Source organism: Myotis nattereri (genome assembly GCF_964212035.1).
Source record: "Myotis nattereri genome assembly, chromosome: 10".
NCBI classification, from domain to species: Eukaryota; Metazoa; Chordata; class Mammalia; order Chiroptera; family Vespertilionidae; genus Myotis; species Myotis nattereri.
This window is the reverse complement of record NC_138085.1, coordinates 39,511,192-39,633,348: the sequence shown is the minus strand read 5'-3', so window position 1 is coordinate 39,633,348 and position 122,157 is coordinate 39,511,192. Positions and strand designations below refer to the sequence as shown.

At 52.0% G+C, this 122,157-nt stretch overlaps 1 protein-coding gene across 2 annotated transcripts; it reads left to right on the top strand.

Moving 5' to 3' along the window:
• Nucleotides 1–25,372: 25,372 nt before the first annotated feature.
• Nucleotides 25,373–110,856, top strand: TET3 (tet methylcytosine dioxygenase 3; the record flags this gene model as incomplete). Of its 2 annotated transcripts, none has more annotated exons than XM_081101082.1 (11): nucleotides 25,373–25,775; nucleotides 39,852–39,908; nucleotides 71,678–73,808; nucleotides 87,555–87,645; nucleotides 94,784–94,877; nucleotides 95,738–95,946; nucleotides 97,276–97,426; nucleotides 99,728–99,817; nucleotides 100,366–100,503; nucleotides 102,048–102,384; nucleotides 103,051–110,856. In XM_081101082.1, the coding sequence occupies 11 exons, from the start codon at nucleotides 25,473–25,475 to the stop codon at nucleotides 104,823–104,825; spliced, it is 5,376 nt and encodes a 1,791-aa protein (XP_080957208.1). In that variant the 3' UTR covers nucleotides 104,826–110,856. The 2 variants fall into 2 exon arrangements, with proteins under 2 accessions (XP_080957208.1, XP_080957209.1); XM_081101083.1 differs by lacking the exon at nucleotides 25,373–25,775 and adding an exon at nucleotides 39,520–39,543.
• Nucleotides 110,857–122,157: the final 11,301 nt, after the last annotated feature.

Genomic DNA, 122,157 nt, shown 5'->3' with positions numbered 1-122,157 from the left:
GTTGTTGTTGAGAGAGAAAAGTACGTGGCGCGATAAAATCGAAGTGATCCATTGCAGGAAGCCTGCAGGCCCCTGAGTCACCGAGGGCAGCATTCCTGCCCCGAGCCCCTGACAGCCGTGCAGGCACACACGCAGGAAACGAGAGCATCGGCACTCGGACCGTCCCGGAGCCAGAAACCCGTTCTCCTTCATGCTTGGGAAATGCTGTGGGAGCGGTTCTAACAAATGGGATGTGTTGAAAAAGCAACACAGCATTTCTTAATTCAACTTAAAAATGTTAACAGCTTTATTGAGATATAATTCCCATACGATATATAAGGCACCCATTTAAAGTGAATAGTCAGTGGTTTTTAGTGTAGTCATAGGGTTGTGCAACCATCACCACAATCAATTCCGAAGTGTTTCATCAGCCCCAAAAGAAGTGTCATGACAATTAGTCACTCCCCATCTCCCACCCCCAACAACTCCCAGTCAGCCCAGTCCTGCCCCGGGCAACCACCAATCTTCTTTTTGTCCCAGTAGATGTACCTGTTTGTGACATTTTATATCAGTGGAATCACGTAATAGGGGCCTTTTGTGACCGGCTTCTTTCATTTTCAAGGTTGATCCACGTTGTAGTGTATTAATTTTTGTGTTTGGTGTAAGGAAGGAATTCAAGTTCATGCTTCTGCATGTGCAAGTCTGGTTGTCCCAACACCATTTTTAGGAAAATTAATCTTTCTCCCATTGAGTTGTCTTGGCACCCTGTCAGAAGTCTGTCCCACTTGTTCTTGTGTTTGTTTTCTGCTTCAGGCTTTGGACAAGACCAGGAATTAATACAGGGTGTTACGTGTGTTTTGGAAACTCATTGGTTTTGGTCCTTTAGCTTTAAGGGTCCTTGGCTTTAATGTTTAATTCCTAGTTGTGCTTCTAGGAACCAATAATGTAGAAATCACCTGTCACCCCGGAGGAAGAGCACTCAGCCCTCAGCCTCCATTCATTTATTCAGTCATCAGCAGGTTTGGGTGTCTCATGTGCTAGAGACCAAGGAGAGAGCAGTGGGCGCCACAGAGGGAGACCTTGTCTTCACCTCACAGAACTTGTCTCTAATGGAGGAGGTGATAGACACTGAACAGATAATTGCAGGTGTGGTGAGTGCTTCACAAGGAAAAACAGGTGTACAGGGGCCTACAACAGGAGGGGCCAGTGGAACCTGGGACAGCCCCCTGATGACGGTGCTGAATTCTGAAGAATGAATGGGGTAGAGTCTTCAGGCAGAGAAAAAGTCACGGGCCTGAGTCTTCCTGTGAGAAGGAGACGTTCGGCCCAGACAGCCAGAACCAGATGAGGTTCGTGAGTTTAATAAGAACATACTCCTCTCCACATTCTTCACTTAGCCTTCAAGCCTGAAAATACACAAATCCAGCACTTATTTCCATTTGTGAACATAAATGTTCTCTCAAGATAGTCCAAGCCATCAACAGTCTCACCTGGGTGAAACGATTTGCCATTTTCCAAACCGGTAGCTGAGGTGGTCTGGGAAGAGAGTGAATCTTCGTGAGGAGCAGTCGTTTGGGACCATGAGTCTCAGGGAAGGATGGGTGTGGGAGGAGTGTTGAAACGGTGACCAGGACTACACTGTCAGGCCAGCTTGGGGGCGGTCCTCCAGAGTCAAATAACTTGAATTAACAGATAAAAATAGCTCGGTCTCTTTCTGGCTTACGATGTACTAAAACCTGCCATTCTGGAACCAGACTACTACCTTGATGGGTTTGTAACATGGACTGAGGTTGTGAAAGTTCTCAACCTCTTAGGCTTTCAACATGAAGGGGAAAGTGATTGTTCCAGGTGGAAGAGGCTATCATATGCAAATACTAGACTCACAGGGAAAAGGAAGCAAGAAATAACATGTGCTTTAAATTTCAAAGCCCGTTTCACTCCTTCAGCCCTCCCTTTAAAGAGGAGGTGGCTTAAATCTTGAAGGACCAGGACCATTCCTCTTTGCAGCTCGCTCCTTGTTGGTCTCCAGCTGTCTGGCTGCTTGATGTCCCTTTCTGTCTCCTTGGCTGACTCATTCTCCGAATATCAGTGGCCCCCAGGCACCCTTGACTCATTTTTTCCTCACTCCTCTGGGCGATCTTGACTTCATCTGCTGCTGCCGTATCAAATGGCCACCAACGTGGCTTAACGCAGCACAGACTGATCACCTCGCAGTTCCGTGGGTCAGCACCTCACTGGTTCTCACTGGGCTAAAATCCAGTTATCAGCAGGGCTGCGTTCCTTTCTGGAGGCTCCGGAGGGGAATGCTTCCTTACCTTTCCATCTCCAGAAGGCTGCCCACATGCCTTGGCTCGCGACCCCTCCCTCCATCTTCAAAGCCAGCAACGTTGCACCTCTGACTCTTCTTCCACGGTCGCACCTCTCTGACCACAGCCAGGAAAGGTTCTCTGCTTTTAAGGGTCCGCGTGATGACACGGAGCTCACCTGGATAATCCGCGATACTCCTCAAGGTCCTTAGCCTTCCTACACCTGCAAAGTCCCTTTTGCTAGTCAGGAACATCCACGGGCACCAGGAATTAGGAGGTGGATGTCTTTGGGGGCCATTGTTCCGCCTTCCACAGATCTCAAACACTGACATTGCTGGTGCTATTGTCGTGGGGCGAGGACTTCTGTAAAACTTGGAAATGTCATGGAAAATGAATCATTTGCAATAGCTGAGGGAATAGTACAGAGACCTCCTGTATCCCCATTACCCATGTCCTGGCCCAGACAGCCTAAGACCGGAGGAACAAGCCTGCAGTCTGACGAAATCAGACTTATTAACTCATCGCAACAAAGGAGACCACACACAAAGGGACTGGGGAGGGGGCTGTCTCACCAAACAGGCAAAGAGCAAGTTACAGGATTTGGGGGAAGGCCGGACTGTAGGTAAAATTGAAACAGCAGTGTTTTCCTGGCCTCAGAACACAGCAGGAGTCAACACCGGGCTGACCTGCGCACAGACCCGGGTCACCTCCTTCGAAAGTGCTAAGTTACGACACGTGGACTATTGTGTTCAGACGCCCCTGCCTGGGGCTCTGACCCCGGGTTGCAAATCAAGACCCGTCTCTGTGTCAATGTGACTTACATCCTCCTGGCGGCAGAGGGGTGTTTCATCTTCACTGATAAAATTTCAAACAGCCAAGTTTCTGATGGTCTGTCACGTTAGAGAACAGAATTTCTCAGTGAGTCAGGAAGCAGTAGTCACGCAGGGAAGGGGGTGGTTCTGACACGTTCGCTGCAGCTGCCCTGGGGGAGAATATTGTTTCATGTAACTTTGTACCTATGTCTGTCCTCCCAGCCCCGTGAATGTCAGCCTGTTTTTTCCTAGTCTGAGCTAATTTTGCTTTCTCACCCACTCCGGTGATCTACTCATAGCCGATTTTGTCTCACCTATAGCCTACCCACTGTTCTCAGATTATCTTTAAGCAAATCCCAGACAGGAAGTGACTTAAAGCTAGAGCATGTGGACCTGTGGATGTCATTACTTGGGTATCCCTTATGCTCACTGGGTACGGAACAGAGTCTCGTCCCACCTCCACCTCAGCCAACAAAGCTGCTTCTCCTGCTCTCCACTTGCTCACATCGGAAGCCTCGGAGTCATCGTTGCCCCTCCAACTCTCTTCTCGCTCCCCTTCTCACCAAATTCTGCCTGTTCATCTCTGCAGTCTCTCAAATCCCCGCTCCTCATCTCCGTTTCTCTAGTTGAAGGCGCCCAATTCCCACCTTTCCCACAGCCGCCGCCCAGGACCACCACCAGTCCTCATCTCTTTCCCAAGTCACCCCAACTCAACCCTGCACAAAAAAGACCCGAGGTTGCTATGCAAAAGCACAGTGTCGAGGCCTCCCGCCCCGTCCCTGCTCCCAGATAGCTGCCCCTCAGCCCTTCCTGGGTAGAGCTGCCATGTTTTTATAACCTCGTCTCCCAACACTCATTCCAGAAAACTTACAGGCTCCCTAGGGTTACGGAATATAGCTGTGTTTCCCACATGCTGGGATGCTTCTCTCTCCTCCTCTCACCTTTACCCCACCCTTTTACTTATCTTTTTTTAAATATAGTTTTATTGATTTCAGAGAGGAAAGGAGAGGGAGAGAGATAGAAACTTCAATGATGAGAGAGAATCATTGATCGGCTGCTTCCTGCACGACCCTCACTGGGGATGGAGCCTGCAACCTGGGCATGTGCCCTGACCAGGAATCAAACCGTGACCTCCTGGTTCATAGGTTGATGCTCAACCACTGAGCCGCACGGGCCGGGCTGCCCCACCCTTTTATCCTGGAAGAATGGCTCATTCTTGCAGTCCCAAGCCTACCACTCCTCTCTCTGCTGGGCACACTGCTTCATTAGATTCTGTCAAACTATGTGTCGGACCTGAATGGAGGTTGCCTGCAGAGCCTCTCCCCTCCGAGGCTTTGCCAGTCTTGACACAGACCATGTCTTGGTAACTTTGCACAGTGGCCAGCCCCTCAGGTACTTCGGCGTTTACTATGCATTGCTATTTAGTGAGTGCCTGACACAGACTTGTTAAATAAATGCACGCTGTAACTGGAGGCATGATCTGCCCTTTCTGAGGTCATTGGGTTTGTGAGCTTCATATTACAATCAATTTAGGAAGTATTTTCTGTGTTAAGCACTGTGAGGATATTCAAGAAAATGACCGGCCCAGACCCCACCTTCAAGGGAACTGAGTATTACCGAATGCCTGCTGTGTGCTAGATCCGTGGTTCTCAACCTTCCTCATGCCGCGGCCCTTTAATACAGTTCCTCATGTTGTGGTGACCTCCAACCATAAAATTATTTTCGTTGCTACTTCATAACTGTAATTTTGCTACTGTCATGAATCATAATGTAAATATCTGATATGCAGGATGTATTTTCATTGTTACAAATTGAACATAATTAAAGCATAGTGATTAACCACAAAAACAATATGTAATGATATATGTGTTTTCTGATGGTCTTAGGTGACCCCTGTGAAAGGGTCATTCGACCCCCAAAGGGGTCGCGACCCACAAGCTGAGAACCGTTGTGCCAGATGCTCTACTGAACACTGTAACAATGTCAGTCAATCCTCTCAATAGCCCCACGAAGGGAGTGGAAGATCCCAGTTTTTACCAGCGAGGAAACTAAAGCTCAGAGTTCAGCTACTCTCCCAGGGCCGCTGGGTAAGTGGTGGTGCCAGGGCTCGGCCCCAGTGCATTCTTACTCCAGGACCTGTTCTCTTTCCTCAGCACCCAGCTGCCTGCTGAGGGAGGCAAGACTAGGCTTTCCGGAAAGAAGGCAAGTGTGCATTTCTCCAGCTGCCTCTCCAGGTGGGTTAGCCCGCTTTGGTTGCCTGGACAGGAAAACTGTCGAACTCACCAGCGCTGCTGGTTGGGGCCCCCAGGTGCACCCTAAGGATGCCCTGGTCTTACTGGGACCCTGAGCGGGCCCAGAGATGCTCCAAGAGGACCAGGTTTCCTCTCCTGGCACCTGCACCTTCAAGGTGGCGAGCCCCCCTCAGGTACTGGGCGTTGGGTGCATTTGGAGGTCTGGTGAAGGTTCTGGAATGCCTTCCTACCCCACTTCTGGGCCCAACCTGCACGTTGTTACCAAACAGTTCTCCTAAAACACCCTGATTCATGTTACTAGTGGCATCTAAATGCCAAGTGGTATCCTGGGTTGATTCTTGGACTGGAAAGAGGGCGTCAGTGCAAAAACTAGTTCAGGTGTGGAGTTGAGTGAATAGTAGTGTTCTGACGACCACATCTTCGTTTTGACAAATGCACCAGATAGGATAAGGTGCTAGCATCAGGGGAAGCTGCACGAGGGGCACAGAGAAACTCTGTACCATCTTTGCAACTTTTCTGTAAATCTAAAGTTATTCCAAAACACAAGTTCGTTTTAAGGAAACGTTGGTGCCTCTTACAAGATGATGATCAGGCTCCTTCACTGAGCTTTGGGGTTCTCTAACCTCATCCCCCCCGGCCCCCGTAAAAGGGCCTCTGCACTAGCTACATGGTTTTACCCGCTGTCCTCTGATGAAGTTGTGCTCTCCTCATCCCTGCATTTGCCGTAGCCACATACCCTGCTGGACTGATAAACTGCCAAGGAATCAGTCCTGAATTGCAAACCAGACATGAGTTACTCTGAACCTGATGAAACCTAAGCATCAGGGCCCATTGTTTGCAAGGCCTTGGGGTGCCCACCATGGCTGCTGTCACAGAAAGTTCCCCATGAACCCTGGACTCTGGTGGGGATATCTGACTTGCAGCCGGGGCCACGTGTCCCTCACCCACCAAGTGGCTGCAAGGGAGTCTGAGAAGCATAGTATCTGATTTTCCACCTTCATCGTGGGAGAGGTGGGTAAGTACCCAAACACTGGCAGGGGATTCATTTGCTGGCTCACCACAAAGTGGCAGATGTTCACTGCAGGTGGGTTTTCTAGAGTCACAGCTTCCTCTAGGGACCCTTCGCGAAACTCCAGCTTGGTTGCTTGGAGGTTGCACGGTACAGACTATGCTTCTGTATTTGATTCGTGAGGCCAGGGTCATGGGAACTTCATCTCACGTAAGCTAAAACCCTTAAAGTGAAACGGGCCGTGGGCACAGCTTTGGGAGAGCAATGGAAAGTGGCAACCCTGGGGAAGCAATCATCGAGGGCTCGCCACTTCCCCTAACATTTCTCACATCTGTCTCATCAGCAAGCACTTCAGGAGGCCTTCGCCAGCCCCCTTCCCTGCTGGGTCTGGTGCCCCGAATTTGTGCTCCTGTGGAGTGCCTTTTGCATCTGTCTTATTGTGCACTCACCACATAGCATTAAAATGATCTTTTTTTTTGGTCAGAGCTCAGAATGTGTCTAGCCCTCTTTGAATCTCCCCAGTGTCTGACACGTAGGAGTAACTCAATAAATATTAGACAAATGGAAAGAAGAAAAGGAGAAGTAGGCTGAGCTTGAGAGGGTCCGCTTGGACTAAACAATGAAATGTCCCCCATACCCTTACCCCTTTATGCTTCCAGCTACATACTTCCGAGTTGCAGGTCGACCCCCAGCTAGGTTTTGAGCAGCCTCTGCACTAGACTGATTGTAGGATCCTTAGAGTCAGTGGTAGAGTCTATTCCCAGAACACCCCCAGGGGGTGGGGGCCACTGTGGACCATGAAGTGCCTCATGAGGAGGGAATTGCCCAAGTCATAAGCCCCAGGCCCTGACTTGCTAAAATGGCAACCTCAGCCCTGGACTGCCTGCCTCTGACTTCTTTTATAAGAGAAAGCTAAAAACTCTGTCTGGGATTTTATCTTATACTAGTGACCCGGTGCACAGATTTGTGCACATTGAAAGGAAATTAATTAGAAGGTGGCTGGCGGGGCAGGACTGGGCAAGATGAGCTGGACACCCCCTGGAGCCAACCTCCCGCAGTCCCTCCCCGGCTGCCGCACCTGGGGTGGCACCGTGGCTCAAAGGGCATCTTCAGAGTGAGCAGGGTCCCTCCGTCAGGTGGGGTCTCTCGGCCTGGCCTGCAGAGATCGGGCTGGAACCAGCTCTCCGACATCCCCCGAGGGGTCCTAAAGTGCGAGAGGGCACTCTATAAAGTTGCTGTTGTACAGGGTGTGGAACACAAATGCAAGTGTGCACTGAACCAGATTTGGGGCGGACAGTGCCCCAGCAACAACATAAACCACGGCCAAACCACGGTGGGATCATGCGGCCCCACGAGGAATCAGGCTCCCTCCTCTCTGGTTTCAGGGTATGCCACCCAAGAATCTCCACTGCCAAGTCACTGCAGCTTGGCAGCTCCTGCATTCAGCATCTGCCCCCTGGTGGTCAGTGTGCATCATAGCAACTGGTCGGCTGGTTGGACACAACATATTAGCCTTTTATATAGAGAGATACAGCGGTGGCTCTGAGCTTGTTGCAACATTCTTTTGTCTAGTTTGGGGCCCTGTTTGCAGGGCAGCTGTGTGTCAGATGGCTTGTAACTGGGGGCCCCAGGGAATGTTACCTAGTACCAGGGACCCCCTGCAGTGGATAAACAGTTCCTGGGCTACCAGTGCTGGCACATGGCAGGAACCAGGAAAGGGTGTAGGGAGAAGCTGCATCTCCTGGGGCAAGTCATCAGGCCTCTCTAGGTTCCTTGCTTTGAAAACAAAAAAGGTGATCTTCAAGGTCCTTATAGTCTCATGCTCAAAATATTCACCTTATGAATGAAAAAGTAGCATGGAATAGCTGGAGAGCTTAGGTTAAGGGACCAGACACACCTAGGTTCCAATCCTGACTGGGCCACTAACCTACAGTGCAACTTGGACAGGTTACTTAACCTCTCTGAGCTTGTTTTCTTTAAACCTGAAAGTGAAACTAACTTTGCACCAACTTTGCAGGGGTTAGAAATACTACCGATAAACATCTGGGTACAAAGTAGCCACTCAGTAAGTGGAACTGGCAGGTCTATGTGGTTGGAAAGATTGGCGACAGTCTAGCTGAGCGGAGACTTGAAGGATGAGGTGAGGAACATGCTGGTAGGCAGAATGGTCGGGCATGCCAGACAGGTGGGCAGCACGGGCAAAGGAAGGAATACACATGACATGATGAAGAGTGGGTACAATGTGGTCCCAAATGGGGAGAGACAACATGTCCCTAAGTGTGACACAAGACGGATTGCAACAGGGACTGCTTCCAGCGAAGGGAGCCGTGGATCTGGTGGCTTCTGAGCTGGGCATTAAATGATAGGATTTTCAAAGCAAAAGTTGGGATGAAAGTGGCTTTGGAGTAACACCACAGACCAGTGGTTCTCAACTTTCCTAATGCCGTGACCCTTTAATACAGTTCCTCATGTTGTGGTGACCCCCCATTTCATTCTCACAAATTGAACATAATTAAAGCATAGTGATTCATCACAAAACCAATATGTAATTATATATGTGTTTTCCGATGGTCTTAGGCGACCCCTGTGAAAGGGTCGTTCAACCCCCAAAGGGGTCGCGACCCAAGGGTTGAGAACCGCTGCCATAGACAAAGGCAGGGAGCTAAAAAAAAAAAAAAAAAAGTGTCCTGTGTGTCTGAGGGAGGGGAGGCCATGAGGCCGGAGGAGAGGACAGCAGTGGAGGAGGAATGCTCAAATGTTTAAAATAGAGCGCTTGGGCCCCTCTTCTCTGTGAGCCAAGACAACACAGGCCGGCCACGCCTCCAGTGCTCACGCCGGCTCGGACCTGGGTCCCTTCAGCCCCTCTGTGAGGGCCGTGTCTGTAAGGCCAGAGCCAGGACGCCTGGGTCTGGAAGGAGCCTTCGGGGTCCCGTGGGGCCCTGGCACAGGGGCTGGTTTGGGACTGGCGTTGAGAAGGTGGAGGGCTGGAGAGCAGCAGGCAGGCATTCACTGCAGCTTCCTTCCCGCCTGGCGGCTGGCTGCGTGCCCTGAACTTGACCTCAGATGACCCAGTGTGTTCCCTTCCTGGAAACAGTTCTATTGCCAGCAGCAGTCGGGCTTCATCTTTGGCTTTCTTCCTCCTGCAAAGCGGGGACTTTGTCTCGGCCCTGACTGGCGGCTGCTGCTGCTCCAAAAGTCTCCCCGTTACCTGAGCCGGGCCTTGCTTTCCTCTCGGCTGCCGGCCAGGGGGGCATCGCCGGTTAGCAACCTGTTCTCCTTGCCTCGTCAGCGCACAAGATCATGGGGCAGATCAGGACAAAAAGACTGAGGCGGGAGCTGTGAAATACTTTCCCCGGCACACAGCTGGAACAGCCCGGTGGTTCAGAATCTGAGGCCCATGCTCTCTGTCCTGGCTACGAGCTGCCTACCTCTGCATTCCTCAAATTTATTAGGGCGTGGAGGTGTGGACCTCAGCTAATTTGCAAGTCTGGCTTAACGTTAGTGTCTTGGAATCCTTGTGTGAAAAAGTGAGTTACACTGTCCTTGTTAACAATACCATGCTTGGATGGTTCGTGGATGGACTTGGCATAAAAAATAATTCCAGTCCTGACCGGTTCGGCTCAGTAGTTAGAGCATTGGCCTGCGGACGGAAGTGTCTTGGGTTCAATTCAGGTCAAGGGCACATAGGTCAGTTGCAGGCTCAATCCCCAGCCCTGGTGTGGGAGGCAACCAGTCGATGTGTCTCTCTCACCTCAATGTTTCTCTCTGTGTCTTTCCCCTTTCCTTCCAGTCTCTAAAAAAAAAAATCAACGGAAGAAGTATCCTCGGATGAACATTAACAACAACAAAATAATAATAATAACAATAATTCCACAAATGCCTGGATGTGCCCAGTGTTGCCTTAGGAGACTAAATCCAGTTCTAGCCTCATAAGGGAAAGGCTCTGCATCACTTTCTCCCACGTCAGATGCATAAAGCATACACAGCAGACTTACCAAAGGCAGGGGCTGACTTCCAATCAGCGTCCAAGCTAGAATTTATTAATCCCCAATGGGCTGCTGCTGCTCAAAAACCTTTTCCGATTTACCTTTGGAGACAGCTCATGGGTCTCAGTGGGAGCCAGGCTCTGTTCACCGTTCAACAGGAATGCCTTCAACATTTGGGTCCCACAGCCCTGGGAATACACTGGGTAGCAAGACAGACACACACACACACTTTACAAGTGCCCTCTTTGCTTAAGCAATAAAATGTCTTACCTGGGTTCCAGTACCATCTTCATCACCAGGTTTGGCTGCTTTCGAATATTTAGCTCCTCTTCAAAGGATGGAAAGTGAATTCACTGATTGAAAATACTCAGAAAAGCCGAAACCGGTTTGGCTCAGTGGATAGAGCGTCTGCCTGCGGACTGAAAGGTCCCAGGTTCGATTCCGGTCAAGGGCATGTACCTGGGTTGCGGGCACATCCCCAGTAGGAGGTGTGCAGGAGGCAGCTGATCGATGTTTCTCTCTCATCAATGTTTCTAACTCTCTATCTCTCTCCCTTCCTCTCTGTGAAAAAAATCAATAAAATATATTTTAAAAAAAAAAAAAGAAAGAAAATACTCAGAAAAACATGTAGCTTAGACAGAGGCAATCTCAAAAGAGAAATGTCCAGGACATTTTAAGCAATGGTTACATAACCTCCCAAGAAGACAATTTAGATAAGAACATTTATTTGGTCCCTGGCCAGGGTGGCTCGGTTGGTTGAGTATGGTCCCATGCACCGAAAGGCTGCCGGTTCGGTTCCCCATCAGGGCACATACCAAAGTTTCAAGAGTTCAGTCTCTGGTTGGGGTGCATCGGAGAGGTGACCGATGGATGTTTCTCTCTCACATTGATGTTTCTCTCTCTTTCCCTTCCTCTCTTTCTAAAATCAATAAAAACAAATCTGGTGAGGATTAAAAAAAAAATTAAATGATAAACTGAGAGAAAACATTTCCAAAACAAATGAACAGGAAAAGTGTTATATACATACTTAATATGTAAGAAAAAAGAGACAAATACCCAAAGAGGGGTGGAAGGCCGGGGGCGTGAACAATCACAAAAGAAGAACTACAAGTGAGCAATTAAGATATAAAAAATTCAACCTCGTTAATAGCAAATTGACAGATTACAAATGAAAATGCTCAATTTTGCCAAGTCTGTAACAATTTTCTTTCTTAAGATATGCCACCGGTGGAACCATAAACTCGTGTACTCTTCTGGGAAGCAATTTAGCAATGTTTATCAATAACCTTCAAAATGTTTATACCCTCTGACTCAACAATATCACTTCTGGGAAAATGATGCCCAAAAATCTGGTACAAGGATCTTCATTGAAGACAACAAAAATTGAGAACAACCTAAATATCCAGCATTGAAGAGTGATTAAATTATGGGCCGTGAGCACATTAGAATATGATATAATCATTATAGTGGTTTTATTAATTTAAACTTTATATACAAGTTATAGAAAAAAAATATACAAGTGAGCAAAAAGAAAAATCTGAAAAGAATCTGTAGTCCATTGACAATCACTGTGACTGTCATGACCATATCTTTCAAAATCTTTTCTCTCACCCTGACCAGTGTTTCTAGTGATTAGAGCATTAGCACAAGCACTGAAGGATCTCAGTTCAATCTTAGGTCTGGGGCATGTACCTCGGTTGCAGGTTCATGCTCTGCCTTCAGTCAGGGCATGTGTGGAAGGTCTCTCTCACATTGATGTTTCTCCCTCTCCCTCCCCCTGCCTTCTCTCTCTCTCTCTCTCTCTCTCTCTCTCTCTCTCTCTCTCTGAAAAACCATGAAAAAAAATATCCTCATGTAAGGATTAACAAAATAAAAAAATATTTCCTGTCTTAATATTCAAATAGTGTTTTTGAAAAACATTAGAAAGTATTTACCATATGAAGTCAAAAGAAAATAATCATTATATATTGTATTATCAAAATTTTGTATGTAGATATGCACAAAGTTTGGAAGAGAATACATCAGAATATTAACAAGGAATCTCCCAATGATTTTTTCTTCTTCATAACTTTCCTTCTAAAGTTTCTAAAATAAATAGGTATTATTAGTCCTATAATTTAAAAATAGAAAGTTACTTTTGAAAAAAGACCAGTAGAACATCAATCAGTGCGTTAAAGCAGGTCTTTAAAAGAGAAGCAAATCCTGATTACTAACTAAATGTTGTGACTTTGCACATTGGAACCACCTGGAGAATTTTTTTAAAAAAATGGTTTTATTGATTTCAGAGAGGAAGGGAGAGAGAGAGAGAGGGATAGAAACATCAATGATGAGAGAGAATCATTGATCGGCTGCTCTTGCACACCCCTTACTGGAGATTGAGCCCACCACCCGGGCATGTGCCCTGACTGGGAATCGAACCGTGACCTCTTGATTCATGGTTCAATGCTCAACCACTGACCCACACCAGCCAGCACCACCTGGAGAATTTAAGGAGCACTGATGCCCAGGCCCCACTCTCAGAGAGTCTGACTGATGGGCCTGGATGGGGGCCCAGGCCTCGTGTCCTTGGCAACATCCAGTCACATCTAGGTTGGAGAGCTAACGTGCAGCCACTGGGACCACGGCTACATGAGCTCCTAAAGGAGTTTGGGTGACTGTTCTCTGATGGAGGAGTAACTTCAATATCTGGTTTCTAGCCCCATAAATGACTCTCTCTACTTGTGTGCTTTAGGCAAGTGGTTTAACCCGTCCTTAGTTTGTCTATATTGAAAATGGGAATATTTAATGCCTACTGCAAGAGTGTGTGGCTTCAAGGAGAGGATAAATGAGAAAGTGCTGTATGAAAAAGGAAGCATAATTGAATATGTTAAGACTCTGGAAACTCACATGATAGCAATCATTATTATTATTATTAAGCCTCATCTAAAGACATTTTTTCCATTGCTTTTCAGAGAGAGCGGAAGGGGTGGAGGTGGGGGAAGAGAGAAAGAGAGAGAGAGAGAGAGAGAGAGAGAGAGAGAGAGAGAGGAGAGAGAGAGAGAGAAAGGGAGAGACATCAGTGTGAGAGAGACACATCGACTGGCTGCTTCCCGCACTTTTGCTTGGACCGGAGGTGGGGAGAGAACAAGAAACCCAGGTACCTGCCCTTGCCTGGGAATCGAACCTGCACACCAGCTGGGGCTGATGCTCTAAGAAACCCCAAGCCAGGGTGATAACAATTGTTGGATCAATGAAATATCCTTGACAACATGGGAAGCCATGCAAATAAATGAGTGTGTTTTAAGCTGTCAGCCTTGTAATTTGACTTGATTTGGAGATCCTGTAGGCAGGTGCTGTCAAATGCGGACGCCTGGGGCAGTCCTAGCCAGAGGGCTCACAATGGTGGACAGCAGCCAATAGATCTGGGTTTGTTTAGACCATTTGGTCATCTTGCTGGGAGAGGTGGCTGGCCTCCAGGAGCCAAAACCTTGTTCTCATGAAAATGTGCCTTTGCTTTAAACAAATGTCACAAAATGTCTACTTTCAAATAAATGTTCTTTTTTTTCTTTTCATGTTTTTATTGACTTTAGAGAGGGAGGAAGGGAGAGTGAGAGAGAGAAACTTAGATGTGAGAGAGGAACGTCAATCAGCTGTCTCTTCTAGGGACCCTGCCGGGGACTGGCCCGCAGCCTGGGTAAGCGCCCTGCCTGGGAATGACCCCATAGCCTTTTTGTGGACAAGATGACGCTCAGCCAACTGAGCCACCAGCCAGAGCTAATTTGCTTTTTTCGACATCCAGAAGGGTTTGCTGATTCTACGATTAGAAATGCCTTTAGATTAGATTACTTGCTCAGGTAAATAGTTACCAACATTTTCTTCATAGGTCTCAGTGAATAAATGCTTGCTTATGGAAGAGCAATTTGTCTGGGTAAACAGGATTTTATTGGCCTGAACTAAGGAACAGTCCATCTCCTACAGGAACTTGACTTGAAATCAAAACTACAATACTTTTATAGAACACAGTCCTTGAACGACCCCAACTGATAGTGTTTATGTAAATAAAACATGTTGGTAGTTCCCACCTACTTTGTAGGGCAACCCATTTTCAAAGCAAACAATACGGCATAGCCTCTCACAGAAGACTGCCCCCCCCCCCGCCCCCAAACTAACAAAGCCCATTTCTGCTCTGTATTGGAAAATGGGGTGGGTTTTAGGATGGTACCACTGGGCCCCAGGTGGAGACTGTCCTTCAGCCCAAACCTGCCCTGGTCCCAGACCTTGGGGATTTCTCTAATCCTGAGTAGGGCTGTTCTGGCAATGTAATATTTGGGACATATGTACAGGGTGTCCCCAAAACATGTATACACACTTTAGCAGCTGATATCTCAATTTTGAAAATGAAATATGTATATTTTTAAATATTTTTTTTATTGATCTCAGAGAGGAAGGGAGGGAGGGAGAGAGAGAGAAAAACATCAATGATGAGAGAGAATCATTGATTGGCTGCCTCCTGTATGCCCCACACTGGGGATTGAGCCTGCAGCCCGGGCATGTGCCCCAACAGGAATCAAACTGTGACCTCCTGGTTCATAGGTCAGTGCTCAACCACTGAGCAACCACGGCCAGGCAAGAAATGCATTTTAATAAGCACTGCTTTTATATTTAGTCAAAGTGTGTGATAGACATTTTGGGGGGACACCCTATATACTAAAAAAATGATTTGCTGTTTCTCTGATATTCCAATTTAACCGGGGGGTCCTGTATTTTTCTTTGCTAAATCTGTGTGCACCCTAATCCTGGGATTTCTGTTGGGTGTTCATGGGGGGGGGGCTGTGTCCCCGTGGTACGCACAGGAGGCAGTAGATGGGCACCTCTGGCATAGCAGGCACGGGGACTCTCAAGGCCAAGGAGCAGCTTCCTCCCAGGGCCATAGAGAGACATATCTTTTAAAAACCACTCGATTGATTTCTCTACACAGATCAGCACGTGCTTATAAACCTGACTCTTTGCCAGGCCTCATGGGTGCTCCCAGGCCTCCTGCACTTCCCTGTTCTTGTTCTTCTTCCTTTTTTAAGCAGCTGTGAGGCTCTTTTGGGGCCCCGCAGGCCATGGCACATTCCTATTTGAGTGGCCAATCTGTTTGTCTCCTGTGGCCTCTCTCTGCCTTTAACACCCTGTTTTCTGTCTTACTGTGTTTTGCTTGACTATGAATAATGAGATTGCTTTCCAAAGGCTGGATGGTCAAAGTCAAGGCTTGTTGTGGTTTGAGATGCTGCATGTCATGTGCATGTGCATGTGGGTCATGGCCTCGTCCTGCAACCATTAGGACTGTCCTAAAGGATGTCAAGAAGACAGACATCAGCGGGTAACTCCCTCCCTGGCTTAGGAGGTACAGTGTTGGGAGTGCAGTGTATCTGCCCAGGAACGATGCTAGCCTGACCTCGAATGACTCGATCCATTAGTGCAGGTGTTTGCCTTTCCCATCTCAGTGGTGGGGAGGAGCTGTGTCTTTCTACCTCTAGCCTACTTACGCCTGGCCCCCGAAGGCCTCGAAAGCAGAGCAGAGTCTGTAGGGTGCCTCTGAATCACCTGGGCATCTTGCTAAAACGCAGATTTTGATTCAGGCGCTCTGGAGCCTGCTGAGATTCTGCGCTTCTACCAACTCTCAATGGTACCGCTGCGGCAAGCCTAGTGATCACACTTAGAGCAGCAAGAGGCTGAAACTTCTTTTCCTGATTGGCTGCAGGATGGCCCAGGCACCTGCCCTTTTTAATTCCGGGACTCTGGGTGGGACTGCCCAGACCCCAGGAGGTCTGAATCAAAGGCAACCTGATCCACATCCGGTGAGAAAGGAGGGCAGCGGAGGGACGGCCAGGGAGGTAGGCTGGAACTCAAAGAGCCTGGCGGGTGGGGACAGAAAGCCTGAGAGAGGGGACAGGCGTGGGGTAGTTTAGAGTGGAGCAGACAGGACCTGGGGCTGGCTGGCTGTGTCTCCCACTAGGGAGGCTCAGTAGGGGCGCCTTCTCAGTGCCGAGCTTCCTCCTGGGCACCTGGACATCATTATTTCCGTTACCTTATAGGTGGTATAATGTCCCCACTGATTACCTGTATACATTTTAACTTTGGTCGTCATGGATACATATGATTAAAATACTGTAGACCTACCCTGGCCTGGGTAGCTCAGTTGCTTGAGCGTTATCCCATGCACCAAAAAGTCGCCGGTTTGATTCCTGGTCAGGGCACATACCCAGGTTGTGGGTTTGATCCCTGGTTAGGGTGCATACAGGAGCCAACTGCTCGATGTTTCTTTCTCATCTCTCTCTCTCTCTCTCTCTGTCTTCCTCTCTCCCTCAAATCAATAAAAATATATCCTCCAGCCTGGCTGGTGTGGCTCAGTGGTTGAGCGTCGACCTGTGAACCAGGAGGTCACAGTTCGATTCCCCGCCCGGTTGCAGGCTCGATCCCCAGTGTGGGGCATACAGGAGGCAGCTGATCAATGATTTTCTCTCATCATTGATGTTTCTACCTCTCTCTCTTCCTCTCTGAAATCAATAAAAATATATTTTAAAATATATATAGTCTTGGGTGAGAATTAAAACAATAAAAATAAAATATAGTAGGCCCTTTCTCTGTGAAGAAGGAAGAGGAATCAGGAGGTGGGGTGGGGATGGGAGAATGGGATAGTGTGAGTGCCTGCTGTGTACCAAGGTCTGAGAAAGGACTTTGCTCTGCTGTGGGTCATTTCATCCTCTGCAGAGGAGGCATCATGGGTCCCATTTTTACAGACGGGAAGGAGGTCAGGAGAGGGAATGACCTCACCCCACCCGCAGTCACAAACCAGGACATGGAGGAGCTGGAAATGAAGTCGGGGAGTCTAGAGGGAGCCTCTCAGGGTGTGGGGAGGGGGGTATCAAGGAGGGGCACCATGGCTGAGCAGCAGAAGGAGGTCCTGATAAGGTCTGTGAGGATCGGGCCCCTGCACGGCACAGTTCCTGCAGAGGGGGCTTGACCCCTACCCATAAAAGGATGCAAGGAAGGGTGCGCCTCTAGGATGAAAGGGGTTAATATCCAGTTCAGGTCTCAGATGGGACAAGCGGGAGATGGGACGGGAGTGACACATGGAAACAAGATGATGGACAAACCAGCTGAAGTTGGAGCAGCCTTTCAGGGACGCTCGGCTCCTTCTATGAGCCTTTGCTGTGCGCTGATGGATTCTCAGGACCTTTAGTCAGGAGTTTCACCATCGTTACAGTGCACATATTTTCTCTGCGTTCCTCGCCCCCTTCCCCCACCTTTTCTTTCTTTCTTTCTTTCTTTCTTTCTTTCTTTCTTTCTCTCTCTCTCCTCTCTCTCTCTCTCTCTCTCTCTCTCTCTCTCTCTCTCTCTCTTTCTCTTTCTTTTGTTCATTCACAAGTTCCTTTTAAAAAAAATGCTGACCTTGTTAGAGGATTGAATGCTGAAGTTTAACCAAGGGGTAGAATCAGGGGTCCTCAAACTATGGCCCGCGGGCCACATGCAAATACAAATATTGTATTTGTTCCTGTTTTGTTTTTTACTTCAAAATAAGATATGTGCAGTGTGCATAGGAATTTGTTCATAGTTTTTTTTAAAACTATAGTCTGGCCCTCCAACGGTCTGAGGGACAGTGAACTGGGCCCCTGTTTAAAAAGTTTGAGGACCCCTGGGGTAGATCATAGGATCTGGGCCCAGGCAGTTTTCCTACTTGAACCTCAGGCCCCTATGTCCGCTGCTTCCTGGGTGTCTCTGTGGCCATGTCCCATAGGGGCCCCAGAGGGGCACCTGCTTGCTGACCTCATTTAGCAGCCTGCTCCTCCTCTGGGCCTCTTGCTGCTCCCATCCACCCTGCTGCTCTTCCAGGAACCTCCTCCCTACCCCCTCACTAATCAACCCCATCCTGTTTATTCGACCCCCTAAATCTCTCTCTAGTATCTCTCTCCATCACTTCCACTACCTGAGTGGAGACAGGACCTTTTTTCTCGCCCGGGTTCCTATCACAGCCTTCGGCTGGTCTCTGCCTTCATTTTCAGACCCTATTCTCATACAGTCTCCACACCACAGCCAGCATGGAGCAAGATGTGGTCCCTGTCTACAGACGGTGGGTGGGACAGACCTATGCTCTCTCCCCATGTGATTGGCAGGCCCAGCCATCAAAGGCTTCCTGGAGTGTCACCTGAGTTTAGCCAGGAAGGATGAGTGGGAGTGAATGGCAATAAGACAGGAAACGCATCTACCAAAGCTTTGGTGTTTTAGAAGTTTCCTTTCGCAGGCAGGCCCCACGTAACACATGTACCCTGAGTCCTTTCCTTTGCTAGAGTCTTTCTCTAGTTACAAATTAATTTCTAAGGAGTTTGCCCCACTGCCACTTACCCCTTCCATGATGCTTCCCTCAACTCAGATTTTTCACCCGAGTCTAAACCTCTGAGCCCGCTCTAGGGTGATGAATGACAACCCATCAGTGTGGGAGTCACAAGTACCTATTCCCAGGAGGGAGAAGCACCCTGGAAAGGGCAGAACTGATTGCACCTACACATTCTTCAAGTGCACCTTACACACCCGTCTCCCTTACACACATGTCTCCCATACACACACTCCCTGTGTGTTAGTTAGCAGGGCTGTTAGCCAAATGTTCTTGCTTCTCCTTCCAGGCACACGAGAGCATTGCATCTATTGCGTTTCCCTGCCCCTATTGGGTTTGATCCCTGGTTAGGGTGCATCCAGGAGCCCCCCAACTTGCTTTGGAGCAGAAGTGATGTGTGTTACTTCCAAAAGCTTTCCGAGTCAGTGCTCCATCTGCCCCATCCTTGTTTCCCACCTTCAGGGTCAAGTAGGCAACATGTCTATTGTGGCAGCCTTAGTCCCCGAGTGGCTGTGGCAAACAGAGCTCCTATTGACCTACAATGGACGTATTCCGCGATTGAGACAGACACTTTTGTTATGCCAAAGCACTGAGATCTGGGGATTGTTTGTTACTATAGCACAAGCTAACTGATCCTGACTGGTACACCCAGTCAAAACAAGGTTTGGGGGCACCAAGGCCTTTATCCCTCTCGAATGTTCAGCAACTGGAATCTGGCATTCTCCTTATTAGTTATATAGTCCATTTGATTCAAACTAGATTCAAAATGAAGTCACAGAAACAGTTGTAAAACGTGAAAGCATTTGCTGAGCTATTCACAAGCATAGTCTAGATGCCCCACACATGTTAAACTAACCAGAGCACGTCCAAAAGCAACCCACTATTCAACCTCCGTTTCCTCAAGAGCAAAATGCCAGCTTCTGTCCCATATCAGCGCTGGCGTGGGTAGGCTAATTGCAGAGGTTCTGTGCATGACCTTGGGCAAATTACCTTTCTCAGTCTGTTCCCTTATCGCTAAAATGGTGATAATAGTAATAAAAACTGTATCATACAAAGAAATGTAACATTTGGCATATTCGCCTGCCTGTATACACAGAATGATAATGTGTGTGGACGTGCTTTGCACCGAGAAAGCTGTATGAAGATAGTAGCTGATAATATTTTTAACCACCACATGACGAAAGCAGAAACTCATCCCAAACCAAATCAGCTTCCCAATGCTGCCCATCGTCACAGCCCAGCCCAGGTGTGAACATGGGTGTCTGTGTACATTTCTGCTCTGCAAGAGGTCCCAGAGCACAAAGCTCATTCTTCAAATAGGACAAATGGCTTATTAGCTACGCGAAGGCGTGGGGTCAGGCACCCCCAAGGCGGTTAGTCACAGTCAATCATTTGCAGGTTCGGCAAACACCCAGCCCTGGCGGTTCCACGCGGTGACTTCCCCGGGAACCGCAGGCGCACGGTCAATGCATATGCCCTCGGCCGAGCGCTGAATCAACTGCAGGTCAACACCGGAGCGGGAAGCCCTGCGTATTCCCTCGCCCCACCTCCCTCTGCACCCGGGGACACGCGCGCTCTCCGTCAGCACCGCAGTGCCTGCAGCCTGGGCTTTCCCTGGCGACGGGATTTCCCTTTCTAGCCCTTGGGGCACCTGCGCCGCCGGATCCTGACCTCACTGTGCCCTAAAAGGCTCAGCCCCTGGCCGCTGGGGGTGGGGCCGCCAAGCCTGGAGCAAAGGAGCCTTCCTCGGGCTACCTCCCCGAAGCGCCTGGGGCCTGATCCTGGCCGCCGCCGCCTCGGTGCTGAGCTTGCGTTTGGCCCGCTTCCTCCGGTCCGGTGTCTCTTAAACTTGGAGCGTGCACCCCCTGAAGGGCCTGTTAAAACAGGTCGCTGGGCCCCACCCCCGAGTTTCTGCTTGAGTAGGTTTAGGGTGGGGCCGGGAGAGAGCTGGCCGTTCCTGCTAACAAGTTCCCAGGTGCTGGTGATGCTGTGGTCCTGGAGCCCCACGGGGCGAACCCACGGGCTGTAGCTTAATGCCGCTCGCCCGCCCGCAGATCGAGGCTCGCTGGGCAGCCCGCGCCCGCCCAGCTGCTCTCCGCCCCGAGCGCTGAGCGAGTAGGGAATAACGCCGCGCGCAGGAGGCCTCAGCGCCTGAGGATCTGGGTGTTATTTGGAGGGGGGAGAGCGGGTTCCTGAAGGGATTGTGCGGGTAGAAAGTTAGGGAGGAAAAACCTTGGAAACCTGTGGATCCTGCGTGTTACTGGGGTATTTCATTGACCTCCTGAGGTTACAAAGGTGAACAGACAGAGTCCCAGCCCTCCAGGGGCTCAGAGTAACTGGGAGGGGAATGCTCATGCCAATGCCTATGAGATAACTGTTCCCAGGGAGGGAGTGGGGGGGGGGGGCGGGGCTCCCAGAATCTGGAGGGGGGCGTGAAGCTGCATGGAAGAGCTGGCATGCACTCGGAGACCTGCAGGATGCGTGGGAATGTGGCAGGTAGAGGAGGTAGCTGGGAGCGGGTGAAGTGGGAAGAGGTTTCCCAGACAGGAGGAAAGTGCAAGGAGACAGCCAGTGTGCCAGGTGGGGGTAGGGGTGGGGAAGCAGTTGAGAAGACTTGACAGGCAGGTCTCAGGCCTTGGCCTGGTTTTATTTGGTTGATTTCTGCTTTTCTTTCTGTTTTTCTATTCGGTTTCTCTCCTTCTTCTGTCTCTTTTGCTGGCCCCTTGTCAGATGCTGGTGCTCCCAGGGCTCTGGCCTGGCTGCCCTTTCCTCTCACTCTCCATGTCCACTCCTTATGAGCTCCTCCACACCCGAGGCCTCACTTACGATCTCCTCACTGATGGAGGAGGGGGGGGGGGTGGGGGGGTGGGAACGACCCTGTGTGTGTTCCAGACCAGACGGTGCCCCCTCACCTCCACACAGATGTCCCCAGGCATCTATCTGTCCTCCTATCCTCTGTCTTGGTGAATGGTACCATCAACCCCCTAGTTACCTAAGCCAGAGGATTTTGTGAAACGACCCCCTCACAGACAGCTGGTGAAGAGTAAATTGATACAGTAAATTGCTGGGACCACTCACCAAGAAAGAATACGGGAGGAAAGATTCCGGGCTCAAATTCTGAGTCTACAATTTACTAGCTGAGTGACCTTGGGCAAGTTACTTAATCTGTTTCCTTGCCTATAAAATGGATTTCGTGATCATCTGTACTTTACACAGTTGTTCTATAGATTAGACAATCATTGCTGCCATTGTTTGAGCCTTTGGAAGACTGTGAGCACCTGGTCCAAGGTCACTCTGCTAGCAAGTGGCAGAGCCAGGTCTGGAACCCAGAGTTCTCCGGCTCCCGAGCCACCTTCTTCACCTCATTGTCACACCGTTTCTCTGGAGATCGAATAACCAATAGGGAAATGCTTGTGGTATAATGTTAAGTGAAAGAGGACAGCAAATTGCACAATCAGCGTCAGAACACCATTTTATTAAAAAAGGAAACGAATCTGCACATAGAAACGGCGACAGGGAAATGCAGCAAATGGTTCCACGTTGTATTGGCACAATGTTTGTCTTCTAATTCTCTGTATTTTCTCTAAGATAATTTTATTAAAAAGAAAATTATTGAAAACATTAAAGTATAACATTTTAAACAATTACAAGTGCATAACCTGTTTTCATGTTTGGAAATTACACTCTGACGGTTTCTCTTCTCAGTTCTGGACTTACTTCCCTGAACAGAAACTCTCAAAGGCCAGGGTAGGAAGAAAGAATTGCAGCCTCCCTCACCAGCCATCCCACAGCTGACAGCCTTGCACTGGAGCAGGCTGTCAAAATCAAGCGTCCGAGCAAGTCAGTTCCAGACAGAACCCGGGCTTCTCCACCACCCTCTCTGGACAGCGCTTCTGGGGATCAGTTACTTTTTTCTTTCTTTCTTTCTAAATAGCCGGCCCAGTGCTCTTTTCCAGTTCTGGCTGACTTGTTAGCTACAGCCTGGCAGGGACGCCGGCCAGGTACCTGGCTCCTTGAGCACCGCCCAAACTGGTCCGGCCAGTCCGCCCGAGGTTGTTTCTGCCAGGACTTGCCCTCGAGCGCGCGCGCGCGTCCCCGTGTGTATGTGGGGTGGTGGTGGTGTGAGTGCGTGTGTGTGTGTGTGTGTGTGTGTGTGTGTGTGTGTTAGAGACCCGCCCTTCTCCCCAGCAACCCAGGTAGGTGGAAGGCAGCTGCAGGCACCAGCCTGGCAGTCAGGCCAGATGGGTGGAGTTGAATTAATCTAACCTGGAATTTCAACTTGGCCTGAACAACAGGTGAGGGAAAAAGGCAACAGAGAGAAGGGGCAGTTTGGCAACTTGGAAATATTCTTGTGCTTTGCACCCCACACCGCCCCCCCCCCCCGCCCCGCCTGAAAAATACCCCAGGGTGACTTTTCAAAGTGTCTGCGCCTGGTTACAGGATCCGGTTGCGTTATGCCCCCCTCCGAGGCTGCCAGGGCCCTCCGAACGCTGTCCTCCTCGGTTACCCTCCGCGACGCGCCCGTTCCCCCTCCTCCGAGAGGCAGGGCGGGGGTATCGGATTAGTCTTTGTTTTCGACGCGAAAAGAGCCGAGCGCCGCAAGGGGGAGGCTCGCCACGGCAGGGTCCCGGGATCCGCCTGGGCTGGGCGCTGGGCCGTGACCCCCGCGAAGGCGCCCCCCCCCCACCCCCCAGCCGGCCCGCGTGGCCTCCGTCCCCGAGTACCCTCTCTTTGCGGCCAGGCTGACTCGGTACGCAAACGCGCGATGTCCCCCATTGTCCTGCCTCGAAATGAGCGAGCAGCAGCCGGGAGGGGGGAGGTCAGTCGGGTCGGGAGCTCAGGGCTCTCGGGGGCGCTGGGGCCGTCCCCGACCGCGCGGGCCCGCAGGGAGTGGCAGGAAGTGGGGACCGAGGGCCGGCTCGGAGAGGGCCCAGGCTCGGGGAGGTCCGCGTGCCCCACCCGGTGCGGCCCGCCTCGCCCGCCCGGGCTGCAGAGGCCCCGGAGGGCGGGAGTGGCCATCCCCAGGGTGGCGGCCGGGTCCAGGAGGGCCCACGGCGGGGGTGGGGAGGTTCTGCAGGTGCAAAGGCTCGGCGCCCGGGACAGACCCTGCCCCCCACCCGCTCGGGGGTCGTCCGCTCGGTCCCCTCCCCCTCCCGGGAACTCCCCCCTCGTGCAACCCCAGGCCCCGGCGGAGGGGGCGACGGCGGGGCTCGGCGGGGCCGCACGTGCGCGCCCTCCCGGGCGGGGGAGTCCCCGGGCGAGCACGTGCCGCGGCGCGCGGGGGGCGGGGAGTCCCGCGGACGCCTTCATTGCTGCTGCTGCTGCCGCCGCGGCCGCCGCTGCCTCTTCCTTCCTCCTGCGCCGTCCCCTCCTCGGCCTGGGCGGGGGGCTCCGCGCTCCGAGCTCGGCTGGGCCAGGCGCTCCAGGAGGCGGGCGCCCCAGGCGGCGGCGGCGGCCGCGACGGTGGTGGCAGCGGCGCGGGCCGGGAAACTTTGCCCCTTTGTGCGCTCCGCCCCGGAGGCGGCGGGCAGGTCGGTGCAGTCGGTGCCTTTCCGGCTCCGGGGTGGGGGAGGGGCGGCGGGAGGCGTGGGGGGCCCGGCCTCGGGGGAGGGGACGACGCGGGGCCGGCCGGAGGGGCCGCTACTTTGTGGCGGGGGACGGGGCGGGGGGTGCCACGGGTCACCGTGTAGCGGAGCCGGGCGGGGGCGACGGGGCGGGGCGGGGGCCGCGGAGCCGCCGGAGCCGAGCGGCGGAGGCCCCAGAACAAAGGAGCCCGAGCGGCGGCGCGCGCGCGGCCGGGGCCGAGCCGGAGCGCGCCCCCCTCCCCGCGCCCCCTCGGCGGAGCGGGCCGCCCTCCCCGGACTGGCCGGGGGCGCGGGGCGCGGCGGGGCGGCCGGCGCGGGCAATCCCGCACGCGACCCCCTTGCAGGCCGCTCCCGCGCCGGGCGCGCCCGGGCAGCCCCGCCGCGTGCAGCTCTCAGCAAACTTTATTTTGAAAGCTCTGCTCGGCTGGGGAGCCCCGGCGACCTCGAGCGAGGGGTGTGTGTGGGAATTTGGGTGAAACTCTCCCGGCCCGTGGGGGTGGGGCAGAGAACAACTTTCTTACAAATCACCTTGACCGCCACCTCCGATGAGTCGCCCAGGTCCCCTGAACACCCCATCCGGCCCTCGGCCTCCTCCCCAGACAGGGCGTGGGTGCTAGTGCGCCCTGCCAGGGGCTCTGGGCAGAACTTCATTGAGCGCGCCCGGCTCTTCCCCCATTTTCTCTCTCCCCGGCAGCAGCAGGAAAAGGGAACACGTGAAAGTTGTCTGAGCCCCAGGTGATGCGCTCCCTTCCCCTCTCTGTCTTTTTCAGGCAGCCTTGCCTTCACCATCCTGACTTGGGAAGAGAAATAATCAGGAGAAACTGCCCCTGCTCTGCCCCCACCACACACCTGTCCACCTCATGCCTGCGTCCAGGGAGGGTGAGGGTGAAGAGCCCTCCCAGCCAAGATGATCCCTGCTCTGGGCGCTGCTGCCGCCATCCTCCCCCAGACCCTGGGCCGCAGCCAGTGCGAGAGTGACCCCCAGCTGAGCCCTACCAGACTGCTGCAGAGGAGGTGAAGAGGGGTGGAGAAGAGGCGCCCCCCCCCCTCCCCAGACTGGAGCTCCTAGCCGCCCCCTTGTAGGCTGTGACTGTTTTAGGGAAGAAGGACCTGTTGGTGGCCTTGGCAGGCAGGAAGCTGGACGGTGGCTCTGCCCTGGCACCTATGCCCCCGCGTCTGGCAGCGTCATGAGCCAGTTTCAGGTGCCCCTGGCCGTGCAGCCGGAGCTGCCGGGCCTTTATGACTTTCCTCAGGGCCAGGTAATGGCAGGGGGCTTCCAGGGGCCCGGGCTCCCGATGGCTGGGAGTGAGCCTCAACTCCGAGGGGGCGGGGATGGACGAAAGAAACGGAAGCGGTGTGGCACGTGTGAGCCCTGCCGGCGGCCGGAGAACTGTGGGGCTTGCACCAGTTGCACCAACCGTCGCACGCACCAGATCTGCAAGCTGCGCAAGTGTGAGGTGCTGAAGAAGAAAGTGGGGCTTCTCAAGGAGGTAAGCTGGCCTGCGCCGGGCGGCCCTGTCCCTGCCCTGCGGGTGCTTGTATCCCCAAGGGTCTTGTTCAAGAGCGTGCGGTCCTTCCACTCCTTCCGAGCCTCTTGGTCCAGCGTTGAGTGTTCGTGTCATTGGGAGCCGGCTCGGGCTCCTTGGCCGGGCTGATAATTTATAAGAGAGTAACTGGGTCGCCGAGGACGCTTGAGCCAGCACGCTCATCTCTGATGTCTGCGTTTGTCCCTGGACAGTGATAGCCAGCTTTATCTCTAGAGGTTTCTCGTCCTGCTGGAAGCCTCGGATGTATTTCAAGGTCACACCATTGTTGGGGTGATGCGGAGAGGGATGGTGTCAGGTCAGGGATGGAAGCGGATGGGTTTGGAAAGAAAAATTTGGAGTGGTTTTATGGTTATATGCTGCCCGGATGGAGTAGGGTATTTCTTTTCATAAACCTTTATCTTGGGTACCATTTTTTTTCCCTCTCTCTCAGAAAGATGGCAGGGAATTTTATGGGAAACCCAGGATTTGGGTTCCTCTAAGTATATCTCGAAGTCAAAGACTGTTACCTCTGTGTTTCAGGACCTGGCTCCGATCCTTGGTGTATCGGAAGCGCTCAGATACTAATTGAATGAATGGATGACGTGTTTTTGACACATTGTCACCCCGGGGAGGAGTACTCCCTGCATTTGGAGTAGCGGGGTAGCGGGAAGGAAGGAGGAGCTGGGAGGAGATCAGGGGAGGGAAGTGGAGAGGCAGTGCCCTGCCCTGGCCATCTTTTCCTTCCACAAGGTTGGTGGCAGCCGCCACAGCGGAGAGTTGGCAGGAGTAGGGACGAGCGGAGTTGAGCAGCTTGGGAGGCGCAGTGTAGCGGCTGAGGTCGCTTCAGGCAGCGGAACTGGCGCTGGACAGAGGCGGAGGCCTGCGTTGTCTGTGGGGCTCCCTGGCTCTGCCACGCAGCCCTCTCTCTAGGCCTGTCTTCTCCTCAGGGGAAATGGAGGGGTTGTGCTTGATGGTCTTTGAAGCCCTTTCCAGCTGTGAGCCGCCGTGCGTGCGTGCGTGCGTCTGAGGGCTAGGGCACCTGTGGCTTCGATGGACTGGCGGCTGGTGCTGGGGTTTCCCTGACCGCCGGGTACAGAGTTGTGCCCTGGGCTCAGAGGGGCTGTGGTCCTGTGGCTGGAGGATGATTCCAAGTGTCGGGGGCAGGGAAGTGGGTGTTGCTGGGATGCTCTGCTCCCTCTGACCTTATCTTGTCCACTCCCAGTGGAAGCAGCATATCCTGGTCTGGGCGTCACTGACTCCGTGCCCTGGTAAAAACAGACATCTGGATTACATCTGCAGCTCCCACCCCAGCTTGGGAGAAGTGTCCAGCCTCTTTCTGTTACTGGCGTTGGGGGAGTCGGCATCCTGCTGGTCCAGTGCCGTGGGTCACTTCTGAAAGGGGGTGGGACAGGGCTGAGCTTTACTCCTGGGCATGAGATCTGGTATGTGGGGGAGAGGAGAACCTGCCCATCTACTCTGTAAAGCTGGGTTCCTTTGCTTGCTCCCTTCCTTCCTTCCTTCCTTCCTTCCTTCCTTCCTTCCTTCCTTCCTTCCAGGGCTCACCTCCTTCGCTGCCCCATAGTCTCACTCCATTCCTCCTGTGATCAGACCTGATGGGTGGGGGCCTGATGTTTATAGGCTGGATGTTTCTGGAACCAGTGGCCCTCGTGAACCATGTTTAAGGTCTTTTTTTTTTTTTTTTTTTTTTTGCAATGATGAGGCATACCTGAGGGAGAGGGGCTGGAGGGAGGCCAGAGTCCCGTCATCCTGGGTGTGAGCTGCCGGCCTGGGCTGCTGGGCGGTCGGAGTTAAGATACCGGGGATCTGGGTTGGCTGAGGCTTAGGACAACCCTGCTGAGAGGTGTCTGCCTCCCTACAGACCTCGCCATGTCGCTGCCCCGCCAGGCCCCCAGGGTCAGGGAAAGTGCGCCGGTGGCCTGCTGAACCCCGGGCAGAAGGTCCACATGCCAGCCCCGGACCGTGTCTCCCAGTTTCTGAGAAACAGTGGAAAGGAGACAATGGAGGGAGCTATTTCGTAAAGCCAATTTTCTTTGACTTAAAGAGAAGTACTTTGTTTTAATAATAGACCCTTTCTACTTCTTAATGTTTAAAATGTGCTTTTTAAAAATGAAATCAAGGTGTTGATAGAAAGTTTATTTTTTTTAAAGTCTTTATTTAGCAAAGTACAAAATGACAACTATTACCTGTCTCCATAATTTTAAAAATTTTTATTTTTTAATCTTCAACCGAGGATATGTTTTTGTTTTGAGAGAGAGAGAGACACTGATTTGTTGTTCACATATTTATGCATTAATTGGTTGATTCTTTTATGTGCCTGGATCAGGGATCAAATAAACAACCTTGGTGTATCAGGACGACACCCTAACCAACTGAGCTACTTGGTCTGGGCCTGTCTCCATATGTCTATATTTTATTGGTCCGCAAAGGCCGAAAGCGTAGGAACCACTGCCAGGCTGCGTTGCATTTAATGGATGCACCTCTAGCAGAGCTGCTATGCCTAGAGGCTCAGCCTGAGTGAAGGAACTCCAGATGCAGCCCAGAGTTTATCAGGCCCCCAGAACCTTAACCCTTAGATCTGAGCCACCACATAGCAGAGGAACAAGCCCCAGGACTGGGGGAGTTGGGGAAGGAGAGGATGCGTTCCTGGCATCTGAGTTTTCTTTGGTTTGGGCTCAGGAATATAACTGAAGCATTTGGCCCAGACTCTTCAGGTGGAACAAGACACAGCATCCCAGGAGTCTCTTGGGAATCAGACCATCTCCTTGCATCCCTGCTCCCTGGCATTTCCTCTTCTGGGCACCCTTTCCTCACTTCCGTCCTGTCTCCAACTCCCCCGGCTTCCTTTGAGCTATCTGTCGCCAGCTGCTTTGGATCGTCCTGTAAGTGGGTAAACGTTATCTCGGTTTCCCCGGCTTCCTTCCCTGCTCCTCACTCCCCTTCCAGTGGAAGGGTGGGTGGCAGTGCTGCGGAGTCCTTCCATCAGAAGAGAAGTTCGGCATTTTAAGACAGCTCCCAGAGTGGGCCTTCCCACCGAGGCCGGCGACTGCTGCTCTGGCTCCTAAAGGGTTCATTCCCGTTCCCGTCGTCTTCCTTTCTAGTTCCGGGAAGGATTTAGATCCCGGACTGATGCCCAGACCTTTTGACCTCCACATTCTTTCTACCTGAATGGTGGCTCATAGCACGAGACAGCGGGTTAGGAAAGTCAGATTTGGTGGGTGTGGAGACACAGGGACCTCAGAACCCGCAGCACGCCCTGTGCCGCTGACTCTCCTGAACACCAGTTTTCTCATTTGTCAGACGGGGTCGCCCTTCTTCGCAGGGTTTGTTGTGAGAATTGAGATAAAGTATGCATAATGCCCGGCACGTAGTAGGTCATCAGTGCAAGGCGACAAAACAGTCCCAGAACATCTAGAAAAGAATTAATCTTTGTGCATAAACAGCTGTGCATTTGTGAGCCTCTGGGTTGTAACTGTAAAGATGCAACAACCCAAATTAAATGTTTATCTCCAGACAGTCCCTCACGTGCTCATAGAAGAATCGTGGAGGGCAGAGGGAAGGAGCAGTTTGCCAGCCTCTCTGCTGGGGAGGAGGCTGGACAGCAGGAGCAAGGAGCCACTCTGGTCCTGACTGAAAAGTTGCTTGTGGGTGAGGGAAGTGAACGCTTTGGGGGCAAAAAAAAACACCAAAAACTTGTATAGAAAACTGTATGCATAAGGGTGGAAGCATGACTGAGAATTTTAGTGAAAATGGAAAGAAAGGGGAATATATATATGGTGTGAGACACTGTCTTGACCCTCAGCCATGTGGTGGAAACTGCTTTCGGTGCCGATTTTGAGGTAAGATACTTTGGAATTAGGGATCGCCCAACAATATCAACCGCCTGATGGATTCCTGCCTCTCCGGTCGGTAGGTCTGTCTTCCTGAAGACAGGGGCTGTGAGGAGGGATCCTTTCCCCCAACAAGGGGAGAGCGATGGGTGAAGAAGTGCTGAGAATTAGAGAAAGGAACCCCATCTCAGCAGCTGTGAGGCCGGGGGGAGGCTGGACAAGGAGAGGCGCTTGCCATAGACTTAGACAATGGTTTTTTCATAACGTTTTTAACCCCATGGCTACAGACTCTAAAGGGGAAGTTAGCTGGAGGGATAGGATTGCTTCTTAAAAAAGGAAATGCTGACGGAACAGTCCTGCATGGTGCCCTGCGGAGAGGAAGATGGTGGGAGAGGGGAAGAACTGAACCAGCTGTGTGCCGCCCGGCTGCTGCCTGGGGAGTGCGGAGGGCGCAGACCCGCTCCTCATGTGGAAGAGGGTGCGTGACAGCGAAGGCCGGTTCAGGAGAGGTCTGACCCCTTAGGGGGCGGGGCAGGAACTTCGGTGACCAGAATGTGCTGAGGCCGGTGGAAAATACTCAAGACAATAAAAAGCCTTTATATATTCCCAGCAAGAACAAGAAGGCAGGAATAGGCTCACAACTTCAGGGAGCGTAACCAGAGACACATAGAGAGAGCAGCCACTGGGTCCCCGTCGCCTTAGGGGGTGAGGTGTGAACTGGGAAGGACCGTGTGTGTGTGTGTGTGTGTGTGTGTGTGTGTGTGTGTGTGGTCAGGAAGGCGGGGCCAGCTGCCGCCCTGCCTGCGCCTGAGTCACTCGCTCCCTGGCTCCCTGCTGAACACCTTCAGATGAGTTTGGGGAAGGACATCTCTATGAATGACGATGATCGGAAGGGAGCCCAAAGGCCAGAGACAGGTAAGAAGTCCCTGTGTTCGGAGAGAGTTTGGAAAATATAAAGTAAAAGTTTGGCGTCCGTTTTTGACAGATCTGGAGCGGACTGTTACAGAGGTGGTTGGCAAGGCTTTAGGAAGGCAGGTGGTGAGCTTGGAGGGTTCCTGCGGTTCTTTACAAAGCAGCCCAGTCGAAATGACATACCTGGATCTCTGCACATACGTGCTAGTGTGTCCTGCCAGCTTCTTGGGCAGATCAGAGGGCCAGTTGTCTATATCAAGTCATCCCGTAGAGCTAGCGTGGGGATAGCTGTCCAGGTTCAATCTTTCTATCAACCCTGTGGGGCGGGGGTTCCACATTGGGATCCCCTGGGCCCCACCCCCAGGGATCTGATTTAATTGGTCTGAGGTCAACCCAAGTGATCGGGGCTCCCAGGTGTATCTAATGTGTAGTTAGGGTGCAAGTCCTCAGATGCAGATGAGAGCTGAGGGGATGGGCACCTACCTGGACTCTTCCATAAATGGCTCACCTGAGTCTTGGGCACCTGAATGGTCACACCCCTGTGCCCACTTTGCTAACCAGTGGCCCAGCAGCATTGGCATCACCTGGGAGCTTGTTAGAAACGCAGACGCTCCTGCCCCACCTTAGACCTGGTGAGTCAGGATCTCCACTGTAGCCAGATGCCCAAGGCACCTGGATGTGCCCGAGAGGTGAGGAGCTGATGACGGAGAGAGGGGAGGGCGATATGGAGGATAGAAATAAGTCTTGATAAACATCAGGGTTAACGAGGATGACCTCACCCATTTCTGTAACCTGTAGGCCAGGGGGACCAGAACCTCTTGAGGTTTCTCCCAAGTCTGTTCTTCGGGAGCCCAGTTCCTGCTAAGCAAGTGAGTTATGAGAACCCGTCAGGAACCTGTGTGTGTCCTGAGAGTAGTCAGGAAAGGGCTGTCAGATGTTTGCTGCTCAGTAGTCTGACTCGATGTTGGAGCCCATGAGCCAGTAGTAGCTGATGGTGACTGTGAAGAGAAAGGTTGTGCTCACAGAATCTTGGGACTTGTGGAAGGGGCTGGAGGTGTATGCATCTCCTGTGTGCCCTCTTCATAAGATGTGGGTCGGGAGTAAATGTGTTAGATCTGTGGGTAGGTGGGGGTGGGGGTAGTGCGGGTATCCGGCTGAACAGTAGATCAGTGGGCAGCCTGGAACACTGGACCCAAAGAAACTTCATGGGATTTCATTGGGTGAATCCGAAGTCCTGTACCTGTTTTTAAAAAGAGAAGAAATATGTGCACAAGCCAGGAACCCTGCCTCCCTAGCAGGTAGGAACGGCTGAAGCTCTAACAGGGATGTTCCTGCCTGTATCGAGGGGATCGGTCAGCGTGGTCCCGTGAGAGACAATTGAAGGAAACCGGCCTGTTCGCCTTGGGAGTGGGCAGAGAAGTACAGACCAAGTCCCCTTTCGTGTGGAAAAGGGAGTCAGTTCTGTGGTGTAGAGGAGTGTGCAGACATTTCTTGGTGGGTGGACGTTACACGCAGGGAGGCTGAACCCATGTAGAAGAGAATTGTCTCACATTTGGAGCTGTTCCAGGACTGAAGAGCAAACCCTGGGCGGTGGTGCGCGACCGCGTGCGGCAGAGGCCGGGTGCTGGCTGCGTCCGCGTGCGGCAGAGGCCGGGTGCTGGCCGCGTCCCGCGTGCGGCAGAGGCCGGGTGCTGGCAGCGTCCCGCGTGCGGCAGAGGCCAGGTGCTGGCTGCGGGATGTCACGAGGACATCCTCGAGGGTGGGGCTTCCACTCGTGGTGTCTCTTGCTAAGACTGAAGGACAGTCTCAAGTCTCTCTTCATGGTCCTCAGATGCTACATGGCAGAGGAAACATCTCCTTCAGCTTATGAGGATTTTGTCAAGTTCTAGACAGTCTTATACGTAGACCTGACCTCGGGCCTACGTTGGAGTGGAATCTGGGAACTTCCTGAAAACTTCAGCCAAATGTTGTGATTTCTCAGGGGAGAGAGCCCATGGTTTTCAGTAGATTCTTAAGAGTATTTAACAAGCATGCTCTGCCTGAGCTGCCCAGTTATGGTAGCCATTAGCTACGTGTGGCTATTTAAATTCAAATTAATTAAAATTAGTTCAGCATTAGCTGCCTGTCAAGTGCTCTGTTGAGGCTCAGGCTCGCTCTTGTGGTGAGTGGCTTAGGAGTTGACCATGCAGATGACATTCCCAGCGTTGTGGGGAGTTCTATGGGACATGGGGTTGCCCTGTTGATCTCGGAACCCTCACCCAGACCTCTTTCTGGGCTGGGCGCATCGCCGTCCTGGTTGGCTGCTCTGAGAAGGGTATTTTGGGTTAGGATCCCTGTCCCCACCCCAAGGTCAGTGTGAGGGGTGATGGCCTCCTGGGCTCTAACCCACCATAGAGCGCATTGCTTCTCCTTGTGGGCCTGGCCAGTTTTAATGATCTGCTGTGGAGAAGGAGAGCAGGAGGAGGGCTCTCCACCCAAAGGCTCCCCAGGGCTCCCGAGTGGAAAGTGGCCTCTTCACCCCCAGACTTGACCAGAGGCCCTGGTGAAACTTGACCATGTTCACTTCTGGCCCCATACGGCCCTCTGCACAGTCCCAGCCCGGGCCCATTGTTAACTCTGTGCCTCGGGCATCTCCTTCTAGAAGGTGGTGAGGTGACTGGGCGAGTAGGAGGACCACATCAGGGGTCTCAGGAGTTGTCACTAATTCCCCACTTGCCTTCCCATCAATTTTTTTTAAATTTTTTTAAATATATTTTATTGATTTTTTTACAGAGAGGAAAGGAGAGGGATAGGGAGTTAGAAACATCGATGAGAGAGGAACATTGATCAGCTGCCTCCTGCACACTCCCCACTGGGGATGTGCCCGAAACCAAGGCACATGCCCTTGACCGGAATCGAACCTGGGACCCCGGAGTCTGCAGGCCAACGTTCTATCTGCTGAGCCAAACCGGTCAGGGCCCATCAATTTTTTTTAAATGATTTTTAAAAATTCTCACCCAAGGATATGTTTCTGTTGACCTAGAGAGAGGGGTGGGGGGTGGTGGGGGGGAACATCAATGTGAGAGAAACATTGATTGGTTGCTTTTCATATGTGCCCTGACTGGAGATCAAATCTACAGTCCTTTCAGTGTACAGGACAGGACAACATTCCAACCAACTGAGCCACCCGACTGGGGCCGCCCCGCCTCCCCCCAATCACTTCTTTACAGTTCCCTTGTGGATTGAGAGCAGGACGCCCAGGAAGGGACCTCTTCTTCCCGGAGCCCTGCTGCAGCCCTGCTGGCTGTTCTAGGGAGAGGCTCAGGGTTGCTGTGGCCGCTGTCTGAGTGTCTGTGCAGGGCCGAGGCTGCTGGAACACCTGGAGTGGACACACCTCTCTGAGCCCTTGTCTCCTGTCATTTGCATAAGAAACCTGATAACCTAAGTTTCAGTCACTAAGGAGAGAAAAAGAGAAAGTCGCAGCCCAGTGTGGGGTGACCGGCCAGCCTTCAGGTGATCGCAGGTCCTGGGGTTCTCCCTTCAGGTCGCAGGAGCTCTGTTCCTGCTCTGACGCGCACACGTCCCAGCTCCGTCAGGCCCCACAGCCCCACACCCAGGTGGAGAGTTCGTGGACAGATTAATGTGCCTCCCACCACTGGCAAAGCAGCAGTTCTAGATTCTCCACATGGAAGGGAAGTCACACTGGGCAGAGTCATTTGGGGGCATTTGCCAGACCGCACGTGCCCCGTAGCTTCCCACCTCTCCTAGTCCCAGCAGGAAGCTTTGGGGAGGCTGTGGAGATGCTGGGCTGGAAACCAGACAGAAGGGACTGGACGAGAGTCTCTTCCACGTCTGAGCCGTTCCTTGTGAGCAGGATATGGGAGACTCTCTCTTGTCTTGTTTTTTTCTCTGCCTTACTTTTTATTGATTGCTCTGCCCGTTAAGGGTAAGCTCTGAGTGTCCCGGCTCCCTCTTCGACGCCGGGGGTGACCCTGGAGCCCTGGAAAAGAGAGGGAGGGCTGAGTCCTGTCTGAACTGTGTTCTCGCTGCAGGACAGGGAGCCATCGGGTGGAGGAGAGCGCTATCTCTTGTGTGTGTGTGTTGGGGGGGGGGGGAAGGAGGGGGAGGGCAACTCCTCCCTCTGGCCTCGCTTCAGTTTCCCGAGGCAGGAACGTCATCTGCTTTAACTTGTAGACCCGTGAGCTGCTTTCCCAGGCTCATTCAGCAAGTCTCGCCTGGGGCTGGCTGTGCGCAAGGCTGCGGCTGAGGCTGAGCTACCGGCAAAGGGGAGGCAGCGTGGACTCTGTCCCTAATGAGCTCACGGTCTGTGGAAGGAGATGAGCGTGGAAGCAAATAATTACAGTGCGGTTTGGTAGGGCGACAGGGAGGGATGCCCTGAGGGCAGAGCCCAGACTTAGTCATCTCTGGGCCCAGAGAGCCCAGTGGAAAAAGGAAGGGACCTGTTCTGAGAGTTTCAGGATAGCGATACGTGAAGGGTTGGGGTGGGGAGACCCCCAGGAGGAGGACGAAATCTCCTCTGAGCCCGAGGTGTGTAGAGATGCTGCCCGAATGCTTGAATGCCCGTCCCAGGTGGCAGGGGTGTGGAAGGACACAATTCTCCCGGGAGGTTTTCCCGAGAGGCGCGCCCAGGTTTCCGAACCACTCGGCATTCCCGTCCCACCGCTGAAGGTCCTGGGTTACTTACTTGGGCTCTGGAACAGTTGGTACCAGGCTGCTGAACGTGGGGGGGAGGGGGGAGGCTCATAGACCATAGACCTCCTCACAAGCATCTAGGAGGGCATGCGGAGTTTGGGCAGAGCCGCGACTGCTACCTGTTAGCCCGTCAGCCCCGGAGCGTTCTGTTTGTTGGTAGTGACGCGTGCAGGCGGAGTTGCCGGCTGGCTCTGACTCTTTTCCCGTGGACATTGCTGGGTGCCCGGATTCAGTCTGGTTCTGCTGTATCTCCAAGGAGGAGCACCTTTGCTTCTATCGCTGCAGCTCTCCTCCTCCTCATCCTCCTCTTCCTCCCTCCTCCAACCTCCCTCCTGAGATTGCTGTTGACACAGACTTCCGCTGCCAAAGCTAATTGTGAGGCCTGATCAGTGAATGAAGGCAAAGGCAGTTCCCATGACAACCGTGAAGAGTTTCAAATATAGGGGATGATGTGTGTGATGGGTTGCAATTACTTGGGTGGAAATGGATGCGTGGACACCAAGGACTTTAAACATAGGCTCTGAAGGTGGAGGGGGTGTTGGGTTTCTTTGGCAGGATCCTTTGTGTGATGAAGAAGGAAGGGAAGAAGAAGGTCACAGACTTCCCCCACAGTCAGTTCCACGTGCCTCCGGTGTGTGGAATGTGGGATAAAACCCCGCAGGGGCTTTGCAGAGGCACGACTCCAGCCCTTCTGGTGGGAGAGGCAGGGCACGCAGAGAGACAAATAGCAGTGCCGAGTGTCAGATGAGAAACATTAGAAGTGCTGTCGGCTGGCGGAGCACCATAGTAACCTGAGAAGGCTTCCTGGAGGAAGTGGGCTTGAACTGAGCTTTGAAATGAAGCTTTGTGGGGAGTGACCTCATTCAGGACACAGCCATGGCCTGGGAGGAGAAGTCTGTCTACCCACTGCCCCTGGAAGAGGTAGGTTGGTATGAAAATCACAGGGCTACACAGAGCAGCACTGACTGAGCAGCTACGAACGAGGGGTATCCGGAGCCCTGCTTAGTCCTGTCCTAGCTGTGAGAATTTGGGCAAGGCGCTTCACCTCTCTGTATCTCCGTTTCTCCGTCTCTAGAATGGGCATGAATCATTCCGGTCGCATTGGTGTGCTTTGAGGGTTAAATAAGATATGGTTCAGTTTGCTCCAAGGATGGGGCCTGGTGTGGGTTTGGTACTTGGTCTATGTCTGAAGGTGTTCCCATTCCCTAGTCTTTCTATATCTGTGTGGTTCTGGCCTGTGGTGATCTGTGTCCCTGAGGTTCTCACTGTGGGGGAATTTTGTGTGTTCTCAGAGTGAGTGAATTTATTCACCTCTCCCTGGTGATGAGGACTGTGGCCCCATTCCTCCTACCGGGGGTGCAGTGGGGAGTAGAGGTCATGATGGAAGGTGTACGGGGACACCATACAAAAGGGTCCCAAGTACCTCTGGGCCAGTCACTGTGAAGCTGCAAATGAAGAAAGGGGGCCGATAGAGATGGGACAGGTTGGCCGTGGAGAGTGACTTTGCTGGAGTCCTGGCATTCCAGATGCCTCAGAAAAGGCCAGCGGCCAGGGTGGGGCAGAGATGGGAGCAGGTGGACTCCTCAGGGCCCATGGGCTCCTCTTGGGGTATCTGCAGGAGGTGAGACTGAGTTAGCAATGGGGGGTGGGCGGCACCGGCCAGCTGGTGAGGAAGATGTGGGCTGGGCTGAACAGGCTGAGACTCAGCTCTAGTTGAGTTGTGGCAGGTCCTGCCCTCCCAGGAGAGGAGGTGTCGCTCTGATTCTTGGGGCTCTCAGAGAGAAAGTCAACCAGGCGAGTGGCCTCTGTCTCGCCCAGCCCCCTACCTTTCCTCCCTTCTTGCTAGAAACTCTGCTCAGCACATTCCAGCTCTGTGCAGAGCCTAGTAAAGGGCCCCCGCCCACGTGGGGAAGACCGCCTTGTAAATAAATAACTGAACTTGGTTGTGATTGGTGCGCTGGGAGAGGCCCTGCCTGCTCTGGGAAGGCCCGGGGAGAAGGGGGTGATGCTCACAGAGGCCAGATGAGCTGGAAAAGTGGCGGAGGGAGGTAACTTTCAGATGAAGCCTTGCTCCTTGCACCACGTGGGGGAAGGGGGTGCGGAACCCAGGCAGGCAGCAGCATCTCAAAGTCTCTGATACGATGCTCAGACCCATACCTTAAAGGGAAGTGGTTGAGTTCAAGTGACCCCCATCCCTCGTTGCGTTTTCCTGGGGTTGGCAGAGAGAGGGGGGTTAGAGGACTGGGAGGAGGAAGGCCTAGATTGGAATTCTAGCCTACCACACAGCAGCTGGGTGCTCTGTGGGCAGATCACCAACGTCTATGTCTAAGCCCGTTTCCCCATAAGAGACAAGGTTGTGTGTGGAGTAATTCAAATGAGATGCTCCTACTGGTGTGGTTGGCACAGAGCCTGGTACATGGCAGGGGCTTGATAAACTGTGGCAGCCGCAGCAGCAACAGCATTAATTGTTACTCTCCAGGCAGCACGCAGACTGTGTGTGGAGTGGGTAGGTGGGCCAGGGTTTGGGGGACCAGGATAAAGGGGGGACTTCTCTTGGCCTGGCCAAGGTAAGAGCTAAGGGGTGCAGAAGCCCATTTTCCCATCTTGAACCATGACTCAGGACACTGTTCCTTGCCCTGCCTTGTCACTTGCCCTGGAGAGGAGACCAGCGGTGCTGCCCTTTGTCCCCAGGGGTCATGAAGGTGTGGGCCCTGTGCCTCCTGGGACCTCCTCACCAGGTGGGAGCTTTTGTCTCTCCTAAGACCGCTTATCCCAGCTGAGTACCCCCATGGGGCACCCGGTAGGGGCAGCAGTGGGGCGTCTGTGGTAGACCTGGTAGAGGAGCACATTGCTTGAAACAGCTGTCACACATTCTCACTAGCCCGAGACACTTTTCTCCGACCTTCGCTTCTTCATCCGTGAGACAAGAGGGAGCACAGAATGTGTTCTCCCAGAAACGGAGCGCGAGTAGCTAGCAGCACCCACAGCGTGCAGGGACGCGCTGCGTTTGTGCACAGAATCCTCACAGACACGTGAGCACCGGGGTCTGTGATGGCCCCTCCTTGGGAGGTGGGCTCTGGGTGTTCAGCTACAGGGAGGGGAGGGGACAGAGCAGGACGTGCCCGGGGATGCCAGGCATTAAATCCAGGAGTGGAGTAGGGGGGTGGGGGGGCCCTCCTCGCCCTGTTGTTCTCCCGTCCTTCTGTGTCCTGGGCATGGCAGCTTTCAAAGGCTCAGAGCCTGGGAACTGGAGGTCATTGCTTTGGGGTCCGCAGCCTTTTCCCAGGGATGGGAAGCCCTGATGTGTGGGTGGTGGGGGGTGGGTGGGAAGTGCTTCCTGTGGCCCTTCTGAGAGAGGAGAAAGTACCCCGAGTGGTGCTGGTGATGGGGAGGCTATCTGGATGGAGGGGGGGGGGCGGGTGTATAATCAGGCAGAGGGATGAGCCATCCTAGGGTGAGGTGTGGGTGTTTGCATGGGGAGGGCCAGGCTGGCATGGGGAGGCTTTGAGCCACAGCCAGTGTGGGCTTCCAGAAGTCTGCTTTCGGAGGTGGGAGCCGGAGGGAGGAGTAGGGCTGCGTCTGGTTAAGAGCCTGGTACTTAAAGCCGGACCGCCTGGCTCGGAGGGAGTCCCAGCTCGGCTGCTTTCTAGCCCTGTCGCGGTGGGTAAGTTACTTCACTTGGCTTGCCTGTTTCCTTATCTGCAAAATGGGGTGAAGGTTCATACTGTCGAGGCTTCCCTTTTTTCTTTGGAGACCGGAGGGGCTGTTGCTCCTCAGGCTCTTGCGGCGCTGGCGCTGGGTGAGGCCGGCGTCCTGGGGGGAGACCCCAGAGGTGGGAGAGGAAGTCCCACCAGCTGCGGCTGGACCCCAGGCGTGGCGGGCCGTTCGACCCTAGAGATGCAGAGGATGCCGCTGGTATTCCCTTCGGGGTCCCCTGCTGGGAGGAGACGAGGTGCCCGGGGATCCCCGAGGTGCCCCGAGATCCCGGGCCTGCCTGGGAAAGGCAGTGGGCCTGGGCCGCAGCGGACGCGGCTCCCTCGGTGGTGCCCCCGCCTCCCGGCTGGGCAGGTCCGGCCCCCGCGGCCCTGCCCCCGCCCGGCCGGCCTCCGGGATTGGCTGGTGAGCGCGCCGCCCCCTCCACACCAGCCGCCGGCGGCAGGGCGGGGAGCCGAGCCAGCAGCTGGCCGCCGCCTCCTCTGCAGTGCCTCCCTCCGTGCGCTCCGCTCCGGCGGGGATAATGGGAGGCCCGCCGGCCCATGCACCAGAGGAGGCCGGCCGAGGTAGAGCGGGCAGGGCGGGGAGGCACAGGCCAGCCCGGACGCAGGAGGAGGGGCAGTGGCGTCTGGATCTGGGGAGGGTGGAAAACGGAGAAATGAAAACAAAAACACACTGGAAGGCCATTGCGCCCCTCCACTGCGCGTCTGGGCGGCTGCTGGAGGCAGGAAGATGGTCCCGGCTGCCCTTTCTTCCCTTGGCTGCCTCCCCCACCCTCCGCGTCCCCTGCAGCGGTGCTGGGGGTGCAGCCGAAGGACTTGGAGTCCCTCCTGCGGCCGGCCTGGCTCATCAGTCTTTCTGGCTTCTTTTGCAGGTGGAAATAAAGGCTGGTGAAGGAGCCGGGCCCTGGGGACAAGCGGCCGCTGTCAAGGTACCTTGTGTGTGTGTGTGTGTGTGTGTGTGTGTGTGTGTGTGTGAGAGAGAGAGAGAGAGAGAGAGGAAGGATAAAAATAAAGGGTCTCCTCGGGTGATCCCTTAATCTCCCACTGTGTGTGTAGCAGCCGCTGAGGGGGAGGGGTGGCGGGGGTGTGGGCGGCCAATGAATTCTCAGGCCTGTGTGGGTTTTGTTTGGATTCTTTTTGCTTTCTCAGCTGGATGGTTTGGGTGCAGTTGGGACTGGGTTTGTTGAACTGTGTTTTTTTGTTTGTTTGTTTGTTTTTTAAAGACATGCAACCCGCTATCCACCCCTGCCCCTGCCCCTGCCCCTGGAAATCTCTCTGGAGAATGTCCCTGGCACCGCTGGTTTGCATCCAATCTGCAGAAATCCCTGGGCGGGGTGGCGGGGTAAGAGGGAGGGTAAATTGTGCTCCTGAGTCTGAAGCTGATAGGGTGTCATTAGTCATGCTGCTGTCACCATGGAGATGGCTGGAGAGGAGAGGAGGTGGTGGGGGTGAGGATATTTTGGGTAGGGTGGGGGCTGATGCAACATCATGACTGGGAAGCCGGCAGGAGGCTGCTGTTACTCTGTGCTTGGTGTCTGGGGAACCGAGAAGGGAATGTTACCAGGTGAGTAGGAAGCAGAGAAGGGGTGCCGAGCTTCTCCGAGTGGCTGTCTGAAGGTCAGGGCTGAGGTATTTGGGACAGGGCAGAGTCTATAACTAGGAAACACAGGTCTTCCTCCCGGGTTGACAAGGACCAGGATCAGTAGATTTCCTTGGGCTTTTCCCCTGTTTTGGGGGCTGAGGACCCACAGTGAGTTTGGGATTACTCAGCAGTATCCTCCGCTGGCCCCAGGCAGAGAAGACAAAGCGGGTGGCAGCCCCATGCCGCTGTCTCTCAAGTTCAGAGCCCAGAGGCTGGGGGACAGGTGGGCGGGGGCAGGACCAGATGGGACTTTTCTAAGGAGGGAGGGCGCCCATTCTTGCCTGTCTCAACCCCACCTTCCCCTCGGGCCCCGGAGCCTGTGGGGAGCTGGGGGGATCTGGTTGCTTGGGTAGCAGGTGGAGGATCCACTTTGTCCCCAGATGCTCCTCCCTGGAAACCCGCCTCCTGCTTCCTGGGAAAGCTGTGGGAAGCTCCGTGGAGGTGCCGCCTGCCTGGCTGCCTGGGTGGGGACACTGGCAGGGAGGGGCTCTGCTTCCCCACGTGGGATGGGGGCTCCTGGGTGAGGCTGCGGGTGGATCAGAAGCCAGGGTGGCTCCTTGGCTTCTTCCCAAGGAACTTGAGGCAAGGAAGTGCTTGGGGGAGGGAGGGCAAGAGTTTTGTGTTTCTGGAGCAGCTTCTGGGGGAAGGAGACGAGCCAGGTGGCATTGGCTCCGCCGGGGAGCTGGGCATGCTTTGGAGAGGCTGGGAGAAGTGGGTGATCACCTGGGACCAGACCGTGGGAGGCCCTGAGGCCAGCAGGGGGGGGTTGATACTGGCGATGCTGTGGGTGCGGAGGAGAAAGCCGTGAGCTCAGTCCACTCGCTCTTCCCCGAGCAGAACCCCCGGGTTCCACCTCCTCTTCCTCCCCTGGCCTCGCGCTGCCGACTGGGGACTGCGCTGTGAGGTCCGTGGGCATGGAGTGCACCTGTTCTGCCCCCCACCCTGGGGGCAGCAGGACAGGGGATGAGGACAGATGGGCTCAGGGAGGGGAGCGCCCTCCCTCCTCTGTGGCTCTCAGCCCTCTCAGCCGGAGCTTCCCTCTCTGCTGGGAGGAAGGACTGCTGGCGGGTCTGTTTACTCCTGAAGGCCCCCTCCCTCCTGCCTCGCCTCCCGGTGGCTGGTGGCTTCTCTTCTTTCCAAGCGTGCTCTGCGTTTCTCCCTGCTGCCTTCTGCTGGCCTCGCACCGTGACCCTCAATGTTGTGGGCATGCAGCAGGGCTACTTGGGAAACCAGAGCAAGCCCTTCACATACATCTGTCTTTCCCCCTTCTCAGGGTGGAGCCCGAGCTGACTGTTTTCAAAGCTCTGAGGTTGTGTCTGTGCTTGTTTTTATTGTCGAGTTCCGTCTCGTCGGAGAATCGCCGTGTTCTCTTGGCCTGCCGCGGGCACTGCCAGCAAGCACGGGGAGCTGAGCCCCCTCCCCCGACTTTTCTTGGGTGACCGGTTTGGTGCGGTGTCCCACATCCCCTGGATGCGGCAGTTTGGCTGGTCCTCTTCCATCAGCAGGTCATGGTGTAGGAAGCTGTCTGCTGGGTGAGCTCATTCTGAGATCAGACCAAGACGCTGTGAGACCCCCCCTTGTCCTGTGCCCCAGTCTGTCCCCATGGGATGGGTGCAGGCGGGGGGAGTCCCGGGGGTATCCAGGAGCCAGTGGGAATGTGCTCATCGCTGTGAGTGGTGTCCTGCCAGGGTTTCAAGAAGATCCATGATGTAGGGTGTGCAGAGTTGAGCTTGTTAAACACAAGTTGTCACTGTACTGTCGGGTGTGTTCCGTGTCTACCCATGATCTGCGGAGGAACATGCCAGAGCACCGCTGTTGCCGCCGCCTCCTTCTTGGCAGCCTGGGCAGGAGTGAGTGCCCAGTGCCGAGAGCACCGTGCTGCCCGGCTTGCGGCTCCCACGCTGCCCCCACGCGCTGCCCCCTGGGAATCCTCAGTTGGCTGAAGATGTCTGGAAACTATTTTGGGACCGTGCCCAGGATCTCTGCCTTCGGTCTCTGCTTTTGACCACTGCAGAAATGCCCCTTTGTTGAGAATCCGCCAGCCTCGACTTTCCACACACTGTGGGTGACTCCTCCCAGTTTCTCGCCCGCTTTGCCTGCGCTTCCCTTGATCTCTGAGGTGCGTTGACACGCGGCCGTGAACTTGGGGAGATACGAAGCAGGTGGTGAGCATGTCAGGCTAGGGCGGGAAACGAGCCGACACGAGAGGATTTCGAGTTTGAGGACAGAGAGGGGGAGAGAGGGCTTCCTGAATGATAACAAGAACTGGAGTTAGAGTCCCAGGGCTCAGCTCCTCCTCCCTGGTGACTGAACTGGTAACTCTTGAATGTCCTGGGGGAGAGAGGACTTGACAGGATGGACAGGTGAGTGGGCCCGAGAGAGCCTTCCCCGCACACTCGAGTGCCCACAGGGATCACTGCAGGGCTCTCGCAGCCCTCCTGCCGGCTCGCTGAGGAGGGGCCTGGCCCTGGGCTCCCTCCAGCTGCAGATGGACATTTCTGCTAGAAATGGTCTTTGTGGTCTTGCCAGGTCCCCTCCCATTCCTACCCCCCCCCCCCCGCCTGCCTCCCCCAGGCTGTAGCCTGTTCAGCTGGCTGGGGTGGGGGCAGGGAGTGTGGGAGGGGTTTTGGTTTGGCTCAGCGTTGGGTCTCCAGTCCTCTTTCCCACCCTGACCTCTCGGGCCTCGCTTCCTCTCGCACTTGAGCATCTGGCAGGCAGCCGAGGACTCCCCCTTTGTTCCCAGCATGTTTGCAGCGTCTGAGGAGGAGACGGCTTCCTTGTGGGTTAGTTGAGGAAGCCTTTGGGTAGCTAGGGAGCAGGGGCGGCTCAGACAGTTAGAATCTAGAGATCGTCCTGCTGTCCAGGACTATGACCCCATTCACTTTCTCTCCCTTTCCTCCTGCCTTTGTCTTGCAACATTTACTGAGCATTTACTATGTTCCAGGGACAGGACTGGGTCCTGAAAAATAAGAGCAGTCATTGTCATTTGATCTGCGCAGTATCACCAGAAGCAAGAGACACTGGCTCAGTCACCTAAGCTCATCACTCTATGTGGGCAAACCAGCACTGGCAAGTTTTCGTTTTTTACGCAGTGGAGGCTTTTGGATCCGTGTTTGGGGCCGTGCACCTGCACATGGCAGACCACACCCTCGCCCCCAGCTGTGCCTGGCTCTGTACCTTTGCTTGTATCTCTGGCTCAGTGGGCCTCAGGGGACTTTGAGGGAAGAATCAACATGCCAGCCACGCTGTCAGTAAATTAGCGTCTCTGGGATCTGGCAGTTACAGATTAGACTAGTGGGGTCAGCAGTTTGAACGGAAAGCGCTGGCGTCAGACGTGTTGGGTTCGAGACTGAGATAAGGCTGGATGGGAATACCGCCTGGGCCTTTCACCTGGGACCCAGCATGGCCTACCCACAGGCGGCTCCGGCCCGCAGCCTTGACCGCCTGGGGGCGGGAACCACGGAGGGAGACCCCCGGCTGAGGTGAGGAGGGCAAGAACGGGCAGTTGTCCTGTTTCTTTTCCTCCCTGTTCCCCGATCTGCGACTTGGGTTCTGCCATCGGTCGTGAGGAAGTCCCTTCGTGTCCCTGGCCTTCAGTTTCCTCTGCCTTCCAGAGGTAATTTTTCTCAAACTAGATGTGGCAGGGTGGTGGTGGCGTTTCTTAATTTCCAGAATGTTGCAGATACACAGACGGGTCTGTGAGCCGGGGAAGGAGGCGGCCCGTGCGCTGGCTCAGGCGCCACGATGCAGGTTCCCGCGGCTGCTCCGGCTTGAAAGGCCCGTGTTGGTTCCCGCGTCTGTGTTGTGGGGCTGGTGACCAGTTTACGGCCACGCCCCGCACGGCATTACTTTAGAACCTCACACCTGGGAGAGCAGAGGGTCTCTGTTTGGACCCCTCCACCCCTTTCTGGACGTGGCTTTCCCCCTCTGCTGTCCTGTCCTGTCCATCTTGGGGACAGAGCAGCACCTGGAAGAGCAGAGATCTTGCCGTCCCAGCGGCTCTCTGAGTCCCTCGGAAGAGTTTCTTGCGTCTCAGCTTCTTAGGTAAGGGTGCCGCGTTTGCCCTTTCATCTCTGCAAGTCTCAGATCGTGATGGAGAAGCGTCAGAACGTGCGCAGCCCCCTGAAGGGGCAGGACTGTGTGTGTGTGTGTGCGTGCGTGTGTGTGTGCATGCGTGTGTGCGTGCGTGCGTGTGCGTGCGTGCATGTGTGTGTAAACGGCATGACTTAGAGCAGCGGTTCTCAACCTGTGGGCCGCGACCCCTTTGGGGGGTCGAACAACCCTTTCACAGGGGTCGCCTAAGACCATCGGAAAACACGTGTACAGTTACACATTGTTTACAGTAGCAAAATTACAGTTATGAAGTAGCAACGAAAATAACTTTATGGTTGGGGGTCACCACGACATGAGAAACTGTATTAAAGGGTTGCGGCATTAGGAAGGTTGAGAACCACTGACTTAGAGGCAGGGGACCATTAAAGGGAGGCCAGCTCTCCGGTAGATGCCGGAGTGACTTGGGCCCTGCAAGGTGCCGAGGCATCTCATGCGGTGGCTCCCAGCGATCTGGAGGCAGAGCCCCTTTTCCTTGAGGCTGATCACAAACTGTCCTGGTGTCGCTCGGGACCGACATCGCAGTGTTTTTGATGGGGTGCCTTTGTGAGTCTTCTTCCGACTGTACCTGCCCCCAAGGAAGTTTTTTCCGCTGCAGGGTCTTATTTAAGATGCTAACGATTAGACAAAAAAAAAAAAAAAAAGTAAAGCACTAATTTCCTTCTACCCCGGCTACCTCACCTTAGAGGAGAATTGGGGGGGGGGGGGGGGCCAAGGGGTAGGTAACAGACTTGCCACAGAAATAGTCCTTAAGAGGCAGCCATCCCAAGTAAGATTAGGGTCTGCGTAAATCCTGGTTGCCTCTGTGGCCTGGAACTCTTGTGCCCTTGGTGCTGAAGTAATTGGATTTCTCAACCCCGCCTCCAAGCATTTTTTCAGTGTAATCCTAACCCCATGGGCTTTGCGGAGGGAAACAAAGACATTGAAAGGGTTTGCAACTTGTCCCTGACAGTGAGCTCCTAAACTCCCTGTCCTGTTGACTGTGTTCTCCTGCTTTGCTTTCTCTGAAGCATCGATACCCCCCTCCCCTCCTCCCCCCAACCCCACCGCAACATCCCCCTCCTCCCAGGCTGCGCCTTGGGTCCCAGCCCTGTTAAGCCGATAGAGTTTATAGAAGGAGCCCGCTCCTGCCAGTCCACCTTCCTGTCTTAGGAAGGCCCCTCTCTGCAGCCTGCTGGCCACTCTGCAGAGGGAAGAGCTAGGGAGAGGCGGACGCCCTGGATGCGTTCGGGCTGAGGGCCGGGCTGGTCCCGGACAGACCCTCTCTGCCACACCTTCTCCCTTGGGGGGGGGGGGGGCGGGGGCCCTGGGCCAAGTCACTTGTCTGCTGGCTTGAATAAGTTCGGGATGGGGTGCAGAGGGTGCCCGCTGAGTGCACCAGGCTCTGTTGGACCCAGAGAGGGAAGACTCTGCCTTCCCAGTTGGGTTCACTGTTGCCCTACAGACTGCGCTCTGAGGGGACACAGAAATGGGTTTTCAGTGGAGTGTTGGAGGCTGTGCCCAAGAGATGCCACCCCCCCGCCCCCCGTTTTCCCGGCACTATGATCCCTCTCTCTTCTCTCTCTGGGCTCTCTATCCTAGGATACTCCATGGCCTCAGCCCATCCCCACTCTCTCCCCTCTTGCTTTGAGCTCGGCTAAGTTCTAGGCTGAGCAGAGACGTCCTCTGAGGGCACTGCTTTGTGGGACGTGGGCCAAGGGCTCCTTGTGTCAGAATCATCTAGAAGTGTGTACAAATGCTGTGGGGCAGCTGGGCCAAGAGAGCCAGCGGTGGGAGTCAGACCTGTGGGCTCCTGCCACACAGCTAGGTAGAGGGGGTGCAGGATGAGGGTGGCGTGGAGACCCCAGAGATTAGTGTTGGAAGCTCTGGGCAGGTGGGCCGTGTGGCATCCCCCTCCTCACTGGCCCTGCCACTTGCCCCCGAGCCAGGTCCTACCTGATGAGGGAGCTCTGCTGACCCCTGCCCTGTGGGCTGCCTTCCCACTATTCTTTCTCCTCGGTTTCCTGTTTTCTAGCTGTGGGTTCCCAGTGGTGTCATTTGGACCCTGGGTAGTAGTTAGGGCTTAGCTCGGGGGTTGTGTGGTTGGAGTGGTGTATGTCTTGGGGTTGTACTGGCAAGTGGTCCTGAGCACCCGCTGGGAGCCAGAGGCCTCGGTCCTGTGCCCAACCCCTGGGAAGCCCTCCCCCTCACTCTCAGAGGCTGCTTCCTCCGAGTGAGGGCAGGGTCCCCCACGGGGTCTCTGTCTGGGGAAGAGAGATGTGGAGGAGGACTGGGTGGTTGCCAGGGCACTTCTGCCCTAAACACTGGCTCCCACCCCATAGCCTCCACCAGGACGGGCAGGGGCCACGCAAGCTTCAACTCGCCGAGAGCGTTTCCAGTGGCCAGGCCCTCTGGTTCAACTAGTTGAGTGGTTTTCAGTCCCACTGCATATTAAAATCATCTGGGAGTTTTTAAAAAAAGAACATGTTAGTGCCTAGGCCCACACCCCACAGAGTCTGATGTAATTGGTCCGGAGTGGAGCGTGGGCCCCAGCATTTTTTGAAGCTCCCCGGGTGATTTGAATGGCCTTCAGGGGTGAGAAGTCACTGCCCTCATCCTGGGCTTGCCGCGGAATTTTTTTCTCATCCATTGATCATTTTAGTGATAATCAATCCAGAGTCTGGAAAAATTAAGGCAGTGAGATGTGTGAGACACAATACTGGGTTGAATGTTCTGCTCCATGGGACCGATCCATGAGTTCAGATTTATTCCGACCGGAATGTGAGGGCAAGTCTGTAGCACATGACGGAAACTCCATGTTCTCCTCTTGGTTTTTTTTTGTTTTGTTTTGTTTTTTTTTTGTTTTTTTTTAAATATATTTTATTGATTTTTTACAGAGAGGAAGAGAGAGAGATAGAGAGTTAGAAACATCGATGAGAGAGAAACATCGATCAGCTGCCTCCTGCACATCCCCCACTGGGGAAGTGCCCACAACCCAGGTATATGCCTTTGACCGGAATCGAACCCGGGACCTTTCAGTCCACAGGCCGACGCTCTATCCACTGAGCCAAACCGGTTTCGGCTCCTCTTGGTTTTTAATTATTAAAAAACTGAGCACCCACCATGTACAGCTGGGCGAGTCTTCACAAAGTAAGCACGCCTGTGTCACCAGCATCTGGGTCGAGAAATGGGTCCCCTCACTCCGTTCCCACTGTCCAGAATTCCCACGGCCTTCGGGCAGTCAGGTCCGGCTACGCCTCGTACAGCCACGCGTGCTGGTGCGGGGCCCCAGGCCTTCAGCGTGGCCTCCGCCAGGAACACCCTCCCGCACGTGTGTGTGCGGGTGTTTCCTGAAGCTGGGTAGGTTTCACCGGCGGAGGGTGCAGGACGAGGAACCCTGCACGCCCCTCCCTGGTGTCCCCTCGTCCCGTCACCTTGAGCTCCTTTTCCACCTTGGCCTTGAGGCTTGCCAGCCCTCTGGGCTAAATCCAAACATCTGTTGTTGTTGTTTTGGCTTTTTGTTCTCTCTTTTGAGTATACAGATAGGACACGTTCTTTGGAAAAATTAGGAAATAGAAATAGACAGAGGGGGAGGAATTTGCCCAGCGTTTCACAGCCCAGTTAGCCACCATTACCCAGAGCACCTCTCCAGACGTGGCGCTCTGTGTGCGTGCGCTTGTTCTGTGCTGTGTGTAAAAACGGAGTCACGCTGCGTGGGGGCCTGCTTTTCCCCACGTCACGTCACGACCAGCTGTGATGCGCTTTGTGGAGCGCTTACTACGTGCGGGGCGCAAAGCTTTCGTGGTTCGCTCCCGCAGTCCTCATGACAGCATGGTGGGAAGATGGAATGATATTTTTCTTTGCCTCTTGTTAAGATGAATTGAGTTAGTGCACTTCTTAATATTGAACTATCTTTGAATATATTGTCCTTGATAATGGGTGTGTGTGTTTTAATTGATTTCAGAGATGAAGGGAGAGGGGGAGAGAGAGATAGAAATAGCATTGATGAGAGAAAATCATTGATTAGCCATAACCGTTTGGCTCAGTGGATAGAGCGTCGGCCTGCGGACTGAAAGGTCCCAGGTTCGATTCCGGTCGAGGGCATGTACCTGGGTTGCGGGCACATCTCCAGTGGAAGGCGTGCAGGAGGCAGCTGATTGATGTTTCTCTCTCATTGATGTTTCTAACTCTCTATCTCTTTCCCTTTCTCTCTGTAAAAAATCAATTAAAAAATATATTTAAAAAAAGAAAATCATTGATTGGCTGTCTCCTGCACTTCCCCAACTGGAGATCCAGCCGCAACCTGGGCGTGTGCCCTCAACCGGAATCAAACCCAGGACCCTTTAGTCTGCAGGTCTATGCTCTAGCCCAGCCGTGGGCAAACTACGGCCCTCGGGCCGGATCCGGCCCTTTTGAAATGAATAAAACTAAAAAAAAAAAAAAAAAAAAGACCGTACCCTTTTATGTAATGATGTTTACTTTGAATTTATATTAGTTCACACAAACACTCCATCCATGCTTTTGTTCCGGCCCTCCGGTCCAGTTTAAGAACCCATTGTGACCCTCAAGTCAAAAAGTTTGCCCACCCCTGCTCTAGCCACTGAGCCAAACCAGCTAGGGCTGGGGTATTTTTTTTAACATGCCGTTTAATTTGAACTATTAATGTGGAAGTTTTGCATCTATATTTGTTAGTGAGATTGACCTATAATTTCCCTTTTGTGTTTTCATTGCCAGATGTTGGTATTAGAGTCATAGTAACTTCATATAATGATGGTGAAGCTTTGATTCTTTGTACTTTGGGGCAATTTAAATAATACAGTTTAAGTAATAATTTTATTTGATAAGGATTGAAAAATATCTGCTGGTGATCCTATCTGAGCCTGGTACTTTCCTGAGGGATGGGTCTTTGCAGCTTTCTGATCTGTTTTTCCTGTGGCTACTGGTATAAAATGTTAAATTGTGTTTCCCTTGAAAGCAAGCTGTTTTCAAACTTATTAGATTCATGTGTCTATAGTTATTCCTTTTCAATTCTCTTCGTGTCTGATTTTTTTCACTTTCTCACTTTCTAATGTCATGTATTAATCTTTTCTCTCCTTTCTCTGGTTAGCTTTGCCGGTTTTGTGTAATCTAAAAGTGCACAGATTTGTCAGTTGTGCGTTCTGTCTTCTAAAGCGTTAACTTCTGCTTCGTGTTTATTGTGTTTTCCTTGGGTGCACTTTGGGATGTGCTTTTTCTAGATTCTCAGGTGGATCCTTAGAACACTATTTCCCCTAAATTTTTCTTCTTTGATCACAAACACATTTAAAAATACGACTTTCTGTCTAAGTTCTCCTGTGGCCTCATTGTCCAGGGTTTGATACGTGAAGTGTGCTAGAGCTCTTGGGGAGGTGCTGATGGCATCCCTACTGCACAAATGCCAAGTCCTGCTTTAACCTGACACCCCTTCCTCCCTTCTAGAGCCCCAGGGAGAATCCCTGCACTTGGGACAATGCAAGGCCAGAGTGTAGCGCTTGGTTCCTCGGGGGGGGGGGGGGGGGGGCTTTGTCCCCAAACCCCTAATAAGGGACCTAGTAACAGCTTACCAGCTTAGCAACCAGGACCTGCGGAAACTTTTAACCTAAGCGAAATCAGTTTGAATTTATTACGTAGGACCAGAGAATCTCCCAAGCCCAAACGGAAGTTTTACTCGTATTTAGAAAAGCCTCACACTTTAGCACCAGAGGAAATGAAGCTAGAAGCCAAGGACAGTGAGAGGGAGAAGCGGACAAGAGGCATCTGGCACGGAGCTCATGGCCTAGCTGAGCTGTCCTAGGCTGCAGGTTCAGTTCCTCCTTCCTGCCTCTTTCGTGCATCTCCAGAAGATATGACCCAGTCGGTGTCCCTGAACCTGGGAACGGTGTCCTAGGATGGAGCGGAGAGAGGACTCATAGCGCCAGGGAAAAACAGGAGCATCTCTTGGGCGCAGCTTCCAGGGCTCCCCTGAAAATCCATTTCTGCACCTCCCCACCCCCACACTCAGGGTGTAGGGCACCAACAATCCCAGTTAGGAAGGCACAGCCTCCCCTCTCTGGTCCAGCAGGACCTGGTGAGTGTGGGGGGCACCCTCTGCACCCCATCCTGAACGTGTTTGAGCCAGCAGAGAAGTGACTTGATTCAGGGGTCATACTCAAGGGAGATGTGCAGCGCTGGGGGGTAGATATTTTTACCCTTTATCTTCTTACCCTTTATCTTGACTCCATAAAGAGCAGCAAAGGCCTGGGGGAGGGTATGGGACAGGGAGTGGAGAGAAGGGATGGATTTTGAGTTCAACTTAGAAACCAATCGCAATATTCTTCTTTTTTTATTTTCCAAAATGGGAAAGAAAGTTTTGGACTTTAAATAAAAGTAATACTTGCCCGTTTAAAGAAATCAAACAATATAAATGTACATAAATTGGAAACTGAAAATCCGTCTTTCTTTTCCATCTCAGTGTACTCTCTGTGAACAATTTGTACATATCTTTACAGATTTTAAAGTGAGTACATGAACTCACTATCTTTCCTGCACAAATGTGTTCGTACCATACTTTTCAGGTTTGGTGTTCTTTTTCCTGCTCATTAATATGCGGAGGACATCTTTCCATGCCAGTATGTCTATCTTGGCCTTGTAAATGGCTATGGAGTCTTTCATTTTATAGGTTTATTGTCATTTGTTTCCTGTTGATGGACATTTTCAGTTTCCGCATTTTGCAATTATAAATGATATGGTAGTTTATAAAATGTTTTGGCTATTTGTTTAAATATTCGTGTAGGACAAAATCATCCAAATGGAATTTCCATTGACATTACCAAATTACCTCCCCAAACGGTAATCTGATTATATCGATTAAATTTACTGTCCCACCTAACCTCAATGAAGAATGACCAGTTTTTAATTTTTGCCAATTTGGTAGTGAAAAGGATATCTCCTATTATTTTATTTTATTAGTGAATTTTGAGGATGTTTTAAAGGTTAACCATTTTTGCATTTATTCTATGTATCACGTATTATATATATTACCCACTTTTCATTAGATTGAATTTTAATGGTTCATACAATTCTCATATGTTATCAGTATTAACCTCTCTTCTATTTTGAAAAAAGTGTGGCTTCTCATTTTTCTTTTATTGTGTCTATCATGTGGAAATTGGATTTTTATGCAATTGGAATTCATCAATATTTTGGCACCCAAGTTTTTCACTTTATAGTTTTATTTTAGATATGTAGAACTCTAAGCTGGGAGTTATTTTACATATAGTGTAAGATAGGGATTAAATTTTTCCCAAATAGAAGGCCTATTGTGTCCAGTCTACTTACCATTTCCCACAAGGTTTATAATTCTACCTTAAGCATTTTATAAATACTCATATATTCATGTTTATTAGGGCCTTTCCTCATTTCTATTGAATTACTTGTCTGATTCTATGTCATATGTCAGTATTTCATTGTTTTAATTATTACAGCTTTTATATAACAGTTTGGTTTTTTTAAAAACTCATTTTTTCCACAACATTTTTTTTTTTTTGGCTTTCCTTTTTCACTTCCTTTTCAAAATAAGCTTTTAAACAACTTGTCAAGTTCTGTGAAAACTGTTTGGCTTTTTCAATTGGAATCACATGGAATTTATGGATTATTTGGGCAGAATGGGCAGCTTTATAATGGGTTTTCCCATCTGGGAAATGGGAAGTGTATCTTTCTGCTCATTCCAGTCTTTTTGTGTGTCCATCAGAGTCAAAGTTTTCTTCACATGTGTCTTACGTTTCTCATTACATTTATCGCTAGGATGTTCAGGTTTCGTTGTTGCTGCGGTAACTGGTATCTTTTCTGCGACATTTTCTAACATTTTCTAACCCGTTACTGCAGGTATATTAGAAGTGCTCTGGTTTTTGTCAGCTGTCTCTGGGCTCAAGCAGCCCCTTGCTCCCTCAGTCCCCGAGTGCGTTGTCTGTACCTCCGTAGCAACACTTTAGGAACCGGTGTGAGTTTCTAGTTGGTGAGGTGCTCATCTTACTCACTTTCATTCCCCGTATCTGGCACAAAGCCTAGGATGCAGTAAATCTTTTAATAAATGCTGTGGAATCAGATTGATGAGAGAGAGAGAGAGAGAGAGAGAGAGAGAGAGAGAGAGAGAGAGATTGATTGATTCACCTCCACAGTGTGACATCCTAGGCCCAAGCAAGGAGCAGAATCTAAAGCAGCCGTGGGGGCTGAGAGCCGGACAGCAGAGGTGGGGCGCCTGCCCTGCTCCCACAGTAAAAAGAAGGGCCTGGCATTGCCCACAGCAGACATCAGGGAGGAGCCCTCTGATCTGATACCTCGTAATTACCCTGGGACTGACAGCCCACTGGTCATTAACCCTCATTAGTACTGACTCGTAGGGAGAGCTGCCTTCTTGGTTCCCAGACGCCTGAAGGCAGCACACGCACACGTACCTGCAGCTGCTCTTTGGGGATGAGCCGTCATCAAAGGCATCCAAGGCGTCATCAAGTCTGAGCAGAGCTTGCGAAGACCCCCCCCACCCCCCCCCACCCCCCCCCCCGCCCCCGCTGCTGGCGTGGGCTCCAGTCTGTGGGCTGGTCTTTTTTCTCCAGGGTAGCGGCTTTCTCCTCCCCTCTGTTCTCCAGTCTGTGGCCTCCCCTCCCCCAGCGGCTGTCTAGGTGGACTTTATTCCTCTCAATGCGCTAATCCTCCTCCTCTTATTTGCCCTGTGAGCTGGTGAATGAAAGACCCTATTTCTTGAAGGAGCTGCCCCCTGCCCTCCTGCAGGCCGGGTCTCTGCTGCCACAGAGCTGGGAGGGAGATGGAGGTCTCTCCCTGCCCAGGAAGGCTGAGTCCACCTGGACCCCCGAACAAGGGGCCCCCTCATCTCTGGGGCAGGGGGGCTACAGACCTGCAGATGTGAGGACCCCTGCTGCTCCTAGGCAGAGGTCAGGAGTCCTGCCTGAAACGAAGGTGGGGAGAAGAGCCGCTTGGCTGGTGCGCGTGTAAGAGAAATGCCAGCCACACGTGATTTTTCTCGTGTGAAAAATCAGCCATGAGCGGTGCCGTTTAGCCCCCGGTCTGTGCCCCGCCTCTCCGTCGCTGCTCGGGGCAGCAGAGGAGTAGAAACACTTCCCTGGCTGCTCTGCTAGTTTACTTACACCCACCAGGGAAATAGTGGAGCCAAGGATATGCATACCCAAGAGGTCGGGCCCCGCCCCATCCAGGTCTTACTCCCTTTCCTAGTGCCCACGGGGGCTTGGGAAGCAGCCCAGGGCTGGGGAGCGTCACTGTGGGCCCTGCCTGCGAAGTGCCAAGCCCTCGGCCCCTCGTGGCAGCCTGCGCTGCACCTCTGCCAGCTCTGGAGGAGCCGCCTTCTCGGGGTGCCCAGCAGAAACTCTGACAGATGGACCTCTGCGATCCGGTGGAGTTGTTCCAAGCGCCTGTTCCCGGAGCAGAGCGCGCTCCGGCAGTGGAGCTGCGATGCTGGACTGCTCGGGGCTTCAGCTCACCTGTTGGAGAAAGCCTTTCCCAGCCCTGCCTCCCTGTCCACCGGTCGCCCTCTTTCAAAGAGCAGAGGAGCCGACCCCTGGCCAGTGGGCCTGTGAGTGCACACAGCAGGGCGGGCGGGCAGGAGGACTGCTGTCCCCTGCCAGCTCCTAAGACCTCAGTTCACCCAATTTATGAACCAGTTGGCTTCCTCCTTTCCTGCGTCCGCCCTCAGCTTCAGGCTTATTGGAGGAGGGCTCTCAGAGGGCAGTCCCCGGACAACCATAGGCACAGGGTTGACCTCTGGGGGTGGGACCTGAGTATCTGCCTCTGTAGCCAGCAACCTGCAGGTGCGCTGGTGTTTGGGAACCGGTGGTCTGTAGAGGAATGTACAAGAGGCTCTGCTTACGTGGGGCTCCCAGTGCATGATGGGGACTGAGAAGACATGCCCTTCAGTGCTGACATGGTTTGTGAAAAGGCAGGTGTTGTCTAGACACCTGTGGAAAGCCGAGAGACTAAATATAAAGGCTGTTAAATTTCAGATAAGATCAAACTCTAGGAAATAGTTAAACTTTGTTGTTGTGGTGGTGCTTTACAAAGAATGCGAATTCACTGCGGAAAAATCAGGAAGTTCATGTGAGCAAGTAGAGAAAATAAAACATCTATACTCTTACCACTCAGAACTCCTGTTAATATTTTGGTCTTTCTAGAATAGTTATATGTATTTTTACATTTTAAATGTCTATTGATTTTTCTCTCCTTATTATCAAGAGAATACATTTATATTAAAAAGTGATTTCTCTTTAATTGGTATAAAACTGGCATAAAATATTTTGATTGGCAAACGTTTTACTGCTCTGTTTATTTGCGATCTTCATTTCTTTGTGACTATATTTTGCTTTGCTTTGCTTTGCTTTGCCTATTTTTCTTCTGTGTGATTTTTTTATGAATTCGTGAGGGCTTCATATATTAGTGGCATCGACTGTTTACCGGACCTTGACAGGTACTACCAATGTCTTTTGCTTTTTTAATGTTTTGGTTTTATTTTGCCAGACTTTTCTTTTTTCTTACATGTTCATATGATCAAATCAAGTTGTAATCGTTTAGCAAGTTGATTTTTTTTGTTTTATTTTGCCAAACAAAACAGGCACTGCTTTTGTAAATGTAAGAGGAGTTGAAAGAGATTGGACAGTTACAGGCTAGACTAGTGCGTCTCCCGCTTTAATGCTCGTCCAGATCACCCAGGAGTCTCTTTTATAAGACAGCTTCCCAGCTGGCTGCTCTGGGTGGGTGGGGCCTGAGGGTCTGCATTGCTCTCAGGCGGTGCTGGTGCTGCCGGCCAGGGGACCACACTTGAAGCAGTGAGGGGCCAGAAGGCTCCAAACACGGATGATCACAGAGGAATGGAGGAGCGTAGGAACAGACTTTTCTGGGTCATGCCCTGGAGATGTCTGGCTGTGGACCTGAGTCCTGGCCTGGCCCTTCGGAACTCCTGGTTCCTTGTCTATAAAATGGGGAGACAGTGTTTATCTCAGAGGGATCTGGAAGAATTAAATGAAGAATAAAACAGATCCACATTGTTTTATGAGCTGGGAAAATCATGTAATTCCAGTTACTGAGCCTGGTGCCCTGTTTAGGGGGTAGTTTCTCTGGCAAATTTCTATTTCTTTGGTGGTTGATATTTTCCAATATTCCTACTTCTTCTTGAATATTTTTTTCTAGAAAATTGTCCTTTCATCCATATGTTTAAATTTTTTAGCGACGAACTTCATGTCTTATTGACTGGCCATGGTTATTTTCCTTTTCACATTTCTAATACTCTTTGTTTATGTTTTCCTTTTTAAGATGATCGGCCTTGCCACAAGTGTATTTGTCCTTTGGAGAGCCACCTCTTAGGTTCATTTATAAATACCACTGTTTTATTTTCTAATCACATATCTCTCTCCTTATCTCCACTGATTCCTTTTTCCTGCCTTTCTTAGATTTTATTTTCTAGCTTCTTGGGTTGAAACTTTTTTTTTTCTTTTTAGTTAACAAAAGTTTTTTAGAAGCATGGTTTTTTCCTCTGCTAATAGTTATTGTTTTCATTGATAGTAATCTTCAAATCTGTGTGACTCCCCCCCCCCCAACAGCTCTATTTTTATACTCATATCAGTTTACATATCAATGATATTTAAAGTATGTACTTACCATAGCAAGTACAACTAGCATAGACAGATTGGAAATAAGTGTAATTGTGATTTTGGTATTTTTTTCCCCTTGACCCTGGAGTGATTCTAGGAGACTTGCTTAGGATTTCCAGATGTTGTGTTTCTTTTGGCTGGAGAGGGCTGTCCAGCTCATTCCGGGCGGTGATGCTGTGCTCCACGTGGGCCTGCACAGCCTGGCGGAGCTTGTGGTGTCCCTCCTGGGCCGAGCGGGAAGAGCTGCCTGTGCCCGGTGGAGGGAAGGGGTCTTGGGAGAAGGGTGGGGTGGCCCCTGTCTGAGGCGCCCAGCTTCTCCTGAAGACGGCCAGCCTGGACCCTGGCCAGATGGCCCCTTTCTTACTTGCCTGTTGCTCTTCTGTTCTGGTCCAGAGCCTGGTGTGGTGTCTGGGACTCGCCGTCCCTCGCTGGTTGGGAGAGCTGGGGCCTGGGGGAGAGGGGACTTGAGTGAGACCCTGTGTTGTAGAGCCCCCCCTCCCCCCGCTGCTGCCTGGGAGCCGTCCTCATCTGTTTCCTGCTCCTCATCTGTAAAATGCAGATAACGTCCCTGTTTCACAGAAACTGGGTGAATCTTAGAGATCACCAACGATGTAACTTTTTAAAATCCTTACCTGAGGACATCCATGTGAGAGAGAACAGTGATTGGTTGCCTTCCTACGTGTCCTGACCGGGGATCAGTGCGCAGCCTTTGGGGGTGTACAGGGCGATGTTCCAAGCAACTGAGCCACACTGGCCAGGGCCTAGTAATGTAATTCTTAAAAAAAAATTGGGGGGGGGGTGCATAATTTCAGAGTTTCAGAAAAGTTGCAAGAAAAGTACAAAGAAGTCTCTTCACTCAGATTCCCAAAAAGTAACATTTTACTACATTTACTTTATCCCTTTCTGTCTCTTTATAATTTTTATTGGAACTATTTGAAAGTATGTAGCGGACGGTGATGCCCTTTACTGTGGAATACTTGAGGGTGGACCTTGTAAAAATCACAGAAATAACCACAGCGCATTGATCCAAGTCGGGAAATTAGCAGGGGCGCACCACCCCTGCGGACTCGGTCTGCAGACCTGAACACTGACAGCACTGCTTACAGACCGCATTCAGGCTTTGCCCCTTGTCACAACCTCCTTTACAGGAGAAAATCCAAGCGGTCAGGCTCAGGACAGTCTTAGAAGAGCTGGGGCTGGGAACCTGGCGTCTGCGGAAGTACTGGCTCTGCTAGTTACACCCCCCCCTCCCCCCTTCCCCCCCTCTCCTCCCCCCTTCCCCCCAGCGCCCAGGTGAACACTTAGCTCCTAGGGCTTTATCGTCAGCCAACTCCTCTGGCTGAGAGGTGGGGCCTGCCCAGTTCCCCAGGGAACTGCCTTCTCCTGCCCTTCCCTTTGCCCCTCTGTCTGCAGTGCCAGGCCACAGCACCCCACCTCCGCCCCTTCCCTTGCTGGGTAGGTGTTGGCTGGGGATCAAGGCCGTAGCCAGGGAGAGAGAGGGCCTTTAAAACTGGTCTAGCCACTGCCTCTCCCTTGAGAACCGGCCTAAGGAACAAGGATCACTGCCATGGGCGGGGCACAGCTGCTGCTTTCTGAGGAGTGGCACCCACGGTCGGGGTGTGAATATCACCCCCCTTTGGCAGTTTTGGGGGTTAGCAGCCGGGACTGGTTCATCTCAAGCCAGGAGTGGGAGCCTATGCTATGTCCTTAGGCTGGGCCAGAGCAAGCAGGTCCTCCTGTGCAGGGTCTGGAGCGGTCATTCGCAGGACACGGGGGTCACTGAAGAGGTAAGTGACTGTCAGCTTATCTTGCAGAGGCAGCACCCTCTTGCGTTACGGGCATTAAAAGCATGATTCCCCCCCCTCCCCCCCGCAAAATGATTTGCATTTATCTTTTTAAGGGTATGCTAATTGCTTTAATTGCTTAGTGCATTTTCTTGTCTTTGTTGCTTTTAATTTACTGACTCTCTTGTGAACTCCCCTCCCCGCCTTTTTTTTTTTTTTTAAATAATAAGGACTTTTTGAACCAACCTATACTTCCTGTCTGACTGTGTCTATGACTGTTCAGCTGACCAGTGGGTTTTATGTCACTGATTCTTGGATTTAGCACCCCCACCCCCACCCCTGGCATTTTCAGAGCTCATCTTTCTTCTTCCTCACCCCAGATCTGATGGCCACCCCAGCCTGCTCGCTTCTCCTCTCAGGAGTTCCCACGCCCCGCTGTCCTTCAGAGTTCAGCAGTGGAATGGGGGGGTGGTCTCCCACTGTGACCATTACTACCTCCCCTGGGCAGAGACCTCCCTTGCTTTCCCTTGTAACCCAATGGGGGGGGTGATAAGCATTTGTGATGGATACTGGTCCTGTCACTCCTGTCCTCCCCCACCTTTGGGTGGGCTTGCCAGCTCGGCCCTCCCCTCCTTGAGCAAGTGTTTAGTTCCTGCTTTTGTCTTAAAGCTTCTTGCCAAGATGGAGATGGAGACGAAGGGGTTACTTTAAAGATTTTTTTTTAATTGAGATATAATTCACATAACATCCAGTTTGCCCATTTAAAAGGTACAGTTGAGTGGTTTTTAGTTTATTCACAGAGTTGTGCAGCCATCACCACTTCTATTTCAGAACATTGCCATCGCTCCAAAAAGAAACTCCACCCAATAGCATTCACCCCTCATCCCCCCAACCCCCTCAGCCTTGTCTCTCTAGATTTGCCTTATCTGGCCATTTTATAAATGGAATCATGCAATATGTAGTCTTCTGTGTCTGACGTCTCTCACTCAACATAATGTGTTCAAGGTTCACCCATGTTGTAGCATGTACCAGTACTTCGATCCTTTCTGTGGCTGCCTACCACTCCTCTCCAAAGGCAGACTGGGGGCATCTAAGTCGTCTCCCAGTTGAAATGAAACCCTTGTGCTCATGTGAGTAAAGTCCTACGTGTAGTTATCAAGGTTGTTACCTACAGCCTTTGGGCTGGTCCATTCATGCAGCCAACCAGAACCCTGATTCTGTGCCAAGTTTTCTCTCCCCGTCCTCAGAGGAATCACATGCCCAAACATGTGGGAGAAGGAGGGGAAGCCATTCCAGTCGTCGCTGTGTGCCATGGGAATGTGGCAAAACGTGACAGCAACTGGACGCTCAGCCTCAGGGGCTGTGTGAAGGCCGTATACTTGCACATGCCAGGAAAAGCATTGCGGCTGTTACAAATGGAACCCTGGAGGAGTTAAAACTAGTTAAAAATAGTTATGATACAGAAAAGGAAAAAAAAAATCAGCATCAAAACACCCTGAATAAGACAACTTGGTGAAGATCTGATTCCAATAATAAATAAAATAGCGCATCCCAAACCCGGTCCCTGGACAGACTAGTGACCCAGTTTTGTAAATGAAGTCCATGTCACATAGCAGAGAGAAGGCACCACCTGTAAACTGTGGTCATCTCAGGGAAGTGAGGGCTGCTTGTTTTTTACTCCATTTTCTGCTTTGCAGCGACAGAGCTTCCTGTCCTCCCATCTCTCTCAGCGTGTTCTACTGAGACTATTTTTTTAACCTTCCTTACCGTTCTGTTCTTCTGACCTGTCGTTATCTTCGTGGGCCGCCCACCAGGGTTTTCCCTGGCTGTAAGGAGTTTCCTATATTCACTCAGAGGTCACCTCACAGTTAGCCTGAGTTTCATTGCTTGCACCACCCACCCAGAGCCACCGAGGCTAGAACATCGGTGTGGGCCACCCCACACATTTAGAGACACTGTCTACCTTAAAGGAACCCGGTTTTGAATGGGCCCCAACACAGATCTCAACATCTGAAAAGTCTCTGTCCGTGAGGCAGGGACTGCTCGCTCCCTGGGCTCCCCAGTGCCTACGCGTGGCACTCAGGCAGTAAATGCTCAGGACCTGTTTGCCGGAGGAGTAAATCAACGCAAACATAACTACAGGTATCACCTGGGAAAGGCGTGCTTGCTAGAGTGTGCTGATAGCATCAGTAGGTGGAATTTCGTAATTCTGTGGGGCTTCTATAGCTTTTTTTTTTTTTAAGTGCCTTCCCTCTTTTTGTCATTGGCATGCATGGGTTTTTCATAGTTGTAATAACTTTCGTGTGTATTGTGGTATTCTGCTATTTTTACTTCGCATTTTATCCAACCTTTTTCCTTCGTGTCTGTACTGTATGGGTTTTAATGACTGTATAATGTTCTACTGAGTCGTGTCGTCATTGATGAAACCGTCGCCCTCATTCTGAGTTTTCAGCCTTCACCAATGTGCCCCTGACACATTATCTATACCTGTGTATGTGCTTGCCTATTTGTTTGTTTGCTTATTTCTACTACTCGAACCCAAGGAGAAAAGATTGAAGTTGTGAATTCGCAGGCACCCTGGCCTGGCAGTTTGAGGCTCAGTGGACTGAGTATGAGTCCGACAGGGGGTTGTGCTGGGCTGAAAGCAGAGAGGAGCAAGCCTCCTCCTGCGACTGTCCCCGCGAGAAATAAGTGAAGAGAAAATGGGAAGAAGGCAGGTCTGAACCGCTCTCAGGAGGAGCCGCGGGCAGAGCTGGGTTCTGCTCGCACATGGAAACGCGGAGATGCAGCCGGCAAAGGTGACGGGAGGGCGTTCTCAGGATGCCCGGGAGAATGACTCTTCGCATGACTTTTAAAGAAGGAATATCCAGAGGAGTTGTTGCTGGGAAAGGGGTCAGACACTACGTTAGGCTTTCAGTGTGTTGTGCTTAGTGGCATCCAGTTGGGGAAGTGTCTGGTAGCTGGGGAGCTTGAGTAGCAATCCAGGGGGAAGGAAGCCTCGGGGCTATGGGTGCCGGCTGGGCTGAGCGTGGGAGCCTTGGGTGGAAGTGAGGTTTCCAGGAGAGCTTTGAGGGCGAGCGGGGAGTGAGGAGAGCTCTGCTGCGGGGGGCATGTGGGAGGACCAGGGTCCTATGGAGGGAGGTGGGGGTGGACTCCCGGGGCCTTCCTCATCACCCCTGACCCTCAGGGAGAAGAGACTGGATGAGGAGGGGCCGGGGTGCCCGTCCCTTTGTTCTCCAGCAGTGCAGACAAGACTTTGAGATGAACGTGTACAAGAACCCACATTACGGGCATCTTTCCGTTTTCTGGGCTGACAGAGCGTAAGGGGCTGTGGATAATGAGGCTCTACGCCGAGGTGTGTTGTGTGACTTTTCCAGGGGTTTAGGGTAAATAGAATGTGTCCACACCCCCTTATGGACAGCACCGGGCTTCCCTGAATGGCACTTCCCCCTTTCCATTCCTAGCCCTATTCCATAAATAGGGGTTATGACTGATGGGTGAAAGCTGCTCTGCCAAAAAATTATTTTTCTCTCCAGATTTTTGGGTGGTGGCTTAAAGATTCATCTCTTTGAAGGAACGACATTTAAGTCTTCAAACTCCCTCGGCAGGGGTCCAAGTGAGAGGCTGAAGTCCATAGTGATAGAGTCTCCTGCGCGTGTGGGGGCTTGTTCTCCAGAAGACAGGACCCTGGCAGCGCGGAGGCCGTGGCATCCACATCAGCTCCGATTCTGGATTCCGCGTTTGCCAGTTGCCAGTGGCCCCGGGAGTGTTAGTTCATCTCTGTCTCATTCGTTCACTCACCAAAGTGGATGCTGGCTTGTGTGTGGGAAGACTCGAAAGGTCACATTTAAACGTAAAAGTGCTTACTGAGCCCGGAGTTTACCACCCAGCTCTCCAAACTGTTGGCTGCCCTCATCACGGTGGTGCTCCAGCCCTCCCCCTTCGGACACCTGAACGGCCAGTGGGTGCTGTGGGGTCCGGGGCACCTTCAGGGGCAGCGCACGGGGCCGTTTAGTCAAGGTCAGTGGACTTGATGTTGGCAGCGTTTCCTCTCTCGTGTCCTCAGAGTTTCAGACTTTTGGGTAGGAGGTGAGCGGTGAGACCTGGATGCGAGCCCGGCTGGGTGGAGCTGCGGGAATCCCCGCCCTCGCTGGGAACCGCTGGGGGCTTTTCTGGCCGTGAGACGTGCATTGCGTGGCCTGGGCCATGGCCCCAGTTCTGCTGGATGGGACGGGGGAGGGGTGCGCACGTGTGTGTGTGCACGTGTGTGCGTGCGTGCATGCGTGTGCGTGCGTGCATGTGTGTCTGTGTGAGTGCACTGGGGGGGAGGCGTGCGGGCAGGGGGCCCTTGCGGCGGGCCGAGGGCCGCCCCCGCGTCCTGACCTGCTTCTCCAGTGCTGGCGGCTTTGCAGCAGCTGCTGCTCCTTGCGCCAGGCCTCAGATGTGGTCGGCGCGATTTCCTCCCGCTGGCCCCCGGCCGCGCCACCGGCTGCTGGAGACCCGGCTTCCGTCAGCGCTGGCTCCCTCCTCCTCCCGCGGCTCCCAGGCTTCCCCCACCCCCACCCCCACCCCCACCCTTCCTGCCACGGCCGCCTTCGGGGAGGGCCGAGCTGTTGGGGGCGGGGGTTCGCGTGGTCGGAGTCGGAGGGCTGCGGAGCTCAGCAAGTCACAGAGCACTTTTAAGGGGGGGTGGGGGGATGTTTTCAGGCTCAGTGCCCCACCTCAACCAGACACTCATCTTGCAGAATATTTCTTCTTTCCGCACATGTGTGCGTGTGTGTGTGTGTGTGTGTGTTGTAACACAAACAACCCTCTAGCAACAGGAATAGCAAGAAAGAAAAGTCACCCAGCAATTGCTCTCCCCGAAGCGCCCTTCAGTGCTTGCTGGAGGCAGGCAGAGTTGTGGGGAGTGTCAGGTGGGGTGGAGGTAACTCTATTCTTCAGCTGCCCCGCCCCGGGTAGAAGTGAGGTGCCCGCTCCGCGTTCTGTAGGCTGTGAACCACAGGCCGCTCGCGCATTTCCCCTCCGCGTGCTGTGTGCGCATTGTTAATGGCATGGAATTCGTAAGCTGGGCAACATTTTGAATCCTGTTTCTTTTTTTCCACTTCAAATAGTGTAAACACTTCCCCTGTCATAAAAACCCTCAGCATCAGTACAGGGATATTCTCGAGTTTCCTTTTCTTATTTAAGGCTTTTTCCTGTTTTTAGTGTGTCCGTATTCTGTATCATTTTAAGCAGTTCTACCTTCACTGATGAAATAGTATACAGTGTAATTTTTCTGGTGTGTAATTTGAAACATATACCCGGCATGCCTCATTTTATTGTGCTCTGCTTTACTGAGCTTCACAGATGTTGCGTTTCATTTAATTTTTTTTGTTAATCTTCACCCGAGGATATTTTTTTCCATTGATTTTTAGAAAGAGTGGAAGGGAGGGAGGAAGGGAGAAACATCTGTGTGAGAAAGATACATCCATTGGTTGCCTCCCCCATGCGCCCTGACCAGGGCCCTGGATGGAACCTGCAACCCAGGTACATGCCCTTGACAGGGAATCTAACCCTTGACCCTCCGGTGCACAGGCCAACACTCTAACCATTGAACACACTGGCCACCCCCCCCCCCCCCTTATTTTTTTACTAATTGAAGACAAGATCCTCCTCCAAAAAGATATGACACTCTTTATTGTGGTGGTTTGGAACCAAACCTGCAGTATCTCTGAGGTATGCCTGCATGTTAAACAGATGAAAAATAATAATAAACACATGTGAATTCCCTACCCAAGTTAAGAACTAAAATGTTGCCAACTAACTGAAATGTGGGTATTTTCCCCAACCTGTGCCCCCTTTTCACCTCCAGAGTTAACCACTACCTTGACTTTTGTGTTTATCGTTCCCTTGCTTTTAAGAAATGAGAAAAATCTCAAACAAGTTTGAATTTCATTCTTTATATTTAAATGATACATTTAATTTTTTTGTTTGAGCTTTCAGAATGGGCAGATTATAATCTTTTGGAACTTGCTTTTTAAAAAAATATTTTTTTACTAATTTCAGAGAGGGAGGGAGGGAGGGAGGGAGGGAGACAGACAGAGACAGACAGACATCAGTGATGGAAAGAATCATCGATTAGTTGCCTCCTGCACCAGCCCCCAGTTGGGAATCGAACCCGCAACCCTGGCATGTGCCCTGATCGGGAGTCGAACGGTGATCTCCTTGTTCATTGGTTGACGCTAAACCATTTAGCCACACTGACCTGGGCGAAGCTTGCTTTTTTTTTCTCTCTCTCCCAAGTTGAGTGTAGTTTCTGAGGTTCATTCATGTTTCTGTGGTTCACTCATTTGCACTGCCGTAAAATATTTCATTGTCCATTCTGTGGTTGGTGGACACTTCAAATATGTCTACAATGTGGTTGTCATGCATCATGCTGCTGCGAGCATTGGGCACACATCTCCTGGTGCGTGTGTGCAGTTTCTCTAGGAGTGGAATTGTGGAACCATGGGATACATGAATGGTCAACATTAGAAGGTAACACCACAGACCTTTCCAGAGTGGTTGCTCTGTTATGCCCTCTGCCCGTGGTGTATTAGAAAAGGTTTCTGCTGAACACCACCAGCACTCGGTGGTGAACTGAAATGCCCTTTTATGGTGCTTACCATGTCGCTGGTAAGTGTTGTGTTCTTCAGATTTGATTTGTTTAATCTTCATGACAACCCTGTGTGGTTAGGTACTATTATTAAGCCCCAATTTTCAGATGAAGAAATAAAGCACAGAAAGGTTAACTGTTAACCAAAAATTTACTGATGAAGCAATGAGGCACAGAGAGGGAAAGTAACTTGCCCAAAGTCACAGAGCTAGTAAGCTGTGGGGGCAAGATTTGAACTAAACATTCTTACTCTTAAATTCTATATACTGGATATAAAATAGAATCTCACAGTGGCTTTATTTTGTATTTCTCTTTACTGATGAAGTGAGTATTCTTTTCAGATATTTATTTCCCATTCTCTTTTCATGAACTATAATGAAATATTTAAAAACCATTCCCCTATCGTAGGGTGCTTAGGTTACCTGTAATTCTTTACTATTAATGCTTCTGGGAAAATCTTTGGCACATGTAGCTTTTTTATTTCTTCTGTTTCTTATATATTTTTTGTTTACATTTCCTGAAGTGAGATTAAGAGTGGTACTTAGTGGTTAAAAATGGCTGTGCTCTTCTGGATTCCTGTGTGATCTTGGGAAAGTTACTTAACCTCTCTGTGTTGTGTCCTCATCAATAGAGATAAGTCTCTACCTTGTAGGAGTTTGTGGTGATTGGAGGAGACAAATGAGTGTGCAGTGATTAGCATAATAATTCGATACGTGACAAAAGTGTTTCCTCAGGGTTATGTGGAGACTTTTCCTAGTTCCCCCCTCCTCTTTTCCTGTCTTCCCTGAAACCATATTAATTACTGTTGGGTCAGGAGGCATGAACAGTCACAGTCCTATGCTTCTGACTGCTGTGCTGGCCTCGGGGAATTTGGCCTCGGTCCAGCCTTTTCCTGAGCATCACCCTAGCTGTTGTGTGAGATCTGCTCTGTTTGTCCATTTTGTAGAAGGAAGATGTCTTACTGATGTGTACCTAGTAACCACAGGAACTAGTAGCACCTCCCCTCACCTCACACAAGAATCCTCTCTGCCCCCACATGACAGTCTCGAGAAGTTAGACATGACCCTCGAGGTTTGCTACCTGCAGAGAGAGTTTGGGTGTGGAGAGTGCAGACACAGAACCGGCGGGTAGTGTACACACACTCTCGCTTGCACAGCACAGGCCAGTGTGCACATCCTCTTAGGGGTTCCCCTACAAGTCTCTTTCCTCTCTCAGCGTTTTCATCATTAAACCCCAGATCCTCTGAGGACATGAATAGTGGATCAAATCTAGACAGACTATGCCATGAATACAGGCCATGTGCTGTTAGAGGAGTGAGGCTGTCCATTTGGGGGAAGGGAAGAAGGAATGGGGTTTGCGTGGAGGTGGCGCTGAGCCTCTAGGACCTGGGGAAAGCCCAGCTCCTGGGCCAGTGGGGCTGGCGGGCTGGAAGAGCTGAGCCCGTGGTGCCGGGGGCCAGGAAAGCACTGGGTGGGGTTCATCGGGCAGCTGGGTGGGGAGCAGCCACCGTGATCTTGGTCCCCTGAGAATTCACTCTTGGAGATTCCCCTGTAGGGGATGTGCCCAGACCGGCCTGCTTCCTGGCCACTGGCAGGCTGACTGCAGACTTGTTCATCATGGATGAAAACACCTTCTAGCACCTGTTCCTCCTACAGTGGTGCCTAACTGCTGGGGGCCAGCAGAGCAGCCCTGGGGACTCTCTGCTCCGCGAACTTCCCCTTTCCTGGTGGCCCTAGGAAGGGATGGTCCATGCGGACTTTGATCTCAAGATAGCAGCCTTTACTTCGCACACCCTCCCCTTTCTCTGTCATAGGGGAGTGCTGATCTAGCTTTGATGTGCTGCTCCTCAGAGTCGGGAAAGACTTGGAAAACCGGGTGGTGTTTCTGTAGCTCTCCTGGTGTTATGGACCAAAAGAGGTGTCTAGGGAGTGGCGTTCCACACTTCTCCAGCCTTGACTGGCATCCGAGGGCCTTGGGAGTCCCTCGGTGGGGAGGGCAGGCCGTTGTTCAGTGCCTGCGGACGTCTGGGGGCCAGCTGTGGGAATTGAGGAGCATAAGGAAGGAGTTGGCTGTAGAGTAGGTGGGGCCTTGGGAGTCCTGCCCAGGCAGGGTGCAGGGACAGATTCCAATGGAGGTTCCTGGACCCCGGGGAATCCTGGGGCTGGGGTTGGTGATGCTGTGTGCACATGTGGGTCGGGTCTCTTGGGTCTGAAGATAGCATTTACTCCGCTCGTCTTCCAGTTACAAACCCCTTCTGTCCCCAGAGGAGGGAAGTGCACCCTCATCCTGGGCAAGACCAAGCCTGGGATGGGCCAGAGCCCTTTGGGGATCCTGTGGACAGGAAGAGACCTGGGAAGGCTGGAGTGCAGGGCTCGGGGAGGGCAGGGCAGGGTTGTGTAAGACGGGCCAGAGCTGACACCTTGGTCGGCCTCTCTGCGGAGTGGGGGGCGGGGGGGGGGGGCGGGCTGTTCCAAGATCAGTTGTCAGGTTCCCGAGTCCCATGTGGCGAAGGCGTTCCTGATGGCACTGGCCGTGTCGGGCCTCGGTGCGTGTACAGGGACACGCCCATCACAGAGGAGGCCGCTCACTCCGCCCAGGCTCTGTGGCCGTCCTCTCCGAGTGCTGCGGTGCAGAGGCTGTACCAGCCGGGGTCGGGGGGAAGAAGCCGCGGTTCATTCTGAACACACAGGAGCCCTCCGCGAGGGTCTGAGGGTGTGATGGAAGCCTCGGCCCTCAGGCGCTCCCAGTGTAGCCGGTCATGCCTCTAAGGAAGGGGTCCCCGACTGGAGGGGTGCTGGCTGCAGGCTCGGGCTCAGACCCTGTGGTGGGCAGGACTGCTCAAGGGGGACTGTCAGCAGGGGGTTGATTCTGTTCCCTGTCTCACCCTCTACATTGACTCATTTGTCTGCAGACGACGCTTCACCCCTGGCTCTCTGCTCTTGCCTTCATCCAGACCCTATTATCACTGACCTGGAGAGAGGCGTTAGTCTCCCCAATGGCCTTCAGGCCCCAACCTTCACCTCTGCAGTCCTTCCTCTGCTGGGACACTTGAGTGCCCCTCCTGAAATGGAAACCGCTCTATTGTATTCACGCGGTGAGCCACACACCTGCTGTCCCCACACTGGGTGCTCCCCATATGCCCAGCAGTTTGCCCTTCCCCAGGCTGCCAGGCCTGAGGATTCCGGGCCTTTGCAGTGCTGGGTCCCCCACCCGAAATTCCTCCTCCTCCCCCTCCTCCAGACCCCTGCCCATCTTCTGAGCCTCATCGTGAAGGTTACTTGGAGGTGAAACCTTTGTCGACACACACGTTCACCCTCCCAGAGAGAAGTGACGCTCCTCCCCCCACCATGACCCTTGTATAGACTGTTTCTACTGCACTGATATGCTCTAGGGGTGTGTGTGTGTTTATAGGGCTTTTTCTTGCCTGTCACCTTATAAACTTGTTAATGTTCCTAAAATAATCGACCTGGTCTATTGTTCGGTAAGAAGCCACCCCAAGACGTAGTGGCAAAGAGACAGCAGTCATTGTGCTATGAGTCTGTAGATCCAGAATCAGAACGGAGACAGCAGGGGTAGCTGATCTCTGTTCCTTGATGTTTAAGGCATCAGCTGGGAGGGCTCCAGAGCTAGTGGCAACGCGCAGGCTGGACTGGAACCCTCCCAGGGCGTCTTCGCTCACACGTTTGACAGGTGGTGCCAGCTGTTGGCTGGGACCCCAGCTGGGATTGTCAGCCGGCACCTACATGCGGCCTCTCCGTGCGGCCTGGGTTTCCTCACAGCCCAGTGGGGTGGCTGGGCTCCAGGAGGAAGAGTCCCAAGGGACCAGGCAGAAGCTGTCTGGCCTTGTGTAGTCCAGCTGTAAAGGCCATGTGTGTCGCTTCCACCGTTGTCACAGGCCCGCCTGGATTCAAGCGGAGGGATGCATGTGGGACAGAGGGTTGTAGTGGCCGTCTTTGGAGAATAAAACTCGTCGCACACGCTAAGCACTGGGTGCATGCAAATGGTAGTTTTAAAATGTGAGGGCTGAGTAGGGAAGAGTTGTGACATTGGAGGCTGGGGGTGTTGAGGGAGGGTGAGATATGATCAACAATAGATTGTAGGAGAAAAGATTCTGTGTGTGGGGCGGGGGGAACTTGGGTATGTAGAGTTGCTTAAAGGAGCCACTGTCAGGTTGGAAAATTAAAAAATATGCATACAAAAAATAAATAAAATAAAAATGTGCCTACACACCAAGGCCCAAATGAGGAGAGCAGGAACAGAAAGGGAGAGAAGGGAGAGAGAGGCATCCATATGTAGAGTTGTTTGGGTCTGGTGCCCGGTGTGTTGGAAGAACCTGGATGATGCTTGGGTTGGGGACATTGGTGAGTGCGGGGACACTGGCAGAAATAGGAGGGTTGGAGCAGGAGCTGCTGGAGGTGAGGAGGGGATTCAGTTCCATTGTAGACGAGCTGCCTCCCGTTCCAGGGGTTGGAGTTCATGGAGGTCAGCTGAGAGGTGCAGACAGAGGGCGGCTAGTGAGGCGCATCCCCAGAACGTGGTTGCTGAACCCCGGGGGAGTGGCGATTGAGGCAGAAACTGGGGAGGGGTACAAGCCTTGGGGCCTGTCTGAGCTGGGAATCTGAAAGGGCCTACATGGCCCCACCCTCCCCCTCCCGCGCTCTCCCGCCTCCCTGCCCACAGCCACCATCACCACGCAACTGTGTATTTTGATAGAACTTTAAGACTTTAAAAAAGGTGCAAGAAGAGTATCAGGGACTCCCACAGACCCACATTTTTTTACATTTTGCCTTACTGGCTTTATCATCTTCTCTGTGCGTATCTATTTTTACATACGGATATACGGTCATGCACTGCATGGCATTTCGGCTAACGATGGGCCCCATATGCGAACGCGGGGGGTATACCGTATGGCCTGGGGGTGTAGTAGGCGACACCATCTAGGTTTGTGCAGGTGCACACGATAATGTTTGCACAATGACAGCATCACCTACTGACACATTTCTCAGAGCATATCCCCGTCATGAAGTGGCTGGTGACTGTATTCTTTTGTGAACCATCGGAGATTAAGCTGGAGATACGGTGAAACTTTACTCATAAGCACTTCAGTGTGTGTGTGTCCTAAGGACAAGGACCAGGGTGTGATGATCCCAGTCAAGAAGCCTCAGGTGGACACAGTATGGTCTTCTTCGTATCCAAATTCCAATTCCATCCATCGTCCCAGTGACATACTTTATGGCCATTCCCCCCCAGTCCGAGGTCTAACCCGTGAGCATGCCTATTGCTGTCCTGCCTGCGTCGTCTCGTGGAAGCGGGGAGAGATGTGTCTGTCTTTGCAGTTTTTGAAGAGGGCAGTCCCGGTGCTTTCTGGCATGCCCTCTGTTTGAGTTAGCCTGGCGTTTCCTCGTGATTAGGTTTGGGAGATAGGTTTTAGCTGGAGTTCTGTGTGACTGGTGTTATATCCTTCTCCGTACAGCATATCAGAAGGCACGTGCTGCTTGCCCGATATTTGTGACGATAACTTGGTAAAGGTGGCGTCTCTCAGACTTCCTCCTGGGGAGCCTTACCCGGGGCTGTTCTCACTCAGGGCCCTGAAAGCTGGAGTCAACACTTGCCCTTTTCCCACCGGTTGCCACCTTCCCCCGATGGCAGGTTTCCTCCAGGATCACCAGCAAGTGCGGGGAGTGTGTCAGAGGGCTCCGCTGGCCAGGAAACTGGAATTTAGAGTTTCTTACAGTTACTGTTGTAATGAAGTAACTTTTGAGGACAGTGTTTTGAGACCACGTATACATCCTGTGCCTCATCAAGCTTTCACCTGCTAGTTGCAGCATGCGTGGATTCGTGTGCCGGTGGGGTCCCTCAGCCTGGCCTGCACCCTCTCGCAATCCAGGACCCCCCGGGGATGTCGGAGAGCTGGTTTTGGCCCCATCCCTGGAGGCCCGATCCAGACAGGAGGGAGCCTAATCTTGTGCGTTGAGCGTCTGTTCCCTGGTGGTCAGTGCTCATCGTAGTGACCACTTCACGGGTCGCGCTCGGTCGCTTAGGCCGTATAGTTGGCATTCTACTATAAGGAAGAGCTTTCCTCTCTGGAGGGATGAATCTTGCCACCTCAATTCTGCATCTCTGTATTAGCTTTTCACTGGCTGGGCTGGGCCCCCTGGACTTGCCGCCGCCCCCCTGCCGTGTGCTTTGGTGGACATCAACTTCCTGGGCTTGGGGTGGGGCCTGGATCTTCCTACAAGCAGTAACGGGCTTGTCATCCACAGGACTGGCTCAGCATGGGGCAGAACACTGCCAGGTCAGGTCATCAGTGTTTCCCTCGGGCCTGGCACTGGGCTTAAGGAAGCACCGTGATGGGTAAAGGGAAGAGCTGTGGTTTCCTCCCACTGAGAAGCTCTGGCTGACCCCTGGCTGGCAAAGTGTGTTCGTCTAGTCAAATAGGTCACGCGTGTTTTACTCTTACAGCACATTGTCACCTGGTGTGCTCGGGGAGCCTCCTTTCTGACAAAAATTTAAAACCAACATGGTCCTGGCGTCACCTGGGGCATTGGGAGCTACAGGCCTTTCTGTGTGTCCTTAATAAACGCTTTGTGTCAGGGCAGCCTTGTCAGTGTGATGGGTCTGAGGCTCCAAAACGTCTGAGCAACATTCAGAATTCCGTGCCAGGAGCCCTTAAAGATCTGCCTTCTCTCTTCACGGGTGCAGCTGGTGGGGAAAGGGGATGTGGGGCATGGGCCGAGGTTCAGGGTATGTCGGGGGCAGAGAGTTTGCCAGAAAAGCAGGGTTTGGGTGTGCATCTGAGTGGTGGGAAGCAGAGGAAGCTGTTCCAATATTATGACTCATCTTTTTCCCTTTTCTTCCTCTCTCTCTCTCTCTCCAGACAGGCTCAGAGCTCAGCCCAGTTGATGGACCTGCTCCAGGTCAGATGGACTCAGGGCCAGTGTACCATGGGGACTCCAGGCAGCTAAGCGCCTCAGGGGCGCCGGTCAATGGTGCTAGAGAACCCGCTGGACCCAGCCTGCTGGGGGCTGGAGGTCCTTGGCGAATAGACCAGAAGCCCGACTGGGACGCTACCCCAGGCCCAGCTCACACTGCTCGCCTGGAAGATGCCCACGACCTGGTGGCCTTTTCGGCTGTGGCCGAAGCCGTGTCCTCTTACGGGGCCCTTAGCACCCGGCTCTATGAAACCTTCAACCGTGAGATGAATCGCGAGGCTGGGAACAACAGCAGGGGACCCCGGTCAGGGCCCGAGAGCTGCTCGGCCGGCAGCGAAGACCTCGACACGCTGCAGACAGCCCTGGCCCTCGCGCGGCATGGCATGAAGCCACCCAACTGCAACTGCGACGGGCCGGAATGCCCTGACTACCTCGAGTGGCTGGAGGGGAAGATCAAGTCTGTGGTCGTGGAGGGAGGGGAGAACCGGCCCCGGCTCCCAGGGGCTCTGCCCCCTAGTGAGGCCAGCCTCCCAGCACCCAGCACCAGGCCACTCCTCGGCTCTGAGGTCCCCCAGATCCCTCCCCCAGAGGGCCTGCCTCTGTCCCAGAACGCCCTGAGTATCGCCAAGGAAAAAAACATCAGCCTGCAGACCGCCATCGCCATCGAAGCCCTCACACAGCTCTCCTCCGCCCTCCCTCAGCCTTCTCACTCCGCCTCCCAGGCCTCTTGCCCACTTCCTGAGGCCTTGTCCCCTCCTGCCGCCCCTTTCAGATCTCCCCAGTCCTACCTCCGGGCCCCCTCGTGGCCTGCGGTGCCCCCCGAAGAGCCCCCACCCTTTGTTCCTGAGAGCCCTGCCTTCCCCCCAGCAACTCCTAGAACAGAGTTTCCCGAAGCCTGGGGCACCGACACCCCACCAGCAACTCCCCGGAGCTCTTGGCCCATGCCTCGCCCCAGCCCCGACCCCATGGCTGAGCTGGAGCAGCTGTTGGGCAGTGCCAGTGATTACATCCAGTCAGTATTCAAACGGCCCGAGGCCCTGCCCACCAAGCCCAAAGTCAAGGTTGAGGCTCCCTCCTCCTCGCCAGCCCCATCCCCCGTTCTCCAAAGGGAGGCCCCCACACCATCCCCGGAGCCGAGCGCCCACCAGAAGGCCCAGGCCGCCCTGCAGCAGCACCTCCACCATAAGCGCAGCCTCTTCCTGGACCAGGCCCAGAACGCCGCCTTCCCCGCTGCCTCGGAGCCGCCTGCTCCCGGCTGGTGGGCACCGTCCAGCTCACCGGTCCCCCGGCCTGCGGACAGGCCGCCCAAAGAGAAGAAGAAGAAGCCCCTGACATCCGCCGGAGGGGCCCTGGGAACGGAGAAAGCCACTCCCGGGAGTAAGCCCAGTGTCCGGAAGCCCATTCAGATCAAGAAGTCCAGGCCCCGGGAAGCGCAGCCTCTCTTCCCGCCTCTGCGGCAGATTGTCCTGGAAGGGCTGAGGCCCCCGGCCACCGAGGATGCGCAGGCACATCCACCTGCCCCCGCCCCTGCCTCGCAGGGCCCTGCTGCCCCCCTGCCCCCAGAACCTTCTCTTGCGCTATTTGCACCTAGTCCCTCCGGGGACAGCCTGCTGCCCCCTACTCAGGAAATGAGGTCCCCCAGCCCCATGGCAACCCTGCAGACAGGCTCTGCCGGCCCTCTCCCCCCTGCCGATGACAAGCTGGAAGAGCTCATCCGGCAATTTGAAGCTGAATTTGGGGATAGCTTTGGGCTTCCTGGCCCCCCGAATGTGCCCGTTCAGGACCCCGAGAACCAGCCAATGTGTCTCCCAGCCCCCGAGAGCCCTTTGGCTACCCGCTCCCCCAAGCAAATCAAGATCGAGTCTTCGGGAGCTGTGACCGTGCTCTCAACCACCTGCTTCCATTCAGAGGAGGGAGGCCAGGAGGCCACACCCACCAAGGCCGAGAACCCACTCACACCCACCCTCAGTGGTTTCCTGGAGTCGCCGCTGAAGTACCTGGACACACCTACCAAGAGTCTGCTGGACACACCTGCCAAGAGAGCCCAGGCCGAGTTCCCCACCTGCGACTGTGTTGGTAATGCCTCCTGGGGGTCGGGCGGGCAGAGGGTTTCGGCCCAGGCGTGGGCTCCTGGGGCTCTGTCTTTCATCTGGCAAGCACTTCCCGTGTGCCAGCCACCCCGCTGGGGGCTGGGGACGCAGAAGTGAGCTCACAGGCTAGTGGAGAAGGCATCGAAGGAGACGAATGCTGATGCTTTGTGGTTCACGCAGGCATGTCCCCGTCCGTAGAGGCAGGCACAGATGGTTTGTCACGCAGATTGAGGTCAAGGCACCGCGGAGGCCTTCCTGTGGGAGGTGGTGCTGGTTCTGGAGCCTGAGCTTGGTGCCTGTGAGGGGGTGGGGCTTATCTGGACCATTGTTGCTCCGAGAGGAGCAAAAAGGGAAGGGCGTGTGTGGGATAAACAAAAGGCCACTTGAGAGGCAGGCAGGGGCCAGATCTCACAGGGCCCAGTGAGCCAAGCCTGGGCGTGGGACTTGATTGCATAGGTACTAGTGAGCTTCTGCGGGCTTTAAAGCAAGTAATGACCTTCTGCTTCTACAACACTCTTCCGGCCTGGGCTGGAGAGGAAGGGTTGGTGCGGGGACCTGTAAGGAAGGTGTCTTGAGCCAGGCAAGAAATCACAAGAGTCTGGACTGAAAGAGTGAATGGGTTGGAGGGCCTCTGAGGAGGAGGGAATGTGGGGATGAGGACAACCCAGGTCTCCACCTGGGTGGCGGTCCCTGAGAACACAGGTTTGGAGGCGAGGCGATGAGTTCTGTTTGGATGAGCTGAGTTAGAAGGGGCTGAGAAACGGGAAGCTGGGTTAGGGGTTGGGATGGAGTTAGCGTCCAGGTGGTGGCTGAAGCTGTGGTGTGTGTGAGAGCACTGAGGGACTGGTTTGTGTCTTGCCTTCCAGAGTAAGAGCAGTCCCGGGCCTGTGAGGACCGCGCCCATGGACTTCGCTGTCTGGGGCAGGTGGGGGCGGTCAGCGGAGGGGGGCGCTGGGGTCACTGATACACTGGCTCCAGGTCCGCTGCAGACTCCAGTTCTCTGGTATTTGTGGAGCGTTCCCTAGAACAGTGATGGCGAACCTATGACACGCGTGTCAGAGGTGACACGCGAACTCATTTTTTTGATTGATTTTTCTTTGTTAAATGGCATTTAGATATATAAAATAAATATCAAAAATGTAAGTCTTTGTTTTACTATGGTTGCAAATATCAAAAAATTTATTTATGTGACACGGCACCAGAGTTAAGTTAGGGCTTTTCAAAATGCGGACACGCCGAGCTCAAAAAGTTCGCCATCACTGGCCTAGAAGATACGTGTGTTTCGGATGTTGACCAAAAACCACGTTGATGCCGGTGAGGAGCACGTTGAGTTCTTGCCGATGAGGAGGAGCTGGGCTGTCCTGCCCGTCCAGCTTCCCCAGCCTCCTGGGGTGCGGGGCAGAAGCATCAGTGACAAGGACCTACTTGGGGAGCAAGGGAGAGTGGGCCCAGGGCTTCTGTCCGGGAGCGAACAGATGGGCCGGGCCCTCCGGACGCTCACAGACGTGCCCGGGGATTGTGGTTCCCACCGAGGCCTAAGCCTGGACCTGACGAATGAGGATGCGACTTCGAGGGCCTCTTGTTTCCCAGCAGTTGGGAGAGGCTTGTTCTGGTCACGGGAGCTGGGCTCCCTTGGCCCTTGTCGTGTGTGTACCTACCCGTCCCCGCTGCCGGGGTCCCCCTCCAGGCTAGGAAGCATCCTTACCCCGCACGTAGGACACAGCTGATCCTTCTTAGATATTTTAATTGTTGGGTTCTGTTATGTGGGCATTGTGTTTGATCAAACTAGCTTTTTTAAAATATGAGTTCTAATTCCATCCCTTCCTCCGGGGCTGTCGTGAGGAGTCAATGAGTCAGTACGCGTGAAGCGCTGAGGACCCTGCCTGGTGCCTGGCGCGCACTCTGGAAGCGTTAGCTGTCGTCGAGCCTGTGGAATGCGATAAGGCAAGAGAAAGAAGTAAAAGCCTACGTATTCTAAAGGAATTGTGCACGATGCATCAGTCCGTATTGATTAGCTCTGTGCTAGCTGCTGATAGGAATAAAAATTAAGAGAAATAGTTCACCGCTGAAGGACTTGGGGTTTGTTTGAAGAAACAACACAATATTCAGTCGCCCGTTCAGCAGGTGTCCGCCAGGGACCTGTGCTGTCCTGTGGCAGCGGCTGAACCGTGAGAGTCTCTGAAGCACCAGGCGGGCTGTCATTATGGAGGGTGATGTTTCATTTAACAAACTCTCGTTCAGAGTTGGGTCTTGCAAAATGCAGTGAACACAGATGGGGAGAGACAAGAAGGGGGCCCCAGGCTGAGGAGTGCATGCGCACAGTCTTAGGGCAGCGAGGAGCAAGCTATGGGCTGTGAGACCAATGGCACCGGGCGGACCTGACCCCTCAGCGTTCTCCTGCCTTCCTTGCACCAGATGCCCCCATCCCCACGCCCACCCCACGCTCACCCCGCGGCAGCTTTGAAGCTCGTGAGCAGAAGCGTAGGCTGTCAGCACCAGAGAAACCCCGGCGCGGGCAGCACTGACAGCTGCTGCCTTGGCAGATGAGGACAGGGGCATTGGGAAGAGATAAAGGGGGTGGAGATTCGAACCGCCAATCATTTATTGCTGCAGGCGTGTCTAATGCTAAACAATTAGAAACAAATCCACCAGCTGTGTTGTCAAATGTTAAATTATGGGAAAACGTTCCGTGAAAACAGCAGGCACAAATAGTATATACATGATCATCTCACCTAAGTTAAAAAAAAATAGAGAATAATAATAATGATGAAACCTTGCTGTGTACCAGGCACGGTGCAAAGTACCCAACAGTCACCATCTCATCCAGTGCCCATGACATGTATGTGAGGTGGGGACTGTTCGCACTGTAGTCCCATCTTAACGAAGAGAGCAAGGTTAGATGGGTGATTTACCCAGGCCATAGGCTAGCACTGGTGGGAGTGAGATTTGAACCCAGTGGCTGAGATGGTTTAGTTGAGAAATGAGTCCTGACTCAAACAGTGGCAGCAGGAATGAAGAGCGCCAGAGAAGAAGGGACTCACTTGGAGACGGTTTCTGGAGGTGCTGAGGGAAAGCCACCCTATTTTCCAGAAATGGCAGGACCCCAGGTCTGGACAGGGCCTTCCGTCGGCCGGTATTGGCTGAATTGTCTCTGTGAACTTGGGCTGAGGACAGGGGTTAGGAATAAAGCTGCTCACGCTGGGATTCATGTCAGATGGGAACCATCTTCTGTTTCACAAACTCACCCCTCAGCAGGGACAGGTAGAGGGGTGCAGACTGCATGTCCGTGTAAGAAAGAATTCCCGTCGACGTGACAGTGAAATTTGGAGATGCCATGAAGTGCTCACAATAAGTGATCAATAAGTACTATAGAAACAACTTTATAAAAGCATAAGAGCCCTAGCCGGTTTGGCTCAGTGGTTAGAGTGTCGGCCTTCGGACTGAAGGGTTCCGGGCTCAGTTCTGAGCACATGCCCAGGTTGCAGGCTCCATCCTCAGTAGGAGGCGGTCAGGAGGCAGCCAATCAATGATTCTCTCTCACCATTGATGTTTCTCTCTCCCTCTCCCTTCCTCTCTGAAATCAATAAAAATATATCTTAAAAAAACATTAAAAAAATAAAAGCATAAAGAGGTTTTATAGCATAGCAAAAGAGTGTATTATTCAAGGTATATGGTGATTTTTACCAAATAAGCAGTTTTGGCCAATACGGGCATCACCAGGTAGCCAAAAATCCAAGCACCAAGAGCATTGTTTTAGCCTTGTATGAAGACCAGGGGTTTCTGAAGGTATGGATGGGGTTCATATGGACTTGTTCTCTGAATCTGGAAATGCTAGAATTAAAGGCACTCTTTGAAGCTTTAAAGAAATAAAAATAAAAGTCGTGAGAGACCATGCCTTACCACAGAAGGTAGTATGATACCTTCAGGTTTGAGAAAACGTGGCACATGTTGAAGTCCTACAGTGAGTTACTTACCCTGAGGCACCCTGAGATCCCGCTGACCACCCTGACCCATCCTGTGAGCACTGTCAGAGGCAGGACAGCGAGCTGTAGAGAGCTTATCAGCACAGGACTGTTGGCCAAGCCCTTTTGTAGTTTATCTGTTCTCAGAAGTGGGGAAATTCACAAGGAGAGCCAGTTTAGGACAGGGGGCGAGTCCAGAGGACATTGTAGTGGGAAAAGCATCCTTTGAGATCATCTGCTTATCATCTTATAGATAAGGAAACAGGTCTGTGTAAACTTTTAAGTCTTGTCCTGATCTCTCTGAGGCACAGCCCACAGGCAGCTGTAAACAGATTAGGAGACAGAGATATTAGGGGTTGCCTGCATAGAAATGCTGTATTTTTATCCAGTTGGTCATCCTGCCCCCCCAAAAGTAGCCAAAGACCAATCTAAGAAAAACAATCTCATTTGCCTGGAATGTGGAGAAGGTTTGGCTGAGGGAGGGAGCTTGTCCTTCAAAGGTGGCCGACAGCAGGACCCACGGGGTTACTTTGCTATGGACCGCAGTTCTGAATGGGGGACACAGAGACTCCTCTGTTTACAACCCTGTAAAATCTACTTCCTGTAGTTTTTATGAGAATGTAACCCTCCCTTCCCCCTTGCGTTCAGTTTGAGATAAAGAGGAACTTCATCGTTTAAAAAAAAAATTTTTTTTTAAGGACAATAGGCTATTTGGACACCAGGATAAAGGTGGGGAATCTGACTCTGGGTGGGAGGGTATCAGAAAGAACTTCCTGGAGGAGGTGATGTCTCACCTGAGTTTTGAAGGATAAATAGAAATAGATTAAGAGGGAGAAGGTAGAGTGTTCCAGGCAAAGGGACATGAAGATGTGGAGATGAGAAAACATGGGGAAATGCAAGTCGTTCTGGTGTGACCAGTGTGTTAGATGAAAGATTGGGAGTGGCAGGAGTTTCGGGGTAGCAAGCAGGGATGGTACCAAAGGCAGAGAAACCAGTTTGCAAGCTCAGGCGAAGTTCAGGCAAGAAATAATATGTGCCTGCACCAAGCAGGGCATCGAGGAGGAGGGAGCGGAGGAGGGGGTGGTAAGAGAAGGAATAAGAAAAAGAACGAAGTGGTTTGGTGACCAGTTGGATTTGGGAGGAAAGAGGAAGAATCAGTCACAGGTGACTTCTGAGGTTCTAGGCTGGCTGACGGGGGGTGGGGGGGGGGGGCGTCGTTCACCGAGATTTGAAATGCGGGAGGGAAGTGAGTTTGGACATGCAGCCGTTGAGGTGTCTGGAGGTGTGTACCTGGTTGGATCTGTGACTTGGTGGTTCTTCAGCAAACTGATGGGAGTTGACGTTTCATTAGGGACAGTTCACCAGGATGAATATGTAGATGAAGAAGAGACCTGGGAATGCAGGATACTGACATTTCGGGGAGAAGACGGAAATGGGGTGTTGGGGAAGAGATGTGGAAAGAAACTGAGGCGAGGAGAGGCTAAAGGACCAACAGACACAGTGGGAGGTTGAGAGAGCTAGCAGCACCCGTATTGGAGAAGGGTCAGGATTTAATGCTGGATTCTCCTTTGTCTTACATTATTTATTATATGTGCACTAGTCTTTGAAATTAAATCCCAGGTTCCTTAAAAATAGGGACTGCCCTGGCCTGGTGGCTCAGTTGGTTAGAGCGTCATGCCGTACCCCAACAGGTTGTGGGTTCGATTTCCGGTCAGGGCACGTACCTAGGTTGTGGATTCCATCCCTGGTTGGGGTGCATTCGGGAAGGCAACCAATTGATGTTTCTCTCCCTCTCTCTCCCCCTTCCTCTCTTTTCAGAAAACAATGAAAACATATCCATGGGTGAGAATTAAAATTTTAAAAACAGGAACGGAATATTGTGTTTCTAAAGCATCTAGACCAGGGGTGGGCAAACTTTTTGACTCGAGGGCCACAATGGGTTCTTAAACTGGACCGGAGGGCCGGAACAAAAGCATGGATGGAGTGTTTGTGGGAACTAATATAAATTCAAAGTAAATATCATTACATAAAAGGGTACAGTCTTTTTTTTTTTTTTAGTTTTATTCATTTCAAACGGGCCAGATTCGGCCTGCGGGCCATAGTTTGCCCACGGCTGATCTAGACTGGTGCTGAGCCTATGGATAAGCTCTCCACATACTATTTTTTGGTTAACCGGTCCACCTTATTCTACCTCCCTATTTAAACTCCACAAAGACACCAGATCAGTTTAGGCATGATCCCCTTACCTTTAATCTTTATCATCAGAGCATGTGCCCATTGTTATAAAGGTATTTCCGTCTACTACCTGCAGACCTAGCGTGCGACCCAGGGAGGTACAGGCAGCTGACCTGAGAGTTTAGAGACCTGAATTTTAAAAAGAAGTTCATCTGGCACACCTGATCCAGGGGAGGCCCAACCATCTGCCTTCCCTCGTGTGGATGTGTGACTGCCAGGAGGTGTCACGCTAGCAGCCATCCACTGCCGTGGAAGTAGAACCTCATTCGTTACAGAAGCTTAAGCCGTTTGGCTTTAAGGCCTCTAGCATTCCATCAGGAAACTGAGGCATTCTATAGGCTTGTGTGGGCTAAGAAAACCTTTGTGTGATCTTGACACCTGACTATTGTACGTCAGCTGTCGACTGCCTCTCTGTGTCAGTGTCAGCAAGAGAAGAAGTTCCTCAGTCGATATCTGTACCTGGCACGAGGGTCCCCCTGGGAACGTGTGGGTGCCCAGTCTCTGTGCAGAGAGAGGAAACGGTGGAAGGTTTGTTTAGACCTTCAGGGTCCCTTTTCCTGTGGGGCAGGAAGGAGTTTCTCCTGCTCAGTATCTCCAGCTGACAGAAGAGGATACGTTTCATTCTCTCCCAGCCGAGTGCAGAGGGGGAACGGAGCGTATTTTCCATTTTAACGAGTATAAAGTTAAGTGCACAGGGCAAAGTGCCCATCACCAGTTGGTCAAGGATTGGATTTTTCTTTCCCCAGCTCCACCCCAGAGCTTTCTCCTGTGTGTTTTAGAAAAGGCTTCACTCCTGCCCTTACTGCTCACAGTGAGCCGAGAAACCGATGTTTCGTGAAGAAGGGTTGAGCTGTTTTCTTGCTCTGTCACTTTACCTCTGTGGAGAAGGAAGAAATACTATACGGGGACTAAAGGGAAAAGGGTGACTTAACAGCAAGATAGCAAAATGTCCCTGCCCTGAAACTGGGTGGGGGGAAAAAGAAAAAAAAAAAAGAAAAAGAAAAAATAGAGGAGAGATTTCATCAACTGAAATTTAGAAATAGCCCCAATGGTAACACATGAATTTCAAGGGCTGTCTGCCAGGAAAAGGTCAATCTGAATGGAAATAAAGGATGACATGGGGTATGCAACTCCCAGGATTGAGAAGCACAATCGTGGAGGCTCGAAGGGGCCCACAGCTTGGAGAGATAGGCCGGAGACCACCCATCTAGAATCCATGCTCTTTGGAAAGTCAGGGTTGCAGACAGGCCCTCTTTTTCTCTTTGCTCAGCTTGGTGCCGTTGCGGGATGCGAGGCTGGGAGGTATGCAGCGATGGCTCCGCGGGGGCCCTTGGGCACTATGATCTGGAATGTGAGTTCTGTCTTCTGTTTAGCGTGGAGTCATCGATAGGAAGGGATATGACCGGATTTCTGGTTGGGGGAGTGTAAGTGATGGTGTTGGGTAGGATGAGGTAGGAGGAGTGAGACCAGTTACGAGTCCTCAGGTTGCCTTGTAAACTGCTCAAAGGGAGAGAGTGCCGGGTTTTGTTTGATAGTTGGGGCTTTGTCTGCCCTTCGTGTTTTCATGGCCTTTCCCAGAGAAACCTGACCACTCCGTTGCCAGGTTGGCTTGGTTTTGGATTTTCATACCTTTTTTTTCCTAGCTATTGGGATGGGGTTGCCAAGATTTGGTTTTGCACCTTCTTGAAAATCTCCTTTCTCTGTCCTTAACTGTAAGTTTTTAGTTTTTCTGATTTGGGATGCAAGGCAGTCACCAAAAAACCTACATTATCATGTTCTAGCTCCAGTGTAAGACCCTGCATTCAATCCATTACGTTGACTTTTCTCCAGACAATGGAACCTGGAATAGAGCCCAGAAGCTCTGGCATGTTCTTATGTTCTATTTTTCTGCATGCCGTGTCATATCCTGGTGCCTGTACAGAGCTCTCAGACCCTACCTCCAACACCGACATTCTTACACTCTCTTTCCCCGTCCCTCCTCCGTCTCCTCTCTCCCCGCCCCCCTTCACAGGCATCCCCCGTAAGTCTCTCTGTCTTGTGGTTCAAAATAGTGAATATTTGTAGCAAGTCATTTTTAATCCTTCAGTTGAAAATATTCATTCATGAAATATTTAAGCACTGATTTGTTGAACTGTACGAGGTAGCTTACTTCACATCTCATCTAATACTCAACAATTCTATAATGTAGAGATTATTTCAACTGCTTTGAGGCTTATAAGGGTTGTAGTCACTTGACTACAATCACACAATTTGTTTGGCAGAGTCTGGACAACAGTACCTATTGAGTTCATATAAGGCACCAAATACTGCACTTAGACCTGTGAAAGGCATGAGGGTTAGAGAGGCTGGGAAGGTAACTCGTCACTGTTGCTCAGGTCTTGGTCTGCAAAACCCATGCTCACTCTGCTGTTCCGTGTTAATAATAAAAGTGTCCCGTGATACTTGCTTTGATGTTTTTGTTCTATGCAAAAGGCTCTGGGAATCAGAGAAAACAAGCCTGAGAGGTCCAATAGGGTTTCACAGAAAAGGAGGCATTTATACTAGGCTCTAAGAGATGAGTTTTCCAGAGAGAGAAGTATAGGAAGGCACTGTTGTCCATGACACACAGGCATGTTGCCTGGTTGTGTGGAAGGAGCTTGGTGGCCGTCGCGGGATGCGAGGCTGGGAGGCATGCAGCGATGGCTCCGCGGGGGCCCTTGGGCACTATGATCTGGAATGTGGGTTCTGTCTTCTCTTTAGCGTGGAGTCATCGGTAGGAAGGGATATGACCGGATTTCTGTTTGGGGGAGTGTAAGTGGTGGTGGGTAGGATGAGGTAAGAGGAGGAGTGAAACCAGTTAGGAGACCCATGACAATAATTCAGCCCAGAGCCTGACCTAGGACATTAGGGGGAGATGGAGAGCCTCTGTCAGCAGAAGCCCTAACAATTAGGCAACTCCCATCAATTCACTGGGCTGCACGTACCATTGCAAACTTGCTCTTACATTTATTGTTAGGGTGGGTAATGGCATATACACCTTTATGCTTGCATTTGTGTACATATATACTGATATATGTGTGATTGTATGCGTGCACTAACTAGCCTGTTATACATACTACTAGAGGCCCAATGCACGAATTCGTGCACGGTGGTGTCCAGCCAGCCCGGCCCCAGTCAGTGGATCAGGGCTGGGCCTGTTGGGAGAAGGAGACTGTGGGAGGTTGGCCGGCCAGCCCCACCCCCTATTGGTGTGGGGGTGGCCAATCGGTGGTGGAGCTGGCTGGGGGAGGGGCCGCAGGCCATTCGGGGTGGTGGGAGCTGATCGGGGTTGGGGCCAGCTGTGGGGAGGGGCTGCAGGAGGTTAACTGGCCGGCCCCACCCCCTATTGGGGTGGGGGGGCAATCAGGGGCAGGGTCGGCTGGGGGGAAGGGCTGCAGGGGGGGGAGGGTTGGCCGCCGCCCTGCCCTTGATCAGGGGTGGTAAAGGCTGATCAGGGGCAGGGCCAGCCAGGAGGGCGGGGGGGGGGGGGTGGCGGTGAGGGCACGGGAGATTGGCCACTGGCCTCACCCCAGATCGGGCGGTTCGCTGGCCGCAGTGGGCGTCGTCATAGCAACCGGTCGGTCCTTGTTCATTTCGGAGTTCCGGGTCGCTGGCTTTTTATATGTGTATAGATACTGAAACTTGTTTGTTTTCCCACTTAAACTACCTAGAGGTCATGTTTTTATCTGGAGCTGCCCAATTCCCTTTGGATAGCTGCTTATTATTTTATTATATGGATGCACCATCATGCATTTATAACACATAATGTAGTTGCTGTATGATGGACATTTAGATTTCCGGTATTGTGCCATTACAAATGATGCGGTGAGCATTCTTGTATGTACATATTTTGTACATGTGAAAATAGAGCCAATTCCTGGAAATGAATTCTTAGAATTTGACATTCTCTGAAATTGCTGCGTTAAATGGATTGGGCAGTTGTACTTCAGTATATTGCTAAATTACTGTCCACGCTGCCCGTTTTCCTAAACCCTCACCAATGCAAGGAGTTACCAGACTGTGATGGTGAGTCATCTGATGGTAAAACTGGTACCTGTATGTAGGCTTGGGCCACTTTCATTTCCCTTTCAGAGAACCATTGTTGCCCTTTTTGTTTTTGTTTTTCATTTTCCGTTGTGTGATTGGCCTTATTTCACTGTAGGAGCTCTTGACTTATTAAGGAAATTTGCCTTTTATCTGGTGTAAGGTTAAGGTATTCCTTCCTAGTGTGGTATTTGTCTTTTGGCTTGACTTTTGGCAGTAATTACTGTAAAATTTTCTTTAGTTAAATCTACCAGGGTTTTTTTGTATATGTACATGGCTTCTAAATTTCATGTTATACGTAGAGAAGAGCTTACCACTTCCGTGATTATTTTAAAAACTCCTGCATTCTTTTTCTTCCAGAATTTGTATAGTTTAATTTTTTTAATTAAAAGTTTCCCACCATTTGTAATGTATTTGGGATAAGGTACTACGTATGGATCAAACTACCCACCCCCCCCACCCCCGCCATTGTCCCAACACCATGCATTTAAAAATTCTCACCCTGTTGACCTGAAATGCCCTAAGTTATCTTCTTACGTGTGGGTCTTATCTACCCAGCTTGATGAGAAACCTTTTCGGGGCCCAGTCGGTTTTTATCCTGTCTTGTTTCCCCCATAATGTTCTGTACAGAATAGGTATGACCTTATTTTCTTTACGTTTTAAAAACTGTGAGTTCCGTACACCGCGTAGGAAAGAACACGAGGCCTTCGTATACCGAGTAATGAACATTTATAAAATAAACACCTTGTGTAACCACCACCTCCACCAAGACATAGGCCGTTCCAGTTCCCCAGGCGCCCCCTGGAGGCTCTTCCCACCACTTTCCTCTCCCACCCTCAGAGGTAGCCACTCTCCCGACTTGGGACAGTGATTTTCCTTGTTTTTCTTTGTCTTGAGGTTGAACCACATGAAAGTGCCTTTTTTTTTTTTTTTTAGGTAAAAAATTGTTGACTATCTGCAACTTTATATGCCAACCTGGTCATTTGACCACCTATGGCTCTGTAAACAGGATGATGTGGCGGAGCCTGGTTTTGCGTGTGATTTCAGCGTAACCTTCCTGCATCTGCCCTGTGTGGTGCTGCCTTCGCTCGCTGTGGTGGAGCTCTCAGCCACGGTGCTGCGAGTTGTCAGTTCTCGTTGCTGGATGAGGCCCTTAGCTGACGCTGCGACTTTTCATTTCTCCGTCCCACGGTTGCTGGATGAGGGGCCACTTCCAGTTCTGACTCGTGCAAATAGTGTTGCTGTGAAAACCCTCGTACGTGCTTTAACGCACGTGGCCAAGATTTCCGCTGGGACCTGGTCAGCAGGTTGGGGCCCCCTGTGTCGTTTTTTTGTTTTTGTTTTTTTTAACTTTTTATTTTGAAATAGTTTTACGCTTCTGGAAGAGTTACGAAGTTGGTACAGAGAGTTCCTGTCTCTCTCTCCTTTACCCAGCTTCCCCTGATATAAATGTCTCACGTAATGATGGTACCTTTTTAAAACTCAATTTTTAGAACTCACTTAATGCCTCTTTTCTGCTCTAGGACCCAGTGCAGGACAGCACATTGCACTTAGTCGCCATGTCTCCTTCGGCATGAAGCAAACGTCCCAGCTGTAGTACAGTATTTGTATAAAGTTCTTTTTGTTTTTAGGCTTAAAGTATCTAGTCAAAATACTGCTTTCCAGAGTTACTGTTCCATCATCTTTTGGGTCTTGTTTCTTTCACTTAGATAAGGTGATTTAAAATTCATCCATGTTGTTGTGTGAATCAATAGTTTCTTCATTTAAAAAGAAATGTTAGTGAACTTCACATTAATTAATCACTTTCAGGTAAACAATTCAGTGGTATTTAGTCCATTCACAATATTGTATAACCACCACCTGTCTAGTTCCAAAATATTTTCATCACTTCAGAATAAAAACCCATTAAATGAAGCAGTTACTTTCCATTTCTCCCTCCTCCCAGCCTCTGGCAACCACCAGAATGCTTCCTGTTTCTGTGCATTTACTTATTCATATGAATGGAATCAAACAGTATGTGATCTTTTGTGTCTGGCTAGCATAATGATTTTGAGGTTCATCCACATTGTAGCATGAATCAGTACTTTTCCTTTCTTTTTAAAATTGTGGTAAAATATACATAACATAAAATTTGCCATTTTTCCACCATTTTTAAGTGTATAGTTTAGTGGCATTAATTACATTCACAATATTGTGCAGCCATCACCACTATCTGATTCCAAAGCCTTTCTATACAAAAATATATATTTTTTTTATTTCAGAGAGGAAAGGAGAGGGAGAGGGAGATAGAAACATCAATGATGAGAATCATTGATCAGCTGGCTACCTCCTGCACGCCCCCTACTGGGATCAAGCCTGCAACTTGGGCATGTGCCCTTGACTAGAATCGAACCCGGGACCCTTCAGTCTGCAGGCCGACACTCTATCCACTGAGTCAAACTGGTTAGGGCTTCAATGCCTGTTCATCACCCTAAACAGAAACCCCACTCCCATTAAGTAATTCCTCTTTCCCCACTCCTCCCAGCCCCTGGTAACCTCTAGTTTTTATCTCAATGAATTTGCCTATTCTGCATATTTCATATAAGTGGAATCATGCAATATTTCCCCTTTTGTGTCTCTGGCTTATTTCACTTGGCATTATGTTTTCAAGGTTCATCTATGTTGTAGCAAGCGCCAGACTTTATTCCTTTTTATGGGAGAACTAGAGGCCAAATGCACGAAATTCATGCAAGAGTAGGCCTTCCCTCCCCCGGCTGCCGGCACCGGCTTCCCTCCAGCACCTGGGACCCGGGCTTCCCTCACAGAGGGAGGCCCTGCCCACCCGCCACAGCCTGCCAGTCGGTGGCCTGGGCCTCCCTCTGTGGGGAGATCATGGGGCAATGACTGGGCCTCCAACCAATTGCATCGCACCCGCCTTGGCTGGCCTGGCGCCAGTGGTTGTCATAGTGTGGTCCCGGATGGTCGTCCGGATGGTCGTTCCGCTCTTCGGCCGTTTGGTCTGTTTGCATATTACACTTTTATTACATAGGGTAATATTGTACAGCGAGGCTACATTGGTTCATCTGTTGATGTACACTTGTGTTGTTTTCGCCTTTGGCTCTTGTGAATAATGCTGCTGTGAACGTGGGCGTACAGGTACTGTTGGGTCCTTGGTTCCAGTCCATGTGGGTAGATACCTGGATTGGAATGGTTGGCTGACCCCTGGTCTAGAATATGTGCGATGATAAACTAAATTCCAACATGGTTATATTTTTAAATTTTTGCCAATTTGGCCTATATGTGATGGTATTTCGTTGTGATTTTAATTTGTATTTCCTGGTTTCTAATGGGGTTGAACACATTGTCACATGTTTATAAGCCATTTTAATTCCCTATTTTATAATGTGACCATTAATTTTCCTATTGGTGGTTTGTCTTAAATGAATGTTGATAAATTGGTGTCTCCAATTAATGTTTCCTCTGTGTTTCTGCAGAACAAATAGTGGAGAAAGATGAAGGTCCGTATTACACTCACCTGGGATCTGGCCCCACGGTAGCCTCTATCCGGGAACTCATGGAGGAGCGGTGAGTGATGCGCAGATGTCCAAGGAGAAATGGGCAAGTTGTTAATAGAATATGGATTTTTAAGCACCTCTCATTTTCATGCCTTGGATATCAAGGAATATTGATATTCAGACTGAGGAAGGTTGAATGTGGGGTTCTCACCCCAACTTTTTAAAAATATATTTTTTTATTGATTTTAGAGAGAGAGAGGGAGAGAAAGAAACATCAATGATGAAAGAGAATCATTGATTGGCTGCCTCCTGCACATCCCCCACTGGGGATCGAGCCCACAACCCAGGCATGTGCCCTTGACCGGAATCGAACCCCGGATCCCTTCAGTCAGCAGGCGGACGCTCTATCCACTGAGCCAAACCAGCTAGGGCTCTCACCCCTGTTACTTCTGGGTTTCTTTCTTTCTATAGATCTGCCCTCCATTGGTCCCCCTCTCCCCTTTTCCTCTCTCTCTTTCTTGAAATAGTTTATTGAAGAAATGTGGTTGAATGGTTGTATGTCCTATAGAGTTTCCCACGGTCTGGATTTTGCTGCTAGCTTTCCGTGGTATCGTTTAACATGGTCTTCTGCCCTACGTGCTATAAATGGGTAGTTAGAGCTAAAGGCTTGATCGGAATCAGATTGTATTTTCTTTCTTTTTTTAAAAACTACTTTATAGGTGGTATTTTGCACCTCAGCTAGGAGGTGTGTACTGTCCCGTCTTTGGCCAGTGGTTGCCTCCTGAGTCCTTTCGACATGATCCGAGGTGTCCTGAACAGCTTTCTTGATTTCTCATATGACATATGTTTTGGGCTCACACTGTGTGTTTACCCAAGAAACCCTGCTTCCTTTTATTGTAGGATAAAAGGATTTAGAAAACAGACTCTGGGTGCTGGGCACGCTCATTGCCCCTGGGGTTCTCATTGTTTCTGGACCATTTCAGTAGAAAGAACGAAGATGTGTGTTTAGGTTTTTCATTTTTGTCATTGTTTGGTGATTAAACACATCATGAATTTATATTGACACTTCCAATTCAAACTCAAGCCTGTCGGGTTTTTACTCAGTAACTGTCTTTTGTTTTTGTTTTTTAAGCAGTGTGTATGGATAGAGACTTTAAAATCTGGGTAGGTGTCCACAGCAGGTGTTCAGTGCTCTGAGTTCTAGTATATGGAGAGGTGAAATAGCTCAGGGGTTGAGAGCATGTGGCCACTGGAGCTGGACTGGCCCTGCCTCTTACTGCCGAGTCGCTCAGATTCTCTGGGTCCCATTTCCCTTATCTGCAGAATGGAGATGCTGACAGAAGTACACACGCTGTGGAGAGCCGTGAGGGTAAACTAGATCGATTGTAGGTAAAACAGTTAGTGTTTATTAGTAAGTACTGCGTAGAGTGTCTCCCTCACACACTTGTACTGACTGCATTTTTTAATAACAAGCATTAGTGTTTCAATAGTAACGGCAAAGATTGTGTAGACATAAACATGTTTATTCATATATATGTGGGGGTGGCGGGGCGGGGGGCAGAGGCTGAGTGGTTCGTAAGTTTCCACAAATTTGGGAGCCAAATTTTGTCCGACCAGGGAAGCCAGACGAATCCTGTCATTAATATAGCAGGGAACTTGATTTTGAACTAACTCAGAGCATCCCTGAATGAGTAAAAGGTAAGACGGATAGAGGACTGTCATCTGCTGTCATCGCTCTCACTTATCCTGTACCACCTGGAAACATTTAATTCAGAGTAGCCCATCAGAGTCCTCACTGGTTTGGTTCAGTGGACAGAGCGTCGGCCTGTGGTCTGAAGGGCCCCGGGTTCGATTCCAGTAAGGGCATATGCCCGGGTTGCAGGCTGGATCCCCAGTAGGGGGCGTGCAGGAGGCAGCCGATCAATGATTCTCTCTTATCATTGATGTTTCTATCTCTCTCTCCCTCTCCCTTCCTCTCTGAAGTTAATAAAAATACTATATTAAAAAAAAATACAAAGTAGCCCATCAGAAAAGCAGGTGACTAGAGACCCAGTCTCTAACTTCAAGCCTGATTGAAAGGGCACCTCTGAGTCCACGAGAATGAAACAGATTTAAAACAGGGTGAGTGGTGTACACGCATGCCTGCATGTGTGTTGCAGTTTGCAGGTTGGGAGGGGCAGCATCTTGGCCATTGACTATTGTAAGGAATCTTCACAGCAGATTGAGGGCTGTTGGGGAGTCAAATGTACAAGTTTGGCTCTGGCTTGTGTGGCTCAGGTGATGCATCGTCCCATGCACCAAGAGGTTGCTGGTTCAATTCCCGGTCAGGGCACATGCCCACGGTGCAGGCTCCATCCCCAGTGGGAGGCCCTGCAGGAGGCAGTGATCAGTGTTTCGCTCGCACATTGATGTTTCTCTCTCTCTCTCCCCCTCTCCCTTCCTCTCTCTCAGAAACTTTTTCTAAAAATCTTTAACAACAGCAGCAAATGTACACGTTTGATCTGGGACAATTTTGGGGTGTGTGTTTCTTGGTCGCAAATGTATGAGATTTATAGATAGCTGTCTAAATAACTCACAGTTGTAAAAGACTGTGTTTTTGAAACAAGGATTAAGAGATAGTGATAAAGTTGAGGTTTTCCCTTTTTCTCCCCCCCCCAACCCCCCCCCCACCCCCCCCCCCCCCGCTTTAAAAATAACAGCCAAGCATAGATTCTTCAGAAGCTGATTCAAGGGAGGGATTCCGCCCAAGACCAGGAATACTTGTGGTTTTTTCTCAGCAACTGGTTTATTTTTATCTTGGGGACCCTGTAAATCATGCGACAGATTGCGTGTGCATCTTTACGTTGGCTGCTTGTAAGCCAGAGCCTAATCTGTGTGCCCTGGTGCACCCCCAGTAGGAGGGATCTTTGGCCCATGGGGGCCTGTTCAGGGTCACTCCTGAGTCCTGTTGACAGCACCCTAAGGAGACCTCACTAGCTTCCTGGATTTCTCATGTGATGAAATGTCCCAGGCTCATCGCAAAAATACACGCAAGAGCCCACTGTTTGCATCCTGTGTACCAACATCGCGTCTGTCTGTCCCACCTTTCCTCTGACTCCATCCCCTCTTGTTTTTCTCACATAAACATCTCTCTTAAGTTGCCTTTGGGACAAGAAGGGGAGTGAGCGATTGCTGAGAATCACCAGGCGGGGGTCCAGTTGGTGCATGGCTCAGGCTGTCTCTCTCCCTAGCACTCCCCCTCTCTCTGCAGGCCGCTCTACTGCCAGGAGTTAGCCAAAGGCAGGAGGGGAAGCAAACTGGAATCAGAGAGACATTGGTTCTTTTAGCTTACCTGGTAAACACTTGGAGAAAGGGGGGGGGAGTCAAAAGGGAACCCTAAAATATGACCCCAGTTTATTACACGTCCCGTACCTCCTGGCTCCCCAGCTCCTCACAGTCGCTGATGACTGCAGTCAGTCCTTCAGACCCGTATAGGAGCAACGTGCACACCGAACCACATGGCCTCTGGCTGGACGGGGATCCTGCACAGCCTAGGGCAGTGATGGCGAACCTTTTGAGCTCTGCGTGTCAGCATTTTGAAAAACCCTAACTTAACTCTGGGGCCGTGTCACATATAGAAACTTTTTGATATTTGCAACCATAGTAAAAGAAAGACTTACATTTTTGATATTTATTTTATATATTTAAATGCCATTTAACAAAGAAAAATCAACCAAAAAAATGAGTGTGAAAATGTCAGAGGTGACACGCGTGTCATAGGTTCGCCATCACTGGCCTAGGGGGTCACTAAATGTTCATTCTAGGAATGAGGAACCGCCAAAGCCGGTTTGGCTCAGCGGATAGAGCGTCGGCCTGCGGACTGAAAGGTCCCAGGTTCGATTCCGGTCAAGGGCATGTACCTGGGTTGCGGGCACTTCCCCAGTGGGGGATGTGCAGGAGGCGGCTGATAGATGTTTCTCTCTCATCGATGTTTCTGACTCTCTATCTTTCTCCCTTCCTCTCTGTGAAAAATCAATAAAATATATTTAAAAAAAAAAAAAAGGAATGAAGAACCAGCCCTGTTCCTCGCAGTGTTGGGGGGAGGGAGGGAGCAGGTCTCATTACTGTGTGACAGAGGGAACCCTGAAGAAGGACCGTTTTAGACCAGTGGTTCTCACCCGTAAATGTGCTTCCGTCTCCTGCAGGGCTTGTGAAAGCACAGATGTCTCGAACCTCACAGTCTGGAGTGGGGCCCGGGCACCTGCATTCCTCCCAGGGTTGCAGGTGGTGCTGGTCCTGGCACAGCCTTGGAGAGCCACTGGCCGGGATGATCAGGTTACTGGGGGGAATAAGGTTTCCGTTCAGCCTCGTCCCGCAGACTTAGTTTAGGGTCTGGGAATTCATCTGTATTTCTAAAAGGGCCTCTTCATGATAGGCCAGAGAGTCAGACATTTAAATTAAAAAAAGAATTACATCTGGAATTGGTTGGTTCTCTTTAAACACGGAGACAGTTCTGGTTGTTCTAAGAACGTCTAGCTGAGCATTCAGTGCTCGGCCCTCCTGTTTGCTCTGGAATCGGAGGCCCACGGCAGGAAGCGCCCTCGCGAGGGTGGGATGGCGGGGTAGCCCGCGCGATGTCCTCAGCTCACCCTCCTGTGGGGAACCCCGTATCCTTCCTGTCCGACCGGTGGGAGCAGTGTGGTCACCCCCGGCTGCTCTTCCCACAGCGCCCAGCACACACCGAGCGCCCAGCCTCTGCCCTCGCGGGCCGCTTCCAGATAAATCTTGTTGGATTCAGCGTTTTCCGGGACCCAGACAAAAGCAGGACCCTCCGGTCTTGTCCTCCTGAGCCAGGCCGCGCTGTGCACGCCCAGCGTGCTGTCTGCAAGCACATGCTGTACGGGACTCACACGGCCTTAGCACTTTAATGTGGGAATTATCAGGAACGCTTCTCGCTTCTTCACCGAGACCTTGCGCGAAGTAGAGAACTCAGAAACCTTAGATCGGGTTTTAAAACTGCTTGTTCTCTTTTCCAATTACAAAAATAAAGCATGTCCATAAAAGGCCTTTTTAAAAAAGTTTAGAGTGAATAAAGCTCTCTAGCTATTCACCTTCCCGGAAGAAACTTAAAAGAAATGTTTACCTTTCAGTTTTTTCTGAGCATTTACAAAGATATGCATATGGATTTAAAGAAATTGTGAACCCAATGGGATCAGTCATGCTATCCCCACAGTTTGCAACTGCTTCCCCTCCCCCTTAATTTCTTCCATGCTGTACATGTCATTCTGTCGAGTCCTTTTACATGGCTGCATGGTTTTCCATTGCATGGAAATGTATTTTCTTGAGCCAGGCCTATGCTGGATACTTAAGTTGTTTCTGATTGTGTGTTTTTTGGTTGATGCAACAATGACTATCTTGTGCCTCAATCTTGGTGCATTTGCACAATTACTTCTGAGGTAGAGATGTCTAGATGTGGAGTAAGTGAGATAGACTATATGTGTAATTGTATTTGTATGGTAACAGTGTGTACTGCCATAGCCATGATAGCATTCCCTTCTATGAAATCGTGTGCTAAAATAATATGCTGTGACCAAATTGGATTCACTATAGCAATCCAAGGGCAGTTTGATTTAGGAAGTCTGTTAAAATAGCATCCCATGCTAATTGACCAAAGGAGAAAAACCATTCCATCATCTCTCCCCTTGGATGCTAGGAATGTATTTGATGAAAGGAATCAATTCTTTCTTGAAACATTTTTAAAAATGTGATTACGTTTGTTGGGGGTGACCTTGGTTAGTAAAGGTAATCAATTCTTGATTAAAAATCCTTAGAACAGAAGACCCTTTCAAAGTCAGGAGGTCCTTGTGTCTATCCCAGAGGCAGTGGGCTTCATGCTCAGCGATGAGTGGTTGGGAGCATTTCCGGAAAAGTCAGGAAATAAGCGAAGATGCCTGCTGGCACTCGGAAGCTGCCCAGCAGAGGCGAGAGACTGAAATAGAGGCATAAAGCGTGGAAAGCAGGAGGTGGCAAGCGACCACTGTTTGCAGGTGATAGGATCCTGTACCTGAAGCTAAAAAGCTACTAAAAGTAAGACAATTCAGGAAGATGGCTGCTTACATTATTAAGAATAATTAATGTTGCCCTGGCTGGTTTGGCTCAATGGATGGAGCGTCGGCCTGCGGACTGAAGGGTCCTGGGTTCGATTCCGGCCAAGGGCACATGCCTGGGTTGCGGGCTTGGTCCCCAGTGGGGGGCGTGCAGGAGGCAGCCGATCCATGATTCTCTCTTACCATTGATGTTTCTATCTCTTTCTCCCTCTCCTTTCCTCTCTAAAATCAATAAAATATATATATTTTTAAAAAGAGTAATGTTTATTGGACTGGTCCCTGGTGCCAGGAACTCGAAAGCACTTTAAGTAACGCGCTCACGTGACGGATTCCCGAGCCCGTGGGGAAGAAGTCACTTCATCTCCGTTTTACAGATGAGGAAACTGGGGCCTGGAGAAGTTCTGTCGTCTGGCCACAGCCCCTGGAGCAGGAACGTAGCTGGGCTTCCACTCAGGCCCAGTCTGTCTGGCCTGCAAGACTGCTTTAAGCAGCATCACCCCCAGGAAGTTGCGTGGCCCCGAGCAGGTCAGCTCGGCTCCGGGGCCCTGGTGGCATCCCCTCTGAAGGTGCTTTGGTTAACCAGACGGCCTCAGCATCCACACGTGTGTGCCCGTGTGCGGGGCCAGCAGAAGCGTGTGGGGAGCCAGGCGTGTTTACTGTCCGGGGGCATCGCGGAGCCAGTGTGTCCTTTTCAGTTCTCCTGTCTCCATGGTCCGCATCATGTTCAACTGTCAGCCAGGGGATGTTGAAGGAGCACAACAAGGGTTTCCCCGTTTATTTTCTTTTCGTTTGTTGAATTTATAAATAGCTCTCGGGGTGACTTGGCTCACAGGGCTGGACACAAAGGCCTGCGCTTGGCCTTTGGCTTGGCCACCTTCCTGGAGGCTCGGAGGCCATCAGGGGCGTCCTGCTGGCCTTCTCCCTGGACAGAGCTGGGCATGACGGACCAGCAGCCCTGGGAGCCTGGCCGTGGCCACTCTGTCCCCAGAGGCTCTTAGCACACAGTCAGCATTTACACTTTCTCTCTCTCCTCCGTGGCCCCTGGAGCCACTAGGTACCCACGGAGCTCGCCTGCTCTCCTTTGGCTCCTCTGAGCTCTGGTGCTTCTGCCTCCCTCTGCAGGTATGGAGAGAAGGGGAAAGCCATCCGGATCGAGAAGGTCATCTACACGGGGAAGGAGGGGAAGAGCTCCCGCGGCTGCCCCATCGCCAAGTGGGTGAGTGGTGACCCCGCCGCCGGCCGCGCCTCACTCTCCAGGGCTGGGTGTGGGGGGGAGGCCGACACGGCCACTGGCCAGGACCTCGGAGCTGGCACCTGGCGCACGGCCGGGGTCCCTTCTTCCAGCCTCAGCTGTTTGTCCTCATTTTGTGCACATGCCGGCCTGGCACCCTGGGCTGCCTCGGGACCGCTCTAGCCATGGTACTCGGCTCATCCCGTCCCCGTGGTCAGGGCTGTAGAGAGAAGAAAAGGGGGAGCTGGGGATGGCGTCTCCCCCAAGTCTGGGCCCGCTGTGGCCGACTCTTTGACTCCCCTGCCCGCTCTGTGTGCCCGGAGCTCCTGGTGTTCCTGTCCCGTCTGGAACGGGCTGGCGAGGCAGGGGCAGGGGCGTTTCTACCTTTGGCTGTGGCAAGTGAAGCTGCTCGGAACAGGGGGCGGCAAGTACCTGTCCGCGTCCCCGCTCTCGGTTCCCGGTCATAGGCGTGGAGTGGACTAGTTCCGTGGGAATTGTCCGTTTAGCGTTTTGAGGAACTGCCCCAAACTGTTTTCCACAGCACCGCGGTCCTTGTTTTTTAACCAAAAACATACAGACGGGCAGCATTTTCTCTGCAAGTGTTTTAGGACGACAAAATTCTCAACAGATTTTGCCTTCCAGTGTTATCTCTGTATTCCTAAGTCTATGTAAATCATGACTAGCTTAGCTTTTGTAATAATTATTGTTATTATAACGAGCTCAGCCTCTGTGGTGGTGACCCCCCAGGACGCTGCCCTAAAGACCTGCCCCCCCAGGTCTGGTTGGCAGAAGGAGGGTGTGTGGCCCGCTGTGGTTAACGCCCTGCCCCGCCCGCGCCCCCGCAGGTGATCCGCAGGCACACGCTGGAGGAGAAGCTGCTGTGCCTGGTGCGGCACCGGGCGGGCCACCATTGCCAGAACGCCGTGATCGTCATCCTCATCCTCGCCTGGGAGGGCATCCCCCGCAGCCTGGGGGACACCCTCTACCAGGAGCTCACCGACACCCTCCGGAAGTACGGGAACCCCACCAGCCGGAGATGTGGCCTCAACGACGAGTACGTGGGCAGGGCCCGGGCAGCAGGTGCAGGGACTCCGGGCAGCCCTGGGGGAAGCCTTGTTCCCTCCAGGGCCTGTCTGTCCTGCAGAGTGAGGCCTGGGTAGGGAGAGTGCTCACCCACGGGTCCCACCTGGGCTCTGTCCTGGCCGGGGAGGGCCTGTCGACGAGGCTCAGCTTTGCTGTTGTGCCCCGGTCGACTCTGAGTGTAACAGAAAAGTGTGTAAGTGCCCCACTAGTATACATCCATCGTGTTCACAAAACCTCTCCTTATACTGCAGTGGCTCTCAGCCTTCTGGCCCTTTAAATACAGTTCCTCACGTTGTGACCCAACCATAAAATTATTTTCGTTGCTACTTCATCACTGTAATGTTGCTACTGTTATGAATCATAATGTAAATATCTGATATGCAGGATGGCCTTAGGCGACCCCTGTGAAAGGGCCATTCGACCGCCAAAGGGGTCGCGACCCACAGGTTGAGAACCGCTGCCTTATGGGGGGGGTTTTTCCCCCCCATTTTTTTTTAGATTAAGGTATTTTTACTTACAATAAAATTCATTCTTTGAGGTCCACAGCTTGAAGAGTTTTGACAAATGTTTACGGTCATGTAACCATGGCCATAGTAAATCAAGATACAGAACAGTTCCGTCGTCCACAAAACCTCCTGGGACCCCTTTATCGCAGGCCCTTTCCCCACCCCAGCAGCCGCCAATCTTGTTTCCTGTCCCTATGGGTTTGCCTTTTCAAGAATGTTACATAAATGGGCAGCCTTCTGAGTCTGTCTTCTTCCCTCAGCGCAGCGTTTCCAAACATCACCTGTGGGAGTAGCTCATTCCTTTTCACTGCTGCATAGTATTCCACCGCCTGGCCGTACCACCATTTGTCTGTCCATTCCCCCAGTGGAGGAGCATGCGGGTTGTTTCTGGGTTGTATTAGGGGTTGAATTGGAACGTCAGTGTGTGTTTAAAGGCCTGTCGGCAGCTGGGCCTGCAGCGGGTAGGAGTGTTCAAACCCCGTGGTTCCCGCCGTTCCCCTGTCAGCGTGGTCTGTTAGAGCTGGTGAGGACCTCGGAGTTCAGACACAGTGTAAACCTGTTGGGTGTTTGACTAGACTCTTCCCACCTCCTCAGACGATCCGTGTGCTTCTCCCAACAGCAGGCCCTCAGGAGGGGGAGCCGAGCCGGCTGCAGAGAGGACATTTGGGAAAGGAGTGGAGGGTGGAGAAGGATGTGGGTGCCAGGCCTCCGCAGGGCCTCCCCCCGAGGGAGGAGGAAGATTCTAGAACAACAAAACAAGTGTATCTATGCCTAACACGTGATGTGTGTTGCAGCCGGACCTGTGCTTGCCAAGGCAAAGACCCCAACACCTGCGGTGCCTCCTTCTCCTTCGGCTGCTCCTGGAGCATGTACTTCAACGGCTGCAAATACGCTCGGAGCAAGACCCCTCGCAAGTTCCGCCTCGCAGGGGACAACCCCAAAGAGGTGAGGAGCTCACGGGAGCGGCAGGGCCTCCACGCGCCGCCCCGCCCCACCCGGTGCCTTTCATTGTCCAGAGGGGAGGAGGGGTGAACACACCTCCACGCAGACGTATGGAGAAAAGGAAACTTGCTTACTTTTTTCACTAACCTTGTCTTGCTGAGAAACAAGATCGAGTGGGAAATGCGCGGAGAGGGGCAGTGAGTGAAAAATTAGGCCTCTCACGTCAAGTGCTTCAGGCTCTTCCGGTTTAAAACCGTCTCTTTAAAGTAAATATTCCAATTTCTCATCTGAATTTGACCCTTTTAAAGGTTAATTACTTCCCTCCAGACTTCCCAGGACCTCTTTCTGGGTCTGGGGGGTGTCGCAGGAAGAGGGCCTCTGTCCTGGGGCCCTTCTCTGGGCAGTGCCGGGCCTGCCGGGGCATCCCTCGTCCCGCCTGGTGGCTGGGAGGAGGACGTCTCCGTGCAGCGGTCCCGTTTCCTCCTTACTAGGTGCCAGGCCTGCTCCTCGGGCACCGGGCTGGCGTCCACGTGTATGGCCTCCAGGTCTGAGGCCTCCTTCCCGCCCAGGGACAGCGAGGCGAGGGGCTTCTGGGCCTCTGCTGGCGTGCTCAGGCCGTGGGAGCCAGGGCCACCAGGGCAGGCCACCCACTCGGCCACTTCCCCTCTGTCGCCCACGGGGTGAAGGCTGCCCGAGAGGTGGTCTCCACTCGGAGTTCCAAAGGCAGGCACGGTGCGGGCCTATCAGGGCTCCCTGTCGTTTTCTCTCCAGCCTCCCTCCTGCCTGAGCTCCTGCGAGGGAGGCAGTCTGGGTCCCTTGGTGGCTCCCAGGCAGCATCCTGGCCCCAGCCACGGTGTCCCAGAGCTCTCCCAGCTCCGCGGGCGGGCACTCCCTGGGCACAGTGGTTCTGCCCCACAAATGAACGTCTGTGCTCAGACTTCCAGCTCTGCTTTTCCGAAGTCGAAGGAAGCATTTCCGGATTTAGACCCTGTTATTCCTCCCAGGCTGGCTGTCAGGCTGTTGCGTGAGCTGGTCTCATCGTCCGATGAGACACTGGACTTGTATTTAGGACAGCAGCCCCTCTCCCCGAGGCAGCACCTTTAGTTCCTTCAGTGAACGCAGGAGCCCCAAGGCCACCAAGAACTGGGGGTCACCAGGCATGAAAACGCATTGGTATAAGTTCTCACGGATGCTTCCCCTGTTCCATCAGCTACCATTTCCTGTGCACGTACTAAGTGCTGGGTACTCTGCCCAGCCCCCACAGGCATCTCAGTTAATTTCACGGCGCCCTGATGACCTGGGCACATGAGTCCTTACTCCCTAGCCGAGGCGCATGGCTTGCCCTGGGCCCTGTGGTAGGAATGGTAGTCAGTGTGGAGGCCCAGGCCTGGGTCTCCCCAGAGCCTAGGAGCCTCGCCTGGTGCTGGCGGCAGCCTCTGGGTGGCAGCCAGGGAGGTGCCCCCGGGGATGGCAGCCATTGGTCTCACTCTTCCATTTCTAAGCCTGTGAACGTGGTCCTCCCTCTTTCTCCTGTTTTCTTCTATGAAAACTCTCCATGCCTTCGCTGGCAACTCTGCGATGTCTGCTAGGAGCTTCCACAGCCCTCCTCGCTACCCTCCGGACACCTGAAACTTTCTGCCACACGTGGCTGGGGGCTGCTGCTCCGTGGAGGGCAGCGTTGTCCGCTGGGACTCTCTCTGATGGTGGAAATGTTCTCTGCTGTCCAGTACAGGAGCCACATGAAGCTATTGGGTGTTCGGAATGTGGCTAGTGCAACAGAGGGACTGAATTTATTTAACTTTAATTAAATAAAATAAAAATATATTTTAAAAAATAAAATTACCTTCTATATCAATAGCCGCACGTGGCTTGTGGTGCGGGTGTGGAGGATGGAGCTTCGAAATCTGCCTGTGTGCCTGGCTCAGGACGGGCTCTGGGCCTGGCTGGCTGTGGCGTTTCTAGCACAGACCTGACCACCCTGACCTGTCTGTGATGTGGGGGAGGGACCACACTCACTGCTCGTGCTCCCACACCACCCCTACCCGAGGGCGTGGACGCTCAGGAGCAAGCGCGGTCTCTGTGGTCTGAGCAGCGCGGGGCCGGACAGCAGTCAGGACGACCGGCAGCAGCTTTTCCTGCTGAGCTTCAGTGTCTCCGACTTGACAGACACGGCACCAGGCCCCTCGCAGAGGGCGGCACCTTGCTTCCTGTCCTCCCCGTGGAAGCCGGTGGTGGTTGGGGGCGCGGGCTGGCGCCCAGCGCAGGGCGGGCTGCTCTACACGTGTGGTGCCCTTCTCCCCGCAGGAAGAAGTGCTGCGGAAGAGCTTCCAGGACCTGGCCACCGAAGTCGCTCCCCTGTACAAGCGGCTGGCCCCCCAGGCCTACCAGAACCAGGTACGAGTCCTGGGCCTTTCTCCGCCCACATGTCACCCACAGCTCTGCCCAGCTCCCTGGGGTGGGGGCCTGGGGTGAGCTCTCTGTGCTCCTCGCAGGGAAGGCCCAGCCAGGGGTGGAGCGGGGATGCGGTTCTTTGATAAGGCCCCCTTCCCACACCACACTGACTGCATCCCAGACCGTCTCGCCCGCATCCTGGTCTTCAGCCCCCTCCACCGCCTCCGGTCTGGTGTCTACTGGTGAGGCTTGGTTTCTCCCCCACCCACACCGCACCTCTCACCTAGGGTGTGGAGCGCTCACAAGCAGGGACCGATGTTATGTGTTTCGAGGGGCACGGAAAGTGCCCCCAGGCCAGGTGAGGGACCCTTGAGGTAGCCCAGGAGAAGAATTCCTTCAGGGGCCTCGGCCAGAAACCCACCGTCCTGCAGCCCAGAGGCGAGGCGACTGAGAGCCTTCCCCTTCCTTCCCCAACACCTGGCTGACGCAGGTCCACAATCCGGGCCGCTCACCGCTGGTCACCTGACAACTCTCCTCGGTCATCCACACAGGTGACCAATGAGGAAATAGCAATCGACTGCCGCCTGGGGCTGAAGGAAGGGCGGCCCTTCTCGGGGGTCACGGCCTGCATGGACTTCTGTGCCCACGCCCACAAGGACCAGCACAACCTGTACAACGGCTGCACGGTGGTAAGGAAGCCGTCCCCCGGCCCATCCTGGGGGGCGGCCGCCCAGTCTCTGCAGGCAGGTGGGCTCACGGAGGGAGGGACCGAGAGAGATTCTCAGGCTCTGGGACTGCCCGCCAGACGGCCTGCTCCTGCCCAGCTTCTGAGAAAACCCTCACCAGGTGCGTCAGATGCACGGACAGGGCTTGCCTTGTTTTCCGTGATCGGGTGGATGCTACAGAATGCAGCCCCTTGGGCACCTGGAGTGTGCACACACACACACACACACACACACACACACACCAGTTAGCTAACGTGTGGTTCCAGGTCTCTGTGAACACTGGGACTGAAATCCAAACACCCTCTCAATTCATTCATTGTGCAAATGCTGACTGTGCCCAGGCACGGCTCCCAAGCCAGGAATAATATGCACAGTCCCTCCCAAGTATGTGATGTGCTGTCCGGTAGCGATGAAGACTGTGAGGAAAAGATGCAGGCGGCTATGGGATGAAGTGATAAGTGATATTTTAGAGGCAGAGAGGCCTCCCTGCAGCCAGAGCATGTGCCCTGACCAGGAACCGTAACCTCCTGGTTCATAGATCAATGCTTAACCACTGAGAACACCAGCTGGGCTATACTATTTTTTTTAAATGAAGTTACTCTAGCACTGCATGCAGAACATGATCCTATTACCAGAAGGTGAGTGTGTGCATGCTATATGACCAGAGTTTACAGCGATTACTTTGGGGCAGTGGGATTATGGAAAAAGTTTTTATTTCCTTTTTGCTGGCATGAGTTTCTACAATAAGCATATGTAGTTTTTAATAAAAAGGAAAAGTATTTTAAAAGCAAAAGGAGGCCATGTGTTCAGAGCAAGGCAGATAATGAGGCTGCGAGATCTAGCACAAGGGCAATAATGCTGGTCGGGAGGGCAAGGCAGGTCTCCCAGCTCTGACCCCGCAGCCCTGACCCGGACCCTGCCGGCCATGTGACCCCAGGCCAATCATCTCATCCCCTCTCAGCGTCATCCAGATCACATGAGAGAGTGTGAATGGACATGCTTTGAAAGCTCTAGAGCAGCGGTCGCCAACCTTTCGGACATCACGGACCACCAGTGGACCATCCGCGGACCACCAGTGGGCGACTGCTGCTCTAGAGCAGTGGTTCTCAGCCTTCTGGCCCTTTAAATGCAGCTCCTCATGTTGTGACCCAACCATACAATTATTTTCGTTGCTACTTCATCACTGTCATGTTGCTACTGTTATGAATCATCATGTAAATATCTGATATGCAGGATGGTCCTAGGCGACCCCCGTGAAAGGGTCGTTTGACCGCCAAAGGGGTCGCGATCCACAGATTGAGAACCGCTGCTCTAGAGCATGCTGTTACTCTGTGAGCCCAGGCAGATGTGCTTTGTAGGCAGGCCTCGAGGTAATGGGGAGTGTTAGGGCCGAGTGACTGCTTGGCGTTGGGCCCGAGTGGGGAAGGGGTGTCACCAGTGGGGCATGCTCAGCCCCTTTGCCCCGGTGGGGCTCCTCCAGCTCCGTGTCCCCCTCTCTGCCGGGGCAGGTCTGCACCCTGACCAAGGAAGACAATCGCTGCGTGGGCAGGATCCCCGAGGACGAGCAGCTGCACGTGCTGCCCCTGTACAAGATGGCCACCACGGACGAGTTCGGCAGCGAGGAGAACCAGAACGCCAAGGTGGGCAGCGGGGCCATCCAGGTGCTCACCGCCTTCCCCCGCGAGGTCCGCCGCCTGCCAGAACCCGCCAAGTCTTGCCGCCAGCGGCAGCTGGAAGCCAGGAAGGCGGCAGCTGAGAAGAAGAAGATTCAGAAGGAGAAGCTGAGCACCCCGGAGAAGATCAAGCAGGAGGCCCTGGAGCTGGCCGGCATCTCCACGGACCCAGGTGTGTGGGGCGCGGGCACCCACGGGGGGGCCTGGGTGCTGTGGGGTGGTGGACCTGGGCGGCTCCCTCACTGCCCCCTTCCTGCCTCACGATAGAACTGCAGACAGAAAAGTCCTGGCGGCCCGCTCTGCCACCTGGACCACCCCATTATCTTAATTTTGTCAGCGTGGTAGCCACAGCAGCCCCAGGACGCCATACCTGGTAGGAGATACCTGGGGAGCAAGTGCAAGGAGGTCGTCTTACCCTCCGAGAGGAGTGGGTTCCTGTCCAGCTGCTGGCTCCCTCGCTGAGAGTCTGGAGGGGGCCACGGCTTCAGGCACGTGGGCTGCTGTGGGGGCAGCAGGTGGACGGCCCTCCCGCCTCCTGGCCCTGGTCCCTGCCGTGGCCGGCATGAGAGGAGGTGCTTCAGGGAGGACTGGGGTAGCTCGCCGGGCGGGGAGCAGGAAGCGACGCAGAGCGGCCGTGGGCTCTGTGAGCCGCCTCTCCCACGGCTTCCGCGGGTCTGGGGGCCACGCTTGCGGCACCCAGAGCAAGGCCCGCCTCCCTCGTCCGGCCTGACCTGCAGCAGGAACCTCTGCGGGCGGGGGGATTCCACCCCACCCTGCCCAGGGCTCTGGGCAGTGGTCCTAACTGCTCCTTCTGCGTCTTGCCCCCCGTTCTCCCCAGGCCTGTCTCTGAAGGGCGGGCTGTCCCAGCAGAGCCTGAAGCCCTCGCTCAAGGTGGAGCCGCAGAACCACTTCAGCTCCTTCAAGTACGGCAGCAACACGGTGGTGGAGAGCTACTCGGTGCTGGGCAGCTGCCGGCCGTCCGACCCCTACAGCGTGAGCAGCGTGTACTCCTACCACTCCTACTATGCACAGCCCACCCTGGCCTCCGTCAACGGCTTCCACTCCAAGTACGCGCTCCCCTCGTTCGGCTACTGCGGCTTCCCGTCCAGCAGCCCCGTCTTCCCCTCCCAGTTCCTGGGGCCTGGCACCTGGGGGCACAGTGGCAGCAGCTGCAGTTTCGAGAAGAAGCCAGACCTCCACGCTCTGCACAACAGCCTGAGCCCGGCCTACGGTGGTGCTGAGTTTGCCGAGCTGCCCGGCCAGGCTGTTCCCACGGACACCCACGCCCCCACTCCTCACCACCAGCAGCCTGCTTATCCAGGCCCCAAGGAGTACCTGCTTCCCAAGGCCCCCCAGCTCCACCCGGTGTCCAGGGACCCCTCTCCCTTTGCACAGAGCTCCAACTGCTACAACAGATCCATCAAGCAAGAGCCAGTAGACCCGCTGGTCCCGGCCGACTCCGTACCCAGAGACCCTGGTAAGATGGGCAAAACCCCTTTGCCCGAGGCATCTCAGAACGGCGGACCCAATCACCTATGGGGACAGTACTCAGGAGGCCCAAGCATGTCCCCCAAGAGGACTAACAGCGTCGGTGGCAGCTGGGGTGTGTTCCCTCCCGGGGAGAGCCCCGCCGTCGTCCCCGAGAAGCTCAGTTCTTTCGGGGCTGGCTGCCTGGCTGCTTCTCACTTCCCGGAGGGCCAGTGGGGGCTGTTCCCGGGGGAGGGGCAGCAGCTCGCCCCCCAGCCCGGAGGACGTCTGCGAGGCAAACCGTGGAGCCCCTGCAAGTTTGGGAACAGCACCTCGGCCCTGGCTGGGCCCAGCCTGACTGAGAAGCCGTGGGGAGTCGGGGCAGGGGACTTCAGCTCCGCCCTGAAAGGCGGTCCTGGCTTCCAGGACAAGTTGTGGAGCCCCCTGAAAGGGGAGGAGGGGCGGATCCCCACCCCGGGGGCCGGCCCGCTGGACAAGGCCTGGCCGTCCTTCGGCATGCCCCTGGGCTCCAGCGAGAAGCTGTTCGGGGCCCTGAAGTCTGAGGAGAAGCTGTGGGACCCCTTCAGCCTGGAGGAGGGGACCGCCGAGGAGCCCCCCAACAAGGGGGCGGTGAAGGAGGAGAAGGGCCCCGCGGAGGAGGACGAGGAGGAGCTGTGGTCCGACAGCGAGCACAACTTCCTGGATGAGAACATCGGCGGCGTGGCCGTGGCCCCCGCGCACGGCTCCATCCTCATCGAGTGCGCCCGGCGGGAGCTGCATGCCACCACGCCCCTGAAGAAACCCAACCGCTGCCACCCCACCCGCATCTCGCTGGTCTTCTACCAGCACAAGAACCTCAACCAGCCCAACCACGGGCTGGCCCTCTGGGAGGCCAAGATGAAGCAGCTGGCGGAGAGGGCGCGGGCGCGGCAGGAGGAGGCCGCCCGGCTGGGCCTGGGCCAGCAGGAGGCCAAGCTCTACGGGAAGAAGCGCAAGTGGGGGGGTGCCCTGGTCACCGAGCCCCAGCATAAGGAGAAGGGCACCGTCCCCACCCGGCAGGCGCTGGCCGTGCCCACAGACTCCGCGGTCACCGTGTCCTCCTACGCCTACACGAAGGTCACCGGTCCCTACAGCCGCTGGATCTAGGTGCCCGGTGCCAGCGTACCTCAGCGTCGGGCCCGGCCCGAGCTGCCTCTGTGGTGCTTTAGCCCTCACACCTGGGGGCGGGTTGGGGGTGCAGAAGTCTTCTTGTCTATATATACATATATAGATATGCATATATATGTATTTATGGTCCAAACCTCAGAACTGACCCGCCCCGCCCTCCCCCACCTCCCCAGCACTTTGAAGAAGAAGCTACGGCTGTCGGGTGATTTTTTTCGTGATCTTAATATTTATATCTCCACATTGGCTTTCCCCCCCTTATTGGGGGGCTTTTATTTTCTCTTGTTTTTAAAACTCTATCCTTGTATATCACAATAATGGAAAGAAAGTTTATAGTGTCCTTTCACAAAGGAGTAGTTTTAAATTCCATTTAAAATGTGTATTTATTGGATTTTTTAAAAACGACAATAGTAATGGTAAAGGATGGTCAGGGACGGCCAGACGTGCTCATTCCTGCCCAGGCTTCTGGGCCCAGCAAGCCTGGCCCCGTGGGAGCCGAGGAGGCTCTCAGCCGCCCGCCCCTCAGGAGCCAAGTGCAGAGTGTCACCACCCGTCCGCCCCTCAGACAGACCCGCCTTCCCGCAGGGGAGGGAGCCCTCAGGACGGCTCCTGTCCGCTCCGGGAGGATGGGAGCATCTGTACAAAAACATCTGGGGCCCCTCTTCCAGGCACCCGCTTGGAGTGGGGGGCAGGACGGGTGCACCCCAGGCCAGGCACCCGAGAGGCTGGCGGAGGTCCCCCCAGAAACCAGGTTGGAAGCGGACGGCTGCCAGCCCGCTGGTCACCACACTGAACCCTCTCTGTCCGTTACCACGCCACAGGATGTCACGGCTCCCCAGGCGGCACCTCGCGGTGGCGCTGGCCTCGAGGCCCCTCGGAGCCTTTTGCACCACGTCAGCAAGCCAGTGAATAGTCCCCGTCCGAAGGAATGTGTCTTACTGGCCATGTCTAAACAATGCCCCAAAGTCCGTGCTGACCCCGAAAAAGGGCTACTGTATCTTTAGAAGCAAGAAGTTGAACCCAAGCTGTGAAAAGCCAGCATTGCCCCCTGTGCGCGGTGCTGAGCCTGGTGCTGTAGTATCTGCTGGGACGCCCTCGGCTCGGGGGGCAGGTCGGATCCTGCGGGAGCTCGGAGCTCGGCACGCCAGTGTGACAGCAGTTAACGCATCTCTCCTCATTCCTGGATTTTCACGTCGGATAATGGTGCATGCCTCACCCCTGAGCCCGCCCCCCCCCCAATGCTATCATTTGGGGAGTGGGCCTACACTTCACGATTTTTAAACGCAAGAGTCAAACGTTTTCAACTGGTAGCTATGATTTTCCTCCCTAATTGGTGCCATCTCTCTATTCAGTCGTTTTCTCCTTTCCTTCCTCCCCTCTCCACCCACTTTAACACCCTCGTTCGAGAAAATTCTGGTGCATTCGTTCAGTTCTTTGAAATGAGACTGTGGTGCTTAATTCCCCCAACATGGTTGAGAGAGAGGTTGGGCCTGGCAGGTGGACAGCAGGTCCCGCTTGTTGAGCGCCGGGGTTGCCTGTGGTATTGGCTGCAGCTGTGTCCGTGTGGATGCGCGTGAGCGGAGGCTCTGTGAGGACCCCGAGGGGAAGGTGGCCGCACGGCGAGTGGCAGCCGAGCCCCGGGAGAAACAGCAGGTATCCGTTGAGCAGTTTTATTCAGATGTGGGTGTCACAATCAGATGTTGGTGCTAGAGGCAAGTTCCTGAGCTTCCAGGTGCCTTGTGTGAGCGCTGAGAGCCGCCCGCCGGGTTTACGGTCCCTGTTCCGGGAGCGCTGGCGGAGGGAGGGCCGCTGTCACGTCCTGAGCATTTATGTGGTCTGGTTTTAACTGTAAATAGGGAAAGATTTTTTTAAGCACTTTTGCCTAGATTTAAACAGCAACTTGAAAAGAAAAAGTATGTTTTAACATGTAATTGTGGGAGAAACTTGTAAATAGTAGCTGAATATTTAACGTGCTTTGTCTATCCTTCACTTTTACCATATTCTGTAAAGTTGCATTTATTTTACAGGACAAAAAAAAAATGAAATATTATTGCTTTTGAAATAAATACCCAAGAGCTTATCAGGATTTAGAATTATTCAGAACTCAGATTTATAGGAAAAAAAACACCTCTGACCTTCGGTTGGACAAGCGAAAGGAAGCAGAGTGTTGAACGAGCATGCTGATTTCCTAGTTTTGAGGAGACGTGGGGCCCTTTAAATGCTATTTTGCTTATCGCGTCAGTACTTTTATGCAGGTCTCATTTGACTCCGTGCGTAGGTAGATACGGGGGTGCCTTGAAAACTTCATTTTAAATGATCTTAAGCAAGAAATACAATATTTTACGAAACATTTTGGAGAATGTGACCGCCTGTGTGGCCCGGGAAGGCTCGGGTCGGCTGTTGGTTTGGAAGGTCCCGAGTGAACCCAGGTGATTCTGATCCTTGGCATGTGTGAGTCTTCCCGACGTGTGTTCGATAGACCCTCCCCCTCGCCACCCTTTGATAGCAAAGCCATTCGCTGAAAAGAGAATCCAATACAAGCTCAAAGCATGTGATGTCTGTGCCCCACCCCGCCCCCAGCTCACACAGCCTTCGGTGCATCAATTTCTAGGTGAGCAAACAAAAGCAGGCTGCGCAGAGGTGAGCCGAGAGGCAGCCTCCACTGGGCGCCCCATCCCCTGAGAAAGGCGTTTCGGAAATGAGGTGGTGCTTGCGGCCATGCTCAGGCCCATGCTGATTTGTACACACTACATGTCTAACCTACCTCAAGTCTCAGTCATTGAAATTAGCATGCTTTAGACGTATATTTAAAAAGGAACTATGCACAGCTCTTTATTCCCCGCCCCCCTGCTGCTGAAGGTTTCTGAAAGAGAAAAATCAAATTTTTATTTTTTACTGGCACTGTCATTTTTTTAAGTCCTAAAGATGATGAACCAGACATTTGTATCATGAAAAGAAAAATAAAGCCATTGCAACTAAAGGACCTAACAGCATGACCAAGTTCTAAGAGTAATATTATAGCAACAGACAATGATGGAGTCTTCTAGTCACTCCCCCCGCCCGCACCCCCCCCCGCCCCCCAGTGTGCCCCGTCCACAGACGCCATCCACACGCAGCGCTGACCATGGGTTCCTCTTGTTTCGTTTCCCCCCTCCCTTTTGTGTGCAAGGGACGTGCTTGCAAAGTTCTGTGCTAAGAGATTTTTAACATGAAAATTGCTTCGCGGCAGGTTCTCACAAAATAACTGGTGCTAGCTCAAGAAACCATTATCCAGCCATTGGAAATCTTGACTGAAGGTGTGTCATGGGTTTTGAGGTGTTCTGTTTCTGTGGTTGTTGGATTTGGGGTTGTTGTGTTGTTGTTTTTTTGGCAGGGCCTCGGTTTCTGCTTTGCCTTCTCGCCAAGATGACAGTGGCATGCGTGGAAAGAGGTCATACCTGCCCCTTCTTGGTCCTTCCACCGGCCTTTTTGGGACACCGTCGTGTGCAGAGCAGGGGGTCTTTGGCGTCCTAGCGCAAGGGAAGAAGTAGCAGGGCTTAATTGTTTCGTACTTAGCAGCAGTAGGTGTGTGAGGACGCGGGTGATGAGTTGTCGGTAACCTGATCTCATGGCGCGAAATCCCGCCAGACTCGGTGACCGTGACCCACCGCCGGATCTCCGACCCAGGCCAAGCCGGTGGGAAATTAGAACGACATCCCTGATGTGCCTCAACCAATCTCTCTCCTTTTGTTACTGAAGTTGTGCTTTATGGCCTAGGAAGCATTTTTATGAATTGAAATAGTCTCAGTAAAATGGTGCTATGGTGTTTTAATGTGACTGTCCCTGATCCTGACCTGCTGAGGTGCTATCACGGTTCTGAAACCACAACCAACCAAAAACGAGGTGGGCTCCAGTCTCCCGTGGCTTCTTTTCCCCTCCCTGTTTTGGTGCTGTCTCCTTAGACCTCTGTTGACCGTGCTACCACCTGCTCTGAGCAGTATTTCTGTTGTGTTTCATTGTTCTTCCCTTGGTGGCCAAACACGGAAAGGCAAGTCGCAAGGGCAGCTCGCTCCCTGACTGCGGAGGGGGGCGGCCTGCCTGGCTTGGCTGGTGCTCTAGTTCCAATTCTGTCTTCTCAGGCCTAAAGAGAGAGGAAGGGCTTCGTTTCTTTTTTCTTTCTCCCTCCCCCCCGCCCCCCCTGCCCCCCGCCAGGAAGGGGACTGGGGTTCTCTGCCTCTTCCAACATGGCAGGCATTCTCATAGCCAAGGACACCGCCCAGGGTGCCGCGGAGACCTCTCTCAGAGTCCCCAGGTGCTGTTAATGCCACGGCGGACCGAGGGTCTCCTTCCTCCCCTGGCGTTGGCCAGGCCGTGGTGGGCAGGCCTCCCTTCTTGGCTCCTCATAGCCTCTGCCCAGTGTCGCTTCTGCCTCTCACCGGCCACCCCTCGTGTTCAGACTGAAGGAAGGAGCTTTCTTTGCTCACTCGATGCCACTGAGGCTGCTTTTTAGTTGGTGCTATTCTACATTTCCTCCTGGGTCCACAGAAGTTGATGTTTTTTAAAAACTCAACGGGAAGCTCCATTTTGTGTCATCCACTGTCACAGTAATTTTTTTTTAAATACCTCAAAAACAGGACAGCATGACGGCGTTGGTAAAGTAGGTTCCGTGAGGGTCCGATACCTGCAGCGTGTCCATTGGATGATGTGCTTGACCTTGAAGACCCTGGGGTCGTTTTCCATCCTTCAGCAGTTAAAACGGCCGAGCGCCTAAAGGAAGGAGCATGGTTGGCTTTAGTTCATTTTCTTCTCCGGTTCTGCTTTTCAGTAAAATGTGAATTTCCTGTGCCCATCTCATTGAGCTTTCTCGGTCATCGTTGCCATCATTTGAAATGACTCCCTCACACCCTAGTTTGATTCGCCAGCTGCATCGACAGTAGCACACGGCCAATTTCAACATCACCCTGGACCAAAATGAACACCTTTTGAGGTGCGTGCCCCCAGCATAGGTTATCCAGTCCCACACCCACGCCTGCAAAGTGTTTTCCTGCGTGCGAGGCCCTGTCTCGGCGCTCCCGGCCCTTTCTCGCGCACAGCTGCCGGCAAGAGCGACGCCGTAGGCTTCTCCCTGAGTAGAGACCGCAGCACCGACATAATGCAAAGTCCAACATGGCTTTAGCCTAAGGATTAGTGAGTGATTTGGCCTATTTCCTCATTTGCTTCTCTTCTGATATCAGGGATGCTTTGTGTAGCGGTGTCATGTGCGCGCGCTCTCTCTCTCCTCATCTTGACTACCCATCATTCAGGGATAACTTGTCACTCTTCACACGGGGAATTAAAAAATACTATTTGGCTCATTTGAACATCCAAATTTTCTTGGTCCCAACACTTGTTTTCTTTTCGAGGGGAAACAGGAGGAGAAAAACAGGAGTGACGTTGTTTCTGTCTCATGTACTCCAGCTTAAAAAGCGAGGCCAGGCCCTGCTGTGGCCATATACACGCATTAGATTTCGTCTAGAGCCCCTCCAGCTTTTTGATGTGTTTTATTTCTTCTCTCTTTGAATTCCTGTTTGGTTACTTGGCTTCCAGTGGAGGTGAACTTAACAACCATACTTGAATATTCCGTCTTGACTTTGTAACTGTGGCTACTTGAAATGAAGTTTATCTGGGGTTGATGGATGAATGGTAGATTTTTGCAATGTCTCAAGGCAATAGGATGTGTATTATTAAACTGTAGATATTCTTAGTACAGTAAATTTATGCTGATAATTTTATTTTGTATAATTTTTACCTTTTTGTTAATATTTTTCCTCCCACTTTATTGGTTTGCCTCCTGAGCTACCCCCCCTTACCCTCTCTTCTCCCCCAGTGTTTCAGTAAATTTAATTTAGGGTGCCTAGAAATTGCAAGTATGTATCCTTTTTTGATTTGTATTTTATTATAATTTACACAAACGTCTGGGTTTGTGAACTGTATTACTCCTGGTATCTTTAAAATATTGTGGGTGTTTTAATAAATTTTATATTTATTTTTTGCACTCAAATTCCGTGTGGGTTCTTCATTTTCCCCCCTCTCTCCCCCCTTGAAGCAGGCCCCGATTGGGGTGTTTACGGCTCACTCTGATCCCACCCTCAGGCTGTAGATTGGTAGGGGGGTGAGAACAGCTCCAGGTGTTAGACTAGGGGGATCAGACGGGACCTTGGTTCAGCAACTTCCACACTTGAGTTCTAGCTAAGAAAGAATTCAGAACCAAGACTCAAACAATAAGAAAAAGTTTATTTAGAAAGTCACAGAGATAGCCGAAACCAGTTTGGCTCAGTGGATAGAGCGTCGGCCTGCGGACTGAAGGGTCCCAGGTTCGATTCCGGTCAAGGGCATGTACCTGGGTTGCGGGCACATCCCCAGTAGGAGATGTGCAGGAGGCAGCTGATCGATGTTTCTCTCCCATCGATGTTTCTAGCTCTCTATCTCTCTCCCTTCCTCTCTGCAAAAAATCAATAAAATATATTTTAAAAAAAAGAAGAAGAAGAAAGAAAGTCACAGAGATAGAAGAAGTGGGCGATAGAAGGAATAGGCTCAGGAAGCAAAAGAAGGCCCCTTGGAGCTTAGGAGAGAGGAGGCTGAAGGTAAGCTGCCTGCGGAGGGAAGAGGCTCCAGTGGGCGGGAGCACAGGGCTTTTAAGGGAGGGACCTGAGGGGAGGCCCTAAGGGAGGATCAATAGAATATCCATCAGCTTTCCAGGAGTGTCCTGTCAGGGCATGGTCACCACGGATTGGTCAGTGCGGGGCAGGGGGCCCTGAGGTCAGCCATGGCCCAGCTTGTCTGGTTTTGCAGCTTTTCTGGGCCTGGAGCTGCAATACGGCTGAGGCCTAGATGTAGTATTTGAAGCAGGTCAGAACCTCCTTGTCCTGGGGGCTTAATGCTTAAACGCTATTCTCTGGCCCCCTTTTTTGTTCCCCCTCCAAGGGGGTGTAACCTGCATGACGAGAAACATGCCAGGGGAGGAGAGGTCAGGGGAGGATCTGAACCGAGCGACCAGCGACATGGAAGGTCAGGGGTCTGCACTGCATGCCCAGTGATATGCTGGGGGAGGAACAGTTACCCGGGGGCGAGGTTCTTGTTTTCCCTGTTGCCAGGCACCGGGGCTTTCCGCCCTGGTGACTTTCTATACCTGGCCCGTCACCCTTGCTCTGATCTTGTCTCACGGCCTTCCTCGGGTTGTAGATGTACAGATGGAGCCCTCACGAACAGCAGTGACTGAGCCTGTCCTTGGCCCCTTCTGCCGCCTGCAAAAAGTAATGTCTCAAAGCTGTCAACTGTTACAACTGGCCATAGCTGGGGAACAGATTTTTTTTTTTCTTTCTCATGTGTGTCTTTTTTGTTTTCCCTTTTCTTTCTTCCTTTTATCGTTCAACTTGGAGAGCCACACTCCCCCCCACCCCATCCCCATTCAGGTTGTTCACTTCTGATGTTATGTTTGCTAAGGGATCCCCGATCCGGCTCCCGTCTGAGGGCCTGGACCCCATGGCTAGAAGGAAGGGCCACAGATGGGGCCCAGGTTCTGCTGCCCTTGGGGCAAGGAGCTTTCCCATAAGGCCTCATGCTCGGGGCTACGTCTGTTCATTCAGATTGTCCGTTCTGGTGGCTGGTCCTGAAAAGGGAGTTATCATCAAGGAAAGCAAAAGAGAGACTGTCCCCTCCTGCTGGAAACATCTGTTTGAAACAGATCCATCTTCTCCCAGACCAGCTCCCAGCCGTCCATAAAGACCTCAGCATTCTTTCTAGTTGATGCCAATATCCTGTTAGGCCACTAGACAGGAGAGCGCCTCCCTGGGGGCATGGGGGTGAAAACCCCTCGGGGCACCAGCTGGCAGGCTGGGAGGCTGTCACCCCCATTTTGTTTCCCTTCCCATAGAACCGCTGGAAGTGCCTGGGCACCCATGGCTGTCCGGGATCCTCACACACGTTTGCGTGTTTTACAAAAGTGGGATCACACTTTCCACATGACATCTTTGAGTTGAAAGAGCCCTAGTCCTGCCCCCTTCCCCAGCCCATTGTGTTGGCCCCATTCCCAGGGCCTGGGGCGCGTGAGGACCAGGACATTCCTGCTTCCGCAGGGGCTGACTCGCTCCTGGGTCACTATAAATATGCTTTCATCTCTCCTTATACAGATTCCATGTTAGCTACAGAAAAAATAGAGGACTGAAGTTTTACAATTTTTTTCTGAAATCCCACCACAAGAGAGCCACATATTGGTTGTAAACATTTTCTTAAAGTATACATATAACCACATGTGTACATACACTTTTAAATGGAATAATGCTTTGTTGTAATCTTCTTTCACTTAATACACCTTTAAGTACCAGTGATACAGAACTGCATCTTTTTGGAGTTGCCTACCATTCACAGGATATGGGAGCATTAAATCACCCACAATGTGATTGAACTCTGAATCCCCACTTGTTGCAATTACAAGTTGAACCTGTCTAACTCAGCCTCCATCTAAGTCCCACCCACTGACCTTCTTCCTGCTCTGGGAAGCAAACCAGTTAACCCTCTGCCACACGACCACACCCTTAATTCCCTGAACCTGTGACATCGCTCCAGACCCTGTCCTCCCCCCCACCCCCTCCACGTTCCCCCATCTTGAACACCTAGAGCATTCTTACCTCGGGGTTTCTAGAAATGAACACTATTCCAGATGGGATCTGGCTGTCCAAAGCCAAGAATAGAGACACCAAGGTTTAACGTTTTAAAATATATTTGTATTGATTTCAGAGAGGAAGGGAGAGAAACATCAATGATGAGAGAGAATCATTGATTGGCTGCCTCCTGCACCCCCCCCCCCCCCCCGCCCGCTGGGGATCAAGCCCACAACCCAGGCATGTGCCCTTGACTGGAATCGAACCTGGACCCTTCAATCTGCAGGCCGACGCTCTATCCACTGAGCCAAACCGGCTAGGGCCAAGGTTTAACTTTTTAAGCCGCTGAGTGGCTCAGTGGAATGGACAGAGCTCCCTCACTTCCCAAGTGCAATGTAAGATGAGCCATGACATCTCCCAATGTCATTTTCTTTGTCTATAAAGCAGACTAATGATACCACATAAGATTGGCATGATGATCAAAAAGCAACTGTAGGAAAAGTTCAGGCATTCGGGACATGGCAGGTAATGAAGCTATCATAGTTACTCATAACATATACAAAACATTAGGGCCCTGAAGTGTCCAAGACTAGTCATAAACCATAGTGACCTCTTATGTGAGCTCCTGCCAAGCCAGGTCCCCCACCCCAGCCTTTATGCAATTCATCTTGTTTTGTTTTTAATTCTTTATTGTTTAAAGTATTACATATAGTATTACATACGTCTCCTTTCCCCCCATTGACCTCTCCCCGGCCACCCCCACCCCCAGTCATCTTGTTTTTAATTCTACACACAGCATTTGCAATTTAGCCATCTTAAATGCACTGTTTAACTCATCCTCTCTCCTATTTTGAATCTTAATTTTTCTCAGCATTGGTTTTCCCTACGCAGCTACCCACACTTTCTCAACAACCTTATTCTTCTGCTGATGCTCTTATAGGCTTCTTTTTAAAAAAATATATTTTATTGATTTTTTTTTTTACAGAGAGGAAGGGAGAGAGATAGAGAGCTAGAAACATCGATCAGAGAGAAACATCGATCAGCTGCCTCCTGCACACTTCCTACTGGGGATGTGCCCGCAACCAAGGTACATGCCCTTGACTGGAATCGAACCCGGGACCCTTCAGTCCGCAGGCCGACGCTCTATCTACTGAGCCAAACCAGTTAGGGCTCTTATAGGCTTCTTAACCTCGGAGAGCTGTCAGTCATCTTTGGCTCCCCGGTACTCTGAAAATAATAGGCATTCACTATTCTGTAAGAGGATATGAATCCTTTCATACCCCAAGGCGTGGTTCTGCTGAAAATATGTCAACACATATAACCGAGGGCACATTCCACCAGAGCCACGACCACCACAGGAGACACAAGAGGACCACACACAGAGAGCACCACCAAAGGTCAAATCTAGGCCCTTCCATCCCCATGCCCTCCTACCTCCCGAAGCCTTGGCAGAAGCCAGCTCTACTTGACCGAGAAGCCCAGCCCCAGGCCCAGGGAGCTGCCCTGCTTCCTTTCCCTGCACTTCAAACATCTTCCTGTATTTTCACCTTTTTTCTTCACACACACTGACCCTTACTCCTCTGGGCTAACTGCGCCCACCCCCATGTTTCCTCTTGGTTCGCACCCTTTGCTTCTCCGCTGGAACGGGCTTCATCCACTATTCGTTTCCTGCAGCCCCTCCCGATCCTGCTCTCTCCTCATGCCCATCACCTTCCTCACGCCTTCCTCTCGCTACCACATTTCTGCAGGTGTAGACAACCTCCTGGCTCCGACGTCCATACCACTCGCTTACCCGGGCCCTTGTCCCTCCAGAAAGAGCTGTCTTCCCGGCCAAGGAACCTGTCCTCACTGACCCCTCAAAGCCTTGACTCTGTGGACCCCTGAAACCCTCCGCTCCTGGGCTGTACCAGCAGCAGCATTCCATCGTCCCAGGCCCTGAAGCCCTCTGCCCTCTCATGGCCGCTTTGTGCATTCCGGTCCTTTAATACAGATGCCCCAAGAGAGTCAGCCCAACCCTTGCCATGGATATATAGGCTTTCCCCCACAGGCCTTGCTCAGTCTCCAGGCCTCAACCATGACCCCAATGCTGATGATTTCCAAAACCGTGTCTAGCGCTGAGTTCAGGCTGCTAGACAGCTCTGGGTAACCATCTGGCAGGGCCAAAGCCTTAACACACCTAACACTGACGTCTCAACTCTGCCAGATTTCCCTCTGGCTGCTGACAGCCTCATCATTCTCCTGGTCATATCCTGACACCGGCCGAGTCTGGATTCTACCCCTCAATGTCTTCAATATTCCTTCCTTGCCACTGTTATTAACAGCCCACACCGCATTTCCACAGGCTGTGCTCTATGCAAGTCTGGAGGCACCATTCATACAGCCTACCACATGGGCTTTGGCCATTGGCCCTGACCCCCGCCCATGAGCAGGGACAGGCTGAAAGAAGACTATGGCCCTCTAAAGCTGGGGGCCTAAGGCAGAGGCCGCTCATACTGGTCTGAACATGAGACCTTTTGCCCTGGCTGGTTTGGCTCAGTGGATAGAGCATCGGCCTGCAGACTGAAAGGTCCCAGGTTTGATTCCGGTCAAGGGCACATGCCCGGGTGGTGGGCTCGATCCCCAGCGTGGGGCGTGCAAGAGGCAGCTGATCAATGATTCTCTCTCATCATTGATGTTTCTATCTCTCCCTCTCCTTTCCTCTCTGAAATGAATAAAAATATATTTAAAATACTTTCTCTCATCAACAATTAAAAACAAATAAATAAATTAAATTAAATAAACATGAGACCTTTCACACGGTTTGATTCCCGGTCAAGGCACATGCTTGGATTGTGGGCTCAATCCCCAGTAGGGGGCGTGCAGGAGGCAGCCGATCAATGCTTCTCTCTCATCATTGATGTTACTATCTCTCTCTCTCCCTCTCCCTTCTTCTCTGAAACCAATAAAAATATATGTTTAAAATGAGACCTTTCAGAAAAATTAAGTGACTGGCCCAAGACCATTCAGCTAACGGCAGAACCCACATTCACACCTGGGTGTGTCTGACACCGAAGCCTACACCCTGTCCAAACATCCCCCGGTTTCTCTGCATTTTAAGAGCCATGTGGACACACATTGTCCTCACTAGCAGGAATCTACCCACAAGCAGAGCTTAGGGCATGGCGGGCAGCCTGGAGGGCTGCAGACACAGAGGCACTGGTTGCAACAAGGTGGGTGGGCAGGAGGGCTTGTGCTCTTTGGAGCTTTCTCAACAGGCATAGATATTTGAAGGCTGTATTTCCCCATTTGCTCTCCCTCCACCTCACCAAAACCAATGTCTCCTTACCCAGGTCATCTTCCTGCAAACCAGACAGGATGGTACTATGTCCCTGGAACACTCCTCAATGCTCCCCTAGAGGGAAGCTCTCAGGATAAGGTGCCGGCCCGGCCCCAGCTCAGACCTCTAGTACCACTGCCGGCTGCTGGTGCCTTTCTCTGATTATCTCAATGCCCCACCCCCCCACCCCCCACCCACCGTGGCTTCTCAAATATGAAGTGGCTTTCCAGCCAATGGTAGTGCAAGTAATGCCACCAAGAACTCACTCCTTTTAAAGCCCACTAAAATATTCACATAAACTATAAAGCAACTCCAAATAAATGATCAATAAGAACAAAGAGAGGAACAAGGTCTTACGCAAGGAAGCATGAATAAACAGGAAGCCAAGTCATCTGACAGGCAGAGAATCTTTTCCTGAACAACGAACATTAAGAATTCAAAGGCTAGCAGTGAGTCCTTTTTAAGCAACAGGAGGAGACACAGTGATTGCAGTCTGTTTTCAAGAAGATCAGAAGGAACACGTCACCTACTCAGCAAAGACGAGATTGCTAGATAACAGACCAAGTAGCATCTATGCGAAAGGTACAACTGAGGTGCAGAGAACAGAAGCACCAAAGCCGGTCAGGAAACAGCTATGGAACAGGAAACACTATTTAGGGAGCCGCACGAGGCCATAAAAGACCATGACACTAAGCACTGCAATGCCTCTTGAGAATTCTGGGAGTTCCCAACAAGGGACACAGAATAAATGGTTCTGGATCAGTAACCAAAGTCGGTGGGGGGAGGGGGAGGAGAGGGGGAGGGGGAGGGAGGGGAAGGGGGAGGGGAGGGTAAGGAGGGGGGAAGATGTTCTGACTGAGGTCAGAAGGGACGGACACCTCCAGGCATTGCAGGCCGTGGTTCACGCCGTGAAGAAGCGTGAGTCCTGGAAATAAATGATCCGCCTGGCTGAAACCGGTTTGGCTCAGTGGATGGAGCGTGGGCCTGCGGACTGAGGGGTCCCAGGTTCGATTCCGGTCAAGGGCATGTACCTGGGTTACAGGCGCATCCCCAGTGTGGGGTGTGCAGGAGGCGGCTGATCGATGTTTCTCTCTCGTCGATGTTTCTAGCTCTCTGTCTCTCTCCCTTCCTCTCTGTAAAAAATCAATAAAATATATTTTTTAAAAAAAATAAAATAAAAAATAAAAAAAAAATAAATGATCCGCCTGATGAGCTGGGGAAGCACTTCTGAAAAGACATCTGGACTCTCCAGCCATGTCCCCATTTGGAATCCTGAGCAAACGCTGCAGCCCCACGGCCCACAGATCTCAGACGCACTCGCTCCACAACCAGCACCTAGCGCCTTGCTCTCCACAGATGCTGCTCTGGGTGCAGGGAGCAGGCCCAGACGTCAGGCCGTGCAGAGCAGAAGCCACGCGAAAAGTCCGCTGGTTGTTTGCATTATCCTTATGTGCTGGCAACTCCAAGCACTGTCACTGCTACCGGAATACATGAAATAAATATGATGGTACAAAAAAGGGAAAGTGAATTAACACATTTTTTGTTTTTAAATTAATAAACTTTATTTTAGAACAGTTTGGGGCTTATAGAAAAAATTGAGCAGTAAGTGGTGTTCCTATATGCCCAACTCATCCTCCCCAATTTCCCCTATTATTAACTTCTTGTATTGGTGTGGGACATTTCTTATGATTGATGAGCCGATATTGATGCACAATTATGAACTAAAGTCTATACTTCACATTAGGGACCACTCTTTGTTTTTCTGTGTGTGTGGTTTTTTAAATATATTTTTGTTGATATCAGAGAGGAAAAGAGCGGGAGAGAGAGAGAGAAACATCACTGATGAGAGAGAATCATTGATCAACTGCCTCCTGCATGCCCCACACTGGGGATCGAGCTCGCAACCCAGGCATGACCCCTGACCGGGAATCAAACTGTGACCTCCTGGTTCATAGGTTGACGCTCAACCACTGAGCCACGCTGGCCGGGCAGGGATCCCTCTTTGTATTGTGCATCCAATGGGCTTTAACAAATGTATCCGCCATTATAGTGTCATAGAGTAGTTTCACCTCCCCCACCCTCCCTCTGCCCCAACTCTCCCTCCCTTCCTTGAATCCCGGGCAACCACTGATCTTTTTTCTCTGCCTCCATCGTTTTGCCTTTTCCAGAATGTCAGAGTTGGAATCACACAGATTGGCTTCTTTCACCTAATAAGGTGCATTTAAGTTTCCCCCATGTGTTTTCATGGATTGAGAGGTCATTTCTTCGTATCTCTGGAATTAACACTTAAATCGCATGAATGTGTGTTTTGTAAAAGGAAGGGAGAGAAGGGTTTCGTGAGTGACCGGGGAACAGTGTGTCATGTGGACAGAGCTGCCGGCACCAAGCTGAGAGACCTCCTGGCCCAGCTGAGGCGGGGGCGGGCCGGCTGGGGGGGATAAAAGAGGGCTCCCCGCCCCCACCCCCCAGAAGATGGGGCAGGAAGGGTGATAGTGACCCGCTGGGATCTGCGGAGTTTTGTTGTTGTTTTTAATTTTGTTATTGAGATGTAATTCGCATACCACTGAGTTCCCCCTTTAAAGTGTTCAATTCAGTGGCTTTTAGTACTTTCCCATCGATAAGTGCATCGATCATCGTCTCTTATCTAATTCCTGTTTGTCTAATACTTTCCATATCTAAAAATGGAAAAACAAAAGTGCAATTTTCTTTCAATACCTAGACAGGCGTGGGCAAACTACGGCCCGCGGGCCGGATCCGGCCAGTTTGAAATGAATAAAACTATTCAAAAAAAAGACCGTACCCTTTTATGTAATGATGTTTACTTTGAATTTATATTAGTTCACACAAACACTCCATCCATGCTTTTGTTCCGGCCCTCCGGTCCAGTTTAAGAACCCATTGTGGCCCTCAAGTAAAAAAGTTTGCCCACCCCTGACCTAGAATCTGACCCTCATGCAGTTATATTGCAGAAAGTGAAGTCCATGATTTTAGAACGATGGTAGCAATTTATCAACCAACTAATCGGCGTTCACGCAGTTTCAATAATTGAAGCAATTCCCTTGAACTGTCTGTGGAAATACTGAAACTGTAGAATTGTCATTCCAAAAGATTTGATCTGTACTTGGCCTGAGAGATCTGCCACTCTTCGCATCACAGCACCATAAGGATACTTATCTGACCTGCGACTGTCTGAGCGCGAGCCATACCCAGTTTCCACAGAAATACCCAAGCTGGTGGGTGGCGCTGGCCTCAGCAGCCAGGAGCGGCCGGTGGACTCCTCCACGGCGAGTGTCCAGAGCTCGCCCCCCAACTCCGGTGGGTGCTCCTCGGGCACCAACACCTCCGCTGCTGTGTGGACGTCACCGCTGGCTGCTGGGTCAGCTGAGAAGAGCGGCTGAGAAACGGGGAACGTGAAGCCAGAGGCAGCGAGGAGTCCTGAAGCCGGGCCTGTTTTAGCGGGGCACTGACAGGCAGACCGCCTCCCGGAGAAGGCAGCCTTGCCGGCTAAATTCTATCAATTGCTTTGGTTACCATTTTAACAGTATATGTATCCTTCAGCTTAGCACGTTTTTAAATGACTTAATCTTTAATAAACATTATTTGCAGGCAAATGAATTCCAAGTCAGCCTCTGACACGCAGACTCAGCCACGTGCTTTAAAAAAATTTATTGCAACCAATCCATGTGTTTCTCTTACATCGATGTTTCTCTCTGTCTTTCTCTCTCTCTTCCGCTCTCCCTAAAAATCAATGGGGAAATATCCTCGGGTGAGGATTAACAACAAAAAATTATCACTGTTGTTCGGTTTAAAGTGGGGCTTTCCCTTGCCTTTGTTAACTTAGCAATTTTTAAAATTTATTTTTTATTGTAAAATGTATATCACATAACATTTATTTTACAATTTTAACAGTTCACAAGTTTACAATTCAGTGGCATTGAGGACATTCATATTGTGTGATTCTCCAGAACATTTGTATTATTCCCAACAAAAGAATCCCTGTGCCCCAAACACCAACTCCCCATGCTCCTCTCCTCCAGCCCCTGGCAACCACTTTCCTACTTTCTGTCTCTATGCATTTGATTGCTTCTAAACTTTACATAAGTTAAAGCACAGCATATTAGTCCTGCCTCTGGCGTAAGTCACTAAATGTAATGTCTTCAAGGTTGCAGAACGTGTCAAAAATTTCCCTCCTTAAGACCAATAATATTGCCCACCTTTTGTTAGCTGCTGGCTTTGAAGAGTGAATTTGTTAAGGTCTGAATCTTTGCCTTTGGTTTTGAGGTGTCTCCAACTCCACCCCCCATATCCTTTTAAATAAATAGTACAACTGAAGTGAATGATGGTAGCACAGTGATTGTAAGGGTGGAAAAATAGAACTGACATAACTTGAATTCTGTCATTCTGTGTGACCACTTAGAGTTTTCTTGTATGTTTAACATTTTTAACTCAGAGACTGTTTAAACCCACTAGAATCAATCTTGAAAAAACAGACGTGGACACTTTTGCAATTTCTGGGATTTATTGTGAAGCGGGATTTTTATAAATTTCTGCCCAATGTATCCACTTGTCCATAACTCTTCCCATTTATTTATTTCTTCTTCAATACGCTAGGAGTGAGAATAGTTTGACATATCTGCCTGTACCATCTGTTGAACATAAATATGCAAAAAAGTTACTTTTGACAAAGTTATTGACAAATTTGCAGAAATTAAGACTAAAACATTATAATTTTATTATGTATTACCATGATAGACCAACATGTAGGTATAGGTTTCCCCTTCTTAAAAGACATATATTAATGTAATTTAAAATTATTAATCCATTTTTTCTTTTTTGTCCTGTAATTTTTATTTTATCTTTTTTTAAAAAATATACTTTTATTAATTTCAGAGAGGAAGGGAGAGGGAGAGAGAGATAGAAACATCAATGATGACAGAGAATCATTGATCAGCTGCCTCCTGCATGCCCCACACTGGGGATCAAGCCCACAACCTGGGCATATGCTGTGACCGGGAATCAAACCGCCACCTCCTGGTTCATGAGTCGATGCTCAGCCACTGAGTCATGCTGACTGGGCTTTATTTTATCTTTTATGTTTACTTCCAAATATAGAAAGTTCTCCCTATAAGTAACTATGTCTCTCTCAATATCTCCCTTCCCACAGTGGAAAACCTTCATTCCCAGCAGCATCAACACATAGGTGTGGGCAAAAGTTGTGAGTACACAATTGTGAGTACATAAAACTCAGAATTTAGTCTTGAATGATTATTTATTAACTAGAGGCCCAGTGCACAGATTCATGCACCGGTGGGGTCCCTCGGGAGTGACCTGTAAGGATCAGGCCAAAACCAACAGTCCAATGCTGCCTGCCACTCCTGCC